The 107,964-nt window shown below is 46.4% G+C and overlaps 1 protein-coding gene across 2 annotated transcripts; it reads left to right on the forward strand.

The window, feature by feature from the left end:
- Positions 1–6,219: 6,219 nt before the first annotated feature.
- Positions 6,220–86,761, forward strand: CTNNBL1 (catenin beta like 1). 2 transcript variants are annotated; one of them, XM_067553942.1, is made up of 16 exons: positions 6,221–6,377; positions 19,680–19,868; positions 22,033–22,139; positions 24,470–24,609; positions 29,416–29,513; positions 32,119–32,212; positions 32,939–33,030; positions 35,864–35,936; positions 36,163–36,221; positions 37,597–37,745; positions 47,393–47,574; positions 64,990–65,087; positions 68,718–68,798; positions 80,712–80,849; positions 81,530–81,602; positions 86,486–86,734. In XM_067553942.1, the coding sequence occupies exons 1-16, from the start codon at positions 6,348–6,350 to the stop codon at positions 86,572–86,574; spliced, it is 1,692 nt and encodes a 563-aa protein (XP_067410043.1). In that variant the 5' UTR covers positions 6,221–6,347; the 3' UTR covers positions 86,575–86,734. The 2 variants fall into 2 exon arrangements, with proteins under 2 accessions (XP_067410044.1, XP_067410043.1); XM_067553943.1 differs by lacking the exons at positions 80,712–80,849; positions 81,530–81,602 and having other exon boundaries at positions 6,220–6,377; positions 86,486–86,761.
- The last annotated feature ends 21,203 nt before the right edge of the window (positions 86,762–107,964 follow it).

The following is a 107,964-nucleotide window of genomic DNA, read 5'->3' on the forward strand; positions in this document are numbered from 1 at the left end:
AGAGCTGATGGACAGCAGCGTGCAGACATCACAGTGGTGCTGCTTTGTTCTGAACCGTGGGGATTTGGCAGCATGTCACACTCACTTTGCCCAGGGCAAAGGATGATGTGAAGGGCAGGGAGGGAGAATCGGTTCCAGTGCATCTATTCCAGAAGCTCCATTTCTGCCCTGCCTCTGGGAGGAGCCTGCACCCTGCATTGCCCCAGTGCTGCTTGAGGAAGCCAGGAGATCTGTGTGATTGATAAAGAACTTTATTCAATAAAAGGTTAGTGCAAGAACACAGAATAAAGGGTCTGTCTACACTGCAATTAGACTCCCGCGGCTGGCCCCGGCTTGTGGAGCTCACACTTGAATTGCAGTGTAGAGGTTCAGGCTCTGGCTGCAGCCTGGGCTCTAGGAACCTGGGAGGTCTTGTTCAGTTCTCAGCCTGTCTTTTACAGTGCCAGGGGGAGGAGAGGCTCTTGAACCAGATGTTTAAAGGCAGAGCACAGCAAAAACTAACCACAGTTTTGGCAACCTGTGACAGGGACCAAATGGGAACCTTAGCCAAGACTGCAGCCGCTACGCTGAATGGTCTAGTCTGTGTTATGGGCACCATGACAAAGCCCTTCCCCTTCGCTGCTGCCTCCAAGAGCAGGGGCTTTGACACTCCGGATGTGTTGTCAGAGGCCCTGCTCAGCTGATTGCGTATAATGTGGGGGATGATGAAACCATGGATACACCAGTTGAGAGAATGGGCCGGAGACGCTTGTCATAACTTCATCTGTGGGAAGCGAGCTCTCGTCGGCTGGCTGATGGACGACCGAAAGCTGGGGCTCAATGCACGTCCCAGCTCTGCTTCGCCCCCTTGCTGAGCAACTTTGCTGCTGAAAAATGAATGTCTGGGAAGAGCCGAGGGGGAGGGAGGGAGGAGATGCCAGGCACCTAGCGTGAGTTGCCAGCACCTTTCAGTGTGTTTCCTTTTTAGCTGACATGTCCTCATGTGAGAAACAAGTGACATTCGCTGGTGAAATAGGCCCAACAGCCATTGCATCTTGGGGCTGCCATTGCCCCTCGATTCCCCGCTCCCCCACATGGCTCCAGGCCGGCTGTTACAGCCCTGCCTGCCTGTGAAGGCTGGCATCTGCAGCCTTCTTAAAGGTCATCGTTAGTGCTGAATATCCATGTACAGGTATTTGTGTTTGCAGCAGGAGGATAGGAGGAAGAACTACGAAGAGCAGTCAGAGGCTGGTGGGGGGTGGCAGGGAGAAAGGCCGCCTGAACTCATGGTTAAATTCTCCCTCCCTTGCTTCTCTGTGGCGCTCAGCTCAAGGCACCACTACAAGGCACATTCCCTTCTCCTTTCGCCCGCTGGGAGCCACGTTCCTTGCACAAGGAGCAGGCCCGCATGGCACGTGTGCATACAGAGCTGCTGGGAGCTTACAAAACTCGGCCAGGGCGAGGTCTCTGCAGGACGGGGTCTCACGAGGCACTCTAAAGGTAGCAAAGCTTGTGCTCAGCTCAGTCTAAGCCCGCGGTGCAGTCCCAGTCCCAGTCAAGTCGTGGCAAAACTGCCACGACTTCACCCCTTGGGTCTTCGTCTCCACAACCCTGCCTGTAAACGTGTGCAGGGAAAGCAAGTGTGATGGTGGTCTCGGCCGAGTCCTGCGCAGGAGGTGCGCCTGCGTTGCACTGTTTGGCACGATTACTGCACTCTGGCCAGCAGGCAGGGCCTTCCTACGCTCAGCCGCTCTTGAGCCTGCCGTGCGCCTGCTCGCCGGCTCTGTCTGCTTTATGCCGCTGCTGTTTAGTCCCTCTTCTCCAAGAGCTTCCTGCCATTCCTTCCCCTGTGAGACCTCGGTGCCTGAAGGGGAGACGCTGCTTTGCATCTGTCTTCGGTTCTTGGCCTGCTTCTGTCCCCTTGGCTCAGTTGTGTAGTGGCTGGTGACAAATCAAGGCCTTCATCCTGTAAGCTGCTCTGCATGGGCGTGGAGCACTGTCCGTGGGGACCAGCTTGCAGGATCAGGGCCTAAGTCCTGGGTTCGGTGCCAGGGCAGGATGTGCATGGATGCTGAGTCCCTGGAGAGACCTGGCATTTCCCTTTGTCTGGGGGAGCAGCTCCTCTCTGCAAGCAAACCACACGTATGTCCCCACTGAGAGACATTGCTTTAGGCTTTACAGAGAGCTCCTGACTCTGCGTTTTCAGGGGTACACCACAGAGGCCCGACTCCCCCAACCTTCACATGAATTATACTTGCATTTCTGCTTCCAGACAGATGGGTAAATAGCATTCTCTCCATTCTACAGATGAGGAGACTGAGGCTCAGAGAGGTTAGGTGATATGCCCAAGGTCACGGAGCAAACCAGTGACAGAGCTAGGAATAGAACCGGGTCTCCTAGCTCCCAGTCCTCTGCTCTACCTACAAGACACACTGCCTTTCTTCCTACTTATTACAGAAGTGGGGCCAATATAATCTGTGTGTGACCCCACTGTCATCAGGGGATTTGCACCTGGGATGGATTGGTCCATGGTTGTGCTCCCTTGGAAACTCAGTCATGAGCATGAGTCAACATTTCTTCCCTCCAGCATGAAAGATGCCTTTACTTCTCAGCACATTTGGCCACTCCCTCATGGTATCCGGTACCAGGCTCCAATTCAGAATCCAGTACCAAGAGCACATTGCTTTCTTCCAGCCCTACATTCACCTGACATTTTTTTACTCAATTTTGTTTCTGTATTTGTTTTTAAGGCAATATTTTGTCCCCATGCTCCAACCCCCTTTATTGGATAAAAACACTCTGTTATTGAATCCTGCCTGCAGCAGCTTGGACAGAATTTAGTTTTTCAGGCAGCAATAAGGTTGTTTTGGAGCCTTATGAGGCCAGGCAGAGTGCTGAGATGGGAACACATCCAAGAGAGGCTCTGGTACCTGATGATACTTGCATTGTCCTATGCTTCATGGTTTCACGCTCTGCTTTTCCATTCTGCCCAGCACACTCCAGAGCCCTTAGTACTAGGGAACCAATGGCACTACACTAAAAGCAAAAGGAAGGAAGCTCCCCCACCCCCGTTATTTTGAAAAGCTGTTGGGAGACAGGCAGTATCTCTCTGAGGCAGAGGGTCTACACAGAGGTGGGGTTTGGGCATCAAGAAAGCTTGGGTCTTAATCCAACCTCTGAGACTGAGTCCTACTGGCCTCCCTTTTCTACCTCAATCTGTAAATTCGGAATGATGCTACTTACCCACCTTTCTCTCATGGGTGCTGCAAAGATGAAGTAGTTAATGTCTGTAAAGGTGCCTTTTGCAGTTTATGAATTAGTAACTTAACCTCTCTATGCCTTACTTTCCCCATCTGCAAGATGGGCGTAATAAGGCTCTGAATCTGCAAAGATTTACCCATGTGCTGGACTTCACACACTTCCCATTTACTTCCAAGCATGTATGTCTTTGCAGGAGATGGGCGTAATGCTTACCTACCTCACAGAGGGGCTGTGAGATGTAATTCATCTCTGTGTGCAAACCACTGCGAGATCTTTGGGTGAAGTATATATCCAAAGCATTATTCCGCAATGAAAGGAGAAAACGTAACTTTAGGCAGATAATATCATTCACCAGGAACAAAAGCAACAAAAGGGGAGAGAAGGGGAGTTAGAGCAACAAAACATAACGTCACTTGGAATATAAAAGTGCATGTTCTTTGACATTTGTACATACGCCAGGTTTGTCATGTTCCTGTCTGTACGCTGCGGGTCGGCTCTTACATCTTTATGTGCTTTATTTATTTTACAACTCCTTGTCTTATTTATTAGCATCACTTGTCAAGCCTTCCAATAACTATATCATGTTCACAAGTATTTGTCAATACTCATCGAATGACTGTGTTTGGCCTTCACAGCTGGGGAATTATCTGACTACTCAGTAAAAGAAAGGCAGAGGATCCAATAATTCTGCTTTACTTGTCTCTTCTTTAGAGTGCAGATTTGCTGAGTTAATTTTGTCATGACTGCTATCTCCTAGACTTTATTGAAACAACAGGGGATGCTAGGGGCTTCTTCCTTGGAAAATGTTATATATATTTTTAATTGCATGATTGTCCTTAAAGTAGCCTCCTGCTGATATCACTGTAATAGCTGCAATAATTATGGTAGAAAAGATTTTTACCTTAAAGCTGATTTTTAAAAAACAACTAAAATATATATGAAAAGATTTTGTACAATTTGGCTCTCTGTCTTCAACATTCCTTTTTTTAAAATTCGACAAATGCTACTAGTCATTGCTTCATATTCAGCTGAAAAGCAAAACTGTCTGTCGTATCCTCAGTAACCAGTGTGACTTGCCATATCTCCTCCCTGCAGCTGTTGATCCATTTTTGGCATTGGAATGGTAGTTCTGCCATAGACTTCGTGTGCCCGCGGGCAAGGCTGCGAAGGCCTGATTGTCACCAGTGCGACATCTCCACAGCACTTTTTGAATTCAGTGGGTGTGGGGGTGCTCAGCACTTCTGGAAATCAGGGGTAGATTCACAACACTGGACGCCGGTGATAGTCACAGAACCGCCACTTGGCTGCCACCTAACTTGGTAAGTGGCAAAGTTTCCACTGGTGAACGTGTGCAAAGTCACCTAAGTCACAAGGCCACTGAGCGGCTTGGTGGTGGCGCCCTCGCTTACGCCAAACCCTGGCAGGAGTCTCAAACTGGGCGTTCCTACACCTATCCTGCCTGATCTGGTAGGTTTGCTCGGAATACACCTAACCTATGCTAAAAGCAGCTGGGGGCGAGCAGATTGGCATGCTTGGGAGGTGGGAGTTTAATTCCTGCTCCAATGGAGGCAGAATGGGGAGTCAAACCTGGTTCTTCCTCATCCCAGGTGAGCACCCTGGCCACCAGACTAGAGCTCACTGACGCATTGTGTGAATAACTAAATGTTCATTGGCGCAAGGACTTGAACCTGACTCTCCCACGTGAATATCCTAATCTCTGGGCTGTAGAGTGTCAGTCCCTCACTTCCCCCCCTTTCTCTCTCAATGAATATTTAATTCTTTACACAAAATGGCCCAGCTTCAACAGGCAATCCTGAGAGAGACCCAGTGACCTGCTGGTTAGGACACTGCCCTGGGCTGTCAGAGTACGTCTTCCCTGCGATTAAAAACCCGTGGCTGGCCCACGCCAAATGACTTGGGCTAAGGGGCTGTTTAGCTGCAGTGTAGATGTTCAGGCTCACGCTGAAGATGGGGCTCTAAGACCTTCTGAGACGGGAGGGTCCCAGAGCTCAGCCCGAAGGTCTACATTGCAGTTAAACAGCCCGTTACCCTGACCCTGCGACCCTGAGCTGGTTAGCAGGGACCAGCCGTGGCTGTCTAATTGCAGCGAAGGCCTGCTCTGAGAGCGCCGAGTTCAAGTCCCTGTGCCAAAGCAGGCAGAGCAGATTCCTCGGAGAGGTCCCTGGCCGGTGGCTCTCTGCCCTGGCTCAGGGCCTGACTCCAGCCGAGGGTTTGCAGCTGGACTCTCAAGAAGAGCTGGGTGCCCCGCCACTCAGGTGCCCAGCGCCCCGCTGGAGGGGAGCCAGCTGCCCCGTGACCAGGGGCCCCTAGCCCTGCTGCCTGCCCCGCATTTCACGCCGGCCTGGCTTCGGCAGCTCCCCGCCCCGCTGGCCGGCTTGTGGGCCTCCCGTTCTGAGGCGCAGCCTCGGGGGCCTGGGCGCCTGGCTTGGCCGGGCAGCATGACACCCCCGTCACCCGGGCCCTGCTGCCTGCCTGCCCCGCTCGGGGGGGGGGGGGGGGCACCCCCGTCACGTGTCTGCAGGGCGCCTGGGCCCCGCACACACCGCCGAGCCGAGCCGGCCCGAGCCGCCTGAGCCACAGGCTGCCCCAGCAGCGCCCCCTTAGCTCCTGGGGTGTGGGGGGGCCCCCGCTGGGCGGGCCGCACGTGCCTGGCCCCGTGCAAGGCGGGGGGGGGGGGCGGGGAGAGTGTGTGTGTGTGTGTGTGTGTCAGGGGGGAGGGGCTGAGCAACCCCTGGAGAGAACGGAAACCACGTGGGGGGGCAGCGGCCCCCGGCACCCCCAGTTCCAGCCCCGCCTCGTGGTGCTGGGGGGGGCCGGTATCACCAACGAGCCCCTCCCCCCGCCCAGCAGGAAGGGCAGCGTTCGAGAGAGCACGTGATTCGTGCCCCGGCAGGGTGACGCCCCGCCCCCGTCGCGCTTTACGGCAGCGTGGCCATCTGGCGCAGGACGGGAGCGAGGCTCCCGCGGCTGGCCCCGAGGGGGAGTCGCTCTTTGGGCCGCGCTTTACGGCAGCGGGGTGGTGGGAGGCTATCCGCCGCTCGGGTTTTGCGACAGTTGGAGGGGACCGGGACCGCGGTGCGGGGGCCATGGACGTGGGCGAGCTGCTCAGCTACCAGGTGAGGGGGGGCGGGGGAAAGGATGGGGCACAACGCCTGCCCCGCCCCGAGGTGCCCGGGCAATGGGGGGCAGTCGGTGGGGCTGGGCCAGGGGCTCGCCTGTGTGCGGGGCGGGGCTCGGCTCGGCTGTCCGTGCAGCCTGCTCGGGGCGGGGGCCTGGGCCTGGGCCTGGCTCTGGCGGGGCCCGTGCTGGCTGGGGGCTGGAGAGCTGCGGCTGTGACTTCCCCAGCAGCTGGGGCCCGACCGAGATTCCCTGCCCCCGTCTCGGGGCGGAGCGCGGGGGTGGGGCCCTGCTTCTCCCCCTGCGCCCCGGGGTCACCATGGTACCGGGCCGGGGTGTCTTGCAGACGCCACCGCAGTTCAGGTGATACAAGTGGCAGCCCAGGGACACGTCGTGGTCGCCGGGAAGTGGCCCGCGGCGTCTTCCAGCGTGAGAACCCCCGCCCCAGAGGAGTGGCCAGGTTCGCTTTTGTGTAGCTACCTGGGTTTACACGCGGGGTCAATTGGCTCAACAGATCTTCTGCCTGCCGGGCCCGTGACTCTGAGGTCACGCTGACCGTAGGGAGAGTTGCCAAGGGTAGCGGTCAGAGATGAAAGCAGGGTTTTGTAAGGAAGGTTTATCATAGAACGTCTTCGTTCCAGGGTGTGTGTGTGTGTGGTTTTTTGGAGCAAAGTGATCGTTGTTTTCAGCAGAACGTAATGTAAACATCTCTGTGCCACCATTTGTTTTAAATTGTGACTTGTCTGGCTATCCAGGGAAGGCCAGTGTTCAGTCCTTAAGAGACATTCCCATTGACCATGGCAAACTAGTGAAGTGCTTGGATCCACAAAAGTGGCCTGTTTTCCCCACATATATCGTTTGTAATGTCTTGTGATGAAAGCAGACCATGGGACATATGCACATGACAGGCAGGTAGAATGATCTACATAACTCCTTCATGCCTTTCTCTTAACTGTCTAATATTTGTGTGTGTGTGTGTGTGACCATAGGGCAGTGTCTGTCTAACTTTGGTCTATTCCACACGCTAATGGGACATAGTTAGGTCACTTTAGGAACAACACTTATAAGATCAATGGAAATGTTTTCACACTTTTTTTTGAAATTGCAATAAATATAATCTCTATCTAAATTTTCCGCAGTGTTTGCCACTCAAATGTTGTAACAGGAAAGTGAAACCAACAAGTCTAATTTTGTTATTCCAGCTGAATGAAATGCAAAAAGTAAACTATCAACATTAATGGTGAAAAGAACATTAGGTTTCTAAAATCCTTCATTTCTAATATGCTGTGATAGAGTTTGTAATGTGATATTTGTTTGTAAAACTTATTCTGATCATCCTACTAACTATTCTTAGTAATAAAATTTCCCTCATACCCTTGGCATCAGGTCTCTTCCTATGTATCGTTTGTGTCCATTTGGTTCTGAGTCTACTATGTTATCCTCTTGAATAGTGTTCATCTGTCTTCTCATAGCCCTCAGCTTTAGAAGTGGACATGTTGAAGGTGTCTAATCTCTCTTCCAACAAATATGAATACAATTTTCCTAATTTTGTGTCTTTGGCTCTTTACATCCCATGCTGCTTTCTCTTGTGTGTCTTCTAATTCCTGAAATATGGTGCCTCGAGCTCTGTCCAGTAGGTTGGGTGACCTCTCTGCAGCACTCTACTGAGTTGTACTCTGTTGACATCTCCAATGGTTCTCGCTTTTTTAACTGTTGAAAATGTGGCTTTAAGTTGTTGTCCACAGTTATCCTAAATCCTTTTCCTGAATAGGAGCCTATGCTGATTTCATAGTCCTGTCTTCATTCCTCTCAGCCCTGACATTGCACAAGTCACTTTGACTGTATTTTATCTAGATCCTTTTGAATCCAGTTTCCCTCCTTTTTGGTAGTGCCTATTATGAAGTTTGTTTGCTTGTTGGCCTACAACCATGGTAATCTTATCAGAGAATGTTTGAACTCATTCTGGTCAGATGTCACAAACTATTTATTTCCCCTGATCACAATGAGCCTGGAATACTGTCCTATGGGCAGCTGAATGAGACCTTTTATGGTAATTTTTAATGTTGTGATCCCTCCTTAGGTATTTACATACATGTTACTAAAGACTTGGAGTTTCATTCCTGAACAAACTAGTTCTTTGCCTAATATAGTTCAGTATGAAACCAAAATACACTTTAATGTATTAGCCAACATATACATATGCATAAAACTCCGATTTTAAAAGATATTCAGGTAGATTTATTTTGACAGTCCAGTAGTCCTTAGAACTTTCTAGAAGTGATATTTGTTATTACCTTGGTATATCCCCCTGCCTCTATGGGAGGGAGCACTTGTAAATATGCTCTATTTATTTAGCTGTGACATAGGCAGTCCATTATTTAGGGTGGGTTTACATTTCTGAAGTAGGTTACTTTGAGTTGGAGGAAAAAAATCTTCTTTAGGTAGTTTCTGTGTTTTCCTTTCCACATGATTGAGTTACTCTGGAATGATGTGGTAGGGATCCTGCCCATACTAATTCCTTCTCCATGCCTTCATCTCACTCTGGCATCCAAATCCCAGCTCTCCAAACTCCAGAATGTGCAAGTGCTGCTTACCTTGTCGCATATTCAATTAAGTGCGATTTCATCCTTTGACAGCTCCACTGGGGTCCTATTTTTTCAGATTGAGTGCAGCACATCCTTCCTTTCTAAAACTCATTGTAGACTTGCTCCACCTGTCTCACTGATCTCGCTTGTTTCCAATCCGCTCCCTATCCATCCAGCCATCTGTCTGTGCTGACGGTCAGTATTAATCTTGTTGCTGTTGATACAAGATCCTTTCCCTCTGCTGCTATTGTATCTCTCCACTTTACCAACTTTCCATCCAGTTTCCAATCCCAAGTGAAAACATTTGTTTCTCACCGGTCTTTACTTTCTCAGTTTTCTCTGGTTTTATTTAACTCAAAGTATTTTGTGGTGCAGTTTGTATGTAGGTAAAACGTTATAAAATATAAAGTTGTGTTGTATTTCATTTTTTGCTTGTTTCAACAGCTCTCCCTGGAAAGGACGATTTACCCCTCAAGTTTTTTCTTGTTTGAAAATGAAAAATAGGTCTCTGTTTGATTCTCTTCCACTCGGGAGTGGAGGGCTTGCTCACACCTGTTTAGGAATATTTGATATAATCTCTGATTTCTGTAAATGTTCTGAATTCCTATTTCCCAGGAAGGTGACCTCTCTACTTCCGGGGTGTGGATAAGTTTTAAAGGACAATCTAACTGTATCATTGGGAGGCAGTATATGAAGAAATCCTCTCTTTTTCACAGTTCTTATGGATTTGGCTGCTGTTATTGCATTCAACCTGTTCTCTAGTTGTGGTTACTAAAAAAAAAAAATGATTAAAAATTATTATATCCCACAGCTTTCAGTCAAACACTGAATTTGTACTTGAAGGTGGTTGTGTGCAAACTTTGTGGTCTTCTGATCTCTTGCCTGAACACAAATGTTCCTTTTGTCAGTGTGCTAGATAACAGCATCTCAGAATGAGTGTTGGATTTTTAATTGTCTCTGAATTCAGACTTTCAGATGGAGGCAGAAGGTACACAGGGATGGAGGGGGGGGGGGGTGAAAAGCAGAGAAATAAACATGGTTATGTGGAAATATGCAGAAACCAAACTAGGTTGCGGGGAAGGGAAGTTTTCATTTTTGGGCTGGTAGCTGAAACATAGAAACGGAAGTTGGAATGGATCAAAGTCCACCAATTCTCAATCATCAATTCTCAAGCAAAGGAAATAGATTTAGTGGGATAAACCATCTTGTTATTGTTGGATAATCCCTGCTCCAGAGGTGCCTCCTAATACATGGTTATTGGGGGTTTCTATACTTTCTCTCCACCAGACAAATAATAAGTCACATAATAAGAATCCTGTTCTGTTGTGGCCATTCTGCAAAGTCCCTTAGTCTTCTCTGATTTCCCATCACGAACCATAATAATTGCTTTCCTTATATTGTTTCAAATTTCTCTTCTCTCTGAAAAGTTAATCTGTGTCCCTGCTTAATCAAGAAACTGTGCTCCCTCAATGCCAAATTTGGCATGGAAGATTTCAAGTACTGTGCCTGTAATTCTGTACCAAGTGCTGGTCAAAATGGGAAAAGAAATCTCTTGCAGCAGAGAATACAATTAAACTGACTCAAGCACCTGGCTGTTTGTACAGAGCTTGGGAATCCATAAACTTTATGTGCTGCTGCAAAACAGTTACAGATGGTCTAAACTGATGATTAAATATCGCTGCTGTTTTGCCCAGAAATGCTGTGCCCATACCCTCTGTGTCTGGTTTCCAATTACAGTGGTAATTAAGGGGGCAAAGCCAACTCCATTTATTTCCAGACATCTCTTTCAGTTGTCTCAGGAGGGGAGATGACTTTAATCCTGCTCAGATGCAGATTTCACTGCTGTATGTCCTGATTACAAACTGCTTTGGTTTTAGATAGACCATGTTTGTGAAATAAAAGGAAGTAGTGAAAGCAGAAATCAACGAAGTAAGGCTGGGCTTCACTGGCTGCGGTTATCTTCTTAAACTGTAGCTCTTGTTAAATTTGCTAAGCTTGGTTCACAATTGGATCTGTCTCTATTAGTGCAGGTGCGTGATGATATATACTGCATGTATAGATAATTTACCATACATTTGCTGTGTAATGAATGCATGTGACTCTGAAGACAATTAGTACAGCTGAGAAGCAGTGGGCTTTGTGAATACTTACAGCTTTATTAACCCAGTGCATCTCCTGCAACTGTAGGCTGTTCCCAGTAACTTCAACTCTAGTCATTCCTCTGGTTAAAATAATAGTAGCACCAGCTATCATATGCTGTTTGGAATGCTTGCAAAGTTCATTGTTGCCCAGTTCATCAAGAGTGAATGCCCTGATGTTAAGATAATGACCTTGAAACATGAACCTGAAGTCTGCCTTTCCGTGTGCATTCTCCTTCCTCTCCTGTAGACTGGAAAACTTGTAAAAGACCAAAGAGAAACAAACCAAAGCAAAACAATACAAAACTGAAATGAGCATCACGTCCCTCCTGTCTTACAACTTGCTTGCATATGTGAAGTGAGTTGCTGGTTCTCACATGCATGTCTAATGGTTGTATCTGTGTGTCACAGTAACTACTGTAACAGGCTTCCTTTTTGCAGACTCAGGGTATGTCTATACTGCAATTAGAAATCTGTGGGTGGCCTGCGCCAGCTGACACACTAAAGGGCAATTTAATTGTGGTCAAGATGGACGTGTGGGTTCAGGCTGCAGTCAGATCTATGGGACCTTTCCACCTTGTAGAGTCCAGAGCCTGAGCCCAAACATCTACACCACAATTAAATAGCACCTTAGTCTGAGTCAGCTGGCATGGGCCAGCCATGGGTGTCTAATATCAGTAGACATACCCGCAGAAGAGAGTCTAAGGATTGAACTGATCACTGGCTTCCAGTCTTATGCTGAATTCCCAACTTTTGATGAGAGAATCAGCAGGAGGTTCAAAACTACTGATTTGAATTCAGAATTATTTTGGGATATAGTTCAGCTCTGACATTGTGAGAGGTGATTCTTTGTGAACTTTCAGGTTGATCTGCTGAGCATAATGGGTGTTGCTCTACTTTCAGGCTTTGAGAACATGCAAGATGGAAAAGTATTGGGAAGTGTGCAGCTGGATGGGTCTTCCTTTAAACCTGTTCTTGCCAGTGCGCATTCTTCCTCTTTGTGCACATAGGCCTTCGTTATTAACTTGATATTGATGGTAGAGATGGGCCGCTTACCAGCAAGATTGCCCTGTCTATTGAAAGCTAGCCTTCTAATTTGTTGTGGGATAGCCTTTCAGGAACTGTCATATCCTCATTCATCTCTGCATCATTCCCCAGCATGAAACAAAGGCAAACAGCTGCATGACTTATTGGATGTGCTATGGTCAATTTTTATCCCCCTTACCTGCAAATATTTACCAGTGGGTCATCACCTTAATTTTTTTCCAGCTTTTCATGGCAAGTGTCAGTCTGGGGTGGGGAAAAAAATCTTCAGATTTCTGTGGCTTCACAACTTTTTCCTGTCTGTGTCCTTAAGCAGTAGCAAGCTGCCTTTTGGGACTTTTGCACGCAGCGTGGGGGAGGGGAGAGGAAAGGGGTTCATTCTCCCTTAAGACTCAAACTACATCCATGTGGGTGAAGTGTATTCGCTGGCTTGTGTGACTCTGAGCTCTGGGGAAATATCTGTTATACTGGTTTGTTTAGGTTTTTCTTTTTTCTTTTTTTTAAATGTTTAGCTCCCACGTTTCCTAAAATTGCTTCTCTTTTGAGTTACAGGAATGAGAAGTGAGATTGATAGCAGGCTGGTTTAACACAGGTGTTGCAAACAGGATTAAGAGGTTATTGGAAAGAGATCGCTGGAGGTTTGGGGCTTGCTTTCAGAAGTCATTCTAAATTGGCAACTAATGGATTGTTTTCCTTGATGGCTCTTTCAAGCTGGTTGCAACTGGCTAAGATTTGCTCACCAGAGAGCTCTATCCCTTAAGAAGATTCCTGTCAAATTTCTTAATAAATTCTGAGCTCCAAGGTAACAAGGTTACTCTGCCTCTGCATCATGCAAAACAGGTGTCTTTGTATTATTAAAATAAATAAATTAGCCAGCTTTCTTTAAATCTTCCTGATTTGTCGAGGAAGCAGCCGGGGCTTAAAACAATGTGTTCCCAGATTTCTGTGGGATACACCATTTTGTTAGTGATGGATAATTCCCTGCTCCAGGAGGAAGGCAAAGCAGGTCCCCTCTAGTAGGATTATTCATTGATTTAGAGCACATTTTTTCTCACCTCCCCAACCCGCAGGAGGAGCTCTTTCTTTTTTGCTACTGGATCAAAGGACAGACCTTGAGTTAGGTCTTGCCTACACATGAAGGTTAATCCAGAAACAGGCAAGGTGTAAATTTAAAGCGGATTAACTGTTCTGGAATAAGAGCGTCCATACACTAAGTTAATCAGGAATAGCTGTTGTGGAATAACTCTTCATGTAGGCAAGCCCTTAAGTGTACATGTGAAAACAAAAAATTCCTGTCCCAAGATGCCATCTTAAAGCTTTACATTTTGTCATGTTTAATGTTTGAGTGTAACAAATCACAAATTCACACACAGCCCTCCTGTGTAGTCAGTTGGTTCTTTTCATTGGTCTGCATCTGTCACACAGGAACAGGGAGGAGACAAACATTTTTTTAAAAAACAAGAAAATGTGATGTTGAAGCCACAAACTTCTGCAAGGAGACTAGCAGTTGTAGTAAAACTACTTCAGTGTTTTAAAAGTATACTTCAAAATGATGGTTTTCCTTTAAATACCAGCATGCTGTTCTTCAGCTGTAATGGACAGGCATGCTTTCGACAGGAGTTTAAAAAAAAAAAAAAGGATGCTTGTGACCATGTTGATTTTATGTATAGGAAGACAGGAGGCTAGTTATCCATTCAAGTGGGTACTTGTCAGGGTGGAGTGATTTAAATCCAAATGATTTAAATCAAAGTTATTTTAAATCACTCTTTAATGAGGATTTAAATTAAACTAGCAAAACAGGAACCCTTAATTTAAATAATTGATTTTAATCTTGTTTTGTGTTTGTATTTTTTAGTTATTTTCCTAAAGAGATGTTGAGTCTTCTTGGTTGGTAACCCTTACAACATGTTGATTTGCAACTAAATATATCCTTTATGCTAATTTTGGTAATTCTTTTGCCTAGCCAAGAGGATACGTTGTATCTACATACATTTATATAGCTATTTATTCCATTCCTTAATTTTTCCTTTTTTATTATGTTAGATAATGGTGAAATGACATGTTTCTTATTTACTAGTGATATGTATCAAGCTCTATTTGGATGGAAACTGGAATTCAATTAAAATGCACAAAAAATTTTTTTAAATTATTTTTCATTAGTCAGAACTACCTTAAATGTGCTGGATATGTAAGAAAGAGGTTTATCAAAATATGTTTTGCATTTAAAACTGATTTACTAAACAAAGGAAATGTCATCTGTAGTTAGTAAACTGAACTGAGAGTTAGAGGTCACCACATTGTTCAAGACTAGAACTAGTAGATCTCATCCTCACACCTCATTTTTATTCATACGTCGGAAGAGGAAAACAAACATCCTGTTTTTTTTTCAACTCCTCATTGGTTCCTCAACTTAAATGAACTAGTCATTGATTTAAACTAGTTGAATAAACTGAAATGTAGAATGTATTCCCTGCACTTGCAGAAGAGATTCAGAATATTGCTATCAAAAGTTGGTTTAACCCTTCAAAAAACTCTGGTTCCTGTTGCTTAGCTGGTGACTTCCACCAGTTCAGTGGTTTGACTTTCTTTAAAATTTCAGCAGCGAATGTACTGCCTGAATATTATTTTCATTTAATGTAAATGATTTAAATATATTATAGTTAGTTTAGGCTTTAATATAGCTTGTCATAATTTCAAATTGAATTGTAAATCAGTTAATTTTTAAAAAGAAAAATATATTTACAATGTCTGATTTAAATAAATCTGATTTTTTTTAAATTTAAAAATCATAGATTTGTATCTACCCAGGTACCTGTAAGCGAAAAGTACAACTTAATTTTATGCAGTGTTGTAGCCTTGTCGATCCCAGGATATCAGAGAGACAAGGTGGGTGAGGTAATATCTTTTTTTGGACCAACTTCTGTTGGTGAGAGGGACAAGCATTTGAGCTTACGCAGATCTGGGAAATGCACTCAGTGTGTCCCTTGAAATATGTGGTAACTTCTTATACTAAGCAGCCTGTTCCACCTTTAGCTGTGATGCTCTGCGTATGTTTCCCAGACCTGAAGAAGAGCTCTGCGTAAGCTTGACAGCTTGTCTCTCTTGCCAGCAGAAGTTAGTTCAATTAAAGATATTACCTCATCCATCTTGTCAACTCAGTTTTGGATTGTTAGCTCCCTGGGGCAGGAAGTGTCATTTACTGCGTGTTTGTACAGTGCCTGGCACAATAGGGCTTTGACTTGATTGAGGCCTCAAGGCACTACAGCAATATAAATATTAAATTCCATATTGTTGCATACTTAAGTTCTGCAGATCCCTGTGTTAGGATTAGAAAGTGTTTCTTGAGTAGTTGACATCACAGGTTAGGACTGTGAAAATGAGCACAGCTAGAACGGGGCATATGGAAATGTAGGCTCTTAAAAACGTAGGTTATATGCAAGCTTGCTGGCCCCGCCCCCAAGGCTCACTACCTTGTGTTGTATAAGACTGGTATGAAATGTTCTGCTCACTCCCACACATTCTGTCATAAGCATTTAAAAATGTTAAAACAGACAAGCCATGCCACATAGTTTTGAGAAAAACTTTTAAGATGATGATGGTGTGTGTGTAGAAATCCAACATTTTATCGTAACCCTGAACTTATTGGGTTATTCATTATGCTTGTTTGATAAATGCAGTGTTCTTGTAAGCGTCTCTTTTCTTGTTTATCTTCCGCTAAACCTTAACTCCTGCTTAACAAAGTTTGTCTGAGAATTCAATTACATTCTGTTGTAAATGTGTTGGTGGCATTAATAATTACACTCCAGGCATTTTCATAATTTATCATAATGACTGTTATTACATATTAGAGAAGACCCCCTCCTCTCAAAAAAAGATAGTATAATTGAGGTCGAAACAGATTGTAAATGCTGATAATATAGATTGCATGCTCAGAGGAAATGGAGTTGGTTCCATGGTGCAGTTTTAATTTAGAATTCGTTCTGGTGATGTAGCCTCTTACTATGGTACATTAGTTTGCATCCGACAAACCATTTGCCCTTCATTATAGCTATGGTCTCATTGCTTTTTAATTTAAAAAGTAAGAGGGGGAGAGAAATGAGAACCTTGAGTGTAGGGTTGGAAACTGCCTGGATACACAGGGAATATCCAAGGAAAATGCTTGGTTTTTCTTTAACTCTTTCATGGCTTTTGTAGCACTAATTGAGGTCCATGTTTCCAGTGGAAATAATCTTAGCAGGACATTTGGGATGACCTAAGCTGTTTCTCCTCACAGTTTTTAGGTTTGAACTTTGAAGGGTGGAAGGTTGGAGTCAGCAGAACATCCTTGTTTCTGGAAATCACTGTTTGTGGACCAGGAGCATGGTCTGCCATTCAGGGCAGCGTGGAACGCATGTGTGTTTACCAGTGCTTTTCCCTGATTGCTGCAGACAGTGTGTTTTGGAAGTTGATCTGTGGGATGTTTTGAGTTGTTAATGTGCCTAGAAGGCATATAAGGAGCACACTTTCTATAAATAAATAGCATTTTTCAGTCCAAAGGATCCTGAAGTGTTTTGCAAACAGTCTGCACATACATTACTTCACCAGGCACTGAAATACAGCTATTTCTGGAATGGACCTCAGCAGTAGAACTGCACAAGACAAGTGCTAATGTCTTGGGATAAGAAGTATACCATACTCAGTTGAAACAGCAGGGAAAATTTAGACAGAATATAGTTAATTTAACCAAGTTTGACTGAATCTGGCAGGAGACCAGGACTTAGCACTCATATTCTTACCAAAAGTGCCAAGCCATTTCTCATGATTATATGTGCTTAGAACCTTAATTGTATGTCTCCTCCCAGAGGTGGCATCTTCCACAGCACAGTGCCCCTAACTATGCTACTTTTATGTCCATTAAAAAATACGTTGAGCCTGCTGTTCCATTTGCACTTTGCGCATGGTCACAACTTCCAGTCTTTTTTGCATAATGTGGACAGGCAAGATTTCAGTTGCCAGTCTTTAATTTAATTAAAAAAATAAATTAGCAAGGGAAACTAAATATTGGAGCAGCTTATCGGGGAGATGGTGGATTCACCATTGCTTGGAGTCTAAGGTGAAATTAGTTATCTTTCTAAAATATATGCTTTAATCCTGCTTCTGGGAGAAATTCTGTGGCCTGTGTGTGGATGTGGGTGGGTGGGGGGGAGAGGGGGTGGATGGTCATGGAAGTCCCTTCTGGCCTTGGATCCTATGAATTCCCCTGTTTATCTCTGTCCTACTTGGGCCTTGGAGAGAACAGGGTACATTGTGTACATTGTCCTTAATATGCTCATAACATTTGCAGCTCTACATGGAGACAGTGACTATACTCAAATATCATGCTTCATCTCATCCCACTCGCCTGCAAGGGTCAGGAAGGATCCCCCCAACTACTCCCTTCCTAGATGCACAATTGGCTAGATGCATTCTGGGTTATTGCTTTCCTCTGAAGCATCAAATATTGGCCATAGTTGGAGATGGGAAACTGGATGGGCGTGCAGTGCTCTGAGGTGGTACAAGAATCCTTTTTCTTTGATGCCTGGCTGGTGTATCTTTCTTACATGTTCAGGGTCAGACTGGTTGCCAGATTTGGTGTGGGGAAGGTGCCCCTCCCACCAGATCACATTGGCTGGGATGTTGGTATGTTTTTGGTTTGTTTGGCCTTTCTCTGCAGCTGTGAGTGTGGTTTCCCTGCTAGGATTTTGTAGGTATCTCACCTAAACAATTCATTATCATTGGGCCTCGGGCATTGGTGCACCTCGGTGTCCCCTGTTCTCTGCCTGTGAACACAACAGTTTAGTCTTCTGAGGAGTGAAATGCTTTGGCTACTAAAGTCATTGGGCTCCATATAGGGTGTCTGGGTGAAATGGAATGACCTGTGATATACAAGAGGTCAGACTAGATGATGTGATGGTCTCTTCTGGCCTTAAACTCTGTGGAATCTATGAAAATAAATGAAATGCTCCTCAGATTTTGCGGTGAGAGACAGTGTCTTAGCTGGTCTGTAGCAATATGCTCATTTTAATCAAAATCACAGCAGGTCTTGCCTTATGAGCCTGAAAGAATTAGTGCCTCCCGGGGGCTAAACTTCCCAACATGCTGGGAACTGCAAACACCCACTTGAAGCCTATTTTCTTATGGGACCTGAGGAGAGACTGACACTTTCACTTTGTTTCTTCTCCAAGGCTGATTTTTTTTTTTTAATTCTCTGTCCTCAAGGTCAGGAAGAGTCCTGATTACAGTGAAACGGTAGCTGCTATGTTCGTTGGTGTGGGCTGTGATTTTGAGATTGTAGATAAAGGACCAACAGAGGAAAGAGTTGTGTTTTTGATGTCTGAAGAAGGCCAAAGAGGATTTTTCAGAAAAGAGATTTACTTTGTACAATAGAAATTAGGTGAAAACTATGGCTGAAAGATAGACTACTAGGATGGTTATATCACAAATATCATGGAACCAAAACCTGAGTAGCTGGCAGAGGGGAGGAATTTATAGCTAGGTTTTTTGAATGAATACCTGCTTTACACAGACACCTGTTAAACAGTTGGCAGAAAAGATGTTTTTGAAAGAATCAGCTGCTGTCCCTTCAATACAGGGCTGAGACTGCTCCCTTTCCATCTCCCTTGTCCTCCAGCAAAAGGCAGGGGAGCCAAGACTTAACATTCTTGTCTCTGAGGGAGGGAAGTAGATTTTTTTTTCTTAGAATCCCAAACCCAAGCCCTTTCAGGCTTTCTCTGCCCATGCTGAAGAAGAGAAAACACAGTGCCCTTTTTTTTTTCTTTGTAGGTTCCCTTTAATTTTGCCCAGTGAATGGGAACCATGAGTGAAAATAACAGGCAGTTGCAAGGAAATGTTCTATTCACATGGACTTGCCAAACTTTCATGTCCTGCCTCTGTTGAACTGCGGTATACAGACATAATGCTGTCCTGGATGTGCAGTGACGAGCCTGATTCTGCAGTAATTGGGCATCCAAAACGCCCCCAGTCTTCAAGGTGGGTTTTGGGTATGGAAAATTATTCAGAATTGGGTCTTAACCTAGGTGAGTCAGAGGATGAGGGTGCAGTATTGGACAGTTCAGTGAATTGACCTGTAGACCCTGGGGTCATCTGAGAGTTGGCTCACAAGTGGTATAAGTCCTAGGTCCCCAGTGAAAATGTGTCTGCTTCACAAAACCATTGCCTAGTCAACTTGCCACCAAAACATGTTCAGGTTTGAAGTTCCAGGGGTTTTGCGTGATACAGATGTGATGTCCTGATTAATGTTCATGAACCAGTCTAGGGAGGAAGGCTGACAGCTCTTACTGGTACCATTCATCTATTTATATGGCATTAAACATCACTAAATTAATCTCCCTTCCCATTTTCCAAGTTGGTGATAGTATTGTAAGCAAATGTAAAAATCTAATTCATTTAAGATGAGCTTAAAATAAACAAGCTTTGTCATTGGGGCTCTGAGATACGAGAGAGGCAAAAGTTCTTGATTTGATCACTTTATTTCCCCCTCTTTCTCTTACCTCAGCCCAACAGAGGGACAAAAAGACCCCGGGATGATGAAGATGAGGATATCAAAGCACGGCGGAAACAAGCCAGTGCACGGGAGCGCAGTCGGCACCGGGAAGAGGAAGCTGCTGCAGTGGAAGAAACTGATGATGAGAAAAAGAAACTTCTTCAGATAGTTGACAAAGAGGGAGAAGAGGAGGAAGAGGAGGTAAATCTCCAGTGTTCTGTGGGAATGGGCTCCCTGAGAAGTAGTCAGCTCTCTTCAAATCAGAGCCTTTTCCACCACACATGATGAGAAAAAAAAGGATTGCTTGAAGGTTGGCTGGGGCCAAAACTGCCCTTGCTTTAAAAAGGACACTCTCAATTTAAAAATCCTATTGATATTTCGAATTGTACTTGTCATTGTACTCTATGCAGGACAGATATTTGGAGGAAAAAAGAGAATGTTTCCTTAACCATTTTAACAATGGAAAATATGAAAATGAATGACTAAATCATTTGCCTAGGATTTACATTTCACTCTACTTGGATGATGAAACTAACTGGTCATTTTCATTTCTTGGGGCTCGGGACATCACAAGGCTATTGTTTCATCCATACCCTCAGCCAGATAGATTCACCCACCCACTCTCCCTTTCTTGCCAGCTCTGTATGAGCAGCAAAGAAGCAAACATTCTTCTCTAAGAGGAAGGAGTTGGGCCACAGGATTAGGGTAGCAGCTTGTTACAGTTTCAGGGCAATTGCACCTGTTTTCCTCCTCCTTGGTCTACCAAACACACTCACTTAAAGGGTTTTGGATCCTTGTTGTCACTTCTCCTGGGCGGAGACCTGCATCTCATTTCCTTTTGATCTGGAGTTTTAATGCTGCATGATTCCCTGTACTACACTGTGATATCCCTGGCAAGCCGGTCTGCCTGATGGCCAGTGCCTGCACTGTACTTTCTCTCTGCGGACTATGACCAGTGTATTACCCACACGTATGCTCCTTGTAAACAAGCACATTTATTTTTAAAGTAAAAACATTACTGAGAAAAACAAAAACTTTTTAGCATGTCTAAGAAGTTATAATCAAAGGTTACACCAACTCCAGCCTGTGGCTCTGGTAGATTGTAGTCCTTCAAAATCCACAGCTGGGTTTTCCACATGGTTTCAAGTTCACCTGCCTTAGAGCTAGAACCAGAACAAAGGCTAAGCAGTTCAGTCCTTTCTTTATACAGTTTGGGCCTTTGATATTGGCCTTTTGTAACAGGTACTCAGCAGACAATAGCCCTCTTCTTAAGGCATAGCTTCAAAGGCTGGGATTTTGCATAACCGGAGTTGGGGAATTTGCATTAACCTGTCCCTAGGGATTCCCCTGGAAATCCACTTACCCCTTATTGTCCATACTGCCAGTTCTTACATCTCCCCACTAGAGAGGTTACATACAATCCCAGCCTGCAATAATACAGGCTTAATACAATAAGGTCTTTCAAGGATATTGTAGAAAATTGCCATATCTGTCACACAGCTATCAAGGATAAATGATTTCAATTCTTGGAGACAGAAATCCAGTGCGGGACTGGCCCTTCTGTTAAGGGGCAGGGAAAAGATCACTTTATAAATGTGACACATGGATTGCTGTATATCCAGGAGATTTTTACTTCCTGCAGCCTATGTTGTGTTTGCTGAAAAACAAGTGACATTTGCCACTGCAGAGTCATGTGGATTTGTAAAATATCCTTGTCCTTTGTGTGCAGCATTTCTGGCATTCATCTCTGAAATCTTCCTCTACTTTCTGATGTTGAGCTGTTGCCACTGCTGCTGTGGTAGATTATTGAGGAAGATAATGTAGGATTTCCTGAGTGTTTGAGTTAGAGGCTGAACGGATGAAGGCAAAAGCCCAGATGATTGGCTAGAATCTTGGGAATCACGTTAATGTACTGTGCAAGTTCCCAGTCTCTAGCCACAAGACTATCATCCGGGCAGTCTTTTACATTTTAGCCCAAGGTGCTAAAACTTAAAAATCTCTTTAGAATCTAAGACCCCTGCTTGGTAACTTAGTTTGTGTTGGTGTCATTAAGTAGCTTTTTAAATTTACTGAGTAGATGCACTCGTTTATGCAGATGATCTGTATGGGTCTCATGGAAACATTTTTTTCCTTAATCTGAAAATGTGGCTCGCACTTGGGCTATGTCAGTCTTCTGCAGTCAGACTTCTGGTAAGCTTCCTTTTCTGATTGCCATTTGCTCCTGGTTACTGTTTATTATATCACAGGTGTATCCAGGACTGGATCTGGTCCCATAAAACTCAGCTTGTTGGTTATTCTTACTTTTTGCAAGGTTGCTGTTGCATCCATTTCTGTGGGCTAAGCAATATTTGTTTTGTTTGGCCAGGATGAGCCTTTGGATGAAAGTTCGGTGAAGAAGATGATTCTTACCTTTGAGAAGAGGTCTTACAAAAACCAAGAGCTGCGGATCAAGTTCCCAGACAATCCAGAAAAGTAAGGCCATGTGCAGTGTCCTCTGTCTCACCCACTACTAGCCTCCCTCCTATGCTTGAGCCCAAAATTAATCTCTCAGTTTTATAGCCGCAGTTCCACATCCATTTGTGTGAAAGATCACCTGACTAAAGGCAGTTGCTGTCAGGTATGGCCTGTAAATTGTATTTGAAATTAACATTTTTAGTTAAAACGTTGGCGCTGCTGAGGCTCGTGCTGTTAGTGGCTATGTTGTGAGAAAAGGAGGAAAATTGAATTTTATTTAAAAATACATTAAATTCCTTGCTGTGTTACTACTAATACCTTAGATTATTAAAACCTGCCATTTAAAATTTCTGGTTTGTTTGTATTCTATTTTTGGGCAAAGATTTAAAAAAAGGGGCTTAAAGTTAGGCTTCCCAATGTCTTTTTTTAGGCACTTAAAAATGACCTAGTTTCCAAAAGTGCTGGGTATCCAGCTGCTCCCATAGGAGAAGACAGTCTTGTCATCTGTTGCCAGGAAAGTCAGATGGACTTTGGCTAGAACATCCAAATCATCATTATCCTAGTTTTACAGAATGCTTTCAAGCAAACTTTCTGCAAAATGTATTGTTTCCTTTGTTTCTCTCTCCCCCTTCCTATTCTTCACTTTCCTATCTCTACTGATGTTGTATTGTGTCTGTCAGTATTCTCAGGCTCCCATCCTATAATACTGCTATCCCTCTAAAATGTTCTTCTCAAAGCTTTTTTTAAATTTCGGATTTGGCTTTTCCTTGTCCCCTCTTTTTTCCCAATCTCTCCTTATTGTTCCCCTCAGCTTCTCCACTTTGATGCACTTTCCTTTCCATGGCTCCTAACCTTGCCCCTTCCCCTCCGCAGCCCCAAAGTCTAAAGAGGATTCTGTTAACCCAATAAATGTAACGGGTGAGTGTTTCAGAAAGTAAAAGGATGACAGTGAATTTAAGGGTGTCTTCTTCCAAATGGATCAATTTTTTCATAATTTGTATTTATTATTTTGGCTGTTCTGGGTGTAACTGTACTACCAAGTGCATCTGACAGTTTGTTTGTGAAGGGAATAATCATTCTTCACATCATGGGAACTTTCAGAAAACTCTACACTGAGCAAAATGAGTGATTCAAATTTGTTGATGGACCTGACTTGTTATGAAGGCTTGTTCTCAGAATTGCAGTAGGTTAAACACAGGGAGCTCCCTCCCACAGTTCGTCTGAGACTCTTGTATTGAAATCTTTGTGTGTCTGTGACAGCAGTCACTACTCATTAGTTTCTGCTGCTTTTCTAGCAGTCCTGAACATTGCCAGTTGTTGCTGATACATGCTCTTCCACAGTTAAGGCGGGAGGGAGTTCTGATAGTATGAAGCAAAAGAAATATTCTGTGACTTGTCAGGCTGAATCAATCACCCTTTTGCAAGTCTGCATGTTTTGCCCTCTAGCTTGACCCTTTCTCCCAACTGGTGAGTCACACGCCTTGGAATCTCTATCTAATACCCCAGGGCAATCCTTTCTGAAGGTCAGAGCTTGCTTAAAGTCAGAAAACTCAGTTCAGCAGGGCCAATTTACTAAACGCTTCTTTCTGAATCTGAAGTAGTAGGAGGGAAGTTCAGTGTAAGCAAATGGCACCCCCTCCCCGCACCCCTTTCTTGCACCAGTACAGGGATGCTGGGTCTGGTCCAAACTTGCCCCTTTCCTGGGTATTGCCTTTATTTAACTTACATTTGAAAAGTAAACCTTCAGCCTGTTTTCTCTTAAGCTTGGTCGGTGCTAGGTCTCTGTCCCTGCACCTAGTTCTCCCTGTCTCAGACAGACACACAAGTCCTCTTATACTTTACTGGAGCTAATATAACCCACACAGTCCAACATCAAGATGAGTCAGCAGAAGAATTCTCTATGCAGGATCCAGACATCTTGTTATATGCAGTTACATGAATATGTACAATTTCACCCAATCAATCTTTTTTTTCTGCAGTTCCATAGCTTTATAATTTAGTTAAACAGCTAAACTAGCCTGCACACTTACTCTTTTAAACGGAAATATCGACATTAGAGAGGAATGGAATGCCACATCATAAAATGCTTTAGGGGTCCGTGTGCAATGATATGACAAAATGAGGGACAAACTGTTTGCAGTAAGTTCTGAATCCAGTGACTGACTTTGTGATGATGTGAGCAGAATGGATTGGAAATGTCACGGCAGTGTGATGCCTGGATGAATGGAGCTTGGCTGGTGGATTGTGTGGCTGTTTTGTTCAGTATTGGGAAGGCTGGTGTTCCACTGTGAGGATAGTTGATGCACTTGTATTTCCAATGACTAGTTTTGCCCTGCCTCTGTCCACAGGTTCATGGAGTCTGAGCTGGATTTAAATGACATCATTCAGGAAATGCATGTGGTTGCGACCATGCCAGATCTTTACCACCTATTGGTGGAGCTGAATGCTGTACAGTCTCTCCTTGGGCTGCTTGGACACGATAATACAGATATCCTTTCATTGTTAACCTTACTCACAGGAGAAGTGTTCTTTCTGCAGGCACCTCTGCAATCTTGGGTTCCACTTTCACATAGACTGCTAGATATTTTTTTCTCTTTCCTCCCATCACTCTAAATTTCCATCCTCTTTTGCTCACCTGAAACCCTTCTGTACTCTACTACTCTCTCTCCTGAATATTTCAATATCCTTATTTTTCCGTGCCTAACCATTAATGTACCCTTCATCTCATTTTGAGTAATTAGCCTTAATTTCATTTTTAAAGGGTTTGTTTGGGTACTCGTGTAAGTGGAGGTCTAACTACAGACAAGCATGCAGTGCACTTCCCTTTACAAATGCTGCTGACTACATGGCACCTGAATGCTAGCATGCAACCATTCATGCTGTTTACAGTAGAATCTCAAAGATATGAACACTGGAGTTACGAACTGACCAGTCAACTGAACATCATTTGAAAGTAAGCAATCAGGCAGCAAGGAAGGGAGGGTGGGGAAAGCAAATACTATACTGTGCTCCTATTGCATCTTAAAGGTCGGCACATCTGGGTGTCCTGTCCCCAATTCCACTTGCCATGTGAGGGAGGGGCAGCCACTTGCAGGTAGAAGGTGAAGACCCTGAGGTTCACAGGCACTGCTGTGAGCCCCTGCTGCCAGCCTAGGGCAGCCTGAGGAGCATGCAGAGCAGAAGCACCCCCTGCCCCCTCAGGAGGGGGACAGGAGCCCAGAAAGACCAGAGGCTGCGCTCCGGAGGAATTTTAAAGAGCCACAGCCTGTGCATCGATGTGACCCAGCTTGCCTGTGGCTGCACCTCTGGAAATGCATGGGGCAGAGAAGGGAGGAGCACTGGCAGTGGGCTGGCATCAGACCCTTGCCACATGCTGCCTCTGGAGTGCAGTGGGCAGTGCACAGAGCAGAGCGAGCCCTGGGGAGAAGTGGCTGAGGGCTGGGGCTTGTGGCGCCAAGGGTGGGGGCAGGCCCCCCCAGTTCAGCTCAAAGGCAAGAAACAGGAATAGGGCAGGGAGCTGCTTGCAAACCAGGCAGTGCTGCCAGGTGCCCTATTTGCAGAGATCTCTCCCAGCCTCAGCTGGAAGACACTGACTGCAGGGTGCTGTATCATTATGTTTTATTCAGGGTTATGAACATTTCAGAGTTACGAACAACCTCCGTTTCCGAGGTGTTCGTACCTTTGAGATTCTACTGTATTCCAGTCTTTGTTCCCCAAAGATTCTACCAGTTTTGACCATTTCTGCTGTATACCAGTGGTTTGCCTATCCTGAACGAAAGCACCATAACTGCATTAATACCTTTTGCTGCCATGACACCTGACCTTCAGCTTAGAAGCAGACTGACACAAGATACTTGGCTTACCAGTGATGTGCATGAGAGGCAGAGACTTTCAAAGTGGCTGTAAAATTCTATTCATTCTTTTTAAAAATGGCAAGTTTGACATACATTGAAAATCATGTGATGGCTTGCCCCCTCGTCCCTTCCAGAGGGAGGCAGCGTGTGCTGTGTTTGAACCAGCATTAGTGAATTAATGAGGCAACATGGTCCAATGGATAGGGTGCTGGTTTGGGAAATAAGACCAAGGATTTCATCCATTGGCTCACTGTGCAACTTTGGACAAGTCACTTAAAATCTCTCTGCCTCCTTTTTTCCATTTGTGAAAAAGCAGATGATCATGCCTGACCCCTTTTCCTAGGACCTTTGAGATTTCTAGGTTAAAAGTGCTGTAAAAATACTAAATATTTATTATCATTAGGCTTAAGGCTATCAGGTTCCTTTTTTAGCATTTTTTTCTTGCATTTAAGACGCTTTATTTTAAAGAAATAGCGATGCAATCTTTACAGATAGATATAGTGATTGTTATAAAAGCATATTTTAAAAATCTCATTACATTGCAGTTTTCAATAGAGAGCACTCTTTACAGGGTTGACTATTTTGACTTACATCTAACATAACCTTGGTCTGGCAGAATGCTGATCTCTTCAAAACAGCCAACACTGGTGCTTGTCTTATCTGTGATCTATACTAGAAATTATTCTCAAGTATATATGGTTGTTAACAATTTACTATTGTACAGCTGGAAACGCCTACCATGCATAACCAGTTTCATGGACATCATGGTTTAATATTTTATACTTTCACCAGAGACCTCAGGCTTTCTGTGTACAGTGTGCACAGCACCAAAAAGTTATCTTGAATTTGTCATTCTCAGGGAAAACATAACTATGGGGATTCTGACTGAGATCAGAGGGCTAGTTCACAGTGACCTTAAGAGCTGGCGTGTATGGGAACACAGCTTGTTTTGTCCTTTCAGCCATAAAAAACGGTGTCCTGGGATCACTCTTGTTGAGGACTTGTCAGTATTTCCACTGCTAACTCCCCCTCCCTTTTTTTAATGGAGTCAAAACTTGTTTGTCAATTAGTTTGGGGGCAGAAATTTGGCCTGTGAGTTGTAAACCTGGGAGAAAACGTATTTCTTGTTACAGGCTTGTAGAATTCTTTTCAGATGTGTTGGAAGCAGACCTTAGGCTATAGTAACACCTCTCGTTAATGCTAAGTTATTGCTCAAGCAAAAAATGCAAAAGCTATTGAAATGAAGCTCCTAGACATACAGGAAATAGGGCTCTTTATTCAAGTCTCCTGGTGACTTTCCTAAAACTAAAAGGGATAAGGTTTTAAAACAATTTCCTCAAAGGGAATGCTGAACAACGAGTTCTCCACACTTGATGTAGGTTAGTGCCTTGAGGGGGGCTAGTGCAGGGGAGGGGGTGGAGAGGTGAGGGGACAAATCCCAGGGGATCTGCTTAGGCAGCTGTTTTACTGAATTAGTGCAAAAAATGTTGAGTGAAAGATAATGACCAGGCTGTGACTTAAATTAGCAAAAGTCAGGAGAGCAGAGAGAAGCCTTTTCCTTTGTCCTGAACTCGCCTGCACAACTGGCATCCTGCAGGCTCAGAAAAGGCTCCATGGATGGAAGTGCCATGAAGACTGAATTACCTCCTGCCCCTAGCGTGATTGCTGCACAATCACAGGGTAGCCTGGGGAAAACCATTCTGCATGTGCCCATGTTGCATTTCTTCTGTGACTGGAGGATTTCAGTGTCTAGCATTAGCAATTTGGGGTTGTCTTTAGCAGTAAATGTAAGAGTGACCCTTTTAAAAGTGACTTAGGAACCTGTCATTGGCTTTCAGTGGGTCTTGGGCTCCTAAGTCACTTAAGCACTTAATAATGTATATGTTCGGGTGAGCAGAGAGCTGACTTTGATGTTTTTCGAGCGTAACTTGGACCTGTATTTTTGCATCAGCAAAACTAATTGTGGGCCCAAGTATAAGTAGTTGCACTTCTGCTTGCTTTCTGTCTGCAATTGCAAATGTAAATGGAAAGCCAAGGCTCCAGAAACCTACCCCTAAATCTGCATGGAGAGGAGGTAGTCTCCCCTCACTAAGGGTAGGCCTACACCCCAAGTGAAGGTGCGATCGTATCACGGGTAGGTATACTGATGCTAGCCTCAGTCTAGCTAGCATGGGTAACAGCAGTAGTGTAGATATGGTGGCATAGCTTCAGCAAGGGCTAGCAACCAAAGTGCATATTTACCCGCCAGCTTGGGCTTGGTCGCTTAGCAAGCTGAGGTCCATTCCACCTCGTCTACAGTGCTATTGTTACCCACGCCAACTAGATTAAAGCTAGTGCAGGTATGCCTACCTGTGCCAAAATCACATCTTTCCTACGCTGTAGACACACCCTGGGATGAGTGCTGCTGCATGTGAAGTAGGCCGTATCATATACTGATCTGAGAATTCTGCAGTGCCTTGACGTAGCAGTTTGACTTGGGAATGCAATGGCAGTCTTATTACAGAATTTCAGGGTCTGGTTAAGTCAGGACTGTAACCTTATTAAATAACTATATAAAAATACACCATTTCCGTTCTTACTTGTGTGCATAAGCAAACACACAAATGGAAGAACCGGATGACTCGTCTGTTAGCCTATAGATTTTAAAGAGATCCTTCAGGATATTATGTAGGATGTTTTGATGACTAGATTTCCTGTTCTGTCCCAGTGGAGATTGGGCAGGATTGATCAATGTGTCTGAGAGAATAGGGAAGAGGGTCTAATGAGATGGAATATGTCTGGCCGTACTAAAGAGCTGTGCGGCAGTCAAAAGAACCATGTGTTATGTGGCCCAGTGTTAGTGAATGAAAACTGGGCTGGCAGGATCTTCGCAGTTCCTGTGGAGTGCATGGTTAGAGATGCATGTTCTCCTAATTGGGCCAGGCAGAAGGGCTATCACCATATTACAGTCTTGCTCATGGTGTGTGCTATATCAAGTTAGCTAGGTATCACTGGGAGGATAATGCACACAAATCAAATCATTTAGTACATATTTCTGTGCTCCTAACTAGAGTTGAAACAATCGCTACAATGCAAAATGGCAGGGAACCAGTTGTATCAGCTCTAAGAATATTTAATTAGTTTAAAAATGACAAAAAGCACATGGCAGTGGGCAACAGTGAAATTGCCAAATACAACAAATACATGATCATGTTGCCATATTACTCCCAGTTACTAAACTCAGTTTTAGTGCTTATGAAAACAAGGGCTGCTAAATCAGTGCCTGCACTTATGCTTGGTCTGCCTCTGTATCACTGCTCCGATCTGCACATGCTCCTTGCTGTTCCAGTCTTGGCAGTCTTTGAGCAAACACAGGCACATTGGCCCAAGAACAGACTTCTCATCTTATGAAGAAAAATGTGGTCTCAATTTTGACTTTGGTTATCCTTAACTTCTCCCACATGTGTCCATAGCCGTGGTGGATCTGCTTCAAGAACTGACGGACATAGACACACTCCATGAGAGTGAAGAGGGAGCTGAAGTCCTCATAGATGCTCTCGTAAGTAGCAATTTCAGTAGCCCCAGATTAGGCTGGTCAGCCGATCAGTGGCCACTGTACAGACGGAAAGGATGTGTGCTCTGGAGCCACCATTCCTTTTATATCTGAAATTCTCTGTGCTGGGCAAAACTGTGGTGATACTAGTGAATTCGATGTATCCATTTTCATTTGAAAGGCGTGAGATACTGTAAGTACAGTCATGATGAGTTTCTTTTCAGGTGTGAATTCTGGGGGCAAGTTCCTCCTCTGCATCACCGGAACACCAGATTTTTGAAAGGAATAAGTTGTTTTTAATTTGTTTTGTTTGGGGATGACAGGTTTCTCTGTGTCGTATCTTATTGTGCTTCCTGTAGTGTTATAGCAGGAGAGTGGGGTCAGTTCCGTGACAGCAGCACAGTGTCATACTGAATTCAATTTGATACATGCTCTCTCTGCTTCCTCTTCCCGCTTTCTCTGCAGAGTAGTGCAGTTCTTTGACCTGCTCATCCTGGGAAAATACAAACCTGTCATAGGTTGGCTCATAGATTTTTATTACATTTTTTTTAAAGCCTAGAAGGGCCATTATGATCATCAAGTCTGACTCCCTGCGTAATGCAGCCCATGGACTTTCATTCAGCATTGCCTGCTTCAGGCCTAATATCCTGCGGTTGAACAAGAACATCTCTGTGATGGGCATGGTCCTAATAAAGTGGGTCTGACTTTGTTCTTTTTACACAAGAAAAGAAAATGTTTAAAACTCTTCATGTACAGAGGACAGACTCACCCTGCCACATAAGTGTTCTAAGGGTGGAAGAGAGTTTAATTATCCCTTATTCCATAGAGATTAAACAACTGCATGGCGTGGTCCTGGGGGGTTGAAAAGGTGCCAATGAAGTCTGACTTGCTTCATGAAAGAGCTTTCTGCTTAGTTAACTGCACTCAGTGCCTCTCCTCTGCTACGTTGATAGAATTTCCTCTTTTCATGGTGTTTGGGCAGGATATCCTTTTTTACAGCATTGTAGTAGAAGGAGAAAGATGCCAAGTTGAGCAGAGGTACATTTCAGGAAAAGGATGCCAGCAGAACTCCTTGTAACTATGTGTGAGAGATGGAGTACATTCTGCTTTCAGGCAGTTTCTCCAAGTAAATTGCTGCATTTGTGAAATACTTGGCCCCTGGCTTGGTCTCTAACTATTATGTTGAGATTAAAGGGATGCGGGATTATGGTTTTTTAGATGAGCAGGATGAGAAAACTGCTGTATTCTTTCTGCTACAATCTTTCTTGCCTAGTCACTGTAATCTTACCTTCCAAAGGTTAATTACAGTGTCCCTGAGTTGAGTTCCTCTGGCTGGCCTCTGGGCTGTTTTTAATTACTGTCCCTTCATAGAGAGGTTGCTGGATGAATAAAGTGGAAGAGGGGAGCTGATAGGGAGGATCCTTTTTATAAATACACTGAAAGCAGTACATTGAACAAAAGCTCTTTCTGTGTTTCTTGTCACCAGACCACAATAGCCAGGTTTTAGAGGTTTTATCATTGTTCATTTTGAAAGAAACAGGTTGTCCATGTCTTGAGAAAACACTGATATCCGCTTCCAGTTGGCTTCTTTATTTTTAGGATGTGGATATAGCCTTTGGAGGCCTGTGTAGAGATTGTTGCATTACCTAACGCTGCAAGGTAAACCCTGCTGTTTCTGCACTCACTGAGCATATAGGAAACCTCCGTTAGCAAATGGGTTTGTGATGGGGGTGACGCTGTGTTACATTTCCCACTCTCCTGTATAAAACTGAAGATTGTCACATTAGACTTTGGCTAACACCAGGACTAAAGCAATGCAGCTTGGTTTAGCATGTGCTTAAGTATGACTCACCTTGTTGTGACTGACCTTTAGAAGGTGTTAGGTTGAGCTAGCTAACATGATTTTACATCACACCTTTTAATCCTAAACAAGACAATGCCCAAATTAACACCATCCAAGGCTTCCCCCAAACTGCCATAAAAGTCAGAATCATTTTTAATCGTTTACGGTTGCCTTTGGCCAAGGTGGCTATGTGATGTCACACATTATGGAAGCCAAAACAATAGTTTTTTAAAAAAAACTATGTTTCTGCACCTAGAACTAAGACTTCCCTGTATGTGACTGCTGAGCCCTTAAATTTTGAAGCTGCCTTCACAGGCACTGTTTCATCTGCTTTCTAGGCAGCCAAGGAAAAAATGCAGATAAACTAGCAACAAGCAATTGAAACTAAGGGTGTTGCTTTTATAGCTGACAGGCAGCTGATGCCCAGTTGGTTTGTAGTGTATAGCACTTTGAAATTCAGGGAGATTATAAATCAATCAGGGTGATTCAGGGAATAACAGACTGTGACAAGGTTAATATTTTTCCTCCAGATGTTTTTCTGTTTTATTTGACAAAAATTTGTTTAATTAAGAAAAACGTAGTGCTACATTTACTTTGTGACTCCTTTGCTAGCTCTGAGATTTCAGAGCAAGATTGTTAATGTCTCCTGATCAGAATTATGCTTTCTGAAGGGCTTATTGATTTTTTTTTTCTATTTCTTTCTCCTCCCACCCCCTTCCCCTTACTCTCTACTAATCCTCTTTTCTCCCTGTGGCCTCAATGACTTAGGTTGATGGCCAGGTTGTGGCCTTGCTGGTCCAAAATTTGGAGCGCTTAGATGAAGGTGTAAAAGAGGAGTCTGATGGAGTCCACAACACCCTTGGTAAGGGGATGTTATAGTACAGTATCTCTTGGGTTTGACATAGTCAACAGAGGGGTGGACATAAATTTTCTATCCCCCTTCTGAATTACCACAGTGGGCATAAAAGGCCTTGTGTGAATTTCACATAATACTGCTTTGGTTTAGCTTGCTAGTAATAAAGCATAAATCTGTCTAAGAGAACTTCATTACAGGAAGCTGTGTTATTTTAAGAGTCTGCCTCCTCTTAATGTATTAAAGTATTAAACATGTTTTTCTGTGGTCTGCCAAAAAAGTGTCTTCATTTATCATGGCTGTGTTTCTTAGTGTCCTGGGAAGGACGTTAAAGCTGAGAGCAGTGTGAAAATGGGAGAGGTGCCTCTACTTGAGAGAGGACTGGGGGTATGTTTTCACTGAAGGCGTCAAATTCGCCACCGTCAGATCGATTTCTTGGAATCGATTGAGTGGAAATAGAGAGCCACTCAATCGATCCGGAAATCGACTTAATAAATCCACCACTGGAAAAAGAGTAATGCTGCGTCAAGGGGAGGGCATTTCCCGTTGACACAGTGTACTGGGGACTCCGTGCTCATTAGAATTTCGGAAGTCAATGGGAGATACGCAAGCTACTCTACGTAGTGTGCGTAGCTCCTGTCAACTGCTGCCGAATTTCATGGTAAGTGTAGACAGGCCTGGAACACAAATGGAAACAAAATAGGCTTAGACTGTGATCTGTATTTTTCTTGTCAGCAATTGTTGAGAACATGGCAGAGTTCCGACCAGAGATGTGTACAGAAGCTGCGCAGCAGGGTCTCATGCAGTGGTTGCTCAAGAGACTGAAGGTGAGTTTATTTCCCTTTCAACTTCAAGAGGTATCAGAATAATAAGCAACAAGTCAGTGACTTGGAATTTGCTGCACTTGAGGTGATGTCTGGTATAAATCCCAAAGGTGCAGAGCTAGTGTTGACTCTTCCATTTAATGCAGATTTCCCAATCCCTTAAACTTCTCCTTCCCTTCCGCTCCCAAGCCCTGTGAATGCTATAGATGTCAGACCTTCCGTCTTCCAGACTGGAAAATGTGCCTCTTGAATCTTCTCTGGAGTACCAAAAATCAGAAAAACACGCTTTGTATGCTAGTACCTCTGTGTGGGGTTTAGGGAGTCTGTGGGAAAGCATTCCCATTTGAGTCTGTCTGGTGGAGTTCCTGTAATAATTCATGGTTTCTGAGACTGCTTTGCTCTCTTGTTTTCGTGTGTGTTCTGCTTGGTAAATATGGCCCCGATCCTGCAATGATAACCATGTAGACCAGCCTTCGTGCCTGCAGTGAGCCCCATTGATACCAAGTGCTTTGCGTGGGAGCAATAATCCACCCCTGTGGATGCAATTGCAGAATCAGGGCCTATGTTAGTATTTCCACTTGTTAAGGTTCTCAGCTCCCTTCTCTGTACCTGTTAAGGTGTGGTGGGGCATGTTCTCTGAATTCGAAGTACACTGTTGCCAAGAAATAAACCCACACCATTCCTACAACATGTTAATGTTCTCCACTGCTGTTATGCACCAACAAGCACTTTGTATTCTGAGCCATGCATGTTCTTCCTGGTAATGCTGGTGGACAAGTAAAGAAAAGGCAGACATCTTGGCTTCTTCTGCACAAAAACCACCTGGGGGCTGGAAGGGGAAATAAAATATGTCTAAGGAAGAGCCATGTACTTAATCCTTGGCATGCAAAGGAGTGTTTGCCCAAGACCCAACCTTGGGCTGGGATAAGTTTAAGGGTTCAGCACTTGGATGCCCACAAGGAAAATGCCGAGATGTTTTTAACCTTGAAGAGTCTATTGAAAACAATGGAGAGTGCATGAAAATATCCCATATGACACAGCAGGTGAGCCTCCCTTAAAATAGGGGCTGGGAGTAGGGTGGGGAGTGCTACTGCAGTCAGTGAGGTAGCAGCCCTATTCATATGGTAAGATGCTGGGGGCACATTAGTGGTCAAATCCTTGCTATTTTCTTCTTTGAAAGATAGCACCTCTCACAGTGGAGCACCGCCTTCTCTCCTTCCCCACACACACTTTTGCAGCCAAAAGGCAACTGAACCACAAAATACATTCCACCAATTGAATAGGTCTGCAGATGTTCCTGTGTGTCCCTTATGTAGTTGTCAGCAGAAATAACCTATAATTTCTGACTGCAGGCGGTAACGTAATTGTTTCTTTTGCCTAAAAACAAAAAAAGGTAAAGCTAATTTTATTCCAGAAAGGTATGTTCTGAGTGCAGACCTACTCTCTGCTTTGTAATTACTCTGACAGATGAAAGGCTTAGAAACTGAGGAAAGCAAAATAATCACCACTTGGATTCCCCTGGTTAGTGCAGCCAAACATGAACGCAGACAGCCCGGAAAGCCTGGTGCTGAAGACAGGCATTGTCTTCATTCTGACATGTTTTAATTTCTGCTGGGTGCAAGTGCAGTGCGGTCAGGCAGTGTTTGCTCTTGTTTACAGCTGCCATTGTGGGAAGGCGCACACTAATGAAATTTCATTCAGTGACCTTTGCTTTTGGCAATACTTGACTGATTTAAACGTTCCTGCCCCCTCCCCTTACTGCAATATTGAATGGGAAATACCTTCCTTGCTTTATGTGGTCTTTTGGTTCACTTGTTTTTGTCATAGTGAGTGAGCCCTCAATCTGTTAAATTGCATCGCAATCCTCGAGTGGGTTGCTGATTTGTTCCCTAAAGCAGATAATTCTGGCTTCTTTTGAGCCAAGTGCTTTATCCCTTTGCATGCAAACAGCTGTGCTTATCCAGGACCACACCATGGGCTGGGTTAAGCATAGGAAGTCTTCATCCAGTCAGCACCTGTAAGCAGAATCTTGTTTTTCTCAAGAAGTGATATTCTTGAGTCAGCAGATAGTACTGATTCCATGAGAAGAGTATTAAGCCAGTTCCTCAACATTGGGTAAGGGTGCTGTGCTGCTGGAGGTCCCATCCTTAGAAGATTTAAAACAAAGCCTCTGGCCAGAGAGAGTGACTTTCATATCAGCCTTAAAAAAAAAGGGACTGGAGTGTTTAGCGCAAGGTGTGGGATTGAGATCCAGAACACTGATACAGTCTGGGCCATGGCAGTGCAAGCATCTTGCATGCTGTCCTGCTTACTGCATCTCACGCCCTCATGTCAAGGTGTGTGAGGTCAGCGTTTGGCACTGGGTAGCTTTATTGTGATTCATTTTACTCCAATTCAGTTCCTGGTGTGGTGGGTATAGGTCATTCACAATGGGGTGAGAGGTATGTGTGTATGTACCTATGTAAAATCTTTATTTCTATAGGTGGGTATGGAAAATCTGTCATAACCGATTTCTCCCGATAAGCAGCTGGTGACAGGCCATGTTCAGCACCCCAGTTTGTAGACTTTCCAAGCACACCGCCAGGTTACACAGGCTTTTGCCTCTGAGGATATTGGGAGGGTTCATAGTTTGATTTTTTTTTTTTTTTTTTTTTTTTAAATCAGTGAGAATTAATTTTTTTCTTGGCACTGAGTCAGATTGTAAGATTGTTGCTGTTTGTGTTTTGTTTTAATCGTTGCTCATGTGTTGAGTGATCTGATTAGCACATTCCATAAATCAAAATAAACACCCAGAGCAGTGCCCCTGATGGGTTTCTCATCCTTGTTTTTCCAACAGGCAAAGATGCCTTTTGATGCCAACAAGCTGTACTGCAGTGAGGTGCTGGCCATTCTGCTTCAGAATAATGATGGTGAGATGCAGCCCTGCTATTGATATTCTGTTAGGATAGGATCCAGGCTTGTTTCAGATCATGACAGCACTCTCTTCTGCCTCTGGCTTCCCCTTGCTTTCTCTCTCTCTGCAGCTTTTGTACTCTGTCAAGCTGTATTGATTTTGTTTGCTGATGTATCAGTGTTAGACGGCTGTAAAATCTGACAGTTAGCTTCATTTTTCCCCCCTCTTTTTTTCCCCTCTAGACAACAGGGAATTGCTTGGGGAGCTGGATGGGATCGATGTGCTACTTCAGCAGTTATCTGTGAGTAATGCATATGCTTCTGGTCTGCCATTGAGAGACTCCTAGATTGGGATTGAAAAGAGTGGTGAGCAAAAATACTAGAGGGATTGGAACAGATGCTAGGCAGTGTTCTGTCTTGGTAGCTTGTATGCATTGCAATGCTCACTCTTCAGCACTTCGATAGTCCTTTAGAAACTTCCACCTCCAAGTGATGTGGGGGTTATCCCCATTTTAGAGATGCGCGTGCTGAAGCATGAGAGAAGTTAGTGGTTTAATCAAAGCCACATGAAGAATTGGAGGTAAAGCAAGGATTAGAACTTGGGTGCTCCTGGCATCCTCTGCTCAGTGCCACATTGCCTATTTGCCTTTTTAAGGGGGTTTATTCAGGTTTGTATCCTTAACTTCCTCTTGTTTGCTGAAGTGATGGCAACGCGGGTGGGTAAGGTCTGGGATGCTGCTACATAGGCTTATGTTTGCTTCACTCACCACCTACTTCTGGTGTTAACTGTCAAGGACTGTTCAGCTGTATTTTAGTCATGTGAAGCTTGCATAGAGGGAAGGGTTGAGAATGAAACTAAGCAAAAAATCAGGAATAAAGACTAGTGATAACAGGGGAGGCCTTGTGTTTGGGATGCAGAAGAAAAAATCATAGGAAAAACTAAAAATATGTGGAATTGTTGCATCAGAGATTGGTAAGGAGGAGGTCAGGAATGGCATAAATCGGGGTTCTCAAACTTTTTTTACTGGGACCCCCTTTGAAACTATTTCATGCTGTGATGACCCCACCATGCCATGTCATCCTTACCAGCATGCACAGGGGCTGATAGCTTGCAACCCCCTTCCCCCCCAATAATAACCTCGCAATCCCCTAAGGGATCAAGACCCCCAGTTTGAGAACCCCTGGCATAAGTGAATATTGAGGGGTGTTAATGGGGTGATGAGAGGTTGGCTATTTCAAGTGATCATAGATTTCTTCAGTAGACACACAAATTAGTACAAAAAGAAGGTCATCTGAGTACACCATCAGCAGTAGTTGTGTGTCTCATAACTAGCTGTATCCTTAATTCTCTGTAGGTCGGGTAGCCAGCCTGTTTGCCTTTTTTTCCAGCACACCTTCCTTTTGTGTTTTAGATCTAATCCCATTTGTTGGCAGCCATTTGGGACTTGGCAATAACAATTGGTCTCACCAAATGGAGTGATAAAGCAGCAGAGCTATGAGTGATAATACAGCAAGAGTATGGTTGCTACCATCACAGTTGCAGGCTTATGCAAAACTGTAATTTACAAGTTGAACTCTGAAGTTTTGCAGAGCGAGATGATACACTGTGTTTTATATCAGTGTCCATATGCAACCAAGTAAGGGCTTATATTTTTTTTGGTCCCCTTTGGCATGCAGGTGTTTAAACGACACAATCCAAGCACAGCCGAGGAGCAGGAAATGATGGAGAACCTGTTTGACTCTCTCTGTTCTTGTCTAATGCTGAGCTCCAACCGTGATCGCTTCCTGAAAGGGGAGGGGCTACAACTGATGAACCTCATGCTCAGGTAGAGATTCTCTGACTTCCTGATCTCCTCACTCACGCTTAACCCCAATAGCACATGCACATTGTGTCCAGACATCTGTCCTCCTGGACCAAGTGCACATGCTCTGCCTCTTCTCTTCTCCCTCTGTGTTCCTTGGACCTTCTCAGATCTGAATATCCTTTTCCTAAAAAACATACACACACTCTATTACTTCTCACCAACGATCTCCCTGCCACAAAAGGAGTTGAAAAGATATCCAGCGGTGCCAACAACAAGTACAATCGCTAGTGGAACAAATTGGGTGGTGTCTTCCTGCCGGCTGGTTGATAAATGCAACTGCAGTCAGTCCAGGTACTAGTATGGCGGAAACGTACATACCTTTTTGGGTGATACTCCTTTGCCACAATACAATGCTCCCCTTTGATATAGCCAGAGATTCTGAATGTTGTGTATCCAGTCAGTCCCCTCTCTCACCTCTGAATGTCTCACTGATATACTGCTCCATCTATCTCGTATCCCTGATAGGTCTGTGGGACAATCCCAGTTGTGAATTTTACGCACAAAAAGGGATTTTTTTTTTTTGGTGAAACTTCCACTAGTGAGGCATTACTGAGATAAAGCATCTGCTGGAAGATGCAAAGATAATTCTGTCCTGGACAAATGGCCAGGTGAAAGAACATTGTAGGTCAGCCCACTAACTCACTAAGAATTTGGACTCCTACAAAGACCCTGTTCAGAGGCCACCACAACCTGTAGAGTGTTTTCCTTTGTATCCAGATGTTATCCTTGCAACATTGATTGACCAGATTAGTCGGGGTTTTTTTTTGTGAAAACCGAGATTTAAATGTGCATTTCCTAGCCATGCACATTTTGTGTCACACCTCAGCTCTCTAGTCCTCCTCCCCTCTTCGCTGTTGAAGTGTATCTCCTCTGACTCGGCTTGGGCTCTGCTCTAAAGCTGTACAATTGCATGCTGAGGAGGCTGTCTGTCCAACTCTCCCTCATGCCGCTGAGCTGCCTGTGGAGGCTGGAGAGCAAATGCCAATGAGACATGATGTATTCCTGCAGAATGTGGCCGGGTATTATGCACCAGTGGGGAGCTGAATAAATAACCAGAAACTTGGATTGTTCAGACAGGAACGCTGTGTTTTCTTAAGGCTAATTAAAGAAAAGCTCCAAAGCCAAGGACAAGGGGGAAGCCTCCCCGGGCTCTAGATTTTTCCTAATACTAAGCAACTGTGCTTCTCTTGCAGAACTAAATACCCGGAGTTCTTATGCCACATGGATGGGAATTAGCATTTGGATTTTTAATGGCTTTTTCCCCCCTTTTTTGGACTGTGATGTTTACCATCCTCTGCAACAGGGTCCCAGCTGGAAAATTATAAAAAGGGGGAAATGTGTCCCTTGACACTTCTCTGTTTTTAGTGGTTTTTAGTAGGAGCAATGAAGGACAAGCACAGTTAAACCCCCAGCACCATCTGTGGTGTTGCTGCAGCTCTGAAAGGAGTTGCAGTTTTGGAAATATGACTCCTCACCCTAACTGGAACAGGGCAGAATGGTGAAGGGGGAAAAGTGAGACTTATCAGAGCTTGAGCAGGGGTCTGTATCTGCACATGTTAGTCAATGATAATTATAAAGGGGGTTGGATTATTTATATCCCATGCAGGTCAATAGCAACCAGAAGTCTTTGTCATCTGGCTATTTGATGACCTAGCAACATGGTTGATGTTCTGTCGGGTTCCTTTTAGACAGAAGTTCACATCCTCAGACCATCACGACTCTTGGTGTTCATTTGTCTCCTTGTTGCAAGTTTCAGCTGGAGCAGTGACTGGAGAGTGAACTACTTGCTGTTAACCCGCAGGAGTCACTTTTAAGGGCAGCAAGTAGGAGCTTTTATTGCTGCCACCTGTGCTATCTGTTTTGTTTCACTTTCTGTGGACTGAGAGTCCTGCCCTCTCACTAACAGGAAAATAATTACTTCTCTCTTAAAGGGAATAAAAGAACTTGAACATAGTCAGTTGACTCTTTCTGTGCTTTGGACGTGTTCATTGATTCCCATATCTAATGCATATTTCTTAACACTTTTTGGTATGTTTTTTTGTCAGTTTAGTGTTCATGACTGTGCAAAATTAACAGAATTGACTAGAGTAACAGTGCTTCGGTGGTGGGCTTAACCCTCACCCCCTTCAGCCTTGAGCTCTGGCAGTGGGCTGGCCTTCCTGGGCACCATGGTCAAGAGGCAAGGAATGGGGTGAACCTGGGGGGTGAGGCCGCGGAAGGGAGCACAGGGCAAAGTGGGGGGAGCAGCGGGGACTTGGGGGCGGTGGGGAGCAGGGGAGGCGGCAGGGGAGATTAATGAGGGGAGGCAGCAGGCGCCAGAGGAGGTGGCTGGGGGAACGGGGAGAGGCAGCAGGGACCAGAGGCGATGGGGAGAGAGTGGGGAGAGGCAGTGGGAGCTAGGGCCAGGGGCATACAAAGTACAACAAAATACGACTACGTTACTTTTATTATTGAGTCTGCAAAAACCCCTCTACATGAATAAATGACAATGATTTGGATGTGTCTATGAATATAGTTATTTGTTTTTCCTAACGTTAATTAAGTAGGTATTTTAGGAAAATTTGTCAGAGCGGCCATCAGCAAGAGTTGGTGACTGCCCCCTAAGGCCACCAGAAATTTGTTGTGAGAACTGCTAAGCACATGAATTCAATGAAACTAGGCTCCTGCTAAAAGTTATTCATGTGCTGGATCGGGGTCCTAGTGCCTGCTGGATACTCTGAAGCTTCCACTGCTGGACCTCTCCTGAGCAGATATGTGCGATATTGCTGCTTATCATTGTTTGGTTTGGGGCTGTGAAGAACCTGCAGTATGCACTATGCACACAACTACATGTGCATCATTTGACTGTTTAACTCAGGTCTTCAGAATTGCAAGGCTGTGGTGCTGAGCCCGGGTGTCTCTTAGCACACCTAGGACCCATAAAGCCAGCTACCTGTTTGTTTAATGTTTCTAACTGTAAAGGAAACAGAAGGGGAATGGGTAATATTAGTGCTAAATGCCCTGGAAATACACTGTATGTGATGGCTTTGTGTCAAATGAATTTTGACCAGCCTTCTCCAATAGTGAGTGTTAGTGGTAAGCGTTGGGAGATGGAGAAAGCTACATTTTGGAGAAGCAGCTGATGAAAGAAAGGAAAAGGTATCTGAATGATCCGGACATTGGTAAATACTCACAACTCCTAGGAGGAAGGACCATTCAGCTGTGTAGATAAGTGGGTGGCAGAAGATATAATACTTGGCACTTCCAGATTGCCTTCCTTCCAACAATCGCAAAGCACTGTATGTACTAAGTAAGCCTTGCAACCAGCTTCTGTGCGCGGTGGGGTAGCATTACTGAGAGCACCTCTGCTGAGGCTTTGACTGCTATCAAGGAAGAGTGGGGGAATGTGTGCTGTGGCTCCAGTTAATCAGACAGTGAGTATTTACTCAGTAATCTTTAATCCTTGGGAGATCCCACGTGCTATGCTGAGAAATCTCACAATTGTGCAGTTTCACTCAGACAGACAGTGCTGCTATTGCAGGATTCGTATGTGATCTAACATGGGAACTGCAGAAATGGCATGTCAGCACTGTAAATAAAGAACTAAACATTCCAGTGCGTTGGCTTCAGACCTTTACTGGGGAAGGGGAGGATCTGGCAAAAAGGAGAGAATTGTCAGCTAAAATGGAAGGAACATCTCAACTCCACACAGGATGGAATATTGTGCACCTCATTCAGTTCCTTGAAATTATCAGGGAGGTGTACCTGGGGTTTTGTCTTTATTTACAGTGAAAGAGTTAATACTTTTCCCCCAGTCTCTACTTTTTATTAAGATGACGGGGACACGTTGTTCTTAACAGATGTTTCATTCACTTGGTGAGAGAGAAGAGAGCTGTGTAGGAATGGAGAGTTCTGTGACTTGACTCCTGGTTACTTTCTAGGAGCTGGTTACGTTCTTTGTCTAGCGTTCCCAAGCACATTAGCAGGTTTGTATTGCTAATGTAATTGCTCCATTACTGAGATCATATAGCTGGAGCTGCCAGACAGTGTGGTGTCCTTCAGCTGAATGGTTAGCTTAGCAGATAAAGTGACTGGCGAGTCCCATGGATGATAAAGGAATGAAAACAGGTCTGAGTTACTTATGATGAGATTTAAGACTATATATCCACCAACAAAGGAAACTTGCACCTTGTGTGAACTTGTTTTCTCATTTCCCTTAGGTACTGTGCACAGCCTTCATCTACTCTCCACCTAAATAGCAAACCATAGTCAGTGTTGAGTGTCTTCAGTTAACGCATTTTTAAGGGACATGTTCAGCAAAAACTGGGCAAATGTTCTTAGTAAAGCAGAGCTGAAATTGGTTTTCAGCCCTTATATAGTGGGCCTCTGTATGATCTATCTTCATTCTGAATAACTAATTGGATGTTAAAATGCTCCACAGGGTTCATACAGTTAAAGTAAAAATAAAAGGGCTAGGGAAATTTAAGAGGTACAAGAAGGGGCAACTTGACGGCATGGAGAATCAAAGTAGTGTGCTACACGGGGGCTATTCCATATGGTAGGAACTGCAGAGAAAGCTCTTGTGCTGGCAGTAGCAAGATTGTGGGAAGGCAAGAGGATATGGATAGTTGATGAGAGGAGGGAGCAAACAAGAAATAGTCAATGCATATGAAGCAGACTGTTTAAATAATGAGGGCAGCTTGAAGTGAACCCTGAAATTAATGGGGTTCAAAGATAGGCCTGAGGTGGTCATCGCCCTTTGTATGGGTGGGAAGGTGGGCAGCAGCATTCTGCACTTGAAGTGCGTGACGTATAGGGTGGCCACATTTCCCAAAGGGAAAATGGGACACCACGTGGGGCTGGGCTGAGCCCTGCCTCCCCCGGCCCCCCCATGCTGGGCTAGCCTGAGCCCCCCCCACCTCCCCGCCATGGGGCTGGCATTGGTGCTCACTTGAGCCCTGCAAGCCCCTCGCACAACTCTGGTGCTGGTGTCGCTGCTCCCCTGAACCCTACCTGCTCCCCCCTCCCCACTCGAACTCTGCCTCCCACCCCGTGGGGCTGGCATCGCCACTCATTCCCTCCCCCATGCATGTTCCTCTGTACCCCACTTTTTTGACAAAAGTGATCAGTTGGCAAGATCAAAAGGGGCAAATGCCCACTTTTGTGTTTTAAAAAAAAAAAAAAAAAAAGTGGGGACAGTCCGGACAGGTCTTAAAAAGGGGACTGGCCTGGTCAAAAGGGGACAAATGGTCACCCTAGTGATCTGTGACTTGGAGGGAGGGTCACTGAGAAGGGAGTTGCACTAGTCTGATCAGGAGGAGATGAAGGCCTGGATGAGCACTTCAGCAGAGGTGCAGGTGGGTGATATTGCAGAGGTGGTGATACGTAGATTTGCATAAAGCAAAAGTGGAAGGATTGAGAGTGACAGATTGTGGGCAGTGGAAACAGAAGAAAAGTCTGAGGCAAGGTAAGAGAGAGGCGATAGAATTGCTTAAAGATGTACCTTGTGCCAGGCACAGAGCCTTGTTTATGCTGTGGATTGCCTCTCACGAAGAAGATAATTTATCAGCAAGATGGTGGCCACCAGCAGGAGGTTTAGAAATGTCACATTCAATTAGTCTTTCTTCAAGCACAATTCAGGTTTCTGCAGGTCAGGAAGCACTTTATGCAGTGTGGGATTTCAGGCTCTGCCTTGAGCAAAAAAGATGCAGTTTATTTAAAAAGGCAACAAAGGGAGAAAAATAGAATTGTGTTGTCAGCTTCTTTGAAAACATTGACACAAGGCTTATTACTTTTGCTGTAAAACCCTGTTATAGCTTGAAAGAGAAGCGACCACCATGTTCTCAAGGGACATGTTGAGAGGGATCTCTGTTGTGTAGCAAGAATAAAGTGAATCTATCTTGGTTATTAACTGAAGGTGCAGGCTCACGCATATAGACAAATACAGTAAAGAAGGTGCTCTGCAATTTCCATTGCTTGAACGACAGACTTTTCTATTCTGAAGAAATTCACTTCGGCTTTCCTTGACATGTGCAAAAGCACTCTGTGAGTGTGCAGCACAAATGAGGGGAATGTGAGCAATATGAGGTACAAAATGAGACACATGCATCTTCGTGTGCACCGCTCCAAAGCTTGTCTATAGCTCTTCCATGACACTTACAATTCCCATATGTTCACTTGGCCTGTTGTTCCTAATGACCCCCTGAAAGCTCAGAATTAGTCTCCTTCCTGAATCTTGTTTTATTAAGCACAGACATTTTACACAGCATTTGCCTTGCAGGGTCTGATCGTTGGTCCAGCAAGCATGTTATCATGCTTTTGAAAGTGGCTGGTAGCTAGTGGCTAGATGTTTTAGTAGATGTAAAAACTATAATACTCCTGGACGCTTGTGCAATACTGTTCCCTGGGATCGGGAAGGAGTGAGAAGTTCAGGTCTGATCTCTGTGTGGATCTTACACAGTGAATGAGTAAAACACTGATGCTTGGAGTGGGAGCTGTGTGCAGAGAGTCTAGCGTGTGTTTGAATTTTTCACAGGCTTCTTTACTGTCTCCCAGAGTCCCTTATGGGGATGAAATAAATTGAGATGTGGTATTTATTGAATTGAATTTCTGGATGGAGGGAAATAGTATGGGAAGACAAGAATTTACTTAATTTCAGGTCCAGAAGTGACTCCTGGAGAGATACAAAGTGTTTGCAAATGTAGATTCAAATATTGAGATTTGCACTTAAGTGAATACAAAAGTCAATGAGAAACCAAAATGCATAGTGCTATTTTTTTATTTATTTCTCTTAATGTATATGGGGAAAATACAAATCTGAAGTATGAAAACCTTTCTGAAGGGAGAATGTGAAGCACATCCAGTGTTGCTGGTTGATGGATAAAGTGCCTATGTCCCTAAGTGGTGTGTACAGGAGGTTGATTGTTACTCTGACAGTAAGTGCTGCCATTAAAAATGACACTGCAGCTCTGGGGGTCTCCTCTGCACAACCTATACTCTTAACTCCTAGTGGTGTAATAGAGGAGATGCACATTTGGGATGGGATGGATTGGGATGGACCGGAAAACTTTAGAAAACCCTGCTTACAAGAGACAGGATGATGTATAGAGACAGAATTTATAACAATTGGCTTTACATTTATGCTAATATGGAGGGGTCCAGAAAACCTTGGCAACTATCCTTTTAAAGGAAGACTTTAAAAAAGATACTTCTCTTACACAAAGGGTGCTCTATGCAATGGGAAGACGCTGCAATTAAGTTGTACTTCAGAGTCCTGCTTTTAAACCAAGATCACTCTTTCTTTGGTGAATTGCACATATGCTTGTGTTTGAATTAGTGCTCCGCTAAAGATACTTCAATAAACCCAGATGAGACTAAGATAAACTACTTGCCCTTCAGTAGAATAAATATTTCAGATAAAATCAACCCTAGACAGTCCAGTCAAACAGCTATTGATCTCTAAAAGCCTGAACTTAAACCAAATGAATATTCCAGAGGTAGCTGTGCAACCTGCCTAAATGCTGATCAATATGCAATTACTTCCGCCTGAGAATATTTCTTCGGTTGTTCAGCCAAAAAGAGTACTTTCTTTTTTAGCTTTTCGTTACTTTGACCCAGAATGTGAGCGAGAGTTTGAAGTAGGAATGAACCCTCAGATCTTGATTTATACTCTTTTTTTTTTTTTTTTTTTTTTTTTTAAATTCCATGCATGAGTAAGGCCAAGGTCTTAGTAGAATTAAAAACAAAAACATTTAATGGATTTTGAAAGCATCCACAGTTACACTAGGGAGGGTAAGTTTTCTTAGATAGGCTATATGCTTTCGTGTGTCAGGCATAAGTCAACCATTAATTCACAGAGGCTAGGAAGAAGCTTCCACTGTAGATCTACTATTCTGTAATTATCCACTACAGGGTTTCTTGCACCTTTCTCTGAAGTACAGGATTATCCTGGGTTATCCGTTCTTGCCAGCCCCTCAGTGTTCTGCAGTGTGGGAGGACGGGCTGCATGGATTCTTTTGTTCGTCAGTTTATGTTGTCCCCGCTAATGTTCATCTGACCAGTTTGGTCTACCAGCTAAACATTTCCGTGGCTTTTTTTCAGTTCATAATTCACAGGTTTTTTTAAGTGTATACCAAATATATTATCTATTATGCTGCTGATCTGAGATGCATAGAATTTCAGATATTACTTCTGAGATGCCTGCCTACAATGTGAATTACAAACAAAAACAATGACAAATTTCAATTAAAATAAAATAGCTGAAAATCCATCTGCTTCCTTCCAAGATATGATTTCAGGGGACTGAGGTTTCTCTGCTGCACTTGACATCACCACAACAGGAAAAGATTCAGTGTGTTCATTGCTAATAATGATGATGTTAAATGTTATCATAGAAAGGCCAAGCTGGGAACGTAGCATGTGTTGTAAAGCCTCTTAATGCAGCTTTAGCCAAAAAAGTTGCTTTATGGAATGATAACGATAATTGATTCCACTGCTACTGTTGTGTGGGAAATGTCTTTAAGTTTATTCTTTAATTATTTAAATGTTGACTTGTTCTATGTGTGGTATCCCAAGAAACAGAAGAAGTTATGCTCCCTGCTCTGAAGCATTTAGAGTTTGATTAGAGTAAACAGAGCATGCTAGACATAGGCACCTAAATATGCCTCTGGTGTCTCCTCATAATGAGAGCCAAATTCCCAGCTCAGGTGGAGTGAAACACATTTTGGAGTTGTCAAGCCTTATTGCTAAGAGAGAAGCCTGTTTATAGCCTTTTTGTATGGATATTTTAAGGTACCTAGCTTAACACTTTGAGGACTGTGCTCTCTCATTAAATATTACTTTGCATAGCAAATATATTTAATGGTGCTGTTATTTTTTGGGTCAGTTTGTGTAAGGCATTTTATTTCTTGATGTCCAGTAAGTGCAGTGGTGGTACATCTATCTCTCCAGGTACACTTATGGTACTCAGCTCCAGAGTATCTGAGATCCTCCCTATACTTAACCACATTCTTTCTCTTTTCCTTTCCTCCCATCAAGAAGCAGGTTTAGGGTCTTTTCAAATGAATGGGGCTGTGAAAGTGAGCATGCTATTGTGGGGAAGCCTGGACAAAGAGGTGCCTTTTCCATTTGCCTCTGAACATTACAAGAGTGATGGTGGTTCTGTTCACACCACCAGGGCCTCTGCTTTCATGATAGGGACTCTTGTCCGTCAGGAACCGAGATTACTCTACTCATATCTTCTCAGCTGAGCTCACACTAAATTTGAATCCTGGCCCCTGTGGTGTAACAGTAGTTGTTCCATATGCTGCAGCTCCCAACCCAAGCTCCTCCATGCTCTTTGTGTGGCCTCTTGTATGACAATCTGAAGGAAGACCACTCTTGTTGTAGCAGAAGAGAGGTTGAAGACTGTTTTGCCCTTATTATTGATTTGAAAGGGAGAGATCCAGAGAGCTAACACTTCTGCTTATAGCAAGACAAGACACAGGAACGTGTGTATACACATTTCTCACTTGTTTTTGCCATATTAAAATTGCCTTTTCACACAGCCTCTTCAAACTAGTATAAATAAGCTCTACTCCATAGCTCTGTACATCACTCAGATCCTTGACACAGGTGCTTTCTTTTCACAGAGAAAAAAAGATCTCTCGCAGCAGTGCTCTGAAGGTACTGGACCATGCCATGATTGGACCTGAGGGCACAGACAACTGTCACAAGTTTGTTGACATCCTGGGTCTGAGGACTATCTTCCCACTCTTCATGAAGTCTCCAAAGAAGATAAAAAAAGTCGGAACAACTGAAAAGGAACACGAAGGTAAGACTGAGCCAGAGTCTTTCTTGTTACAGTGATAGGTGGAAGGGGAATGTAAACTTCTGAAAAGCCCACTCAGGGATTTATGAATAAAACACCAGCCCTTTCATTACTCCCCAGCAGCATAAAATGTGCGACAGAATGTGCAGTCACCTTGGTGCAATGTTAGCTGTTCACACCACTGTTTTGCTCATTTCAGTCCCAGCTGCTCAGAGTGATTCCATTTCCTGTATGGATGTTAATACTTTATTGTGTATGTGTACATGTGTCTGCGGTTTGAAGATCTGTCTCTTTGATGCAGAACTCTTTTGAAAAGAGTAATGAGGCAACTACAAATGTCACCTCAAAAGCAGTGTTTTCAGGGCTCTGAGCATTGAAGTGTGACTCAATGAACATCAGGCATTGCAGAAATAAACTAGTAACAGCTAAAGTTCCTCTCTTCGTTTCATTTTTCCTCTGGGAGACCCTGCTTACCAGAATGCTTCAGTGGAGTACTCCGAGACCCTGTAACCTGAGCTGGGTCTCGTCCAATCCCCTCCAGCTGTTGTCAGTTGTCATTTTTTCCTGTATACAGTAAATAGTTGAAATGTATCTTGGGGGAGAACTGTAAATATGGACCGTGCAGCCTGGGGTTTGTACTAGAGATGTCTTAGCTGAGCTCTCCAGGGGACAATTCAAACTGTTGGCAAAAACAATGAGAAGTATGAGTGGATCTTAAACATAATCTAAAATCCAACATTTGTTATTGCAGTGACTGAGGAGTAATGGCAATTGAATATAAGAACATAAGCTAAGAATATAAGCACGGCCATACTCTGTCCAACTGATGGTCCATGTATGTAGCCCAGTATCGTGTCTATGACTAGCCAACGTCAGATGCTTTAGAGGGAATGAACAGAATAGGGCAATTTCGAGTGATCCATCCCGTTTTCCAGTCCCAGCTTCTGGCAGTTGGAGGTCTAGCGACCCTGGCTAATAGTCATTGATGGACCTATCCTCTATGAACTTATCTAATTCTTTTTTGAACCCGGTTATACTTTTGGCCTTCACAACGTTGTGTACCAGTGAGTTCCACAGGTTGACTGTGTGTTGTGTGAAGAAGTAGTTGCTTTTGTTTGTTTTAAACCTGCTGCCTATTAATTTCCTTGGGTGATCCCTAGTTCTAGTTTATATGGAGGGGTAAATAAGATTTCCTTATTCACTTTTTCCATATCATTCCTGATTTTAGTCACCTCTTCTTAATCTTTGCTCATATGCAAGATGTTCCATACCCATGATCATTTTTGTTGCCCTTCTCTGTACCTGTTCCAATTCTAATATGTCTTTTTTGACATGGAGCAACCAGAACTGCGTGCTGTATTCAAGGTGTGGGCGTACCATGATTTTTCTAGTGGCATTATAATATTTTCTCTCTTATTATCTATCCACTTCCTAACATTGTTAGCTTTTTTGACTGCTGGTGCAAATTGAGCAGATGTTTTCAGAGAACTTTCCATGATGACTGCAAGATCGGTTTCTCGAGTAGTAACTGATAATTTAGACCCCATTATTTTATATGTATAGCTAGAATTATCTTTTCCAATGTGCATTACTCTGCATTTATCAACATTGAATTTCATGTGCCATTTTGTTACTCAGACACCCAGTTTGGTGAGATCCCCTGTGACTCTGTATAGTCCGCTTTGGACTTAACTATCTTGAATAATTTTGTATCATCTGCAGATTTTGCCACTTCACTCCCTTTTCCAGGTTATTGACAGTTATATTGAACAGCACAGGTCCCCGTACAGATCTTTGGGGGACCCCACCTGTTCACCTCTCTCCATTGTGAAAACTGACCATATATTCCTGCTCTTTATTTGCTATCTTTTAACTAGTTACTGATCCTGGAGAGGACCTTCCCTCTTATCTCAAGACAACTTACTTTACTTATGAGCCTTTGGTGAGGGTGGGACCTTGTCCAAAGCTTTCTGAATGTCCAAGTACACTGTATCCACTGGATCACCCTTGTCCACATGTTTGTTCACACCATCAAAGAATTGTAATAGATTGAGGCATGATTTCCCTTTACAAAAGCCATGTTGACTCTTCTCCAGTATATCGTGTTCATCTATGTGTCTGGTGTTTCAGCCAATTTGCCTGGTATTGAAGTTAGTCTTACTGGCCTGTAATTGCCAGGATCTCCTCTGGAGCCTTTTAAAAATCGATGTTACATTAGCCATCCTTCAGTCATCTAGTACTGAGAAGGATTAAAGTGATAGGTTACATACCACAGTTCTGCAATTTCACATTGGAGTTCCTTCAGAACTCTTGGGTGAATGCCCTCTGGTCCTGGTGACTTATTACTGTTTAATTGATCAATTTGTTCCACAACCTCCTCTGACACCTCAGTCTGGGACAGTTCCTCTGATTTGTCACCTAAAAAGAATGACTTTGGGTGTAGAGATCTCCCCCACAACCTGTGCAGTGAAGACCAATGCAAAGAATTAATTTAGCTTCTCTGCAACGGTCTTGTCTTCCTTGAATACTCTGTTAGCCCCTTGATTACCCAGTGGTTCCACTGACTGACTGTTTGGCAGGTTTCTGGTTTCTGATGTATTTAAAACATTTTCGTTATTAGTTATTTGCTCTTTGCATTATTAGCTAATTGCTCTTCGTATTCTTTCCATTTGCTTTGGAAAGCACCATAACATCTCAAGCAAGTGTTACACTGCTTCCTACTGGCCCAGGCCGAGCACTGGACTGACATCTGTTCAGAATAGCAATGACTTGGGTGAGTCTGTACTTGTTTGTGTTTGAGAGGGAGTCTGGGTGGCAGGGAAGAAAAGCGACAGATTCAACGAGCAGCTGGTTTCCTCCTGAAAAATGTGCCAGTGGTGAGCTGGTAACAGTACATTTGTTTTAGAGCACCAACATTAGAAATTTGATAACATTATATTAATGAAGGCAATGGCTTGGCAAGACAGCTCCTGGAAGGCATGTTTGGGCTGTAATAGCTGTTGAGATGAGTTCTGCATCTTGAATACAACAGGACTGAGAGAGGAAGGTCATAAAACAAGAAATGCAGGCCTGGTGTGTTGCTGCTGCTTTCCTAGCTGCTTGTGTCTGATGTGGGGCAGGACACTTACTTGCGGGCCAAAGTATCAGAGCCAGAGATAGTAATGATTTGTACAAAGACTGGCCGATTCAGATTCCATTATCTATTTATATTCATGTTTGGTTTTCATAGATGACGGTGAAGAAGAGATGCTCTTTTACAAAGTTATTTGGATTTGCATGATAGAACTGTAGTCAGGGCTCTGGTGAGACACTCAGATGATAGATTTGGGGCTGTTTTGGAATCTTACTCCCTGTAGGAAATGACGATTGCCTTGTTCCCTTTATGGAAGTAACTTGGCAAAGTGATTAGGGCTTGTGATTTGGAGTAGGGAGAGCTGAGTCTGCTGGCTGTGCCACTGACTTGATTGTGGGTTTGGGAAAGTCACTTAATCTTTGTCTCAGTTTCTTCCTCTTCAGTCTCTGGGTAATAATGCCTGTTTACCTACCTCCTGAGTATATTGTGAAGACTAACTAGTGTATATTGCAAAATCCTACAAAAGGGCTAAGTTATTAATGATTATTTATGTTGTAAAGTGAAGCAAAGCGCTGTCTTCTGGGAAAGGGGAGTGGCACTTACTGGGCTCCTTGTTCACATCTTTCTAGATCATTATTGGTCAGCGGAAATGAGGGACGGAGAGAGATGAGAGTCCAGAAGTTTTTTTTTTTTTTTAAATCCTATTTCCATAGGTCCAATTTTCTTTGTTTTGCATCATTGGGGACGTGAGTTATTGACTTTATAGCAGTTTAAGTTAATTGAGGCGATTAATGGGGTTCCCCTGGGACCTGTCAGGGCTATTGTCCTGGTGTGTACGTATGCAGCAGAGTAGTGTGTACCTTTGCCTTGCCAAACATTTCACGAGAAGTGATACAATCCAGTAGTGATTCTGTGCTTGGGGGAAATATGGGCTTGAGGATGGCCAGTGTGAGCCACTGATAGAGTGGGAATACTGAAATATCTTTCTGGTTTCCACACACACTACTCTTAGGGGAATATGCTCTCGATCTCAGTGTTCAGATTGATTCTCAGTGTCTCACTGTGCTCTGTTATCCCAGATCCATGCCACTTCATTGTGTTACCCCTTTCTTGTCCAGAAATGAGTTGACAGATATGGAGTATGCTCAGGACACTGCTGTACCTGTTTTTGTTGATGGTGGTCTAGTGAGCTTTGTGCCCACTTGGGAGTGGAGTAGCATCATTAAAGTACTCATTTCTGAGGGCTTTCTTCCTGCTGGCACATGTAAATAATGAAGTTGATATGAGGGGCGAAAGTTTCTACTGAGAGCGCTAATCTAACAGGGGGTCGGAATAGGAGCTGCTCTTCCATTAGAAAAGAGCCAAGAGCTTATGGCAGAGCCCTGGCACTGTAATTGACAACAGAAAGGAAAGGTGGTTTTGTAGATTTGTGCTAGTAGTAATTTGTGAGCTGAAGATGAGGGGGTTAAAGATACATGTCATCAGGAACGCTGCAGTCACCAGATCCAGTTTTGGACTGGAAATGTTGCAGTTGGGTTTTGGCTCAAGCTCTGCTGTAGTTGCAAGTGGAAAATAAAATGGAGTAAACACAGGCTCTTAATTTACTTTTCTTCTAGATGTGGGTTTGTTTTAGAGGTCTTCCTGCATACAGAGTTCCTGGTTTTTGGAGGAGAGCCTTTAGGAAGATGCAGGATCTGTTTCGACAATTATTTGGCTCTGCATGTTTCTCCACAGCATTTCTTAGCTCTGACCTTCTTCCTTCTGTCCAGGTAGCTAAAGCATTCTTTTCTTCCCATCCCAATTATCACATAACCTCACCCCTCTATCCCCCAGACCTCTCAGCCAGTCTGTACAAAATGGATTTCTAAGAGCTTCGTTGTCGCCTATCATGGTGCCATATCACTCTGGGTCCTTTTTCTACCACATCCAGGCCAACCCTCCTTTGCTCCCTTTCAAGGCTCTGTTACTTTGTCCTTCCCTACTTAACCATCTTGGTCATTTATCACGTCCTTTTTAAACAGTGACAGCCTAGGCATCTCATTTGTCTACCTCTCCCACAGCTGTCTCAGTGGTTTATTCCAAGCTCTCCCTGCTTATGAGGTTTCCTTCCTGAGCTGGTCCAGAGGCCATTGTCCTTTCCTGATTAAAGCCTTCCCTAAAGCCCGTTCCTCTGTGATGTCTGCAAGAAATTAGCCAATTAAAAATCATTTAAGAGAAAAATTCCTTGCTCTGTCGTGTTGTGCACTGACTTTTGCAGAGTCCTTTGCCCTCCAGCCCCTCCTTATGACATTTCTAACCCCTCATCGCCATTGCCTCTTGTTTCATGCGGGTTTGAGAGCTTCCTGGGGCTGGGATTATATTGTATCTGTATTGCAAGGGATCTAGCACCCATCTGAGGGCTCTAAAATAAACCACCTGGTGAAACATGTTACACAGGGAATGCATTTTCTCCACATTTTGTTTTTCCTGCTCTTGGAAATTGTAAAAGAGATTTTTCAGCCTTGCTGGGGAAGCTTAACTAATGAGCAGTGGGAGGAGTAAATGGTATTTAAGTTTAAGAATGGCATTAAGCTATTCGCTGACCAGAGCTGTGTTAGCCAAGGATTAAAATGTGTCTTTGATGCTTTTCTTGCTGCTTAGAAACCTTGTTACTGCGTGGTTTGTGAATCAACTTCTTTTCTCTGATCCCTCTGTCATCTGTCCCTCCCCTCGGTCCCCTCAGCTTTGTGTGTCTCTCTAATGGGACAATAGACACCCCAGGGGCAGCATCCTTGTTGCTGGATCTCTGCTTTGTGGCATGAGATGAATGGAACGCGCCAAGTGCTGAAGGTGTTTTGGTGGCAGTGGGTAGGAGCCCATGCCACCTCTCCCTCCAGGGAGCTTAATTTTTTTGCCATTGGACCCTTTCAGTCTGTTTCTTCTTGACTGAGATCAGCTCCTGTCTAGATGTACGTCGCCTCCCAGCTTGGCACATCTTCCTGGGGTCTTTTCTGCTCCTCCCTGCCTTCCAGTTAGGCCTGGTTCTTCCTTTGCTTTTTTTTTTATTTTGGTGACCACTTGTTCTGGCAGCGCCAACACTGCCCCCAGGCTCCAGCCTCCCAGGGACTCTGGGGGAACTTCAGTTCTGTGGGTCCTTAGAGCTCTCCTTTCTGTGATGCCTACAGTGGCTAGGCTGCTAGTTTGCTGAGATCGCTACCCATCATAGTGACCAGTATTGTTTCTTTGTGCTCCCCATCTGTCTATATTCAGACAGGGTTGTTATCTCTTGTCTTATGCTTAGATTGTCAGTTCTCTGAGGCAGAGACTATGTTAGTTCTATGTTTGTACAGCACCTAGCATGATGTGGTTCATGGCTAGGGCTCCTTGGTGCTGTGGTGATACAAATCATAATCGTGGCATCAGCATTTCAGTGCCCTTGTTCTGATGCTTTGACACCCTGGCTTGTTGCATTAAGGCTTGGCCTCATGGTGCTGCAGAGTTCTCTTGGGTAGGTTTTGGAGCCCAGAATTAATTAACATGGCAAGCTTTGCCTGTGATGTGTGAAAGATGCGCAGGACTGAGGACTCCTCAGGAATTTTATCTGTGGATACTTTGCAGTGTTCATTGAAGGATCACATTATGTTGCAAATAATTTTAAGATTATCTCCCAACCATATATATCCTTTTTTCAGTAACTACTGGTCCAAAATTTGAGAACAAATAGACCAATCATTCAATGTTCCATTAAAATTACCCAGTTACAAAGTATTTCTTGCAGTAGTAAAACCAGTAGAAGCAAGATTGTCTTGGCTCAGTGACTGGGGAAAAAAGGATCCCTCTACTGTTTCAGCATGGTGTGCTAGAGTCTGGGATATCCTTGCCCTGGAAAAAGCTCACTCATCAAATTAGTGTAAAATGAACATGACAAAACACACTTTTAGACAGGTGGATGCCTTTTATTATATACCCAAAAAAGGAAAATTCAGTAACAGCAAAACATAAAGCTTTGTGGTGTTCCTTTGACTACTGAGGGCAAGCTCTGAGATCATAAATGACAAAGTAGAGGATGTATGGAAATATGTTTTTTAATAAAAAAATACAGAATGATTTGTCCAAAAAACCTAACCAAAGTCTCATTTTTAAGTAGGTAGATTTACGAGATACGTCCCTCTGTAGCCTCAGAGCATTTTAATAAGAGTGTCCAGTAGCTGTAATGTAGCTACAGATTTGTCAGCATTTCCATTAGACCCAGTCACATTCATGTCTGCGTCAGCATGCCTGTGTATCATCATTTTCCATTACAGTGATGCACAGAATGCAGGGGTCTCTGTTAAAATAACATGAAACTAAATAGTTTAAAGAAAGCAATTTTATGCACTAGTTCTTGGTTAGGATCTGGTGAATGCAACACAATTGGAGTTCTTTAGTTCCTGACAAACGAGGGCTTGTCTACACATGGAGTTGTTCCTGATATTAAATCCATGTATGGACTCCCTTATTCCGGAATCAGAGTGTCTTGTTCCTGTTTAGCTTAACCTCATTTGAAAGTGGGTTAAGATAAACAGGAACCAGGCACTCTGCATGTGTGGACATTCTTAGCGTTAATCAGGAACAGTTAATTGTCTACACGTGGCATTGTTCCAAGCCCCGACTCTTCAAAAAAGCATTAAGAAAGTGATTCCCACAGACACATAGCAATAGTCACTTTGTACATTATCTTTCATAAACACTTTTTCCTGCCTATCTGACACTTTGCCCTCAAAAGAGAGAGATTCTTTTCTAGCAGGAGACTGCAAATGCAAACTTTTTCAGGTGGAAAGGACATTTTTGCTTTGTCTGGAAATTAGAAGAGGGGTCGAAATCAAGCATAATATTCTTCACAGAGTTAATAACTGTAGCTTCACAATCAAAATCTATTTTAATTAAAAATGAAGTTGATGGCCTCCACGCTGTAAACAAACCCACTGGAGTGCAGTCGAGACTGCAGCTAAACAGTTCACACCTTGCAGTGCAATTGTTCGCATCTTTCTTCAAACATCTTAATGTCAAAGCTAATTACCATTTATATGACAACCCTGTTAAAATACTTCACCGCTGGACAGTGTACAAGACGCATTCATCAGAATCACTTGTCCCGTGAGCCCATACTGACCTGGCATGTTCTGTTCCATTTGCTGCCATTGCACATACACCTCTGACACTGAGAGGATCACACTGCTGTAGTGGGTACACTGGTGATGTTGCTTTTCATGTAGGAGCTAATGTATAAAATAGCATTTATCCTCCTATCTAAGAACTTCTGGTTTGGATATGGAATTTTTCGCTAGAGTATTTATTAGTTTGTCAATGCAACATGGCCAGTTTTCATTCATTACAGAAAATGTTATAGTCCAAATTAAATTTTATAGAAAGAACTTCATATCATGAATGTATTTATCTCTTAAAAATTAGCATGAAGATGCCAGCTCTGGTGATTGGGATAACTATATTTTTGTTTTTAATTTTCAGTAGTGTGGATAGCAGTAAAAGTTATATGGTACCTATTGGGTGGTTTGTATTGTAGGGTGTCCCATTCATAGTTCAGGTTAGGTGTGGTTTTTACACATTATATAACAAAGGCTAAAAGTAAAAAATAGGTCCTAATGATGCGAAACCCCTTGTACTTCAGTCCTGTTGGATCACTTAAACTTCAAAAATTGCACCACGGTGTGTAATTTCTTCTGCCTTGCTAAAACTGGAGACAGTGGTATATGTAGTAATCTTCGGGCTGTGAAGGAGAGACGTTGAGTATATTTGATCATGGTGAACACTTAGAATTTTATTATTGCGAGAAAGCCACTGCAATCCTGTTTACTTCTATACTCGAGTGATCTGATTTTTGTATCCATATCCTGATGAGTTTTTGAGATATGAGGGAGATGGAATACATCTTCCCACTCCAAAAAAGTGGAGAATTTTTTATTTGAGAAGCCCTCTCTAGTCGCTGTAGTGCCACAACAAATAAAAATACAATGGTGTGGTGGTTGTCAGCTTCTTAAACACACTGTTTTTTAGATAAAAATATGTTTTGAGAGTTTGCCCTGTAGCAGATAGTCTTGATATTCTTGTACCTCGTTAACCAAATTCTTCTAGGTATTGTCTGAGATTACTGGGGACACATGGAAGGGAAAGGGTGAGGAAATGGGCTCTACAGGAAAAGAAGTTTAATTCCACTAGACACTTGGTGTTTGTTTTTCAGGATTAGCTATTTGCCATAATCCTCTTGATTAAGGATTATGATTCCTGTAGAAGTGTAATCCAGATGAGCCTCCCAGTAGATGACTGAATACCATGCATGATTTACAACACAGTGTGGGTTGGTAATGCCTTTCACAGATGTTAATCCGTACAACTAAATGCAAGTAATATGTGTATGACATTCCCTACAGCTAGCATCTGGAGATAGGGTTGAGGGGAATTGATTGATCAGGAGGAAACCGAATTTCAGATTAGGGTTTGGTTGTTTTGTCAGAAAGATAGCTAAGGCCTGGTCTACACTTACTGGAAATTCGGTGGCAGTCAATGGGAGTTACGCAAGCTACACAGAGCAGCTTGCGTAGCTCCCATCGATTTCATAACTCCTCTTCTACTCAGCGTCTTCACTGTGCTGCGCCGATGGGCAATGCGTTCCCGTCGACGCAGTGCTACGCCACTTGTGGGGGTGGTTTTAAAGCATCAACTTCATTGACCGCTCAATCAATCCAGATAGATCCATCTGACGATGGCGGATTTGCCGCCGTCCATGAAGACGTACCCTTAGAATACTAAACCAAGGAGATGAGGGTGCTCAAGTGAGACTTAGTGTGAAGGAGTCTGAGAAATTCTATTCCAAATGGTGGGTCATCCCAAGACTGACTGCCCCACCACTGTGGGCAGACTGGGAGGAAGATGCACCGATGTCTAGTACTTGAAGATTAGAGTATAAGGGATAGTTGGGGAATAAAAAGGAATGTAGTAGAGTTACATAATTCTGTGCCGGAGGTTGAAGACTTAAATGGAAGTTTTTGTCCTGGATTTTGAAATGCAAAGTAGATCGGATAAAATGTTCTTTCTCCTGGGTACAAGAGTGTTGAACATAACATTTAAAAAAATAAGCAACATCCCTACTATTCAGAAAGCTGAATAAAGTAGTCTGTGTATTCATCTGGGGAAAAAGAGCCAAGAGTCTGATGGGACACCTTAACATCCTCTAGGGCTGAGAGGCCTGTCTGCTATTAGGCGGCTTGGCTGCTTTTGGAGCAATCTATAGATTTGAAATTCCTGAGCATATTCAGTGGGTTAAAATGGAGGAAACACAATTCAGGTACGAAAGGCAAGGCCCTTCTCCCTATGGATTAGGTAGCCTGTAGTGAAACAAATCTTTTGACTCACATATTAGCTAGTGGGCACAGCCTGAGAGAAAACATTCTCCCTTGCAAACCAAGAGATTGTAATGATCTGGGAGGATATTCATACCCAGTCATCTAACCTTAACTGCCTTCACTTTACCCAAATGTCAGTTTTATTTAAGAATAATTTATTTTATAACCTTGGAAGAAGTTCAGCCACTCTCTAGATGAAAATTCCTATTTACCAAGTCTATGCAGTTTGGGTATTTTGCCTATCAACTCCATAATAAAAAGCCGTTTATAGTGACATAGCTTTTCAGTTTTCCTTTAGAGGAATAGATCTGTTACTAAAAATGCTCTCTTGATCCATGGTAACATGCACTGCAATGTAGCAACACCCTTTAAAATGAGCATCTGCTACGTGACTAAATTCCCAAGGCATGAAAAGGGTAAAATACAATAGAACACTCACTTGATAGAGATTAATTCTTCTAACTGAACATCATCTGTGAGCCAGCAGAAAATATTTTTCACTGGTGGTCTTCCACAAGGAATACCTACTGAAGAAATCAATCTGTTTAAACAAATGTATTGCACCCATTTATTATTTTACCGACAACTTTTCAGAATACAACCGGATCCTCTTATGTGAATGAGTCTGAGTTTAATATTTTCTAAATTAGTGTTTGAAAATAGTGTTTAATTAGCTTGAAAGATTAAACATAGTTTAATGTTCTGTAATAGAGATTGTTATGGACAATAAGTGTGCTAAGGGTTTAAAGGGAACTTTGTTTTGAATGACAGTGTATTGGACTCTAATCCTGCCTTGCAACAGACTCGCATGTGCCCTTGGACAGCTTGCTCTCTCTGCCTCACTTTAGCCATCAGTAAAACGGGAGTAATACCCTTCTGCATCATGGAGTTCTGAGGTGTAATTTTTCGGTGTGTCATCTTTGAGAGTGATGGCTGGAGGGCTCTATAAAAGTGCAAAGTATTAACATAAATTAATACATGTTAAGACTAGAAGGGGCCATTGTTGTCATGTAGCCTTACTCCTTGTGACTGCATAACACATGCCCTAGAATTCCACACGGTAGTTCTTGCACTGAGTCCAATAACTGATGGTTGAACTAGAGCGTATCATACAGATCTCATTCTAATTTTGATTTTAAACTCTTTAAAATGCTCAAACTTATTCCACTGGTTCAGCAGAATTAGTGCTAAGAGGGCTCTTGCCCCTTCCTTTATTCTCCCTCCTCCACCAGATGTTGCTGTCACCTCTTTGATACCCCCAAAATGTACAGCTCTGTCTCTTTGGTAAAATGCTTGTTTAATTTGCATCAATATTCCACTGGATTGTGTCTGTGCAGCTCTGTCTGTGAGGCCCCCCCCCCCCCCCCCCCACTAGGCAGATGTCCATTATAATGAAATGTAAAAAGGGGAAAAAATAACAATAAAGGCAGAGGAGTATAATGTTACTGCTTGGTTTGACAGGACCTCCTATTGCTGCAGCCGCCAGTGCCAGCCGTGGACTAGATTAATCTGTATTCCAACACACCATTACCGAAGTCAAGATAGATCTAATTAGGGTATTTTAAGCACGGCTTGCATCCTAAATCTTCCATGTCTGTCTAGGGAGGAGTAGGAAGGGCTGTGAGGGAGAAGGCAACATTATCTGCTAGGGTGGAGTATAGTTGAGATAGTCCAAAGGAGAAGTTTTTGGTGACCAGCTCTGCCTTTCACTCATGCATGTCTTTGCAGATTCTTGGGATGTGTCCACACTAGGAAAAAAGGTGTTTTCTTACCACGTATTAACTAACACAGGGTAAAATCCTATTCAAGACAAGACAGTTGGTAGGTTTGATATGTTAGCAGGTGAGGTAAACAGTAGAAGGAAGCCTACCGTTTACCTGCTGTCTGGCCGTGTCTTCATTAAGATTTGACCTGTTGTTTATCATGGATTGGCTAATAAATGGTAAGAACTCACCTTTTTTTCCTAGTGAAGACAAGGTCTTTGTGGGTCTGGGTTTGACACATTTTCAAAAGAAATGCATCTAGGCCTGTCTTGTGAAGTGACTATGGGTGTGGCATAAGGGTAGGTAGCAGCTTTGGCTTCTATCCTTTTCTGTTTCCCTTCCTCAGGCTAACATTTTCCATGCCATTACAGTGAACTTTGGTTGTAACTTTGCAAAGCTTCCAGGTAACAATGCCAGTATTCAAGGAGTTGATTGAGTTGCCTAAGATGTATCCTGAGGGCCACACGTGACCCAGGGAATGGTAAAATATGGTCTGTAGATGTAGGATGAGAACAAAGCTGATCAACTGCAGGTGTCCCTTTTGATGGACTCAAAGCAGCAGCAGTTTCTAGCCATCTCTCAAGGAAGAGCCAAGTGTGAGGAAAGTACAATGATTATGCACATTTACATATGTCTGTGCGTGATGTATAGTGGTGTAGGCTGCAGATTCCTGGAAAGCTGTGAATGTGCCCAGAAATGTAGATGTTTGGGCTGGTCTTCTTCATTGGTCTTGCAGACATCTTGTTTTCATTAAGTGATGGATTCAGCCAAGTTTCATGTCAAGTTAGGGTTAAGATAAGCCAAGAATTGTCTGACACTTCAATTAACCGTATTCCTGTCCTGCCCATAGGTATTGTATTGATCGCGCAGTAGGGCACATTGGAACGTGTTCATAGGAAATAGGCCAAGCAAGTGAAGACTCCTCCTTTGGCTCAGAAATATTTTAGATTTGGAGAATAATTATGCCATCATTTGGAAAGAGAAATTAAATATAGAAGGCCAGATCCTGCCAATACTACCTGGCATAGTACTTGCTACTAACAATGGGCCCATTCATGGCAATGAAACTGCTCCCAGTAGTAAGTGTTTGTATGATTGGGCTCATAGTTTCTGTATTATAGAATAGGACTTCACAACCATGTGTCAGCAGAATGTGCTATAGAAAGTGGACAGAATAGGTTGTGTAGCCAAAGAAAAAACACTGAAGCATTCTTAAGGTGACTTTGTGTCCTTGGGGTTCTCCTTAAATACAGTGACTGAAAAGGTCTGTGAGGGGTCCTATTACATAACCACTGAACATGAGCTCTCAGTGAGATGCTGTGGCTAAAATGTAGATGTTTAAATGGAAGAACATTGAGGAGGACTAGCCAGGTGATGTTTCTATTCTATATGGTGTTGGTGAGACTATTATTGGAATATGGCGTCCATACTTTAAAAAAAGATCGTTCAGAGCAGAGCTACAAGAATTGATTGGAAGTCCGGAAAACCTGCCTGATGACTTGAAGAGCTCAGGTTACCTCGGTTATCAAAGAGAGGGGTAACAGGTGACCTGGTCATTGTGTGTAAGTACCTACAAAACAGAGGGCTGATAACGGAGGGCTCTTAACTCTAGCCAAGAAAAGCAACAAGATCTGGCTGGAGGTTGAAGATAGAAAAATTCAAACTGGAAATAACATTAACGGTGACTGGAAATAACCACTGACCAGCTATGAAGGGATGTGGTAGAATCTGTCCTTTAAGGGCTGTACATTCAGATATACCCTAGCTCATGCAGAAATAATGGACCTGATGCAGAAGTCGCTGGGCGAAGTCCTATGGCCTGTGCTCTGGAGGAGTTTGGACAGATGATCACTCTGATCCCTTCTGGCCTAAAAATCCGTGAAGCTAAGTAGACAATCGAGTGTATCAATGACCAATCCACCCTGTCTGTATTCCTGAAATAAGTGGCTTGGTGTTCAGTTACTGACTACAAATCCTAAAAAGGCAAGAGGGGAAGATGATGCACCGGAGAGAGTGAGCCTGGTTTATGGGAACAGGATTGGAGGGGTCCTTATTTTAGAAAATATCTGGTAGCCCTAGTACAACAGGGAGTGGAGCAGCAACTTCTTACTCCACTGGGGGCCCTGCTAAGAGCCCCCTCTCTTATACTTATGGTAGACACACAGCAGATGAACTCTGGCACTTTGGAGACACTGGCTTTTTTCCAAGCTAGCAGAACAAACTGCTAGGACTGTTTTGCCCATCCTATTCATTGTAGGAAAATCTGGGCTCGATAGCATTTTGGGTTTTCTATAATCCTTTTTTTTACACAGGCAACTAATTTGATATAGTGTGTGGGGCATAGTTGCCTCCTGCTATCCTGAAGGCCCCTCTGTGGTGAGCCTGCATTCACACAGGCTGCATTCACATATCCATAGCCATCTTTCACCTCCATTTTATCCTGTCGAAATGACAGAGCAGCTGAATGGTGCTGGCCACCAGATAAACCTGTTATCTCCTCTGCTCTTTCTGCCAGCAGCTCTCCTCATCTCCTTGGTGCATGAAAAATTGACACCACCTCAGGCAGAAATCTGTTCCTGAGGAAGCTACATTTATTAGTAGCTAATGAAATCGTGTGTATGTACCTTTTCCTTGTTGTTTTGCTGCCCTTATGTAGCACACAGATAACCTGTGGTGCAAAGGGGGCAGATACACAATTGGGACGTGGCACATTTATTGCTTAGGTGGCTTCAGCCTTTTAATGAAAAGATGAGCTGTCCGTTTCTTTGAAAGTCCCATGCAAACAGGTAAATGTCATTTGTTCATTGTACACCAGAGCAATTGAGCACGGCTTCTCTTGGCTGCAGGCTAGACAGAATTGTGGAAATGCACCTTAATCTGGTTTGATGGCAATGGGAAGATGATCCCTCTTTTCTGTATATTGCATTTTCTTCTCTGAGAATAACAGACCCTGACACCCCTCTTTCCCCTCCCGTCAGTGAGGCTATGGAGGAGATTTTTATAGCCACTATTTCTCATCAATCTTAATCAGCAGGATTAAAGCAAAGACATTATTGAGAAGTTCTAGTTCAGAATACATTGAAATGTATGAAACCTGAGGTCTGTACTTAATGCATACTTGAAGGCAGGATAACAAATGACTCAGTGAGGGAGAGAAGGTGATGGCTGTCATTTGCTCTGTGACTTTGTGCGTGGTTTTACCTGCCTTTATTTCAACGTTGCCCCTTTGATGCACTGCCCTATATCTGACATTGGCACAAACTCTGCAAATGATTTGCACTCTCTGCAATGACCATGCCTTTAGTGGGGGGGTGCAGGGAGTGTGAATCAATTCAGTCTGTAGCCCACTGCTATTGTTTTCACAGCCTCCCAGGAATCTCTGTCTTTCCTCCTCCGCTCACCTTTGTGCCCCAAAATAAATGTGAATCCAGGCTCTGTCAGCACAACAGTCTGCCATTGTCAGTGTGTTAATGGGTGAAACGAAGGATGGCCGAGATATAGGAGCCGTGGAAAGCCTTTAAAATCCGAGAACATGGTTGGAAAGGAATAGAGATGTTTAATTCACATTTCATTTGGAATAAATTTAAAAACATATACAGGCACCATCTGTCTTTCAGGCAGGTACATACTAGGGTGACCAGATATCAAGTGTGAAAAATCGGGATGGGGGATAATAGGCACCTATGTAAGAAAAAGCCCCAAATATTGGCACTGTCCCTATAGAATAGGGACATTTGGTCACCCTAGTACATACTGAGTAGTTAGACACCCACATGAAGTAAACTGTGGGCACAAAAAGGGAAGCCCAGTTAAGGTCAGTCTGACAAGGTCAGGCTCTGAGTGAGATCAGATGCTGCCTTGAAAGAGGTCGAGGCTGTGTGTGTCCCTTCTAAGGGAATAGGGGCCAGTGGGAAGTCTTCCTTTTCTACATAATTTAGCGCCTGGGGAGCCTTGAAAATCAGCATTAGGGAACCACAACACACCCTATAAACAAAGAGCCTAGAACAGAGCTTTTCCCTTCCTGTGAAATGCTGAGGGACCTGAATTCCCTTGAAAGGTGCCCAATGCTTTTCAGAGGTCCCTTGGAGAGTGATTGCTGCCTGTTTTGTTAGTGAGGATCTGGGGAAGTGATTCTGCTGTGATGTTTGACAGAGAAGAGCTTCTGAAGGAAATTTGTAAAGAAATTATGTGGTGCATGCCATGCTGTCCCCTCAGTGAAACCCTGTTCTTCCTTTGGCTTTGGGGATTCGTGTTTGTTGTGGGACATCTGTCTAGCTGTTCATAAAGAGAACACCTTGAAGCTGTGACCTGCCACACACAAGAAAAGAATCAGTACAAATTTGAGATCTTTAGTGCAGTTGCCCTTCAGACTCTGAAATTTAGTGGGGCTGTATATGAACTTGGGCTATCTCTTGTGTTCTTGCCCAGTTAACATTTTACTCTGTTTCAGGGTTTGTTCTGTGGAAATTTTGACCCATAAGTGGAATCTAGAAGGCTGTGGAGCAGGTTTATTTGTTCATTATTTCCTTGTGTGTTGTGCTGAATTTGTATTCAGTACACAGGATTTTCTGTAAATAAGAGGTTTGTTTGAAGATTTTGCTCTAGCTAATGCCAATTACATCTCTGCAGGAGCTGTATTCTGGCATGGTTATTCCTTTCGTGAGCTATCCTGTTCTAACAGCTACTGCCTGCTTGGTAATGTAAGGGTCACTCAAATGACAGTGCCAGCTTCTGAATGGACCCTGGTTTGGGTCGAGTATGGCTCTCATCTGTGGAAGAAGCAGTAATGATGTGCCCTTAGCTAGGATAGGAAATGCCAAAAGGAGAGTGAAAGCCACTGGGAGATACCTCAGCCAAGGGAGTTAAACTCATCTGGAGTTTGGGCTTTATTTTATAATGTCCCTTTTTTCAGGGCTGCAATTAACAGCAAGATTCCAAAACAGGTTCAAAGTAACACAACACTTGATAAAAGCCTGCAGAGGTCTAACATCCAACTTACAGCTAGCTGGGAAAAGAGACGAAACACCTAGGTACCCATTCTTGCCACAGCTGCCCCATTTTTTTATAACCACACCCCAGATCACCCATGTGCTGGACAGGGAACCCCTGCAACTGGAACTTACAGTGTGCCTTTTTTATACCGTGTCAAAGAGAGGAAATGATCTGATATTCCTGACCTGTGTGCCACTCTCTTCACCACCAGAGCATGTCTGTTCTATCCTGGCTTCCCTTCTGCGCAATCTGAGAGGGCAGCAGAGAACGCGGCTGCTGAATAAATTCACAGAGAATGACAGCGAGAAGGTTAGTGCACTGGATGTCCAACTGTGCTCCCTCTGTTGGAGTACAGGGCAGGGGAAGATGGTTAGAACTGGACTGGTGCCGGTGCTTCATTGACCCTGGGCCAGCCTGAAAAATGGATCTTAAGTTGCTATATCTGCGGGGGTGAGAAAAAACAAACCCTGCCAGGAGCAGTGAGAATTGGGAATATCCTCGTTACCTGTGCTACCCCTGGCCAGTACCTGGGATAGTGCTCTATATGTTCTGCATTTGCATCACTCACCCCTTCCATGGAGTACTTCAGCCTTCTCAGCAGGAATGATATTTGGTGGTGGAATTGTCCCCGTAGTACATACCAGATGATGGGTAGCCATCTGCATAGCAGCAGCTTTTGCAAACCAGTTCTTTCAATGGGAATTGTATATTCAGTCAGCGTTTAAGGCCAGAAGGGACCACCAGGTCATCTGGTCTGACTTCCTGCTCTCCACAGCCACTAAAGCCCACCCAATTACCCCTTAGCAGCCTGGATTAGAATATAAGAATGGCCATACTGGGTCAGACCAATGGTCTGTCTAGCCCAGTGTCCTGTCTTCCCACAGTGGCCAATGTCAGGTGCTTCAGAGGGAGTGAATAGGACAGGTAATCATCAAGTGAACCATTCCGTTGGCCATTCCTAGCCTCTGGCAAAGAGCAATTCCTGCCTATCCTGGCTAGTAGCCATTGATAGACCTATCCTCTAGTTCTTTTTTGAATCCTCATTATAGTCTTGGCCTTCACAACATCCTCTGGCAAGGAGTTCCACAGGTTGACTGTGCATTGTGTGAAGAAATACTTCCTTTTGTTCATTTTAAATCTGCTGCCTACTAATTTCATTTGGTGACCTAGTTCTTGTGTTATGAGAAGGAGTAAATAACACTTCCTTATTTACTTTCTCCACACCAGTCATGATTTTATAGACCTCTATCATGTCCCCCTTAGTCATCTCTGTTCCAAGCTGAAAAGTTCCAGTCTTATTAATCTCTCCTCATATGGAAGCTTTTCCATCCCCTAATCATTTTAGTTGCCCTTTTCTGGGCCTTTTCCAATTGCAATAGCTCTTTTTTGAGATGGAGCGACCAGATCTGCATGCAGTATTCAAGGTGTGGGTATACCATGGATTTATAAAGAGTCGATGTATTTTCTGTCTTTTATCCCTTTCCAAATGATTCCAAACATTCTGTTAGCTTTTTTGACTGTTGCTGCACATTGAGTGGATGTTTTCAGAGAACTATTCACAATGACTCCAAGATCTTCCTTGCGTGGTAACAGCTAATTTAGACCCCATCATTTTATATGTATAGTTGGGCTTATGTTTTCCATTGTTAATTATTTTCATTCCTCAACATTGAATTTCATCTGCCATTTTGTTGTTTAGTCACCCAGTTTTGTGAGATCCCTTTGTAACTCTTTGCAGTCTGCTTTGGACTTAATTATCTTGCGTAGTTTTGTATCATCTGCAAATTTTCTCACCTCACTCTTTACCCCTTTTCCCAGATAATTTATGAATATGTTGAACAGTACTGGTCCCAATACAGAACCCTGTGGGACACCACTATTTACCTCTCTCCATTCCAAAAGCTGACCATATATTCTTACCCTTTGTTTCCTATCTTTTAACCAGTTACTGATCCAGGAGAGGAGCTACCCTCTGATGCCATGACAACTTATTTGCTTAAGAGTGTTTGGTGAGGGACATTGTCAAAGGCTATCTGAAAATCTAAATACACTGAATCCACCAGATCACCCTTGTCCACATGCTTGTTGACCCCCTCAGAGAATTCTAGTAGATTGGTGAGGCATGATTTCCCTTTACAAAAACCATGTTGACTCTCCCCAACAAATCATATTCATTTATGTGTCTGATAATTTTCTTCTTTACTATCATTTCAACCAATTTGCCTGATACTAAAGTTAGGGTTACTGGCCTGTAATTGCCAGGATCACCTCTGCAGCCTTTTAAAAAACTTTGCGTCACATTAGCTATCCTCCAGTCATCCAGTACAGAAGCTGATTTAAATGATAGGTTACATACCACAGTTAGTAGTTCTGCAATTTCACATTTGAGTTCCTTCAGAACTCTTGGGTGGATACCATCTGGTCCTGGTGACTTATTACTGTTTAATTTATCAGTTTGTTCCAGAACCTCCTCTAACGACACCTCAATCTGGGACAGTTCCTCCGATTTGTCACCTAAAAAGACTGGCTCAGGTTTGAGAATCTCTATCACATCCTCAGCCATGAAGACGAGGCAAAGAATTAATTTAGTTTCTCTGCAATAACCTTATCTTCCTTCAGTGCTCCTTTAGCATCTCAATCATCCAGTGGTCCCACTGGTTGTGTAGCAGGCTTCCTGCTTCTGATGTTTTTTGCCTTCCTAGTTATAATTTCACACTTCACTTGCCAGAGTTTATGATCTTTTCTATTCTATTTTTCTCAATAGGCTAAAGCATTATAGGCCTCAGGAGACTAAACAGTTGTGTGGCCCAGGGGGAGACTAGGAAGGTGCATGAATGCCCATTGCCCAGCAAGATATACCCAGCTGATCCCAGCAAGTGACCCAGGCTGCAGAGAATGGCAACCCCTCTTGCCCCCCAAAACAACCAACATCCTTGTCAGTCTGATCTGGGGGAAAATTCCTTGCGACATCGAAAATGACAGTCAGTATGACCCTGAGTGTGTGAGCAAGGACCACCAGCTGAGCATCTGAGAATTCTCTGTACTGCCATAGCGCACAGCCTGCCTCGCCCTGTACGCAGAACACAGCACAAACCTCCAAGTGCTTTTAGCATGCTCTCCCCATAACTGTGCTTCTCCCAACTCCAGAAAGTCTCATAGTGAAAGGCCATGTCTAATTACTTAATGCAGTACAAAGGAGAGAAAGGCAGCCTTAGTCTCTAATGCAGTGGTCCGCAAACTGTGCAGTGCTCCTACTAGGGGGGCATGCAAGAACATTTGGGGGGGGGTGCGTGGCGGGGCCCAAGCCAGCCCCCACAGGGGGCATGGAAGGAGCACCACCCAGCCCTGCTCTCCTCTAGCCCAGCTTCGGTCCCAGCCACAGCTCCGCCCCCTCCCCTGCTCCGCCCTCATGCCTCTCTGCCCCCCAGCCAGCTCTGCCTCTAACCCCAGCTCCTTGAGTTCTGCCCCCAGCTCTGCCTTCAACCCAGACTCTGCTGAGCCAGCTATGCAGTAATGGGGGAGGAGGTGTGCGGCCAGGTTCCGTTACAGGAAGAGTTTGGGCCCACTGCTCTGGTGTGTAACAGTGCTCGGAGTGCTCACAGCTTGGCTGGATGGACAGGCAGCTGAGGAAAGTGGAGGACCACAAATCGGAGGAGTGGGCTGAGCTCATGGCCTGGCTGCCCTCCTTCTAGTGGGAGCTGATCGGCTCATGTTGTGTTAAGGTGTAGAACTCACTGGCATTTGAGTCCAAAGCACTCACCTGTCCAGCGCAGGCCCCTACCTGTTCTCACTCATTCCCATGTCATTTGTTCCTGCGAGTAGCAGAGCTGCGAGCGCTTTGTGAGACTTCTGGGAAGACGAACAGAGGAGTAGGAGGGGTGGAATACTGAGTGGAGTGCACCTTTCTCTTGCTTAGGTCTGTCTCTTCTGTCTTCACAGGTTGATAGGCTGATGGAACTGCATTTTAAATACTTGGATGCAATGCAGGTGGCTGACAAGAAGATTGAAGGAGAAAAGCATGTATGTATGGCTTCCTGTGTGTTTTCAGCCCGTGTGTCTCTCCTCTCCTTCCTCCCACTCTTAGCTCTCAGCAGTGAAGATATTTTTTTAATATCATGCACATAGCGTGTTTTTTACTTGTCTGCCTTCTACTCACCCTCTTGCAAGCAGCTGAATGCCTGTCTGCCTGCAGAGGTGTTTCCGCTGACCGGGGTGGATATCCTTGGGGACAGGGTGGTACACGTGGGTTGCCTGGCACAGTGCTGTTGGGCAAGGAAGACATGAATCTCTGTGTAAGCTGCAGATGTTCCTGTCTGAAAGAAGCTCAGCAGCCAAACTGGTGAATTCCAGCCAGACCACAGTGAATCCCCGAGGTCTGGCTACACCATTCACCACTCAAAGGGGGGGTAGCCCTCCTGGTGCTTCATTGACTAGTGTGTGTCACTCACACAGACTGCGGCTCTGTAATTCCAAGGGCTTGTACTGTGTAGGCAATGAAAGATAGCTGTGGGTGTTCTGGTTGCTGTGAGAATGCATGTTGTTTCTGGGACTAATATAGCAAAGAATTTCTGGCTCAGCCAACCCAGTGCTCTACACTAAGCCTTCATTCCTGTGCTGAGACTTGTGCTTTGAGTCCTTGCTGTTACTTCCTCTGCCTCCTCTCCATAGTGTGCTGTGTTTGGGAGGTTTCATTTAGCAAAATTTCTGCCCCTGGAGTCACTTTCTTTTGTTTCTGCTGTTCTTTTTAAAAGTTCCATATCTGTTTTAAATTAAACCTGTCTCTAAAACATGCCTGGCCTTCCCTTCTTTCTCATTACCCTGTAACTTCTAACCGTATACTTGTCACCAGGGTGTGCAAATGGCAGCCTTCTTTTCCTACTCCACTACAGCCACACCATTGGTTTTCTTTTGCTTCCAACTCTGTAAAGCAGCATTTCTCTGTCCTGCCTCATTAGCCTTCTTCAGACAGGCGTCATTACAGTGCTCACACAGCTACTGCTCGCAAGGCACCAGCATGACTCCTTTGAGGGGTGGGCAGAGTGTTTTGTCTGAGAAACAAGGTCAGAACCATATTGTAAAATCCTACTATAGCCTACTGCGTTGGGTGGGCTACTCTGCAGCACAGTGGTCTAGCAGAGTTCTCTGGAGAAAGTTCTTGTCCTGACTGACTAGGGAAGCTGTGATAGCACGACCTGGAGCAACAGCCACATTTAAACTCAAGTATAAATAACTTGGCTGTGCTTCCGCCATGCGCTGGGTCAAGGTGGAAAGTATTTTGGATGGATGGAGTGTGTGTGCGTGTATGCTGCAGTAACCGTGATTATCTTTGCATTCGCTTTTACTAGACTTAAATGTTACTGGGCTGGCAGATGGGGGGAGAAAGTGAAATGCAGTGTGACAATTACATGGTAATATTCAAGGCCTCCTTCCCGCCTCTTTACAGTTCTGATCAGCTGTAAGGGAGCTTCTGTGCAGATGAGATGGGGCTGTAGCCAAAGACTGGTGTTTGCTCGAAGTACCAGCAGCGAATCGTTCTGACTGACGAGCTGTGGTACCATATAGTATTTTCTTGGAACTGAAGCTGGAACAGACTTTTCTGAAAGAGAGAATGAGCGGCTGGAGTCAGGGAGCAGCTTGCAGAGCTGTTAGTGAGTTTGGCCCGCTTCCCACAAGATTATCTGTATCAGCACCGAAGAGGGTGTGAAATTGATTAGCACTGACGGAGAATAATCTCCGCCTCGGCTCTCCCCAGCACACGAGCTAGCTGTGTGCGACACTGGCTGCAAACCCCTCACCAGCTCTGACAAACATCTGTCTCGTCAATGCCCGGCCAGTGCAGTGGGCACTGGCAAACATGCCGAGGGCATTATTGCTCGGCAGCTTCACGGCTGCTCAGAAACGCACAGGGGTGAGTGATGAATTGAGCCACATCCGCCGCCAGCATTCGAGCTCCATATGGGCAGCTGCAGCTTCAGAAATGAACAGTGGCCTGAAGCAAAACAGCGTTTGCCCTTCCTTCCCCACCCTCCCCATGTTTCACCTCAGAGGTTTGGGTTGCTCCCTTTAACACCTCATTTCTGACTGTCACTCCTGCTGTTCCAAGCCTGGGCCTCCTACATATAGAGATCAGTGGCACCAGGTAGCCTTGTGCACTTACAGAGCTCAGCACATTTGTGATCGATCTGGTCCACCTGTGCTGTGCCCTGCTGGCTTTGCAGGCTCACTTACCTGTTGTAGGTGCATGGGAAATGGGGACTCCCTTGCAGCTCAGATTCTCCTTTAACCAAGTGCAGCTAGAAGGCTGCACCTTCCCTGCAGCTTCTTGCCGCTCCCACATGGGAGCTGACCATAGTTTGGAATGATTAGAATGAATGGTTCTCTCTTACCCTGCCTCCCCGAGCTATAGGGATGTTTGGGAGAGAGCAGAAATGTCCCCCACGTACTTCGACCTTCCGCAGCACTTTCCATCTGAGAATCTCAAAGCCCTTTATGGGTGTTAAGTTACGCTGTGTATCATCCCTGTGAAGTAAGTGTGGGCTCTGCGCTCCGGGGGCACCAGATTGCACCTCTTTGGGACTGGCAGGCAGGCAGCCCATAGGAGGGATGTCCAGTGGTTAGAGCACTAGTCCGGGCTGTGGGGGACGGGGTTCAATTTCTGCTGTGCCACAAACATCTTGTGTGTCCCCAAGCAAGTCGTTTAATCTCTCTGGGCCTCGGTTCTCCTCTGTGTAATGGGAATAACAGCCCTGTGCTGCCTCTCAGCGGGGCTGTGAGCTCGGGGCTGTGAGCTCGGGGCTGTAAGCTCGGGGCTGTAAGCTTCCGGGCAGGAGCATGTCCTCAAGATGAGAGCGTTCTAAAAGTTTTATACTTTAATTTAAGCTTCTAGGCGAAGTTTATAGAGTATGTGTGCAGGGGTCAGGCAGGATGGTGCCTTTGGCCTTGAATTCTGTGAATCTAGGAATCCCCCTGTTTATCTCTTTCCTTCATGGGCCTTGGGGAGAACAGGATTGCCTGCATTGTCCTTAATGTCTCCTGAAGGCTTTCAGCTCTGCGTTAAGACAATGACTGTAATCAAATCGCATGCTGCAGGGGTCAGGAAGGAATCCACCCACTTATGCACAATTGGCTAGGTGCGTTCTGGGGTTTTTCGCCGCCTTCTCAAACATCAAAGATTGGCCACAGTTGGAGATGGGGCACAGGACAGGGTGGAGTAGTGCTCTGAGGAGGTACAAAGAATCTTTTCTTTGATGCCTGGCCCATGGATCTTGCTCACATGCTTGGGGTCAAACAGGTCACCAGATTTGGGGCGGGAAGGGAATCTTCTCCCCTCCTGCCCTGATCATGTTGGTTGGGATGCTAGGTTCCTTTGCAGAATTGAGTGTGGTTCGCCTGTTAGGTTCCTGTGGGCATCTCACCTAAACAATACCCTGCCAATGTAGGGACCTCAGACATTGCTGACTTCTGAGTGTCTCCTGTTCTCTGCCTGTGGACACAACGGTTTAGTCTCTTGAGGACTGAAATGCATTAGTCTAACTAAAATCATTGGGCTCAGGATAGATAGTTGCCCTCAGGGTTTTCTATGATTCCATGCTTAGGGAGGTTTAGCCCTCTTGGGTCTATAGATGTCTTCCTAGGCCAGGCTTCACTTGTGCTCCTGATTAATCTCCTGCGGTAAAGGGTCCTGTTCCCAGAGAACCTGGATCTACAGGTCCGTGTCCCCCAACAGGTTCACCACTGCCTGGGCCGGGGTGAGTGAGACTCCAATCTGCTGAAGGAGGGAACACAATGGATGAAAGCCACATTATGCAGGGTGCTTGTGAGGCTGACTTCATGGAACAGAATTTGTCCCACTATAAGTCTTGCCTTCATATCAATATAGTGGACCTGTGCGCTTTCTGCAGAGCTGTTTGGACATGATCAGGCGTGATGAGTTAGCAGCATTCACCTTAATAGCCATGTGAAGTTGGGGAGTAGCGTCCATGCACACTTCTGTTTCCAACACCAATCCTTCTTAGCACTTTTTGGTTGAGTCTCTTGCAAGTAAAGCCTAAAGCTAGACAATACCAGAGCCTTGGCTTGTGAGGAAAGTGTCTTGTCCTCTCTCGAACTCTTTAATCCTTTCTGTAGGAAAAGGTGCAGAACCCCCTTGGCTCTTCACTCCAGCTAAAATGAGACATAATTATAGGCAGCAGCAACCCCAGTGAGTTCTGAAAAGGGGAGAAAAAGGCAAGAGGCGGTTTAATGTATTATTTTAGTTCCACAGAAAATTATGCTCAGCAGGTTTATTCAATAAAATATTCTCACCCGATATTTTGCACTATAATGACTTACAAATGACATGCTAATTGTGCTACAGTTAAGTCATTCCACCCTTGGAAGGACAAGATGGACTGAACTAGAATGAAACAGTGTCCACAGATTTTGATAGCTTAAATGAGGATTTGTATTAGTCTGGCATTTGAGTTGAGTTTGAATTGCCTGGAATTGAATTGAGGGCCAGAGATAATGAGGGAGGTCACCGTAAAGTATACGGACTGTAACTCTTCACTGCAGGGCATGCAGATTGCAGAATCTGGCTACATTTACACATCGCTTGGTCGTCTTGCTGTCTGCAATGTTAGCTTCTTCAGGTACACGCCAAGAGGCTAAAGTGAGCTTTGTAAGCTCCCCTACTGGGATTGCTTGGTCACTTTGGACAAGCCATGTTGAATGCCCTGTCACCCTTCCCATTTCTACCGTCCAGAATTCACTGTAGCTGCAGCCTTATGTTTACTGATTCAATGGAGGTGTGAGGCGTCGCAGCCATCACAGAGAGTTCTCCGCTGTTGCAGATTGGCAGCTCAGTTTACAGATGCACAAGCACATCTCTGCATGTAGGCAGAAATGAAGAAATGCAGTTGCTTTCTTGTATGCAGTTTTGAGAACTCAGCTGTCACCTTGACATGACCTAGATGTAGACCTGCTTTTTTGCCAGCAGAAGGGTCTGTGACCCCATCCCAATCCTTCTGCATTTCAAGGAACATGATGGCAAATCCATGTGTGAGAAGCTGCTGGGAGATGGTAGTGTCTGTTTTCACTGAGATGACAGGATGCATAAAATACAGTCGCAGTACATCTTGGCATATTGTTGAAGAACCATGGTACAGACTGTATGGAACAAATCACTTTTCTTTGGTAACATGAGGCCTCCAGCACCTTTTGGACTCTGCATGAATTTACCAGCGCCCTTAATGCTGTTCCTTCAAAATCTTTGGAAATCACTTAATTCTGTGAAGTGTCCAGTCTTGTTTAGACTAAGATAAAAGATGTGGTGTTATCTAAGGTTCTAAAAATCTAGTGGGAACAAGGCAATGTAGGGGAAGCCTAGATTTTTCACTTGACCTTCTTAATATGTATTAAAGAATACACTGCTTTCACTACACTCAACTTTAGAATGCGTGTATTACCCCCGCATTTCACCTTTAAATCTGTGTCTAGACAAGGCTTGTAGGACTGACTCCCCCTAGTATTTGTGGATTGCAGCAGCATAACCAGGTCCTGATAGGATATAGGGATGGAATGCCAGGTCTTTATGTAATATTATCTGTCTTCCCTCTCTCCTTTGCTTTGGACATTGTTCCAGGTCACTGTACAATTGGGCTGCTATGATTTGAGAACAAATTGCAAATCTTTTCACTTGGTCCTGGTTATTCCTGACCCTGTGAAGATTGATTACAGCCCAGTTTTCTGCTTGCTCCTGCCGCCAATCCAGCACGTCTACTCACCTCTCCCTCTCACACAGACTCGTCTTGTACTGGACTGGATCAGGCATTTAATGAGTGAGTGAATTGCTGGTGGATACCTAACTCATAGGACATCCAGAGTGCCCCAATCATTAAATCACCTCAAGAGTATGGCAGACATCCTTCTTCCTTGCCTTTCCCCCTCTCCCCATGTACAGCAGGGTGAAGGAAGTGAGGGGATGAGCTGCCAACATTAGTGCAGGATCCAAGCCTAATAGCAGTTTTCATGTCCGTGCCTGAAGTGATTTAAAATGTTCTGGCTCTTAGCGCTACGTTTTTCTTAAGCTGGTGAGTGCTGACTCAGGTCTGGTCTACAATGGGAACTTATATCTGCATAGTTACGTCTCTCAGGGGTGTGAAAAATCCACACCCTCGGAAAGACGTGGCTATACTGACCTGAGCCCTGGTGTAGACAGTGCTAAGTTGATGGAAGAATTCTTCAGTTAGCGTAGCTACCGCTTCTCGGGAAGGTGGATTACCTATGCTGATGGGAGAACCCCTCCTGTCGGCATGGGTAGTGTCTACATTGAAATTCTACATCACAGCTGCAGCAGTTTAAGTGTAGACATACCTTCAGAATGGTGTGGTGCAGTGGCATTCCTTACAGTCTCAACTGGTGCTCTTCCACACTGCTCTGCGTTCAGTCCTTGCTCTCCTCGTCTCTGAGAGATGAACTGATGTATATGTGAGGAGAAGGTTGTGGAGCATCTCTTACGCCCACTTCGCCTCGCTGTGCAGAGAGATGTGATCGCTCTGTATTGTAGTGGCAGATCCGTCATCATCTTTAGGTTCTGAGTCTTCACTTGACACTCTAGGCCTGTCACTCCTGCCTCATTAGTATGAGAGGAGCTCATTTTAGCTTCAGAGAAGCCCATCTTCTTGCTGTCTTCTCCCATCAGCAAGGGGCATCTCAGTGCGAATTGGTGGCAGATTAGAAATGGCATCTGAGTCTCATTTGGAGAGTAGCAACTTGACGGCTCAGAGAGAGACCGTGGAAAGGTGGCTATTTGGTATTGTACTGTGAGACAGATTAACATTTAGAGGGTGGCTGTGGTTAAAATGAACTGTAAAAATGGCATCTTAGTACTGTACATATCTCCTTGCGAAGTCTCGTGAGTTGTATCTGCTTAATTGACTGATACTCCACAGCTTGCCTCACTGTGGGTGCAGCAGAGCCTCTTATAACTATGGAAGGAGCAAGCCATCTTCTTTGCTGCTGTCTGCATAATCGGGAAAAGAGGCAGCTGATTGCCACTCCCCGGATCACTTATTCTTGGTAGTGATGTCCCGTAAAAGAAATGATGAGATTGCCTTTTGTGGAGAATATGGGACTTTCTGAAATATCTTCATGAATAACGTGCATGACTCGGTTTACCCACTCACTTTGTATCCCTTCCCCCTGCGTGTAAAGGGGTTAATTCCTCTCTGGGATGGGGAAGGTAAACATGGATGGATATCACATACGCCTGTCTAGGTTATCGAGAACTGACTGGAATCAGCACCAGTGAATAGTGTGTCCTGGAGCAACAATAGAAGTTCCCAAGACTGAACATTAGCTTTCAGTGACTGGGAGCCAAGGAAGCTGACCGTCTGAGCAGTGTGTGACTGCATCTGGAGACAAAGGGTCCAAGAGTGGACAGACTGAGTCTGCTGCTGCTGCACACAGGGGTCAGAGAGTGATTGAGAGACTAATGAAACCCAGGAGGCTCACTGAAAGCGGGGAAGATGACTTTGTTATGGTGGAATCTGACTTACGCATGCCTTTACCATTCTAACCTGGACCCTCCAATACTGTAGTCCAGCTGACTAAAAATTGCTGGTGTTTTGGTAAAGGCTGCTTTGTGTGATTGCAGACATTAGTTGCACTGCTCCCTAAACGGACAAAATCTCTGTCAGGAATCTGAATTCGTTTGGACTCAGTGGAGAGCGCTGGTGAGAAACCGGTGCTGTAGTTCAGATGCCCAGCCTCATAGTCGTTTTGCCACATGGCTTTGCCTGTGTAATAAGCTGTGCTTCTTAGAGCTTAGTGAATGGTGGTGCCCTCCCAAAGAGACCGTGTAGAGGCTGGGCTGCCGAACCCCCTGGAAATCTGAAAAATCTTACCTGTTACTTTTAGCTCAGGTTAAGAATTAGGTGCTAGGCCATGGAGGGTGCAATGGAGGAGCTGCTCAGAAAGGAACTTTGAGAGCATTTAAAGGGCCAGCATGTCCCCGACAGACAATGTAGGCTTTAAGCAGCCAGGTGGTGTGCTGGGAAATTTCACAGGAGCTGTAGGTGGCTGTCAGGAGTCCGCCCCGCACAGCCCAGGCATTTGAATGGCAACGGTTGCTCTCTAGCCACAGGGGAGCTGCAGCATCCCTCGCCATACGGGGGGATGTGTATGGGCAAGCTGCACAGAGGGGTATCCACAAGCTCTCCCCGCCCACACAGACCCTGTGTCCTGTGGCACAGTAATATAGATCTGTACTCCAGGGTGTCCAGGCCCCCTGCACAGTCTGTAATCCTCTACAACTGCCACTCCTCTCCTACCTTGTACGGGAGAACCCCTTTGGTTCTGCTCTTGGGGCCCTCTGTGCCTGTTGCATGGTGGGCAAGTGGAGGTGGGGAAACAGGACAGTTGGGTATTTTCCCCTGAGCTCAAGCATAAGGACCGCCTTAGAAGCATAGCTTTGTCAGGAAAGTTCTCCACCCCCTGCTGGGGCTGACACAGAGTTCCTGGGGCTGCATGGATCTGGTCACTGCACGAGTCAGGATTACTGCCCATTGCCTGATAAGGTTTGTTTTAATTGAGCTTGAGGATGGTTGTTTTCCCTTTGTGGGGCTGCCAGTGAGAGATAACTCGCATGCAGCAGATAGAGCTGTCACGCTCCTCTCCTCCCAGTGCTGCCATCCATCATGATCTCTCTTCGGCCCGGTAGCCTCCAGTGGGGTTTCCAGCCAGGAAGCCTGTCCTAGTGCCGACCTCCTGGACTCGAGTGGGAGGGAAGTCAATACTTGCATAACATTCGGAAGCCTTTCCACAAGCAGCAACATCCTGATTTTGAACTTTGCACAGCCATGCCTGTGTCCATTATTTAGAGAGCTGGAGTGTAATTTAAAGTTACCTGGGACATCTAGAATCCGGGATTTTCTGCCCCTTGGGCATCCCTTTGTTGTTGATAACCCCGTCAACTTCAAAATTTGTTCTGAGTCTCACTGGCATACTGAGTCCGTAGCAGAGGATGAACTTACTTCATCCCATATATGAGGAGATTTGTCTTCCTTCCCCGTTTCTGAGGCATTAGTTGAGTTGTAGTTCTGTGTCTAAGCATGTAGAGCAGTTACTGAGAAGAGCCCTTGACTGTTTGGAGAGGGAGACTAACAGGGTAGCAGACTGTAGGGCCCTGCGTAGGAAAGCCGGGCTGGGTTTCTGAGTCACGCTAGAGGAAGGTGCTAGCCCCTGTATTAAGAAGCAGGGTAAAGATTAAGGTCTTGTTTATGCTAGCAAGGGTTTGCTGGTATAGCTATAACTGCAAAGCCTCTTGGTGGGGATCCAGCTTTTACTGGCGAGAGGTCTTTTGCTGACATCGTTTATACCTGTTCCTTTAACAAAATAAGCGATTCCGGCCATTATAACTGTCTACACTAGCACAGGTATGGCTGTCGGGAGATTTTTTTTAACCACACTCCTAACGGCCATAGCTATGCTGGCAATATTTATAAGTGCATCCCAGGCCTCTGTCAGTCTGACAGGTGGGCAGTTAGCTCCAGCCAGGATCGGAAGGTGGTGGGTGTCTCTCTTTGGGCCCAGAGACAGGGCAGAGGTGGTCCTGGAGGAAGACTCTTAAGATAGGGTAGGGACTCAGGCTGTGCGGATACCTTAGGATCCCGCTAGTATTTTGGGGAGCTAGAAGGATAGTTTAGGCCCCCTCGGTAGCTTTATTCACTGATTCTGGCTGGGTGTTAAATGTCTCACCAGGACACACACACCCACTGTTTCCTAATAGACACATTAGAGAGGGGCTGTGCATTAGGCATCTGCCAAGGGAGTCTCCCGAGCTCTGTCCGTGTCCTAGCTCAGCATGTCTCCTGCAGACACCCTGCTCAGGTGTTTGTAATGCGAGTGTCTGTTGCAGGGCTGTGAAGGGTTAATTTTCCTCCTGGTGACTAATGGACTCTGCCTGTAATTGCATTGCAGAGGCAGGCTCAGAAAGCCAGAAAAAGTTGGTAGCCGAAATCAGCGTGTGGCACTTGTGACCTTGTGTGCGTATTTGTCTGCAGCGCACACACAGGACGGTCTCCTTGCTGATGAGCATTGCAGGTAGAGTGCACCCTCTGGCAGTGGCTCTAATGAGGAAATATTGCTCCGTTGGTTTGTGCCCACCTGCCAGACCACTGCATAATAAATCACACAAGCTACAGAGAGCTAGTGGGGCCTGACAAGCTGCTTCCTTTATTTTCTAAAAAAAAAAAATTCCAGGGTGAAGATTGTGAAAGGTTACACGTGACGTGAGTTACAGCCGGTCTCTCTGACAGTGGATGGTAGCATGCACGTGGGGGTGGGAGGGCCTTTCTCAGGAAGGGTCTCGTTGAGTTTATTGCTGGCTGATCCTTCGGCAGCGCTTTGGAGAAAATGTTCTGGATAAGCAGTGGCAGGGTGCTGACTTTCCATGCTGATGTTGGACTGGATCCTGTGTGTAGGAAACGTGAGAACTTTCTTTGGCAGCTTTCCCTACATATTGCTATCGCCTGGGCTTGACCATCTAATGTCTGCACAGTGCACAAGCTCTGGGCCTCTATAGAGGCTGGGAGCAGAGGTCTGCTTACAGGTCCAGATGCTTAGCCTTGGGAAGAGGGGGAGAAGTAGTGCTATGGGTTGCTCTCAGCCCATTGACTGACTGAAGGGGCACTGACTGGCTTTGGAAGGAAGCGCTATCTGGTCCTCCTTATTGGACAGGAAATCACTGTGCCGTAGAACCTTTTGGAGTGGCAGGTGAAAAGGGGATGAGAGAGGTTCCCAAAGGATCCTCCTCCCGCTTCTTCAACCCTCCCCCCCCACAAAACCCACTCTCTTCTGCCAGACGCTCTTCCTGTCCTGAGTGGGAACTCACGCTTGTGCTGAAATGAGCACTTTGGATAGCATTCCTTAGTGTATGTAGGTATTGACCCTTTGTGGGTCACTGGACTGCCCCAAGACTGTGGCAGAACCTCAACAGGTGTGAGCTGTCACAAAAGCCAGGGGAGAGAGAATCGTTTACACCAGCTGAAGATCTGCTCCATGATCATTCCCAGTAAATGAAGCTGGAATAATCATTGGTGTAGGGGTGGTGAATCTGCACATTGTGTGGGTCCTCTAAGCTTAGTTCTGTCTGGTACATCTGGGCATAAGGAGCTTGGAGCTCCAATAGACAGGTTCGGACTCTGCTGAGCTGGTGTCTGCACTGCTTAACAGCAGCCTGTCACTAGAAAGTGGCCTTGATGAGAGAACCGTGCACATTTTGCACATTTTTCAAAACTGGAACCAGTTGCAATGGATTTTTTCACATTTTGTTGTGGAATCAGAAATGACCCTGCCTTTGAACTAGTTATAAACTTTTTACTTGAAAAGAAAAAAGTGCTAATTTGCAGATGGGCACATTTTAGAGAGAAAGGGTGAAAGTTTGCTCAAAAATGAATGCAGTGCGGAGTGAAATTAAATTCATTTTCAAAAAGACTATAGTTTTGTAACAGAAGTAAGTGATAGCTTGCAGTTTTCGATACACAAAGTATATTCAATGGAACTTCTAATATTGGCAAATGTTTGCAAGTGTGAAATCCTATGAAATGAAATTGGGATTGTTTTTGTTTAAAGAACCAATCTCCCCCTCCCCCTTTCCTACTTTTGCACAGCCTATTTTATGGGGAAATGTCAGAGATTCTTGGCCTGGAGTGTGGTGGACACAATGGCTGACTTTGAGAGTTTGGGCAGTGGGAAAGCAGAGGGATCAGATCCTAGGAACTCTGTCAAGGACACAGTTTCTTAGTGGGGGAAAGCTGTGAATATACGACGAGCAGATAAATCCTCTATAGTGAGATTACAAATATTTAGATTCTTTTCTTACATCTACCAGAGTAATAGGGGGGTAGGGAGCTCTCTTGATCCATCTGATAACTTCCTTATGCCACCCTTCAGGATATGGTGCGCCGGGGGGAGATAATAGATGATGACATGGAGGATGAATTCTACCTCCGTCGCCTAGATGCTGGACTCTTCGTCCTGCAGCTCATCTGTTACATCATGGCAGAGATCTGCAATGCCAGTGTGCCCCAGGTAAAGACACACCCACTTCAGGCAAAGGATGGTATGCTCCCCTGGGCTTCCAGTCATGACATGCAGGGCTCGGATCCCCTCCTCTGCGTCTCATCCCTATTAGACCTTCTCTGAACTAGACTTTTATTTAAAGAAATCTCCTCCCATTCCATCAGTTCAGCAGCACCAGTGGTAGCAACCATGGAAGCACTGATGGGCCCAGAACACCTGCATTTTTACCACCGCCTCATCTAGACCAGCTGTGAGTTGGGTCAGCCGTCACAGATTTGGAAGTATTGCTGTCCTGTCTTACCACTGGAGGAGGTAGTGCAGTGGGTGCTGATTTCCCAAAAGGCTAGTGTAGGTATTGCCAAGGTCTCCCGTGAATTCCCACAGTAGCTGACTCTGACTAGGCACCTCTTTTAAACCATGTGCTATGCCCCAGTCCTTTGTGCACTCAAATATGGAGCTTAGTGGGCTGTGTGTGGGCACACCTTTTGCAAACCCATTGGGTGAGCCTTCCAGATCTTGCCTGGGTGCCCACTGAGAAGTGGGCTTCTGGAGGTGGATAGGAGTTAGTATGCTCAGGATTGCTGCACTCCCTCCCAGAAAATAAGCCATTCATGGTGAGGCGGTGCGTAGTTCTCTCTGCAGCTGTGTTGGGAATGACGTCTGTCTGTCCTCTCTTATTTGCCTGCCAGATTCGTCAGAGAGTCCATCAGATTCTGAACATGAGAGGCAGCTCCATCAAAATTGTTCGGCACATCATAAAAGGTGGGTTTCTCTTGCTCGCTGGTTTGTGGTACTCCCAGTCACGTGCCGTTGCCCAGGACCATCCTCCCTGAGCACAAGGAATAGACAGGGCTTGGTTCAGACTTAGCAAAGTTCTTGCTGAGTTCCTGAGTCATGTGCATCCTTTGGTGGCAGCAGCTGAGAGCTACAAAGTGGTGGCCCAGTGAACTGGGGAGGGAAAGGGTCCCTCTTGTGAGAGCTTTCCCTTGCTCTGCAGTGGCGTTCGCTGATATCTGCAGAGAGTCCCGGCCAGGCCTGTTGGTGGTGGCTGTAACATGGAGGTGAGAAAAGTGTCCACCTGAGGTGCCAGGCCATGGTGATGCAAGATGAGATGGTGCACCACTTCCCACGGGCGCACTCTTGTGTTTGAGATCTCAGATGTGAGAGAGAGTGTTCAGCATCTCTGGAAGTGTTGTGGAGTCTCCTCTTTCATTCCCGTGGCCCAGCACCTCACCATCTGTAGCATATCCGTGTCCCTAGTGTGTTAGTCGTGCTCTTAGCGACAGATTAATGTGGATTATGGCGTTGAAATGTTACTCTCCAGTTTTAAGATGTAGCTGTAGTGATTTGCAGTCCTAGTTTAATGTAGTGTTTGTAATGTATAATGCTTGTGTGAAATTAAAGCACGGCTAATTTGGGCTCTACCATCCCAGCACCTGCCTGCCCTGGTCCATCCCTTCTCTGCCCCAACGTAAACAGGCAGTTGAATTGAGGGAGAGGACAGATGCATGGCGGGCGGCGGAGATGATCATCTGCCATAAAACAGATCACCATTCCCGCTCTGACTTGCCACTCCAGGTGGCTGGTCTGTTGAGAGTCGGCTAAAACTGCTGTGAATTCCCTGACAACCCAGGATGCAGTTCCTTATCTTACCCTGTGGCTGTGGCTGAGTGACTCTGAGGAGCTACGTTGGTATCTGTGGGTGCCGGGGGATGAGCCTCTTCCTTCTGAGGGGAGGGGGGCTGATGGCAGTGTCTCGAAGGTAGCGTGAGGTTGTGAGCTGTGCCGTTATGAGTGCGTTGATCAGGGCTGTAGACAGTATTTTTTCAGTGACTGGTCCCTGAGAGTTCCCTGACACTGTTTAGGAAGGCAGCAAACCAGTCCCTGGTATCAAAAAGGTTGAGGAAAAACTGTTGGCGAGCAAAGATGCTGGCCTGTCCTTTCCAGCTGACGGTGTGGTGCCTACAGGGGGAGAGAGCAGCTGTTTCTCCCCACCCCTGTGCAGAGGGGAGGGCAAGGGAGTGAGAAGTGCACTGGTACCAGGGGGAGGAGATTAGGGAGTCCAGAGTCCTAAAACGATTCTTGCTGAGGGACCCCCGACGTGGTAAAGCAGCTGTGGTGCTGGCGGCAATGGTGCAGACGCCGCAGTGTTGGAATAGCGTGAGCTAAGCTGCGCTCCATGCTGGTGGAGTTTAGTTGTCAGCGGTCACACACATTGGGCCAAATTCATCCTTGGTGTCACTCCACTGATTTAACAGGAGTTACACCAGGAATGAAGTTGGCCCGTGGTCTCCAGGCAGGGGAAAGCTGCCTGCCAGTTGGGGTATTGGGTTTCGTCTTGGGGGGAGGGGGGGGTCTTCTGAAACACTGGCCCTGAGTGTCCCCCTTGAGAGGCTTGAGAGAGGGGAGGGGGGGGTTTCCAGACAGTGGCACGGCAGGAGTAGGAACCCTGTGCTGCCAAGTGGAGTAACCAGCCCTGTGGATAGAGCCCTTGATGAAGTACCCCGGCCCAGGGTCGGGCTCACTCTCGGGAGGGGGTGAGGTCTGGGATCGCCCCTTCATTGCATAGTCTTGCTTCTCACTCCGTGTGGTTCTCTTGTTCCATTTTTATTTTCTAGTTTTGCATGCTAATTAGGTGCCTGCTTTTTAGTTTGATTTTATGGCCTACATATTCTCCATGTTTCTCTGGCAGCCTGGCAGCTGATGGGTCCCTGGGGATTGCTGAGAATTGCTTATGATGCAAGTGAAGCAGTAGACCTCTCTTCCTAGGGGGAGGCGTGGGCAGGGGAGTGGCGGCTCACTGCTGACTGGCCAGGCTGCCCCTGGCCGGTTCTCTGAAGATCAAGCCTCACTTACAGCTAGAGTGTTCGTATGCTCCTCGGGGCTCCGGAAGTACTTGGGCTGGGAGGGAGCAGATTTTGGAATGGAAGCTTGGCCTAGTGGATAGAGCACTGGACTGGGATGCAGGGGACCTGGGTTCTGTTCATGGCTCTGCTTCTGGCCTGCTGGGTTACCTTGCCCGCCCTGTGCCTCAGTTTCCCCATCTGTAAAATGAGATTAATGACCCTTGGCAAAGCACTTTGAGACCTACTGGTGAAAAGTGCTGTATTAAATCTAGGTGGTGGTGGTGGTGGTATTATTTAAGCGGATCTCCCATGGAGGAACAATTGTATAAATAGGGACATTTGCCCTTACTATGAGGAACTTGGACTGTTGATTTATGATCAATAGAGGGGCCATTCTGTCCTCTCTCCGCCCCCTCATTGTGCCATTGCCCCAGCCCCCATGTGTGCCCTCACATGGCCTCAGAATGATGTCCTGATTGTGGGCACGGCATCCAAAGCACCTCGATAGATGCACTGTAGATGCTGCGGTGATGGGCACACTATTAAGATAGCTAGGAGAGAGGAATGTGTTTTAAAGGTTAAACTAATGCCTGTTCTGTGCTTAACTAAAGAGAAAAGGCAAATGCTTTATAACTGCACAAAATTTGGCTCATGTTCCCTCAGCGTATGTTCTCTGCTGCTTCCAATATCCTCTGCTAACCCTGGAAATATTTCCCTATTGATTGGGACTGTTCTGTAACCATTGTATTTTCTTTTGTCTAATGAAGCAGAAGCCAGTCTTAGGCACCTTCCGTTTGCACAGCAGCAGCAGTGTGCACGGCTCTGTGTAAGTGCTGGCCAAGCAGCAGTTCACACACACAAATGGTAGCCATTTAAATAAATACATTACAAAAACCACTTGCTCACTGGGTAATTAAAAAAAAAAAAAAGCTTGACTCTGATTCTTTTATCTGCTTTTTTCCACATCCGCTGTTAGTGACCTAATAAACAATTTCCCAGCAAGTCATTGTGATGTTTCGTCTTACAGTGCTGAATGCTTAGGAGAAAAAAAGAAAAAAGTGCTGAGCTTTCGGGGAAAATCTGTGACTTGGTCTCGCTGACTCCGGTGACGGGGTATGGCTTAGTGACCCCTGTGGCAATGACATCGCTTGAGGCAAATGCTGCAGCTGCTTTTTCCTTGAACAAACCCTTAATAACCGAGCTGTGATCCTGCTCCATAGATTCTACCGTTCTGTAGAGAAATGCCCAGAGCTTCCTGCTTGAAGTCTGCAGATCTGAGTAGCCTGGTGTTGTCCTACTGCTACCCCCCCATGCAGTACTCTCGGGGCTGGAGTCCCTCCTTGCACTTGGACAGTTTGGAAGGTGGCAGGGTGCAGTGGCATTAAGGAGAGTTGTCCTGGGGCCGTTAGTGAACAAAGACAATCACAATGGCTGTGTCCATCTCAGAGGCACTCAGTCTGACGAAGCACAGGGAAATGGCCAGCTCAGGGGCAGAGCCTGCACCTCCACTTATTTCCCTGCGGGGACACTGGCAGTATGTGGAAAGCACTCAGGAATAAATACCTGAGCCGCGTTCTCTCATAGCTGGGTGCTTTCTCCTGGAGAAACAACACTCCCCTTTCCACAGCTAAGCACCTGCCCTTGGTCCCCTACAGGAGATAAGTGTTAAGAGTGGGCTGGACTGGCACTGTCTGCAAGACGCAACCCTCTGCTAAGCCAGGCAGGGATGTGATTGAGGGCCTCACAGCAGAGAGAGGGCATGGACTGCCAGGGGAGCCGGAGCCTCACTCCATCAGCCCTTACACTCAGTGCAAGCTCATCGCAGCTGGAACAGCATCTGATCCGCTAACCGCCAGGGGTGTTCTCTGCTTTGTGCAGGGGAGCCCTCTGTCATCGGGTGCTCCCCCGCCTCCTGGCACCCGGGATGCAAGTCAGACGGACCCACTAGCAGCAAGCCTTGGTGGCATCGGTCGTCTCTTGTTGCAGAGACTGTAGCGGTTTATAAATATTAAGCAGATTTATCCCCGAGGCCTTGGCAAAGAGCTCTCTGCTTTGTTTGTGGAGACCGTGAGAGTGCATGAGGAAAGGCTCCCACACCAGCTAGCTTCTCCGTCTCCAGCCTTTCCAGTGCTCTTCTAATAAAGGCTTTGCTGGAGCTCAGAAGCATGCAGCAGTGCTGAACACACACACACTAACGCACGCGTTCTGCTGCGGTTTGCCAGTCAGACACTGACTACTATCTGTTCTGTGTGTTTGCTGACAAGGGGGGGAGAGAGAGGAGCCAGACCTGGAAAACACCAGCCTAGGCAGGCTGCTTCCCGAGCCACTGAAATGCTTGTGTCTTCAGCCCCAACTCTGCCTTTGGTTTCTACCGGTGTGTAAAGTGCCGGGTGACGTGCCTCTGGCTTGGACCCTGTTGGGGTGGCGGCTCCCCACGGGGACAGTTCCTAAACTGTCACCTCTCCAGATGATGAGACTAGGGAATGGACTTGGGGCTGGCAAGCTCCGGTCTCCTGTTGTCTGTTGTGCTAAGCGCTGAGGAAGAAGAGTAGTGCCCCATCCTTTCCAAAAACAAAACCAAAAACCCTGGTAATGAGTCAGTAGATGTTTAAAATGCAAAGTTTTAATCCCCAGGAAAATAAATCCAGCACTGTCCCTTGGCTAAATCTCAGTCAGGCATTGAAGGGAGTTACACACAGACCAGGATACAAGTCCAGGTTCTGGGGTGATGTCACTGCAATAGGGGAGGCTTATCTGCCGTCAGCGTCTTGCTCAGAGCCTGGTTTTGTTTTTCTGCAGAGTACGCAGAGAACATCGGGGATGGGAAGAACCAGGAGTTCCGGGAGAGCGAGCAGAAGCGGATTCTGGAGCTGTTGGAGAATTTCTGAGAACTCGGGGTTTGAAATCTTTGTGTCTCACTGCGAGGACGCAGCCAGCACGCTCCCTGTCTCTGCTGAGCCTCTCGACCACCGGCTGCACTGCAGAAATGACTTTTCCGATAAACCATTTCTAACGGGGATTTTTGAGACATTAAAGTTCATTTTTTCATTTCTTGTTTGAAATTTTCTGCAGAGGGACCTCGGCGCGGGCATGAGAGTGTAGGGCCTATCCTAACGCAGCTTCATGCTGCGTCCTCTCTCCTGCATGCTGCAGGCCCATGAGCACAGCCTGAGGTGATTCGTCAGCAGACCATGTCGGAAGAAAAGCAGAGTAGAGGGGATGCCTGCTTAGCTCGGGGGATTGAGAGTCAGACACTCGCCTCCAGGCTGCAGGGCAGTGTTGGTCAGGAATGTTACCACATTTCAGCAGCTGTGTGATAGTCTCAGACAAGTTCCATGTGACACAAGCTTCCGTAAGTGGCCCTGGGTGCTCTTGTTGCAGGACTGAATGGGCCATGGAGACCGAATTCCCCTCTTCTAGGGTTGTACCTGGGGTTAAGCTAAAAGGAGCAGAGGAGAGTGCACTTCTGCGTTGGGTTGGTGGTGCCCCTCCACAGCTCCCCCTCCTGTTTCAACCTATTTTAACCCCTGTTCTGTGGATAAACAGGACTCAGGCTCCTGAGGCTTACATCAGTGCTGGTGAAATGGGAGAACTGCTCCAAAGGCAGACTCTCCCAGCTGCATCGAGCAGGTCTCTGTTCCTTTCCAGGGAGTCACGGCAGGGGCGGGTGAGTTGCCTGTGCATCGCTGATTGCAAAGAAGCTGACCATAGCCCTTTTCTCTCTCGCCCTTCTTCTTGAACAGTGTAATTCCAGGTGTCAGCCACCAAACCCAACCATTTCTCTGAGCAGCGGCTCCCAGCTGGGACAGAAGACTGCTGAGAATGTTCTTGCTTCCTTTTCTGTGCTGCTCGAGTTAATGACGGTCATCACAAAACAGCAGAGCTCTAGCAAGTGGGGCCGTGCCTAATTTAGAGAGATTTGCATGCTGGCAGCATTCATTTTTTATCTCAGAAAAATGTATTGTCAGGGAAGCTTAAAGGCTTCCTTCAATCATGACTTCAGTAGGCACGGCTGGCCTGGGTGGTATTGAATGCCATTATTTAGGGGATCAACATGGTTTCAGCAGCTGCACAAAGCTGCAGAAATATATTTTTGGTGCAGAAATTATCTGTTTTGCCTGTTATCCTCCCTCCTCCTTGACCCCCTTCATAAAAGAGAATTTTTAACCCTATTCTCTGAGATGGTTTGGGTCCTGATGTTGCTGTATCCTGGAATTCTTCCCTTTCCACTCCATAGACTGAATCTCTGCTTGCATCTGGCCCCTGAACTTTAATACTGGAAGATGACTTGTTGGAAACCAGGTGGTTCTTCGAGTGCTTGCTCATGTCCATTCCATGTCAGGTGCGTGTGCACCACGTGCACCGGTGCCAGATATGTTTCCCTCATTGGTATCCGTAGGGCTGGCTGTAGCACTGATATAAGGGCGCCGCCAGCCCCTCCTCCCTCTGTTCCTTCCTACCACCCATGATGGTGCTGGAACGTCCTCTTGCCTCGGCAAGCTCTTTTAATCCAGTGGTTCGTTCTTGTAGTTGTAGTGTACATAGTTAAAAGTTCGTTAGTTTAGCTCTTAGTTTACCTGTTATATCGTAGATACGACCCCACGGGGGACATAGCCCCAGGGACAGGGCATGCCCCAGTCCCCGGGCTTCAAACCTTGCACGTCGTGCAAGAAGCCTCTGCCAGTGATTGACCCTCACCGGAGCTGCCTGAAGTGCCTGGGAAGGCTCACGTGTGAGATAAGGGCAGGATCTGTCCGGGGCTCAGACCTCGCACTAAAAGAGAACAGGACATTAGACTGAGAGCACTTCCCATGGAGTCGGCTCTTAGAGCAGCCTCCGAGCCGGTTGTTCAGACTTGTGCCGAGTACATCAGCATCCGTGCGGAGCGCCCCTCTGGCCCTGAGTACCTCCCGGCACCAATCGCCACACTGGTGCCTAAAGCAGCATAAGAAGACACGTGCTGGGAGAGGGGGCTCGCCGACACCAAGGAGGGACAAAAGGGGCACAGGAGACGAGACCATGCCAGGCAGCTCATCTTCACCGGCACTCGGGCTGGTGGCAGCCTCACCCCTGGGAGTTCCCAGCCCCATCCTGGGCTCAGCGCTGACTGAAGCGTTCCTGGCTCAGGTCCCGATGCAGGACATCTGCAGAGCCATGACATGGTCATTTGTCCACACCTTCCATCCCACTGAGCTCTGACTCCCCAGACCTGGGACACTGCAGGCTTTGGCAGAGCGTTGTTGCAGTCCGCAGGTCTGAACTCCTGGCCCACCTCCAGCGACACTGCTTGTGAGTCGTCGGCCCTGGAATGGACGTGAGCAAGCACTCGAAGAAGAAAGAACGGTTACTAACCTTCCGTAACTGCCGCTTTTCGAGATGTTGCTCATGGCCGTTCCACAACCCACCCTCCTTCCCTTCTGTCGGAGTTCCAGCAAGAAGGGACTGAGAAGGAAGAGGGGCTGGTGGCACCCCTTATACCGGCGCACGTGTGTGTGATGCCAGCGGGTGCTAGAGCTGGCCCTACGGATGCTACTGGGGGAAAAAACCTCCAGCACGTGGCGCACACACACCTGGCATGGGGTGGACATGAGCAACACTCAGAGAACAACGGTCACAAAAGGTCAGTAAACGTTCTCCCCTTCATTCAGCTGCACTTGCACTAGAAAGACGCGGATGCAGGAGAGGGAAACGAGGAGCTGGGGGGGAGGAGACGTCGTATCGAGAGGAACCTGTCTGAAAAGTCAGAGCTACGTGGTTTTAAAAAGGAGAGACCTGGTTTTGCATATGTTGAGTAGAAAAGGGTGCAGTGAAGTATTGAATCCAGGACCAGGTTTTGGTGTTCACAGACAATTGTGCACCTAATCTGCACTCAGCTACTGCAGCTGCGTTCACACACACGGGAGCCATGTGCACAAAGTACCAGAATTGGCCATTCCTGTGCACAGGGACCCACGTTGTGCCTTAATCACAGTCATTGTGGGTGCGAGCTAGGTGCACATTCTGTGCAGTCGCACCCTCACCTCTGCTTCCTACCGGAGGGACAAGATTGACCCACCGTGGTTTTGGCAGGAACGAGAGCAGCTGTCCCATCGCACTGCTGTGGGTGGAGTGGCCTTAATTTACCACTGTCTAGTAATGGTTTTCCTTGAATTCTTTGTAGCCTTACAAGTGTGGAGACTCAGGACTGGGCCATACAAAGGGCTCTCTGCTCCGCCGGTTACTGGCCGCAAACAGTACGGCCGTGCTGCAGGTAGCAGCGTTAGCGAAGGCGTGCAGTGAACGTTTCACAGCCTCTCTCTTTGTGAATTGTTCTCTTGACTCTATTAGCTATTCACCAGCTACATTTAAGTCTGTAGATCGCTCGGCATCGAATTCTTGCAGCCAGCCATGTTTGCTGTAGTTTGGCCCCGTGATAGTTTCTGTTCCCTGAGTAGACGAGTCACTCCTAGAACTGGGATCTGGTGCAAGTTCTCCTGCATGTGAGAGCTATAGGAGCCCCTTTCCGTGTGGGTTCTCATTTGCTCACGTGGCTGTTTCCGCAGTCGGTTATGCCCATGAATTCCTTCTCTGGGTATCACGGAAGGGGGAAATGGGCAAAGGGAATTAAACGTTTTCTTCCAGTGAACATTGGTGGGAAGCGCTGTGAGGTGACGAGGAGCTGAATTCTCAGGTCAGTGTTCAGGCTTCGTCTTGCGTTGCTCTGGTATGCCTCCTGGCGGCTGTCTGAGATACAGATGCTGCTATCACAGCGTTAGGGTCAGTGTTAGATACGCACCTGCCACTTGGAAGTGGGGATAGCTAGAGATTAGGACCTTGGTTCTGGACTGCAAAGCTGGGAAAACTAGCCCGTTGAGAAACACACAGTATAAAAGGGGGCGGGGGGAGAGGTTCTTTGGGTGGTGCAGAGACACCAAAATGGCCCACAGTCTGCCTCCCCTGCAGCCACGAGTGCAGGGTTGTGGCTGAGGAAGTGAGCCGTGGCTGCAGCTCGGGGTGTTCTGTCTGTTCCAAGCTGCTGCACAGACTGGTTGACGATTGCAACAGTGAGTGAATTAGAGCAGCCTTGAGGCTGCTCTGACTTACACCAGAACTGGGGAGGTGTAACGCCAGCTTTCTCCCTCTTCTCCCGCCTCGTTCTTGCACGAGTTTGGCTGGAATGTGAATCAGGGCCCAGGCCCAGGGATGGGTGGGAGCTGTAATGCATTATCTGCAGAGCCGTTAGCCCAGGCAGCTGGGCTGCCACTGAGCACCCTTATCTGACCCATCAAACCATCAGAGTCACAAGCAGCCTGACTGAGAAGTCACTGGAAGCACAAACAGGGCTTGGGGAAGGGAGTAAATTCAGCAGATTTTTCACTCTCCTTTTTTCAAATGAAAGAAATGTCTGAGGGGATTATAAAAAGTTAAAATGCCAGTGCTTATCTGAGCTCAAAGCAATCTCCGTGTCTCCTCTTTGTGATAGATTATGAGAGTGCTCCAGATGTTACTGAGGTATTAGCATAGAGCTTGTTATCTTGGTACAGGCTTTCTTAAACCAGGGGAGTTATTCTGCTGCAAAAGGAATAGAAAGGGAAGAACCTCATTGCACGTCCTATTGGGCTTCATGGTCTGTGACCCAGGGCTGCCCTCTGCCCTCTGAGGGCCATGTGGAAATCTTTACTTAGAACCCTGGAAAGGTGGGAACTGGAGGGAAACTATCTTGCACAAATATCCCCGCGTGTCTGAAGCGTTGGTGACTCCGGTGAGGCCATAGAAGGTTCCGACATTTGGAGCAACTAGGCACCAGCCCCCCTTGAAGAGAACGTCACAGGACCCTGGCTCCTCTCTGGGCTGTTGCTCAAGATCTGCCAAAGAAGAGTGTGCATCTGCGGGGTGATTTCTGGGTCCTCTCCAGGCTGGTCCTCATGCCTGAAGAACTGCCCAGCACATAAATATCTTGCGTGAACAAACAAAGTCTTGTGGGGCTGGGAACTCCTCCTCCCATCTGCAGTAAATGCTCATGAGGTGAGGGAGCTGCAGTGCAAGAGGAATGGCTGCAATAAATTGTGGTCTGAGTTTGGGGCCTCCGGTGAGCTGAGCTTCTCCACCGGCGGGACTGGCACATGCAGTGTCTGGGCACTTGCTTCTTTCAACTTCTAATGGCCATGGTAGAATAGCCAAGAGGATTCCCTCCAGCAACATGCCAGGTTCCTCTCTACGCACCTGTGTGTCCGGAAAATCAGCCTCTTACCACAGGGCCAGGTGTGAGATGCCTGCTCCTCCGCACCCTCTCTTGTTAAGATAATTCTTCAGCTGCTGCTGCAGGCCAGGTCACTTTTGCATTAATGTTGAGTCTCGTGGGACAGCCGTGGAGGTGCAAAGCCGAGTGTGATGAGTCCGGGCAGCTCTGGGTGAACATCCTTATTGTGTCTGGGGGAGGTGAAAGGGCTGAGCTAATAATAACCTTGTGGATTCTAAAGCGGGGGATTTGTGCTCCGGTTAACGTGTCTTGGTTTGTGGACCCTGGGTTAAAGTCCAGAGGGGAATACAACAGTAGCTGTGCTAACAATACATCGACAGAAGGGCTGTGTGTGTGAAATGCGTTCTATTCATACTGCTAACCTGAAATCCCAAACAACTGCCCCACTGTGTGAGCTGCGATGGGAGGTGATGAAGAACCGTTTCTCACCGAGGAAATAAGCCAGGCTTCTCCTAGTTCGTTTATGGGCCTTTGCAGACACTTCAAGACCGCCCTGCAGCGTGCTCGGAAATACAAGCAAGTCCCGAATGTCAGGAGGAAGGAGTGCGAGAGAGACTTCCTCAAACTATCTGGAGTCGTCAGACCTCTCATCAGGAAGCCAGGAGAGAAACAGCCCCTGTCCATGGGGAAAAGGAGAGAGAGCAGAGACAGCCTCACGGGCAGAGCAAATTGCCTGTGATCCAGCCCCAAACATCGCCCTGGCGTGGCTGGATCTCGCTTGCCTGCGACAGATACCCAAAGGGCCTGTCTTTTATTGAACATCTGGGTCACGCCAGCAATGTCTGATTGAACTGGCATGGGAGGTGGCAGAGGAACGCTGCTGCTGTCTCCGGTCGTTACCCTGGCTGCAGATGGATTTTTATCTCTTCCTAGCAGAAGGCTTTGCACCAGCTTGTTGTGTAGGAAGGGCCTTGTGCTGGTGTCTGGGCCAAAACATACCGCCCCACTTCCTGTTGTGGAGCAGGTGATGTGCTGGGTGGTTGCACCCCCCAGCCCCAGAGGAGGCTGCATTGCACGGTGCAGTGTGGATCTAGTTTGTGAAATACGTTGGGGTTGCTGACGGGTACGGAGCTTTAGACCTGTGAGATTCGTACTGCCCTTAGTGCAGCACTTTGGCTAGTGTGAGGATGCTGGTCCACAGCACTGTGGCCGGGTGTCGGACTGAGCCACTGCACATGTGCAGGACTAAAGATGGATCTAGCCGTAACAACCAAGGGGCGTGTGGAGGGCAGGTAAAGCAGCTCTTAGTGAGGAGACTGGAGTTCTCGTGCCATGTCCAGGGTAATCCCCCTGGACTCCAGTCTGGCCTGCTGGAGTTTAACCAACACACACTGCGCAAGAGACCGGGAGGCAATCGCCACCCAGCCAGTGCTGGAGACAGCTAATTGAGCATGAAAAGACAGGGAGCTGAGCCAAGCTCTGTCTTCCCACCGGTGCAAACATGCTGGTTTCTAGTTGCCTAGCTCCACGCTGAGTTTATAAACCAAGGCCTCCGACGCAGGCCGCTTTAGAGAAGCCAGCCATGCATTGCTCACAAGTTGTCAGGCGTGGAGGACTGCAGGAGAGGGGTGGGGTGGGGGTTTTTCCACCTGTAATGTGCGCGATTGTTCTTTCTTGTGCTTTCCCTTCTCACCTGCACTATGGAATCCCCCAGCCCCATGGTGGCTAGAGACAATGGTACAGAGGAAAATGGTCCAGTGCCCTCCCTCCTTCCTCTTGATCCTCCTCTCCCCCTGCCCAATTCAGGCAGCCAGAGCAGCATCCTGCGAGTTCTCCGCCTATGCGGAGTCAGGGTCAGCGTCTTTCCAGTGCTGGAAATCACTGGAAGCAGTGCACCTCGTAGCCGCCCTGTTGAGTAGAGCAGCTGAGCCTGAGCCCACCGTGCTGGAGCGGAGCTGACGTTCCGGTACCGATCGGGGATGGGGTGGGGGAGTGCGTCCGTCCGTGCCGGGGGTGAGATTGGCCGTGCTGTTGATTGCACGATGGAGGACAGCAGCACTGCTATCGAAGGGACGTCTCGCCACACTCGGGTGATGCAGGGAGGAATTACCCCGTGTGCGCATGAGGAAGCTGCGGCATGGAGAGGCAGAGCTGGGAACAGAGCCCTGAGTCTCCTGGACCAAGTGCTCCATCCGGGGCGAGGCTGAGGGCGGTAGAACGGCTACATAGCCCTGTGCTTTCCGCCCTTCCAGGCCCGACTAACGGTGCTGGCTTCAGGGAGTGAAGTTGCTCCTGTCGCTTTCCTGTGCAAAGGCCTCCGTGCTGGGCGCCAAAGGCATCGGGCTAGGAGCACTCATCCCGGCACAGCGCGGGGCAGCCAGCATGGGCAGTGGTGTCCTTTTGTCGCACCCCTGTGGACAGCCATTTCCAGCTGTCCCGGCAGGATGTGTAACTTAAATCCACTGGGCTCCTGCCCTAAGCCGCTCACCTTCCGCTGGCCCCTGGCACGTGGGCTCGGCTGATCTGGAATCCAGGGCCTGTCTGTTGCTGTGTGTTCAGAATGGGGCGCGCTGGTCTGTGTCCTCCTCGCTGGCTGGCTTCTGCGAGTGCAAGGGGACTAGAAAAGCCCGTTTAAATGGCTTTGTTTGCAGGAGGCTGGAGCATTGACCAAAGGGACCAGGACAGTTTGAGCTCCGGTAAGATGGGGGCCAGTCCACCCTCCCTTCCCCCCCGCCAGCGTGACTCAGTACGCAGCTGGGAGCTGATTTATAACATAGAGGCGGCGAAGCGTGGGGGAGAGACCGATTTATCGCACCTCGCGTTGGGTCGTGTTTTCTTGTCTCTGATTGTAAACAGACTTGACTAAAGAGGTAAATGGGAAGTTAATTAGAGGGAACATGATTGATGAGAGACTTCGTGGTGATTTGGGAGGTGAGGGAACTTCTTACACTCCAAAGCAGAAGGGGGGGAGGTGCCTTCGCGGCTGGAGCGTTGCCCTGTCCCCCCCCCCCGGGCGCCGCAGCTCTTGTTCTTCCGGGTTCCTGCCATGGTGTGAGTTCAGCAGGGTCTGACATGGCACTGCCTGAGCCGTCCGTTCCCAGGCAGCCTGGTCTGGCCTTGGAGTGGGGTTAAATAGCTCCCCGGACTCCGTGGAACAACACCGGCTGTCGGCACTCCCGGTCCCACCAGGGAATGGCGCTGGCCTGCTTTGGGGGAACCCGTGGGCGCCTGCTCGCCAGCGTGGAAGGAAGGCTTGAGCTTTTTCACAGCCTGATCTTCCAAGGGCCTCCTTCCAGCCCAGGCAGAATAACCTGCCTTTGCCAAGCAGGGCTCTCGGCACGTTAGCAGGAGGGATGCCCCCTCTTTACAGAGAAGGGGACCGAATTGCCCACCCCAAAGCCCTTTCCCATGCCAGGGGTAGGTCTTTATCCCGTCTTACAGGCGCAGAGGGCTCTGGGGATTTTTAGCCACCACCCGCAGGCTGGAGCAGTGGACCCTGAAGCTGGGGTGGCCTGGTCAATCCAGGCCAACAGGGCGGATCTGTCCTGCTGCGAGGAGTCTTCGTGTTACTGCGTGTTTCATCGCACTTCCTTGGCGAGTCTTGGAGCGCTCTGGTGTGCTGGAGTCACCAGGCTTCCCAGCCCTCGCCAGTCCAGTTTCCGACCTGGGACCAGCCGGCGGCTGGTGCTGGCTGACCTGCTGCTGATAAGTGAAAGGCAGATGCTGCTGCTAATCCCCTGAGATTTGGCGGCTTCCTTCAGGACAGTTGACCCATGAGGATTGTTGGTTCTGCTGCAGCCCCCGGCCGGTGGATGTGCCCTCGATGGCCTCGGCTCCTTCCCGTGTGATGTCCCACCAAGTGGCCATGGGCGGTCGCTCCCCTGCAGGCAGGTTCTCTTGCCATCGCTGCATTCGGGGAATGTGCTGTCCGAGGTCACCGCGAGGACTGGTCCAGGCGTAGGGGACACAGCAGCCTCCACGTACCCCGCGGGGCACCCATCTCTTGGCTCCGCCACGGCAGTGATGCCACTTGCTCGTGGTGTGACTGGGGCTGAGATTTGGAGGGGGGTTCGTTGGCTGAGGCTCAGCTCATGCAAGACAGGGCGGTGGGAGGGTGATCTTGGCTCCCGAGTCCAGATCTGCATGGCCCTGCCTGTGTGCCGGCATCAACCCCCCCTTCTACGGAGTGTAACTTCCCCCCACCCCTGTCCTCGCAGGCTGCAAAGGGCACTTCTGGCCATGCAGAATCTGCCATGTCAGGTGCGGTCGGCGTCTCCGCCGTTGTGCCCCAGGGCGAAGGGCGGGTATTAGATTGGGGCAGGGGCAGAGTAGCTCCTTTCCTGTCCCTGTGGCTGGGATTGTGGAGGCGGGGGGAACCTGCTGTTAAGTTTTCCTTTCTGCCTGATGTGCATTGGGTACTACAGACCCATCTCCGGAGCACTCGTGATGGGCCAAATCCTCGGTCTTTAGCCAGGCTGAGCTCCCATCAGAGCCGGGAGTTTGGCCTCGGGAGCAGTGCTGGGCCTGGGTCTAGGCAAGTGAACTATAAGACCCTGTGTGCAAACTGCCTAGGCTGGGGGCAACTCCTATGTCAAAGCAACCCAGAAAGAAAGGGTCAGGCATTCTGGAAGGCCCTGGCTCTCCCCAGGGAAGCCAACCTTGGGGTGCTGGGTGAGAGCATTTTGCGCAGAGCAACACGACCAGCTAATGGGATCTGGAAGGACTTTAAATTGAAGCAACTGATTTCCTTGCAGGAGGGAACCCAGAAGAAGCTGTGAGGGGGTCCCTGGTGTGCACAGAGCAGTGAATAGCCATGTTCACTGGGTGTCTGGATTCAGCTCCAACTCGGCTCCCCCTTGCGCAGAGTGCTGGCTTCTCTAGATGGGAGAGATGAGAGATGAGGAATGTTTTCTGGCATCCTTGTCAGGGACCAGCGCAGCACTAAATACAGAGAGAGGCTGGCCGAACTGGGTGCCAAACCTTCAGTCATGCAAATCTAGGCACTTACCCTGTGGAGTTTTTAAAAAAAGATCTTGGGTGCAGGAAATCTTACTCTGCGCAGCAGTAAATAAACCAGAAAAGGGCAGGGGGGGGGGAGGGGGTGTCCTTTCATGCTTTCCTGTTTGATTTCTGGCCCTTAAAATCCTGATCTGGAAATGTGAACCGATCATAGAAATGACACAGATACCCTGTGACGGCCCTTTCTCGGCGGGGAACTTGATGGTGGGTTTTTGAGAAGAGGAAGAAGTTAAATGACTGGAAATGAACTCGGATCATTCCTAAAGCGATGCTGCTCCTTTTACCATGGCCTGTTGGTTCATAGTGTTTTATCGTTTTATAATCTTGCTTCGCATGTGGGCTGCTCCAGTCAGATCTGTGAGACTGGGAGAAGCCTTTGTGCACAGAGTGGAGCGAGTTACCACCCGTGGCAAGGCTAAATGTGTCCCTCCTTTAAGCCTCCGTTGCCGTCAAGCTATCTGGGAACTTTCAGTTGTTTGATAAAGGACGGTTGTGAAGACTTTAATTTGGTTCTTTTCCCAGAGAATAGTCACATAAGAAAGAAATAAAGGATCCGCCGGCTGTGAACTGAAACCTGAAACTGTACCTCTGTCTGTCTGTCTGTCTGCTTTCCACCACCACCACCAGTGTGTGAGCACTTGACAAAGAGTTCATGACTGTGTCTCTCCTCAGCCCTGTGAGGTAGGGTGGCACTAACCCCGTTCTGCAGATGGGCAATGAAGTTCTGAGAGAGAAAGTGACTTGTCCAAGGTCACACAAGGACACTGTAACAGAGCAGAGAATTTATCCCAGGTATCCCAGACCAGGGCCTTAATTATAAGACCAGCTTTCCGCGCGGTGCAGAAATGCTGCAGGATTTATGGGGTTCTTTTTATTCGGTTCTCTGTCAGCACCTGCGCAGTAGTGTGGGCACAGGACACTGGTCTTGGGTACTTTAAAACCAAGGACTGACGAGAGAGAGGAGCTTCTTCCCCCGCCCTAGGAGCACTGGACACTCCTTGCAGAAGCTGGCAACGTGATGCTTTTCACGCTCCTAGAACTCGAAGCTGGGTCCATTTCTTCACACACACAGACCAGCAACTTCCTTTGGACCTGCACGTTTTCATGCCTGGGCTTGAGTTAGAGACCTTCTCCCCCATCCAGAAAAAGAATGGGGATCAATCATTAGATTCCTACTGGAAGACAAGTTGCTGCTCTAACTATGGATCTGCTTCTACTGCCTCTGCAAGATACAGCTAGGAAATCAGTTCATACGGGTGGTGGAGCACTCCTGGGTCTCTTCCTCCTGCCATGCCACCTTGGCCTGTGCTCCCATGGCATCTCAGCAGGGCCAGGTCTAGACGCTGCAGGATGGAGGGGGGCTGGTGACTCAGCAGCGGCCGCACTGAGCCCCGACACCCCAGTTCGTGGACAGCAGAGTCCAGCACTGGAAGGAGCAGTAAAAAATCTCGATGTTTTGCAAAGGGACATCACCTCGATCTAAGTTAGTGCCCAGTTATCTTCACGGGGGTCATCGGCAGATTCTGCTTCTCCAGCAGATTGGGGCGTGGCCTTCCCTCCCCTCCCACCTCACTCATTCACCGAATTTGTCACTGACGCCCTCATCCAAAGCCCGGTGAAGTCAGTGGGAGTCCAGTCTTCCTTTGCTTTCAACAGGCTTTGGATCAGACACTAAATGTTTTGCTTCCCGAACCAAGGGTCCATTGAGCCGTGTATATCAGCGTTTATAAAGCATCTTTCCTCCAAGGATCTCAGTGAGCTTTACTGACGGCCCCTCCCAACGATGCTGTGGGGTAGGAGATGCGTCCTCGCCGCTCTTCCTATCTGTAGAATGGGTGTAAGTGACTTGCCCATGGTCACGTGAGTAAGCAGTGGCAGAGCCAGAAGTAGAAGTTGGGTCTTCTGAATTGATTCCCTGCTCTAAACACTAGACCAGCATCCTCTGCTGAGGCAGTTTCCCCCTTGATTGACTTTCGAATCTGTTTTCTCCCAGACCTAACTCCTCCTCACCCACATTTTTCATTGAGTGGTTTGGACGGTGTTCGCTTGTCTGGCAGTACACAGACTTGCTGACACAACCGTCCTTTGATTGTTTTTTAATATCGCTAAAATTGGCCCTCAGCCATCTCCATGGTGCTGTTAACCATTGTCAGAACTTGGTGGTGTCATAAAATGTCTTATTTGTAGATCCTGGTAATGTTGCCTTCCTGCGACGCGCACAGACCTTTGCAAATGATCGAACAGCACAAGACTGTCAGACGTGAGCTGTGAAAGGAAATCCTTTTCAGCAAGGCTTGTTGAGATTCAAACAAGTACCAGACATGAGTCCAGTGTCCTGTGAATGGTATTTATTCGGCCCAAGAAAAAGCTGAACAAACCAATCCACCATTCCAGGCATGGAGGGGAGAGGCAGGAATTAGCCTGAGCCTGTGCTATAAGCTTTGTGGGAAAGGCGTGGGTCTGCCTTAATAGCTGGACTCTAACTGACAGCCTTCCTTCTCCAGGTAACGCTTTATCTTCTTGGGGTTGAGGCCACTGAGAGGGAACAAGCCTATCTGTGTGCCACGGTCACGGCAGAAGAACGTAGAAGGCAGCAGACAGCGTTTGTAGGTGACTGAATGCTGGTGCGTCGTTGTTCCTGGCACCGAAGGCGTGTCAGAATAATACACAGCAACGAGAGACGGATGCTGGTGCTCGTGAGGGTGTGGAAGGTTTGAGCCACGGCGGGCTGCTGCGGGAGTGTTTGAGGGTGGAGTTGGGACGTGAATACCTGGAGGAAGAGAGCGGTTGTTGGGTACCTCGAGTTCAGTGACCACTTCCAGCGGTATGGGCTGTGTTCACGCAGCGAAGCCACGCACAGATCGTTAGCTGGCATCTGAGCATTGCTGGGCACCTCCCTTCAGGGAACTCAAGCCTACCTGAGGGAGGCTTCATGGGAGTGGGAACTGAGGCCAGCTGTGTGACCTTATGGAAGTCACTTAGCCCTTCCGAGCCCTGGTTACCCACGTGCAAAATGGGTCTGTGCTGATTTGCACCAGCCGAGGTTCTGGCCCTGTGCTCGCATAGCATTCAGGAGGTGCTAGGTATTTATTTATCGGAGAGCCCCGTGCCCGGCAGCTAATTCTGCTTCTGATTTTTTGCCATTAACTATGAATTATTTTGAAATCGGAATTTAAGGGACAAAATTGTCCTCAGCACTGAGAAGTATATAAATAAAAATCAGCTGCTAGGATCAGGTGGGATTCCATGTTTTTCCTCCTGAAATGAAATTGGAGCAAGGGACTGAAATCGGGAGAAAGATGCTGGAAGCAGGAGCCCAGCCTTGTCTGGTGTGAGAGGAAAGGAGGCTGTTGTGTGTTTGTGTTTCTTGCACAGCTGTCCTTGAGTTCAGTTGCAGGTAAAATGATCCCAAATGGAAAAGTTCTGTATTTAATGTCCAAATATTTAGACAGCGTCAAGTCCACTTCCCATTTTGCCTGCTCACTTGTGCAAGCACAACGAAAGGCGCACTTGGAAGCAGACACATGCAAATGTGCACATGCAAAGCTCTCAATTTCATATGAAAATTGTGCAGCTGGGAGCTTGGTTGTCTGATTTGCATATGCAAACGATGATAGGTATTCATCCATTGTGCAGATGAGCACTTTGCGAGCAGATCCCGTTGCACATGCAAAACTGGAGAGAGGGTGGGAAATCTGTATGAAATAAGAAATGCGTCAACCTTGAGAGCAGACTGCAGTGAAAGAGTGCTGGTGGGTTTGCAAAACAAAATACAGACTGTGCGGATAAAGGAGCCTATTTCACTGCGAATGCCAGTCATCTGTCGCTAGCTGAGACAGGCATGGAGTTAAGGGAGAAAATCCTGCTCGTGTTCATACCTCTGTGACCTCATTGCTTCAGCAGGGGTGTATGCCTGCAAGAGAGGGCAGGGTGTGACCCGGTCCCTTTCACTGGTGAGGTAAGGTCAGGGAGGGAAAGGGAAATCTTGCAACGGTGCAAAGACGCTTGGCATTTTCCCTTTCTCTTTCTGCGAGGCCCCTCGCCCTGCTGCACAGAAGACTTATTGTAAGTTTATCATCGTGCTGTGGAGGCAGAAAATCATCTGGAAATGGAACTTAATTCAGGCTCTACATCTGGAGATGTTCCCAGCTTTAAGAGGAAATTTATGTTCTCCTTGCTTCTTCATGGCATGATTTAAACGTATTTGATGAGGCAATAAAAGATCTTAGCAGGTTTCAGCCATTTAAATGTGATTATCCCATGTCAGTATCCAGATTTCTCAGACAGATCATTAATATGCACACTTCCTGCATGTCATTCAGCAGGTGCCGACCAGCCAGGTAAGAGAGAACACATGGCAGGACTGAGCTCTGTGCCTAGGGACAAGGATTCCTACCCGTCTTCAAGAGGCGAAGGCTCACCTACTGGGAGGCTTCATGCATCACCTTGACTACATTACAATAAAAATACCCAGCGCACACAAAGCACGTCTCGTCTTTCAATCTCACAGTGCTTTACAAAAGAGGGAAACATCATGATCCAGATTTTACAGAAACTGAGGCACAGAGAGATGAGGTGGCTTGCCCAATGGCACCAAGCAGGCCAGCGTGAGAGCTGGGCCCAGAATCAGGTCTCCTCAGCCCGTGGCCAGTGTGTTAGACCACAGTGCCATACTTTAGTGAACTCCGCCAGTTCCTTGTTGCGAGCGACTTGTTTCTTGTTCCAGTTGTACTTGGATAAAGGGAACCAAATCTCACCTTTCCAGGTGTAAACTGATTGTTACCCAGACTGGGAAGAAGTTTGTCCTCCCGCAGCTAGTGAGATGGTTGTGGAGTATTCTCGCCTTCCTCTGAATCTCTGCACAGTGAGGGCAGGCTTCTGCTTTTCTAGGCCCTCTCCCATCCCCCTCGTATTTGATGATCTGGTCAAGTGCAGCAAATGCTACCTTGAAGTGGGATTCCATTGACATGACTAAGAACGAGTGGGATTCCTGACCAAGGAAACTGATGCAATGGATTTGCCCTCACTTTTGTACAGCCAAGGCCCCCCTTCAAGATAGGAGACAAGTGGACTTCTAAGATTTTGCTGTAATCTGCTTTAAACTTTAAATCTCCCTAGATTTGCTCAGGCTGCTGTGAAGTTCCAAGAACCGATCCATCTGGGAACTCCTGAAGCTTTGCCTTTGATGCTGCTGCACTTCTGATGTTACAAAGCAAGAACCTTCTGAACTGCAACCAGCTGTCTGAGCATCATACGATACAAAACTACAAGCTGGTCAGGATGATCCATTATTGCACTTTATTCCTTCCCCTCCCCACCTGCACTCCCCAGATTCTAGAGGGAGTAATGAACCTGAGCAGAGATCAATGCTATCTGGTCGCTTCTTCCGGGAGATTTATTCCGACATGTGGAAAACACTGCAGAATGCAGAACTTTTTAAAAACCTACAATTTGTAATGTTGGCATTAGCCAGTGTAACTACTGGCACAGTGTATGGTATAGCACTCTTTTCAGCCTGACCTCCGGGGACCCTGCCTTCCGGGGTGGCAATGTGGAAAATACTCTTGCCACTTCTGCGGGAGGAATCCCACGGAGGTAAGGGTGAAGAAACACTGTTGTATTTTCAAGTCCGATTGAAAGAATCTCTTTGAAGAATCGAGGAGCTGTCATCTCTCAGCAATACCTGACACAATCTGATCGGGCTGTTTATCTAGAGAGGAAATGTCATTTGGATTCCTGTGCAGTACACAGATAGCATCACTGGCGTGCCGACGGTAGCAGGGACTTGCAGAGGAAGCCTGCTATTTAGCCGGGTGCTACGCTGCCTTCAGACTCCTATTTGTGGTTTGTCACACTGCTGTAATCTGGGAACCACCCTGGATGTCAGTGGAGTTACTCCTACGTTTACACAGGTGTAAATGCATTGAGAATCAGGCCCCTTATGGCCAATAATGATGATCCTGAACATCTTTTGTAGCAAGGAACTGTGCAACATGTCCCTTCCTACCAACGGGGCGTGACCGGGCGAGCTGTACCTGCGGTGGGGAACGCTCCCAAGGATCTCCCTGGCTTCGAGGTGACGATCTAGGAGCCCCAATGGATTAGGTTGCATCTGCCAGCAGACTTCATTTGGAGCCAGATCTTGCGGCCCCCATTCAGGCAGCACTTGCACCCTGGGGAGTGGTGCCTGGGGGAGGGTGTCAGGAGCTCTCCCCAGCACGATTACAGGCTTTGTGCGGCTCATCACAAACCAGCAGTGCTGGAGCCATTGGCTTCCCTGCGCTCCGCGTAGCTGCTGGCTGGAATCACACAACTTCGCAGCGGTGGCTAACGCAAACGGGCGCGTGAGTTATTGCCGCGGCTTTGTAAGAGTCTCACGCTGCCTCGTTATCCTATTTCACTATCAATCTCCTCTTTTCCGGGGTGGGGGCGGGAAAGCAGCTCCACCGGCCTATCTTCCTACCAAACACCGTAATGAAATCATCAGAATAGGATTGACATAGATTATTGCTGCTGGGTAAGACAGGAGAGAGAGGATACGGCCAGCCTTGTATTAGAGCCTATTAAGCTTTCTTTATGAAGAGGGACTTGCTGGCGTAGTGATTTGTGACACACTTTCCACCTTCCATGAAAAGCCGTTCTCTCCAAAAGCTGTGGCTGATACATGCAAGCAGCCTCCATTAGTGCACCCTTTAAGGTTGCACCTCCCCTCTCTTTGAGGGTGTGGCTTTCTGCACGTGACTGCATTCACGGGAACAGATTAGGCCATGTCACTTAACCCAGAAAATTAGGGAGATCAAATAATCTATTGTAACAGGGAAAGTATCTTCTCTCCCTCCCCGTCCACTGCCAACCACAGGGAGGGATTTATCTCCAACTTCCCAGGAAGATTTCTCCTTCCGATACAGCTCGGCCGTGGAAACGGCGAGACCCCAGGCTGAATGTTACTGCAGGTGCGCGGTGTGCACACGGGGCTGCGATGGAAACGTTTGTCACCTTAGGTATGGTGGGTGCTGCAGAGCACCCAGGAAGGACTCGGTCCTGGCCCATGCGTCACTGGTGAGCATGCTACGGGGGATGGGAGGGGGGGGAATGAGAAGGAGCCTTGCCCCCCGTGCGAGCAGCAGAGTCAGCTCTTGTTATAGTGTGCTAGAAGGTGGAACTGGTTAGCGGGGCCATGGTCCACCCGCTAGGGGCTGGGGAGCTCGTGCCCTCCAAGTGCATTAGTGCAGTGGGTCTGTCTGTGGTCCACGACCTGCCCGGGGTCCTTGGACTCTGTTTAAGGCATCAGTGAATGACTTAGACTGAAAACTGGCTGAACAGAATTCGACTCTGTATACAGGCAATGGATTTCCAAAGGGGCCTGCTCCTCCGTTTGACATTTCTAGGGGGGTCCACAAATGAGAAATGGCTGAGAACCGCGGCACTGGTGCATGTGCTACCATGAGCAGCGAATGCTGGTTTGCAGATGGTGGTGCACCCAGCGAAGTGCTTCCTGCGTCCATGGTGTCCCGGCAGCAGGATCTCTGGGGAAAGAGTGAACCCAGCTACTTGTCTGCTCCTCCTTGCTGCATTCACCAGGCAGAATTTGGTTCAGAACACCCAGTGCTGTTACGAGTACGATGGGGAGAGTGGAGAGGGGGCAGGAATATGGTGGGAGGGAGAGGGGTGTTGGCGTGAGCAGTGGTGTGAAAACCACTTTAGCCAAGCTTCTCACACCTGAGTGCCTAAAAGGAGGCTCCTAAGCCCATATGTAGCTCCCTACGGAAGTGACCTCATTTTTGACAGTGCTGAGAACCATCAGTTTCCACCGGCGTCACTGGAAACGGCAGGTGACCAGCAACTCCACGAAGCAGGCTGCTAATCTAGGAGTCTAAATACCGACGTAAGGGGCTAACTTGAGGCTCCCAGTTTTTGGAAGAAGCCAGGCCCTCTGGTCAGAACGGCTTCCTGGGACCTGTAATGCCAAGGAGGTTTGTGTGACTCAGATTGGTCTCTGCATTATACAAGACAGCTGCCGGTTAAGCTTCCCTCTGGACACTCACCTGGCAACTGCGTTGTGGTTCTGACACTGCATCCATTGCTTTCCAACTCCTCTGGGTCTCTGTGGGCGCCCAAGCGCCGTCTCTCTCTGGCTGCCAGGCTTACTCCCTAGGCCTGGATTCTCTTTCTGGGACCCCTCCTTGGAGGTGGGACCCTGCAGTCCAGCGTCTGCCATCCCCAAGGCTGGTGCTGAGCTCCCCGTGACACGCCGGAGGGCCACACTGGTTTATCGTCGCCCCGTCGGGGACACGTGATAGTGGAAGCAAGTAAGACAGGCTTTGCAGAAGGATCTCCAGAGCCATCAGTCTGCACTTCAGACAGTGCAAGAGATGTACAGATAGAGAGCGCGAGATTTTTAAGGCCAGACGGTACCATTGTGATCATCTAGTCTGACCTCCTGTGTGACACAGGCCAGAGACCTGCCTTAAAACAATTCCTAGAGCAGAGCTGTTCGAAAACCAGCCTGTCTTGGTTTTAAAATTGCCAGTGACTGAGAACCCACCACGACCTTTGGAAAATTGTTCCAGCAGTTAATTACCCTCACTGTCATAAATGTGTGCCTTATTTCCACTCTGAATTTGTCAGCTTCAGCTTCCAGCCCTTGGATCATGTTAGACCTTTCTCTGCTAGCCTGAAGAGCCCATTACCCAGTATTTGTTCCCCCATCGGTACTTCTAGGCTGTGATCAAGTCACGCCTTCACCTTCTCTTTGTTCAACTAAATAGATTCAAGAAGCTCAGTCTAGCACGAGAAGGCAGTTTTCTAATCCTTTCATCATTCTTGTGGCTCTTCTCTGAACCCTCCTCAGTTATCAGCATCCTTCTTGACTTGTGGGCGGCAGACCTGGACACAGGATTCCAGCAGTGTTGCATCAGTGCCAAACAGAGAGGTAAAATACCTTACTCCAGATTCCCTTGTTTATGCATCCCAGGATCGCATCAGCCGTTTTGGCCACAGCATCACACGGGGAGTTCATGTTCTGCTGATTGTCCACCATGCTCCCAAGTCTTTTTCAGAGTCTCCCATCCTGTGAGCATGGCCTGCATTCTTTGTTCCTAGATGTAGACGTTTGCATTAGACATATTAAAACACAGTGGGGTTGCTTGTGACCAGCTTACCAAGCAATTCAGTTCACTCTGAATCAGTGACGTGGCATGGAATCATAGAAGAGTAGGGTTGGAAGGGACCTCAGGAGGTATCTAGTCCCGCTCCCTGCTCAAAGCAGGACCAACCCCTCTGCATTATTTTTAATTCCCCCAATTTTTGTCCTCTGCAAATTTTATCAGTGATGATTTTTGTGTGTTTGTTTTTCCTCCAGGTCATTGTTAAATAGTGTAGAGCCAATTCCTGCAGGACCCTCCAATCCTACCCCCAGAACCATTCTCGTTCAATGATGATTTCTCATTACAATTATATTTTGAGGCCTCTTGGTTAGCCAGTTTTTAACCCATGTGCCACGTTCATTTTATAACTTTTACATTTTTAATCAAAATGTCATGTGAGTACTGAGTTGCCTGCCTTACAGAAGTCTGTCTATTACGTTAGTCCTTTTACCTTTATCAACCAAACTTGTCATCTCATCAGAGATTGATATTGGGTTAGTTTAACAGGATCTATTTTCTATAAACCCATATTGACTGGCATTGATTATATTACCTTCCTTTCATTTTCTATTAATCAAGTCCCATATCAACTACTTAATTGGGTTGCACAGGCTTGATGTCAGCTTGACAGGCCTATAACTACCCAGGTCATCCTATTTACCTTTTTAAAATATTGGCACGACATTAGCTTTCTCCCACTCATCTTGAACTTTCCTGCTGCCCCAAGACTTATTGAAAACCACCATTAACAGCCCAGTGAGCTCCTTGGACCCAAGTTAGCCAGACCTACTGATTTTAAAATGGAGTAGCTGCTGTTTAACATCCTCGTGAGATGCTAGTGGAATGGAAAGTGTGTCCTCATATGCTGTGACTGTATCATCTGTGTTTTTCCCAAACACAGAACAGAAATGTGTATTGAACACATCTGCCTTCTCTGCATTATGGATAATTCTACCATTTTCATCTAGTAATGGACCAATACCCTTGTTAGGATACTTTTTGTTCCTAATATATTTTAATTATTCCTTATATTCCTTAACTCTGCAGGCAATAGATTTCTCTGTGTCCCTTTGCTTCCCTTATCAATTTTCTACAGTTCTTAGCTCCTGCTTTATATTCATCTAGGCAAAACAATAAATACCTGCCCCCAGTCTCTGCCTTGGTTTCTTCAACACGTGTGAGCATTCATTGGGTTTTGGGCAGAGTCACTTCAGGCTTCTAGGTCCTTTCTCCTAGACCTCGCTTATCCAGCTTCAGCTTCTCCTCTGGAACATGGACTCTCCTCTGATCTGTACAGCCAGTGTCCTTTAGCTGGTCTGATGCTCCAGTCACAGGGTTCCTCTTCATGCCGGTTGCATGTGTCTTTGTTACTTTCCTTTCCTTTAAATTCTCTGCTTCTGTGTTTTTTACAGGCCTGCACTAACCCCTTTCCTCTTCTATAGGGAAACTGGGTGCAGCCACCTTCTGTTCTGAGAGGGCAGGGCCTATTCAGTCGTGGAAGGTCTTTAACCCCCGTCCTCTTTAGCAGTGGACACCCAGGTGCCACTCCCCGGCCTTAGGAATACAGTGAAGACAGCCCGCAGTGCATAAACAGGCAGCGCGTTCATAATATCAACCAGCGTTCATAAGTGGCATACAGACAGATTCCCCTCAATGATCACATTCCCTGTTCTTGCCCTGGGACCGGTGGGGACAGGCCCTCAGTGCTGCCTCGCTGGCCTGTGCCTGCACCAGGGCGGTTATTTCACTATAATGCACAGTGGGGTTAGTAAATCCCGAGGGAAGCCGGCTGGTTCTGCACAGGAAAGGGCAGCTCGGCCTAGCCCCCAATATTTCACCTCAGCCAGACCCGATGCAGTGCCTGCACCATGGGTAGCGGGGCTGATGGGCTGAACGCAGTCCCGTGGAGCAGGGTGGCTGTGGCCAGGCCCGAC

Source organism: Emydura macquarii, unplaced genomic scaffold, assembly GCF_026122565.2.
Source record: "Emydura macquarii macquarii isolate MOO-44397 ecotype Brisbane River unplaced genomic scaffold, CSIRO-AGI_Emac_v2 contig_1483, whole genome shotgun sequence".
NCBI classification, from domain to species: Eukaryota; Metazoa; Chordata; order Testudines; family Chelidae; genus Emydura; species Emydura macquarii.

Excerpts from the sequence above, each read along its gene's own strand:
- CTNNBL1 (XM_067553942.1), top strand. The coding sequence starts at position 6,348 with ATGGACGTGGGCGAGCTGCTCAGCTACCAG. Across the intron at positions 24,610-29,415 it reads GCTTGGACACGATAATACAG|ATGTGTCCATAGCCGTGGTG; the intron begins ATATCCTTTCAT and ends AACTTCTCCCAC. Across the intron at positions 35,937-36,162 it reads TCTGCTTCAGAATAATGATG|ACAACAGGGAATTGCTTGGG; the intron begins GTGAGATGCAGC and ends TTTCCCCTCTAG.